This window comes from Oncorhynchus masou, chromosome 28, assembly GCF_036934945.1.
Source record: "Oncorhynchus masou masou isolate Uvic2021 chromosome 28, UVic_Omas_1.1, whole genome shotgun sequence".
Classification (NCBI taxonomy): Eukaryota; Metazoa; Chordata; class Actinopteri; order Salmoniformes; family Salmonidae; genus Oncorhynchus; species Oncorhynchus masou.
Genome location: NC_088239.1, coordinates 27,590,192 through 27,731,677, shown reverse-complemented (window position 1 = coordinate 27,731,677; position 141,486 = coordinate 27,590,192). Strand labels below are relative to the sequence as shown.

The following is a 141,486-nucleotide window of genomic DNA, read 5'->3' as shown; positions in this document are numbered from 1 at the left end:
CAGGGGTTATTGTTGGTGGGGTGGAGAGGGGGTGGGTACCTTAAACACCAGGTGGGTGGTGGAGGCTGATACATCTCGTGCCCAGGCAACGTGATGGGGGGGGGATTGGGGGCGGGGGGGTGACAGAGGAACGCAAGGAGGGCTGGTTTGTAACAACCGCTGAGTTGGATCACACTGACCCAAATTAGAGGAAGTCTACAACTCCTGACCCTGGCCCGCCTCAACTTGTGCAGGGAGGGTGGGGATAAGTTCTGACTCAACATGGGGTGTGGGGGTGGTGGGTGGGGCTTGTTCGGGTGACTGACAGAGTGGAACCATGGGAAAGAACACATGGGAGGAGTCTAAATGCTGATGGTACACAGAGCTGACAACGTGATGTCTCAATGGACAGCAAATAAAGAAGACAATGGTGCAAGACATCAGCTAAACCCCTGTTCATTGTGGAAACGGGATATTTCTTTCATCATCGGCATATTATAAAAGGAGTAATAACAATATTAGGCATAAGATTCAATCATCACATTCCACACATAGAGCTAAAAGGCTTTCCTGATCCTAGTACAATAAAATTATAACCCTTGAAGTCACATACCCTCTTAGAAAAAAAGGGTTCCTAAAGGGTTCTTTGGCTGTCCCCATAAGAGAACCATTTTCAGTTCCAGGTATAAACTTTTTTGGTTCCTTTTGGGTTCTATGTAAAACCCTCTGTAGAAAGGGTTCTACATGGAACCCAAAATAGTTCTACCTGGAACCAAAAGGGATCTACTTGGAACCAAAAAGGGTTCTTCAAAGGGTTCTCCTATGGGGACAGCCGAAGAACCCTTTTAGGTTCGAGATAGCACCTTTTTTTCTAAGCGTGTAATCGTGCTCCATCTAAACATAAAAAACAAATTCCTTGTAATATGCGTCTTCACATTCTTCCTAAAATGGCTTCCTACCCTATTGTCTAGTACGACTGTGTCATGACACTCTTCCTCTCACTTACCAATAGCAGCCTTCACCTCAATAGCCTCAGACTCCTGAGAACACTCGCTGAGCCCAGCGGCGTTCAGTGCCTTCACTCTGAACACGTAGCTCTCTCCTGTCACCAGACCGTGACAGATAAACCTGTTTACAAGTACACAAAAACACTTTGAGAAAGGCATTTCACCCCATCAATCTCTAAGTCTTTGTGGGGAAAAAATGTTTGTCAACTTACTTGAGCTCACCATCATTTACATATAGTATTGAATAAGATTTATGGTCACCATTTGTATGTGTCTATATTTGTAAAAGGTTGATAGAGGGATTGTTGGAAGGACCGTTGTACCTGGTGCCTTTGACAGGCTTGTTGTTACATGGCTCAAACTTGTTGCTACCCACGATGCTGGCCTCGATGTAGTATCCCACCAGCTCCTTAGCGTCCCTGGAAGCCTCCCAAGACACAACCACGGACGTGTCTGTGTTCCTGGTGGGAACCACACGGCCTGGGGCAGATGGGATATCTGGGGACAACAATTCGACTAAGATCAAATGGGGGGGGGGGCTTGTAAGAACTCAAGCAGACTGATCCGGAGAGGAGTGCGTGTCTCTCAGAGTAAATACGTAAACACGTGCTACATCTATTTCCGTTGGTACACTGGGAACTGCCGTAGTCTGTGGTATGGCGTGTGACTTGTGAACCCCCTCACCCAGCTTGTCCCCGACAGTGGTGGCCTCGGTGGCTTCTGATGGCTCGCCAACGCCGGCGGAGTTGCAGCAGCGCACACGGAAGCTGTAGGCCTTTCCCTCCGCCAGATCAAACAGGGCGAAGCGAGGAGACTTCACTGGGATCTCTGTGTTCACCCTCTGCCAGCTGTCTGTGCCTGACACACACTAACACACAACCCCGAGAAGTTAGAGTACGCCTCGAACCCTCCAAACACAACAAAAAACCTCCAGGACTATAAAATACCAACGACAACAAAAAGTGTTAACTTATTGAATGATTTTGATATGGTGGTTGTTATGGATGCGAAGCAGTGATGAAATGTAGGTTATATTGATCAGAGGAGTCACGCTACAGATCAGGTGTGTGATGTTAATGAAGTATATACGGTATATCTCACCTTCTCCACATAGTACATGATGCCCTCGTGGCCTCTCTCCCCAGGGGGTTTCCAGCTCAGGACCACATAGTTCTTGGTGGCCTCGGTGACCTCCAGTTCTTTGGGTTTGCCGGGGACCACGCCCTCTGATAGGAAGTGACGTGAAAGAAAACGTGTCAAGGGGTTTGATCTCGTAGCTTGGTCCCAAGCCTTGTCATTATCAAGCCAAAACATGACCTTTCCGTTAGAAGATGGCAACAGACCAGCAGACTGGCCATCAAGCCAGACTAGAGCTTTCGTTATCCTTCCAGTCAAAGACCACAAGGTACTGTAAGCGGTATTCCCCTATCAGATCAGATCTATAGCTGCGTCGAAATATTGATCAACACTGATGAGTGCAGAAGCATTTCCTTCCTACCTGCGGGCTCCTCCTCAGTGACAATGATCTGGCCGGTCCAGGGTGCAGAGGTACCTGGGGGCCAGGGGAAAAGGAGCAGCTTTCAGATGCATAGTTCCAAGAAAACACATGCACGAAACTAAAAACCATCAGACATCGCAAAGGTACATACTCACAATATATTCATTCTGCAGTACCATAACACAATATGAGAGAACACAGACAGGGAGGGCCAGATGGCAGACAGGGGTTGCCCATCGTACCTCTCATTCGCGCGCGGTCGGCAGGATCCATGGCTGCCACCACCTCAGAGACACGGGATGGCCGGCTCATGCCAGACTTGTTGACGGCACGCACACGGAATGTGTAGGAGCGTCCCTCCACCAACCCGGTCACGGGGAAACGGGCAAACTTGATGGGCGTGTCGTTGCACTGGCTCCAGTGGGTGGTGCCAACCTCACACCTGAACACAGGGCACAAAGAGACAGCATACATGCCGTCAGCCATTCAATAACAATCTCGGTGAGGACTTAGTGGATAGACACAGAGTTAGGCCTATTGGATAGACACAGAGTTAGGCCTTGGATAGACACAGAGTTTGGATAGACACAGAGTTAGGCCTCTTGGATAGACACATAGACACAGAGTTAGGCCTATTGGATAGACACAGAGTTAGGCCTATTGGATAGACACAGAGTTAGGCCTATTGGATAGACACAGAGTTAGGCCTATTGGATAGACACAGAGTTAGGCCTATTGAGAGGCCTATTGGATAGACACAGAGTTAGGCCTATTGGATAGACACAGAGTTAGGCCTATTGGATAGACACAGAGTTAGGCCTCTTGGATAGACACAGAGTTAGGCCTCTTGGATAGACACAGAGTTAGGCCTATTGGATAGACACAGAGTTAGGCCTATTGGATAGACACAGAGTTAGGCCTATTGGATAGACACAGAGTTAGGCCTATTGGATAGACACAGAGTTAGGCCAGAGTTAGGCCTATTGGATAGACACAGAGTTAGGCCTATTGGATAGACACAGAGTTAGGCCTATTGATAGACACAGAGTTAGGCCTAAGCAGAGTTAGGCCTATTGGATAGACACAGAGTTAGGCCTATTGGATAGACACAGAGTTAGGCCTATTGGATAGACACAGAGTTAGGACTATTGGATAGACACAGAGTTAGGCCTATTGGTAAGACGCAGAGTTAGGCCTATTGGTAAGACGCAGAGTTAGGCCTATTGGTAAGACACAGAGTTAGGCCTATTGGTAAGACACAGAGTTAGGCCTATTGGTAAGACACAGAGTTAGGCCTATTGGTAAGACACAGAGTTAGGCCTATAGATAAGGTCGGGAGAAACTGGGCCCTTGTTATAGCCTATTACAAGATAATTTCACATGGTTATAGGTCAGGTCACATGACCTGGCCATCTACTTATACAATATGCAACTGGAGTTAATGGCAGTATGGGGGTACATAAGGGAGATTTGTTCCTGTGTTTGTCTAGCTGTGTCATGACAAGCCTAGGATTTACTACTGGCATGTAGTGATGAGGGATGGTACTGACCTGTCCACAAAGTAGCCCAGGATGGAGCTGCCACCGTCCACAGCCGGCTGCTTCCAGGTCACGATGACGTAATCCTTATTGGCGTCCTGACACTTCACATCCAGAGGGGCGCCAGGGGCTCCCTCCACCTCCGCATCGGCATCTGATACAGGCACACACATTGTCAGTTAAATGTGTAGTTCTCACTCACTCTCACTCTCACATATAGAATCCATAGTGGATCATAGGACCTCTATAGTATACGGTTAGAGTATTTTCATTGTGGCTTGTTGTTTTGAAATACAGTGCACGTACTGTACATTGCTGTACTCTCAGCGGAACTCTTTGGCTCCATGGCTTAGTGCCAGGAATGCTACTGGTCTTTAAGTTAAACACAACCCCGGAGCAGACTGGAGCAGATGGGACAGAAATAGCAGCAGCGTGCCCCTCAGTGAAAGGCGACTCTTAAAGAGACAGAACACACACTTCCCATAAAGTGAGAAACAGAATTAGCCACTTAGCGTTGGACTGACTTATTCAGTGTGAATGTGAGAGAGGCTGCTAAAACATTTTGTGCTGTATCTTATGTGGTCTGTGGGCTGTAAGTCTATGCATGTGTGTACGGTAGCTGTATAAATTGTAGGACTATATACTGCATGATATTATTTTACTGTGTGTGTGTGTAAGAGAGATATATATAGAGATGGCGAGATAGAGAGAGGAGAGAGGCAGAGAGAGTGGAGAGACAGAGAGGGGGAGAGAGAGGGGGGGAGAGAGAGAGAGAGAGAGTGGAGAGTGGAGAGAGAGAGAATGGAGAGAGAGAGAATAGAGAGGGAGACAGAGAGAGAAAGAGACAGATAGAGACAGAGTGGAGAGAGAGAGAGACAGACAGAGACAGAGACAAAGAGAGAGAGAGACAGAGAGAGAGAGATGAAGAGAGAGACAGAGAGAGAAAGCTCTTTGGGGCTTAGAAGGACACTCAGCAGGCTATTGTCACTCCTGGTAGAATATATATATATACAGTATCCAGCTCTGTTGACAGCCAAAGTCATTCCATATCTGAGCTCACTGAGAATAGCCTTGTCAGTCTCTCGACTGCTATGGGGTCTCTGTGTCCGCAAACAGACAGTGTACCTGGCCTCTCCTTTACAATGCGACCCTGACCTATGACAGAGAGAGCAAGGCCTATTTCCATCTTGTTCACACTCTGTACAGAGCACATGTCTCCTCTGTTAGCAAGAGAATGAGTAGCATGGAACAACAGAGAAGGTCAGTAACTTAGTGCTGGCGACCAACAGTAAAAGATGAGCAAGTTGGCTGTAACACTTGTCCCATGTTATACAAAACCAGGCCAGAGATCGTGACAGGAGTTGATCGTCTCTGTGGTCATAGTGGGCGATTTCCATTGCGTGTGTATTAGGATTAACTAGAGACCGCTACGGCTCAACTCAGATACACACACACAAACACGCGCACACACACACAAACACATGGGCCGTCCTTATTATCAGTTGTCAGCTGAGGTGTCTGTGTGATCTTGATCGACTGTTGACCACACGCCACACAGAACACTAGACAGGGCCATCGTGGAAACAGAAAGGCGGTAAACAAGAGGCCATTCTGTCCGAGCTCACACACACACACACACACACACACACACACACACACACACACACACACACACACACACACACACACACACACACACACACACACACACACACACACACACACACACACACACACACACACACACTGTCCGTGTGAATAATACAATCTGTAAACAAACCATGTAGTGGACTGAGGAGGAGGGATAATGTGACACAGACAACAATGTTGTTCAGCGCTGCTCACGGTAAGTTCCCCACCTCTGACAAAGACGTAAGCCGAGTAGGTCTCGTATTTAGACTTGGTGGTGATGCGCAGGGTGTAGAGACCCTCGTCCTCCTTGTTCAGGTGTGTCAGGGTCAGTGTGGCCTTGTCTCCACTCCAGTGCATGTGACACCACTTGGAGGGCTGCAGAAGAACATCTGATGGAGAGAGAGAGACACACAGAGTGAGAGAAAGAGAGAGATGAGGTTATAATGGATGGATAACCTAGTCAGATCTAAAGACAAACACAGAGTGTGTGGGGGGGGGGGGGGGGGGTAAGAAACATATTGACACATTCTAAGCTGGTCCTTGATGAGTGAATAACCAGGAAGCATATTTTACAGCAGGGCTCTTCATCCTTTTCTTGTCCAGGGACCCCCTTCCAGGCAAACTAATGACCCAAGGACCACCATCATATGTCAGCAAAACAAATGTTTTCAACTTTTGTCTTATCATCAGGTGAATGATAATTCAGTCTTGTGTCAGGTGAACTGTCGAGTCCTCAACTTTGGTCTAATCATTTTCCCATAATCTCCAAACTGTTCCCTTTCAATTGCTGCCGTGCTTACGCATATGCATTTCCTATTTCTTCTGTAAGAATCTTTTCAATTTAGCCCTGTCCATACAGCCCAATTCCCATAAGTGTAAAGGGTTAAAAGGTTAGTCGTGTTGGCAAAAATGAAAATCCAAGCCAAGACAGCTTACTAGCAACCAGCAGCACTTGCCGCACTGGTAGCCTATTCGTGAGTGCTTTTTCAAAGCCTATGTCTGATACTCAAGTGAGGGATTGGGTCTAATGAGTGTAATTATCTAAATATTAGAAGCGGAGAAATAAAGTTGACATCGTTAGAAAGAAGATCTACTCCACTTTTCTAATGTAGGTATGTCATTCAAAAAAACAAAACAAAAAAACATTATTTTTTATATACAGTATATATATATTTTTATAAATTTTTTTTGAGGACTCCCTGCAGTACCTTTGTGGACCCCTAGCGGGGCTGTGAACCTCCGGTTGAATACCCGTTTTACAGGGTTGAATTGGTCCTACACCTACACAACTTTCCGGGGTACAGACTAATTGTAATATGTTAAACACATGACATATGTACAGTATACCTTAATCACAGCTGACATACACATAATCACAAGTAGCTCTCGGTCTCATGTGTTCTGCCTATCAGCGAGTCTTAGACATGGAGACGGACATACAGTATCAGTGGCCTAATGTATCACACAGATGACAACTGGGTAGGTCTCAGCCAAGGAACCTCCAGGAGTGTCTCTCTCCATAGCCCAGGGGTAGTATGTATCAAGCATATCAGAATAGGTGTGCTGATCTAGGATCAGATCTTGCCTGTCCATGTAACCTTATTCAAACACTGGCAAGAGTTTCCAGAGCTCTGGGGCTTCACCTACCATCTCTGTACCACTGAACTTCAGGCTGGTAGCGTGCCAGGTTGGGGGAGATGATGACTGTGGCGCCCAGGCTCATGGTCTCGCCCTCCCGTCCGAACGACACGCCAAACCCGTCCACGATGTGGGTATCAAAGGTGATGCCATACTCAGAGATCAGGCCATCTGACAGGAAGGAGCACCAAAGAACATGGGGTCAGAGTTCAGGTTGCCGTTGTGTTCCCATCATGCAACACTGTGTGGTGTGACACACCTCAAATTCTGACACCTGCGTGCATTATTATTCAAATCCAAGGGATGGGCGAACAAAGGGTAATTAGCTGTTTGTCGAAATGCTAACTTTTTAGCATCTGTGTCCAAAAGCATTTTTCACAATACATTTTTGACATTTTGGGATGATTGATGATCGTTGATGTAACTTAACATTATCTGGTAGCGTTACATTTGATCCATTCCCTCCCAAGAGAAAGTGACATGAAAAACAACCCCATACAGACATAGGTAAAACCATGACAGGGACAGACAAGGATGTGAACAGGAACACCTTGATGAACCCAAAAGACAACCCCAAAAACACCATTAACATCACTAAGTACAGTGTTCCAACACCAAATACTCGCCGCAGTGCGTACACACCGCACTGGGGAAACTAAGGTTGCACATCATGCCCGTAGACAGTGACGCACATTTGACATATGAAAACCCTAGATGAAGTTCAAGACTTCAATCCCAACATATGTCCAATCTTAGCATCTAATTCGATTGTAATATTCATTGAAAAGGGATTATGAACATGACTATTCAACGACAATTGAGTTTAGATAAAACTAGAACTTTTCAGGCCTCGTCGCAGTGTAGGGGAAGGGGACAACCGAAATGTGTCTTCCACATTTCACCCAACCCCTCTGAATTAGTATGTAGCAAATCAGATGCTCTTCAGATTACAGTAATCTATATTCTCAAAGGATGTAAACTATAGTGTTTGTTTCTCTATATTGCTTCATATATTCTCTATGTCACCCTCGAGTTTACAGTATTCAACTTCCAAGGCTCTATACCATACAATTTCAAAAACCTCATACTTGCCAAAACGTTCAAGTATTCTGTTGTTTCGATTTTCAAAAAAGGGGCACGTTTGTCACGCTGAACCATCTGTGGATCTCTCCCAGGCAATTCAACGATTATTACTAAGGTATGATCGCAGGCTCTTTCCAAACAGATGCACAAATAGTGATCATGCATACACATTGAGTGACACAGTGAATACTCTAAGTAGGCCAAAGACGCCATCAAACCAGAGCAGGATTCAGTTTTTATAAAGACCCTGTTACCTTTATTGTCTGTTGACCTTGCTGTGCCCAGTGTCAAGGGAACAAAAGAGCTGTTAGCACCCATAGCTTCCCCGGGTCCTCCCACCACCTCCCTCCAACCCTCTCCTCAAAACTAACCACAGTGTTCCAGCTTAGCATACTGCAAATCATTTATGTTAATACGGTTTAGTATATATTAGTATATCTTTTTTTTTTCATGTTAATACTATACATGTAATATATATGAGTATTGAGTAAGTGACTATATACAGTATGAGTACATATGATATTATATTCCTCTGACTTACGTCTGGGCATGGGGAGAGCCTCCTCTACCTCTCCTTTGAATCCTAGAGTAGAATGAACAAATGGGTGCTTGTTATTAACATGTTATTACTGTATTGTGGTTGACAGAAAAATGGGACAAAGAATTGACTTTCTCTCTTTTAAACTTACAATACACCTTGCGAGAGCAGCAATTAGAAGGACAGTGATTGTCAAAATGGAGTAATCATGGGTGGTTATTGTCTACTCTATTTCATTGCAGAGGCACAATATGACCCATTATCTAACAGAGGCAATAACATACTGTGACATATTGAAACGTACTCTTAACAACGATGGAGGCAAAGGAGGAGAGCTCTCCCTTGCTGTTCATGGCAGAAACACGATACTGTGCAGTATCATCGAAATCACATCTGAAACACACACACACACACAGAGAGAGAGAGAGAGACAGACAGAGACAGACAGAGACAGAGAGAGACAGACACAGAGACAGACAGAGACAGAGAGACAGACACCGAGAGAGAGAGAGAGAGAGAGAGAGAGAGACACAGAGAGGGAGAGAGAGAGAGGTGAATCGATGTCCCAGATACACATGTTCCTGTCTCCTAATGGTTCACGTGTACGTTAACACCCTCTCTCCACCCCCCTCCCCGCTCGGACATGGAAATCAACACACAGCTATGTGAGCTGGGACTGTAAAATGCTCCAGAACTCCAGGCCGGAAATAGTCTGGGAATAAATAGACACTGTGATGATGCCATCATGTGTCAGCTGCTAGATGCGTCTGTATGAATGTTATGTGTGCTTAGATTCTATCACGGAAATATACTTTCCAACTTTCTACAGAGAGGAAGCAACAAGCTACATGTGTGGTTGAGTTTGGACGACTGTGAGAAAACAAAATAATATCTCTCACCATCTGACACAGCTCAGGAGACACTTAAGTGTTAAGTCCTTTGTGAAGTGGCCTAAAATAAGCCACAACAGAGGCCCTCTATCTCCAAATAATTCCTCTGGTGGGGGAAAAGGGCTATCTTTAGGCGTCCTCTTTGTTATCGAGAGGCAAGCTGCAAAATGTCTCGGATCATGTATAGCCTCCACCAACAGCCTTCTGGTGTCTGTCTATAGCTCACAGAGCTCGTCAGGGCACTGGCCGATAGACAGGCAGGCAGGCTAGTGGACAGGCAGACAGAGAGACGGACAGAGCGAGAGTCAGAGAGGGGTCTCGATTTCACACATTTCTCAAAAAGACTTCTAAGAACCACAATCCACTGTCCCTCGAGTTCCCAATGTGAGCCCGTCCAAACATTCCCATGGTTGTCAGTGTGCCCACACACTCTGGCCCACCACAACGTTTTTCTGACCTTTCCTGAGAGTGGCGATTGTATTACACCATGAAGGGGTGTTAAAGGGACGTGGTGGTGACATCACACTGACATTTTACCACAGCCAGAGATGACTGTGGCTTGTTTGAAAGTATCTGTTAATACACAGCAATGAGCCTCACAGAGAAGACATGGGCATGCATGTGTCAAGCGACTCAGAGTAGGAGTTCTGATCTAGGATCAGGTGCCCGCATGTCCATGTAATCTTATTTGTTTAGATCTAAAACGCTAAACTGATCCTAAATCAGCACTCCTACTCTGAGATGAGTGGTACATAGTGGAAGATCCTGTGGCTTTGGGGTAGTGCCTACCTGTTGATCTCCAATGAATGCACGTTGTAGCTGCTCTCTAGCTTATACTTGCCTGGGTGGGCCATTGGATCGATTGTCACATTGTTTTTGTACCTTGTTGTGGAAAGAGGAGAGAAGAGAAGGCAAGGGAAGCATAGAGGGGGATGAAAAACAGGACAATGGAGTGTTAAAGTACAACTCTGAATCAGCATAGAGACGCCAGCTAAATAGACACCAGAGAACTATTTATAGTGTGTTTTATAGTTTTTAAGTGCGATGACATGAGGATAGGATTGAGAGGGCCGTAATTGCTAATGCTCTATCCATAAGGGATTGATTTGGTGTTTATTGTGTTAGTGATCACTTGGTCATGTTAAGGTGTATCCAGGGAGGTGTGTGCGTGTGCATGTATGTGCATGTGTGTGTGAGTGCAGTACTCACCAGACAACCCGTGGGTCTGGCCACCCAGAGACAGTACAGTGCAGCCTGACACACTGCTTCTCCCACACCGTGTGGGAGCGAGGCTTAATCACAAACTCTGGGGCGTGCATCAGGCTATCCTTGTTCATACGCTTGTGGTGCTCCTCGTTCTCATAGATCTGGGGATCAATGTGTTCATTAAGCCTTCATAGAGCCTTCGCAAGGCTCAACACATTCTCAGGCATAACTGGCACAGCACATTATCATAGCACATTCTCATGGTGCAACAGTAAAACACTATACCTCCAGAACCCTTGCAGAAAACCCTTTCCCATCAATTCATGATGCATCCTTGAAACAAACACAAGGCATTTTACAAGGCATTTGCGAGGTAATGAGTCAGAGCTGAATCCTAACTTGATATCTGTGTAAGTAACAAAGGTAAAAATACAAAAAAGTTACATGGGCTGATATCAAGTTATGGATTCGGGCATCTGACCTCTTTACATATGCAGACTCCATGCACTTCTCTGGTCACAGCGAAGTCCGAATGAGTCATTGATTTATGATCTCGGAATAACTATGGGTATGAAAACCTACTTGTGGATCCAATAACCCTTAACACATCATCCGACAACACTCGATGAACACTACCCCTCTGTGTCTTAAGAAACCAGAGCTCCTAAGGAATGTCTCACCCAGTGACATGGCGTGTTGGCAGAGGGGTGATAGTCTAAATATAGTGTGTGCCCCCCACTCAATGGTTACTGTAGCTCTTATGATCCTCCTGAGTGATTGGGGCAGGATATTCCTTGACATAAACACTTGAGTGAGGGACACAAATAAGCTTCCAAGGGGAGTGGAAGCAGAGAAGAATGAATCAATGGACTGAAACATTGCTCTTGTGGCAATAGTTTTCCTGTGATACTTTTGCTAATGGATTTCTTAAGGTGTTCCCTCTGTGATGTCACAAACGTGAATGTTCTTCTCTATGATGTCACAAAGGTAAATAAATACTCTTCTCTATGACGCCACTGAGGGAAACAATGTCACTCTGTGATCTAACAAAGAGAAAGAATTGTCCAGTCAGAAGTCAACAAACTAACTATAATGCATTACGATATCACGAAAGAGAGTATTTTCCAGTATTACCCAATGTGATGTCACAATGGAATCCCATCCTTTAAGACGTCACAAAGACTAAATATTCCCCATTCTGCTGCCAGGAGGGAGAGTATTATCCAGTATTCCTCAATGTGATGTGACAAAGGAACACACTCTCCTATATGATCCTATCAGGATCCTGAACTAACCCTCTTGCTCAGGGAGATGCGCTCGGCTGATTCGCGCATGGACACCTTCCTAGACGTCTGCTCCGTCCGCTCCATCTCCAACCCACTGGTGAACAGATTCCTCCGGGCCATGTATCCAGCACTCTCCTTCACCCGGGCCTCCTCAGTATCCGAAAACCCACTGGCATATTCCTGACTAGGGTGGGGGAGCAAAGCCAGGGAGGGGAGTGGGCAGTGGGGTTATTTTCATGGTCATTGGTCAGAACCACTCGCTGTAAAAAAAAAAAAAATCACTAAGGTTCAAAGGTCGATGGCTCGTTTACCTGCCCCTGAAGATGGGCACTACATAGCCGATAATCTGGTTCTCTTTATCCATAGCCAGGTAGGTGGGCTTGGCTCTCTTGGGCATTGGGCTCAGTCTGCTCTCCTCCAGGCCAGAGTATGAGGAACTAAGTCTAAGACACAGGATAGTGTCAGTACAGCAGTGTAATAACATCCAACTAAGGTGAATGGAATCTGGAGGGGTGGATGAGGAGGAGAAATTAAGTTACGGGGGAAAAATTAATCATCAACATGGAGGGTGGCTTAGGTGGGTTTAGCAGCATTTTTGGGGGGGGTAACGATCTCAAACTGTGCAACAAAAATAAATAAAACCTGAGCACAGCAGTTAAGTTCAAAATGAATTATCAACCAGGAGGGTGACTTAGGCACATTTATCTGCATTTCTATTCAATCTCTCAAACTGTGCAAAGAGGAAAGAAAAAACCCCTGTACACAGCAGTGCATCGTCTACCAACAAACCTGGTGTAGCTACAAGGGATAGGCGTCGTTCGTTCATGCAGCGCAACGACATGTCTGCAATGACAAAATCAAAAGATAGAATTAAGACACGGTCGGCCGTCTGTCGTCAGCAGTGTGCGGTGTTTGACACTTGTTTTACTATCTCAAACTCTTTCCACACACACACACACACACACATATAAATTGGACCAACGAGATGGAATGAAATGAAACGTGGTGGTCAAAGGAGAGGAGGTGAAAGGGGGGAGACACGCAGGCGACCTCATCCCACTTGAAAAAGGAATAGAAAGGAGAGATCCGCAGCTGAAAAACCCACCAACCTGAAACTCTACGAACCGAACACTCAGCACGACAATTATTTGGGTTGCACCAAATTGATTCTCGCAATATCAACAGGTTGTGCACAGTACTGCGCATTATTGGCCAAACAAATCGCCAGGCAATAAGAAACAGAGCCCCACACATCACGTATGTGTCTGCAATGGGCATACAACCAACACGTGGCTCATATCACACGTGATAATCCCGTACAACAAACGCAGGCCAGATCCTTGAGAATGGAGGGTGGGATCAGGATTGGAGTCATTCTCCAGGAGGATGCTGGCAGTCGATCTCCAACAAAAGCAGAGACGGAACACATAAGAACATGTTTTATACAGAAAATACCACCAGAGCTCAGGAAGCCCGTCTCATAAACCATGACGATTTTCACATTGTGTCTCTGTACTCCCCAGAGGTCCCTCACAGCATAATGTGTAGTATGGGCTGTTCACAGGGGAGTAATATAGATTCTAGACCCTCTCCCTGGGAATAGCTCTGGGAACAGGGTGACAGCTTCTGGGGCCCTTGTGGGGTTTGGGGGGGGGGGGGGGGGCAGTGTCAAAGTGCTGATAAGGAGAGGGTGGGAGGACCACAGGAGCATAAAGGGTGAACGGGAGGAACCTACCAACCCCACACAGTGCCTGGATGAGTCTCTGTCAGTGTAAACAGAGAGAAGGTGCGACAGAACACTGACGCCTATGAAACAGAAAAGCAAACCCATCAGGATCACTGTTTCCCCGCCCCAACCCCCAAGGACCCCTGAGAATGCCACTTGGCATTGTAGGATCAGGGTTGGGAACACACTCATCTAGATGGATTACGATAAGGCGCGCTCTTATTCCAGAATGTGAATGCAGGAAAGGCAATCCGCATTCAATTAGTATTCCTAGCGGAACAATTGGTATGTCAGCACAATGCCATAAACCTCTCCAGTTCATAACTGCTTGTATGTCACCATCGTCAGTATGTCACTATCATCATCAGACTATAATAAACACAGGGAAAGCTGGGTAAATTCCTGAAAGCATGTGGTTCTATCATGAAGGCCCAAATGAGGGACCATTAGCTACACAGACACCCTTTGACCTCCCATGCACACTGTCAAGGCCAGTGTATTGTATGTACACTACAGAGAGGCCTGGTGCTCCTAAGAGAAAGACCCCCCCCCCAACATTTCAACACGCCGTCATCCAATAAAATAAAGAATTCAAACAGCAATTAATGTCCCAGGGGCGGCAGGTAGCCTGGCAAGTAGGAACGTTGGGCAAGTAACCGAAAGGTTGCTGGATCGAATCCCCGAGCTGACAAGGTAAAAATCTGTCATTCTGCACCTTAACTCAGAGGCAACTTTAAACCATGTCTCCAGAGCACAAAGAAGCAGAAGGCTCTAGGAGAAGTATGCTTAAAAGCCATATGCTTTATGGACTCACTCAAAGTCTTTGCTTAGTGTGAGATGAAGTCCCCCAACAGAATACTGTACTGGCTGAACAAAATAAAACCACTTAATAGGGAAACACGACTTTCAGAAAGGAAACAAATGAAACTGGGGTTTAGACAACTAGAAGAGATAATTACCACAGCTCACATTCCCTGGGACATGGTATGCACGGGCCAGGATGCTATTTCAGTCTATAAGCCACATACCATACCATTGAATTATATAACACAACAAAGCTTGCTTCTACCCAACCTTCAGCAAACATTTTATGACGACCGAGTCAATGTGAATCTGAGTTTGTCCTATTTCTGGTCAACTGAACTATAGTGGGAAAGGTTAGTCTCAAAAGAAAAAGTGCATTTGTTCAGAAGCAGTCGGGGCAGCGTGCAGCAAACACCGCTATGAAAGCTGGGATGCACAGTATCCATGCTTAGGGCTCCTTGGAATTTCATGCAGGATTCACAGACATATTCTATCATTTTAGAATGTTTTTAGAGGAAATAGATACGGTTGTAGAATGTTACTGGGAGTGGTAGAAAACCTTAACACGGCAGGTGTAGAAGCAGGAAGTGGAGGAGAAGAAAAGAAAATTGGTTGAAGCCGAGAAAGGATGGTTACTAAGCGGGGATCACCAAGATAGGTGGTATGATATGGGGGGGGGGACAGTTAAGAGGACAGCAGAGGTATTCTGACACCAGTATGGATGGGATGGATATGGACCAGAGCTACTGTCATACTGGGTGTCTTCCTCCTTCTTACCCACTGCTGGTACTGAGCGCGGCACTGGCACTGGCTCTGCTGCTGCTGCGACGGGCGGCATAGCTGCTGCTGCTTGACTGGTACTGGCTAACAGCCGATTCCAACCCCTTGCTGCGGTAACCACGGTCATAGTGGCAGTGATGTTTCTGGTAGAAAGGTGTGGATCCCGACATCCTGTCGGCTTAGCTAGTGTTCGAGAATGGTTTTGTTCAATACAGTTAGCATTGCTCCAAAATGTAGCCTGTTTTTGTAAGCTATTACTTGTTTAATGTTTGGGTTTCATTTACAATTTGTCCTGATAATAAATAGTTGTTATTGTTTTACTTTATATAATCACAGAGGAAAGGTTATGACCTTCATTGTCTCTATTGGATTAGAGGGGATTTTTATAACATTTTTGGGTGTCATATTTATGTCCAAAGCACTGTGCACATAACTCAATCTACTATCAACCTTTTCTGATAGTTTAAATAGCCAAATAGAATTGGATAGATGTAGAATTCAAATCTTTAAGGATTTTTCTAAAGGATCTAGGCCTATACTTACTGCATTTAAATAAAATGATTTTCAGATTTTTTTAAATAATTAAGGACTGTAGCCTGTTCTAAAAGCAACAGGTGCATTTGTTTAATCCAATAGGGCACAATTTTAGAGTGAGGAGAGCTTGTGAATCTGAAATTCCAAATATCAGTGTGTGCACGGAGGCTGACATAGCACAGGATCACAAGGCAAAACAAATCACACCATCGACATGCACACGAAACCTACAATAATATTCAACAACGAATTGTCAATATATATAAAACTCATATTCTGGTGATGGAGCAGTAATTTATTTTGCCATCACTTACCTAGGCCAAAAAAGCTACCAACTGCTGCTGCTAGCAAAGGAAAAAGTGATCCAACTCCAGGTGTAAGCCAACAACGCTTGATATCCAGGCAACTCCGCAGGTAGGTGCGGTAGCAGAGGACAGGGCAGCCGTCTACTCAACAAAAATAATGTTGGCGCTGGGCGGAATGGCCAAGCCACAGACGCGTCCTTTTATGGTGAGCAGGCCTGATAAATATAGACGGGAGCAGAACGGAGGGAAGCTATCTGAACTCTCAGAAGACAGCAGCACACCCAACCTAGTTCAGTTAAATGTGAATATGTTGGTCATTGCCGAGTACAGCTTATTTGCAACGTCCAAAATGACTCTACCTGTTGGCCTATATTGAAGGCTATGCTAGGCCTACTGTACAAAACATCTGCAGCCTGTCATCACTCAGTGTTGCTGTAGTTTTGACACTCTCTCAGTGTTGCTGTATTTTTGACACCATTTAAAGAGTATGGTCATTACTCATCGTCAGTGTCCCGTTAACTGATTACTTTATAAATATGGTATTTAAACATTGGTATTTCCTTATACGGTATACCTTACATTTATTAATGACTATCAAGGTTATTGTCAATATATCATATTCACATATGGAAAGGTCACTGTAGTGCCTGACATGAACATGACATTTTGGTTGGACCTTGTGTACCAATGAAGTGATATTCCCCTTCATTTTAATCTTATTTTGCCAGGAAGGCCTATATACCACTCTGATCGGTCTTACTGGGCTGACCTCATGATCCCGAAACCTGGACTTCATCTTCAAGAGGAATAAAAGGTGTAATTTCCGTCTCATATTGTGCCTGTGCCAATATTCCTACACTTGACGAACGGTTGTCTTGGCTCCTCACCAGAAGAGCTTCACTGTGTCTGTGACTAACTATAGCTCTGCTATTTTTGCCTGCGTCACACAACAAATGCCGGTTAGCATTGTGTGTGTTTGTGATGGCGCGGTGTCTGTGTGTGTGTGTGTCTGAGAGAGAGATAGATAGAAATAGAGAGAGAGAGAGAGAGAGAGAGATAGAGAGAGAGATAAAGAGAGAGAGAGAGAGAGAGAGAGAGAGCTCATACCCATCATTTTATTATATTTCCTTGTCATTGGAGTCTGGATGGAACTCCACTCCTTGCAGGCAATAGCCTTTTGACCCTGCATGTGAAATTGACAAACGTGACGTTCCCTGTGTAGTGAGTGAATACTGAAGCGATGAAGAATCTAAGACGAGGCCTACACATGCATGGCACTGCAAGACAATAGTCTGTGGTTCACTCTTTACTTGTTACAACTTTTCAAGACAGGTGATCCAAGTTTAAGCCTTATTCCTAGCATCACTAGACAAACATCTTCATCGCACTATTTCCAGGAAACAGATCCTGAAGGCATTTTTGAGATCTTTAGGAGTTCCTACAGATACGGCCAATCAGAAACCTATGAAACCAGAAACCAGCCATGCAGGTCCTATAATTCAGGATTATTGGATCTCTTTGGGATCAGCTCTGTGCGTGATTGAACATCAAAGGGGATTGCGCTCTTATTCAATGGGGTTTAACCTAAAAGGTCCAGAGATGTACTGTAATCTAAGGCTAAGCCTCCTTTCCCCTAACAGTGTATCAATCATAATTCACATTAAGGATGTATTTCTTGAAAAAGTCTCCACAGTTCTGTTGAAAGTTCAGGTGCCCTCCCAGCCAGGAATGTGATAACATGGTGGGCTAATGACTTCATCACACCCTGCAGTAAATCAGAAGGATGGTCCAATGCCACTAGTGTGTCCATATCCCAATTGGCACTCTATTCCCTATAGCGCACAATGTACAATGTGCATTTCGGAAAGTATTCAGTTTTTCACATTTTGTAACATTACGGCCTTATTCTAAAACTCATTAAATAATTTTCCCCCTCATCAATCTACACACAATACCCCATAATGAGAAAGTAAAAACAGGTTTTTAGAATTGTTTGCTAATGTATTAAAAATAAAAAACTGAAATAAGAATTCAGACCCTTTACTCAGTACTTTGTTGAAGCACCTTTGGCAGCGATTACAGCCTCGAACACCTATGTGTGAATGCTATTCATTGACTACAGCTCAGAGTTCAACACAATAGTGCCCTTCACTAGGCTAAGGACCCTGGGACTAAACACCTCCCTCTGCAACTGGATTCTGGACTTCCTGACGGACCGCCCCCAGGTGGTAAGTGTAGGTAACAACACATCCGCCACGCTGATCCTCAACATGGGGTGCATGCTCAGTCCCCTCTTGTACTCCCTGTTCACTCATGACTGTATGGCCAGGCACGACTCCAACACCATCATCAAGTTTGCCGATGACACAACAGTGGTAGGCCTGATCACCAACAATGATGAAACAGCCTATAGGGAGGCGGTGAGACCTGGCCGTGTGGTGCCAGGACAACAACCTCTCCTTCAACGTGATCAAGACAAATAGATGATTGTGGACTACAGGAAAAGGAGGACCGAGCACGCGCCCATTCTCATCAACGAGGCTGCAGTGGAGCAGGTTGAGAACTTCAAGTTCCTTGGTGTCCACATCACAAACAAACGATCATGGTCCAAAAACACTAAGACAGCTGTGAAGAGGGCACAACAAACCTCTTCTCCCTCAGGAGACTGAAAACATTTGGCATAGGTCCTCAGATCCTCAAAAGGTTCTACAGCTGCACCACCGAGAGCATCCTGACTGGTTGCATCACTGCCTGGTATGGAAACTGCTTGGCCTCCGACCACAAGGCACTACAGAGGGTAGTGCGTACGGCCCAATATATCACTGGGGCTAAGCTTCCCGCCTTCCAGGACATTGAAACCAGGCAATGTCAGAGGAAGGCCCTAAAAATTGTCAAAGACTCCAGCCACCCTAGTCATAGACTGTTCTCTCTGCTACCGCACGGCAAGTTGTACCGAAGCGCCAAGTCAAGGTCCAAGAGGTTTCTCAACAGCTTCTACCCCCAAGCCATAATACTCCTGAACAGCTAATCAAAGGGCTACCTGGATCCCTCTTTTACGCTGCTGCTACTCTCTGTTAATTATCTATGCATGGTCACTTTAACTCTACCTACATGTACGTATTACCTCAATTACCTCGACTAACAGGTGCCCCCGCACATTGACTCTGTACTGGTACCCCCTGTATATAGCCTCGCTATTGATATTGTTATTTTACTGCTGCTGTTTAATTTTTTGTTACTTTTATTTTTTTTTACTTATCTATTTTTTACTTAACATGTTTTTCTTAACTTGTTAAAGCACTGTTGGTTCATTAAGGGTTTGTAAGTAAGCATTTCACTGTAAGGTCTACACATGCGCATGTGACAAATACAATTTGATTTGATTTGAGTCTTCATGAGTATGACGCTACAAGCTTGGCATACCTGTATTTGGTAAGTTCCTCCCATGCCAATCCTCTCAAGCTCTGTCAGGTTAGACGGGGAGCGTTGCTGCACAGCTATTTTCAGGCCTCTCCAGAGATGTTCCATCGGGTTCAAGTCCGGGCTCTGGCTGGGCCATTCAAGGACATTTGGAGACTTGTCCTGAAGCCACTCCTGTGATGTCTTAGCTGTGTGCATAGGGTCGTTGTCCTGTTGGAAGGTGAACATTCACCCCAGTCGGAAGTCCTGAGCGCTCTGGAGCAGGTTTTCATCAAGGATATCTCTGTACTTTGCTCCATTCATCTTTGCTTCGATCCCGACTAGTCTCCCAGTCCCTGCCACTGAAAAACATCCCCACAACATGATGCTGCCAGCACCATGCTTCACCGTAGGGATGGTGCCAGGTTTACTCGAGACGTGACGCTTGGAATTCAGGCCAAAGAGTTCAATCTTGGTTTCATCAGACCAGAGAATCTTGTTTCTCATGGTCTGAGAGTCTTCAGGTGCCTTTTGGCAAACTCCAAGTGGCCTGTCGTATGCCTTTTACTTAGGAGTGGCTTCCATCTGGCCACTCTGCCATAATAGCCTGATTGGTGGAGTGCTGCAGAGATGGTTGTCCTTCTGGAAGCTTCTCCCATTGCCACAGAGGAACTATGGAGCTCTGTTAGAGTGACCATCGTGTTCCTCTTCACCTCCCTGACCAAAGCCCTTCTTCCCCGATTGCTCAGTTTGGCTGGGCGGCCAGCTCTAGGAAGTGTCTTGGTGGTTCCAAACTTCTTCCATTTAAGAATGATGGAGGCCGCTATGTTCTTGGAAATTGGCCACCTTCATAGCTGCAGACATGTTTTGGTACCCTTCCCCATATCTGTGCCTCGACACAATCCTGTCTCAGAGATTTACGGACAATTCCTTTGACCTCATGGCTTGATTTTTGCTCTGACATGCACTGTCAACTGTGGGACCTAATATAGACAGGTGTGTTCCTTTCCAAATCATGTCCAATTAGTTGAATTTACCACAGGTGGACTCCAATCAAGTTGTAGAAACATCTCAATAATGATCCATGGAAACAGGATGCACCTCATAGTAAAGGGTCGGAATACTTATGTAAAAAAGGTATTTCAGTTTTTTATTTGTAATACATTTGCAAACATTTCTAAAAACCTGTTTTTGCTTTGTCATTATGGGGTATTGTGTGTATATTGCTGAGGAAATGTTTGTATTTAATACATTTTAGAATAAGGCTGTAATAGAATAAGGCTGAAAAACTCAAGGGGTCTGAATACTTTCCGAAGGCACTGTATAAAGCAGTCCACTATATAGGGATTAGGGTGACTTTTGAGACGGAACCATTCTACTTTAACCACGTGCCTCCGATTGTTTCTGGTGTGTTGGCAGGCTTGTCAGTAAGTTATCTTGCCAACGAGCATCACACCAGTTTGCCCTGGTTATGCCAACAATCAACAATCAACAACCCCACAACGTACAACTAGATAGGAGTGGGTGTTGTGGATCGTGGCGAGACAGAATCATTTCAAGCTAGTCTTCTGTGAAACTCCCACTGGAAGTTGGTCGATTGTGATTATGAATGCAAACTTTGTTTTAGTTTCCACCCCTATGAGACTATTACCACCTAGTGGTCAATATGGGCAGTGCAATATGAGGTCATGTTTAGAGACAGTATTATTTGATTCTGGTCAGACAGGCACAGGGCAGGCTTTTGTTCTAGTCCAGCAGAAAAACACTAAATTCACTAATCAATGCCTACTGGGGAAAACTGGTTGAATAAACATTGTTTCCACGTCATTTCAACTGGAAAAAAACAACGTAATGACGTTGGATTTGCAAAAAATCCTCCAAGCAAGGGAATTCCGTAATTTCTTTCACCCTTTCTTTTCCTAAATACACAACGACATAGTGACATTTGTTGATTTCACGTTGAATTCACCATAGTTGACAACTCAACCACATGTAAATCAAAACTAGACGTTTAACTAGTTTTATTAGATTGTTTATTATTAGAATATTTAATAGTTTTGAGATTTAAGCTCTCCTCGCCATCCCAGTTTCAAGTAGCAGACCCTTTGTATCCTCTAAACATGAACACATTAGGGTCTCAATATATTGTTCTCCATTGCTCATTCCTGTCGTTGTAGTGCAGCACCTGTTCTCATAATTATTTTTTATCAAATAAAATTTTATTGGTCGCATACACATATTTAGCAGATGTTATTGCGAGTGTAGCGAAATGGTTGTGTTCCTAGCTCCAACAGTGCAGTACCCAACAATACACACAAATCTAAGAAGTAAAATAATGGACTTAAGAAATATAGAAATATTAGAATGAGCAATGTCGGAGACCGGAGTATATATACTTTTGATTTTGTAAATAGGGATGTTTTAGCCTATAAAGACAGGGGTTTCAGGTGTCCACAAGTTTGCACCTATACTTGCAATAACTGCAGACATGGGCTGGGAACCCTGTGAGGTGAGAAGGAAGGTGTGTATGGTGAGACTTTGGAATACAGTGTTGGATATGACAACTGCCCGAATTGCAAGTCAAGTTTTTCAATGGAATCTACCCATAGGGGGAGCCTGGGCAACTGGAATGTCTGACCTTTTTCTGACTGTTAACATCTGTACGAAAACCAAATGAAGGGAGACAGATATTATTAAAAAACAATTGTTGATACAATATGAGGGGGTGGAGGGGGTGGAGAAGATTAATCATAAACCCAAATTGAGAACCTTTTGTTTGACGAAGTGTGAATTCATGTGTGAGAGAAATATTATGTATAACCTACCCAAAAGGACTCCAGAGTTGCGCGGCGGTCTAAGGCAATGCATGTCGGTGTAAGAGGCATCACTACAGTCCCTGGTTCGTATCCAGGTTGTATCACATCCGGATGTGATTGGGAGTACCATAGGGTGGTGCACAATTGGTCCAGTGTAGTCCGGATTTGGCCGGGGTAGGCCATCATTGTAAACAATCATTTGTTCTTAACTGACTTGCCTAGATAAATAAAGGTTAAATAAATAAAAAACTGCAATTAAAATAAAAGCAAGATTTTTGTCCATTGTATATTTACGTTTGCAGAATATTTAGATAAAGCCTGGAATAAAAGAAAAAGGGCTACCTATAATTAAGTGATAACAAATATTTAACTTCTATGTGGTAAATGGTATGTGTGTACTGTATATAGATTGTGTACAGGCTTGTCTCCCACATTCATCTTCTTTTTGTGTCAGACTGGGTTCAAATGCCTTCTGTTTAATTTTTCTGTACTTATTCATCTTTATATGTATGTAAGTATGTAAGTATGTATGTAAGTATGTATGTATGTATGTATGTATGTATGTATGTATGTATGTATGTATGTATGTATGTATGTATGTATGTATGTATGTATGTATGTATGTATGTATGTATGTATGTATGTATGTATGTATGTATGTGTATATAGTGTATGGAAGACACATTTCAGTTGAATGCATTCAGTTGTACAATTGACTAGGTATCCCATTCCCTTTACATATATGTACAGTTGAAATCGGAAGTTTACATACACTTAGGTTGGAGTCATTAAAACTTGTTTTTCAACCACTCCACAAATGTTGTGTTAACAAACTATAGTTTTGGCAAGTCGGTTAGGACATCTACTTTGTGCATGACACAAGTCATTTTTCCAACAATTGTTTACAGACAGATTTCACTTACAATTCACTGTATTACATTTCCAGTGGGTCAGAAGTTTACATACACTAAGTTGACTGTGCCTTTAAACAGCTTGGAAAATTCCAGAAAATTATGTCATGGCTTTAGAAGCTTCTGATAGGCTAACTGACATCATTTGAGTCCATTGGAGGTGTACCTGTGGATGTATTTCAAGGCCTACCTTCAAACTCAGTGCCTCTTTGCTTGACATCATGGGAAAATCCAAAGAAATCAGCCAAGACCTCAGAAAATAAATCGTAGACCTCCACAAGTCTGGTTCATCCTTGGCAGCAATTTCCAAACACCTGAAGGTACCATGTTCATCTGTACAAACAATAGTATGCAAGTATAAACACCATGGGACCACGCAGCCGTAATACCACTCAGGAAGGAGACACGTTCTGTCTCCTAGAGATGAACGTACTTTGGAGTGAAAATTGCAAATCAATCCAAGAACAACAGCAAAGTACCTTGTGAAGATGCTGGAGGAAACGGGTACAAAAGTATCTATATCCACAGTAAAATTACTCCTATATCGACATAACCTGAAAGGCCAGTCAGCAAGGAAGAAGCCACTGCTCCAAAACCTCAATAAAAAAAACAGACTACGGTTTCCAACTGCACATGGGGACAAAGATTGTACTTTTTGGAGAAATGTCCTCTGGTCTGATGAAACAAAAATAGAACTGTTTGGCCATAATGACCATCATTATGTTTGGAGGAAAAAGGTGAAGGCTTGCAAGCCTAAGAACACCATCCTAACCGTGACGCACGGGGGTGACAGCATCATGTTGTGGGGGTGCTTTGCTGCAGGAGGGATTGGTGCACTTCTCAAAATACATTTCGTCATGAGGCAGGAAAATTATGTGGATATATTGAAGCAACATCTCAAGACATCAGTCAGGAAGTTAAAGCTTGGTCGCAAATGGGTATTCCAAATGGACAATGACCCCAAGCATACTTCTAAAGTTGTGGAAAATGGCTTAAGGACAACAAATTCAAGGTATTGGAGTGGCCATCACAAAGCCCTTACCTCTATCCCATAGAAAATATGTGGGCAGAACTGAAAAGCGTGTGTGAGCAAGGAGGCCTACAAACCTGACTCAGTTACACCAGCTCTGTCAGGAATGGGCCAAACTTATTGTGGGAAGCTTGTGGAAGGCAACTGGGAATGTTTGACCCAAGTTAAACCATTTTTAAGGCAATGCTACCAAATACTAATTGAGTGTATGTAAACTTCTGACCCACTGGGTATGTGATGAAAGAAATAAAAGCTGTAATAAATCATTCTCTCTACTATTATTCTGACATTTCACATTCTTAAAATGAAGTGGTGATCCTAACTGACCCAAGACAGGGAATTTTTACTCAGATTAAATGTCAGGAGTTGTGAAAAACTGAGTTTAAATGTATTTTGGCTAAGGTGTGTGTAAACTTCCGACTTCAACTGTATGTATGTACAGTTGAAGTCAGAAGTTTACATACACCTTAGCAAAATTTAAAAACTCTTGAATGAGTAGGTGTTCTAAAACTATTGAGTGTGTGTATCTATAAACTAGTCGTAGCTCACCCTATATAACTACTTCTGTACATATACTACTCGACCTTATGCATTAGTTGTAAACTATACTAATAGCTCATATCTTGAACAACCAAACTAATCATTTGTAAAATAGCACCAATAGGGATAGTTATTTATGTTTACTCTTCCTTTGGCCTATGACAAGGTGGTGGGGCTCAACTAAAATGTTATTCAATGTTGTATAAACAAGTGTTGAAAATGCCAGGGTCTCACAGCTGCGTTGCAAGGCTGCCATCATAAGCCTTTTTCTTCCATGTTGAATGTGCCTGTGGCTTGTCTACATTGCTAAACCCCTTCTCTTGTTCCCTTTGAGTGTGTGTTCACTGAGAACTCACATTAGGTTACTGCTGTGGCCCATTTTAATCAGTGAGTCATCGTGGGTTCCATAGGGCTTTCTTGCTTTGGAACTCCAGCATTAACCTTCTCCAAGTGGCAACGGGGAACCAACTGTTCACTCTGACCCAAATGGGGATGTCATGAAAATTCTCCCCAAAGCATCTATAATTATCCATCCAGTCCTTATTTTTCATATCTGGAGCCTATGTGAAAATGTCAATTTACCGATATTCCAAAACATTTAGGGTACTATCAAAATATTGATGTGTTATGCTACTGAGCTATAACGTGACAAAATCTGTCAATGTGCCCTTGAGCAAGGCACTTAACACTAATTTGCTCCAGTGCTGCCATACTACTATGGCTGACCTTGTGAAACAACACATTTCATGGCCTCTATCTGGTGTATGTGACAATAAAACATATGTTTGTTATATAATCATTGTATTTGGTAGGCTATATGTTTTGTATATTGAGGAAATCAGAGTTATAGTCTAATAAAAATGGTGTCACCAAAGCATTGTTATCTTACTCATGATAAGGCACAGTAAGATGCATTTATTTTCTCCGTATTTGGGCATATATCAAGAATGTTTACGTAGCAAAGGAGTGTTTTGAGGAAACCCCATTAACTTCAATGGAGGGTATACCCAAGTAAAACTGAACTGATTTACAAGCATGACATCAAGTTATGTATAGTCAAAGCAAAGTACATTAACTAAATATCTAAAAAATATAATTGTTTTTTATACTGTTAAAAAGTATAATTGAAATCAAATAAAAATGATTTAGAAATTCTAAATTCCTCCCCATTTTCTGAAGTTAGTTTGGTCTGTAGTTCCTGTGCGGAAACATTTAAGGAAGTTAGGGCGGTGGTTGTGAGAGGGCAGCACGGGCTAACTGACTATCCAGCTTTTCGGGAATCAGGTAGCTAGGTCTAATATTTGCTTATTTTAACGTTAAGCGTTATTTCACTTGCTAATCCCATGCTGCTAATATTGAAGTGTCGGCAGTACAGCTTGAAATGTATACGCTACAATGGTTTTCATATGGAAGTATTTGTTTGCTGGATGATTTAGCTTTAGCTAGCGGAGTCAGCAGGTTAGCTAAATAAGCTAACAGTCGGTTTGTTAACTGCCAAGATCACAGTATTTCCTGAAGGGGAAAAAGAAAATGCGGATTTAACTAACAAGTTGAAATTGTTATAATTTGCATCGAGATCGCACGCTAGATACCTGTGTATTATGACGAGATGTGCCAAAACGAAATACACTATCTACCTAGCGAGCTTTCTGGCATTCGTAATGTTTTTATCGTCTCAATGTCGCTAACGTCATCTTTCTCGTAACTTTATCATAGCCATTCCACATTTTGGGCAATTTAAATTTTGTGCTGTATGTTCATTTCTACGATACTGCTTGCGTTGATAGTAGCAACAGCTGGCAGCAAGATTAATCTATTTTTATAGGCCCCATTGTTCATTCATGACGTAGTATGGCTAACTAAAAGTTGCCTTTTCACTCAATTCTTTCTCAAAGTATGGAATTTCAATTGGTGTTTGTAGATTATCGTACCGCTACGGGTATATAGTTAATGTTAGCTAACATGTATCAGATTGAATTTAAGTCTGAATTCAGTCACCTAGTATTGCGCAACCTCAAATTAGATCACTAAACCGGTCTTATCCTGTGCTGTTGCTATAATAGTTAGTCAATGGTGTGGACCACTGGCTCCATCTATTACTAGGTAGGAGGCATATTATTGAAGCAGTGGCCCTCTCTCAGAATGAGGTTGTTGAACTTGCCAGAATTTCTCTCACGTCACTAGTTTTTCCTATCCTGTGTTAAGAGAACTAGAACAGCCTTCAACAGCAGTATAACATTTCCATTTATAGTGTAGTGAGGACACCTCTCCAGGGATTATTTTCCAGTCTGAATTAGATTAACCCATAGCCAAGGGAAGCTGGGCGTAACTGGTCAAATCTTATTTTGGGTAATTGCATGAGCCAGTAACTGCTGTTCTCAATGTTTTTCATAACTTAAGTATCATAAGATGTTGTCCAAGGAACTGAGCTTCATTGACATCCAAACACTATTTCTAAGTCTGCTTTGAAATGGTAAATGTAAAGTGATTTTGGGATATTACAGATCTGTGTCTGCTGACTTCAGGAATATGCTCTTTTGACCCTTACAGGTAAACACACAGCAGCCAAAATGTCGAGCAAAAGGGCAAAGGGAAAGACCACCAAGAAGCGCCCCCAGCGTGCTACTAGCAATGTGTTCGCTATGTTTGACCAGTCTCAGATCCAGGAGTTCAAGGAGGCCTTCAACATGATTGACCAGAACCGTGATGGGTTTGTCGACAAGGAGGATCTGCATGACATGCTAGCCTCACTGGGTGGGTATCTTAGCTTGTCCCTGAAACCCCCTTCTGCTGATCTGAATTCAGCCTGTTTTCTCTTGGACTTGGTTTAATTCACTCAATTTGAAACAGAGGCACTGAATGATTTCCAGAGTGGTATACTATGACGCAAGCTAGATCTATTCAGGCTTTTATAAAGCTAGGCTGCTTCACATTCCAGGTCGGGCTTCATCCGTACTACGACTGGATATTGCTCGTCCGCCTGTCGTTAACTCTAGCATGCTAGTTGAACGCCAAACTGTTGCTCTAAATTTAAAAAAGTTCTCAAATTCAGCAGGCTATGGTATGAAATGGGGTTTTAAAAGTGCAGTCTTGTTGCGTTGTGGCCATAAACATATGATCCAGAGACGTGTTTTGAAACCTCTAACCCTGGCAATTTTACTGTCAAACTCGTGAGTACACTGGCTGCCAGTCTTGACTTGACTGGGAACTGCAGTCTGGTTGCTTTCGGCTGTCAGTTTCCCTTTCGCAAAATGCTGTCGTGTGACATAGCCATCATAGAGTATTTGCTTTCCAAACTGTCTTATGACATTTGATAAAATATTCAATCGTTAGTCTTCCTTAAATGAAGGATGATGCGTCTTAATGAGCGGGAGGGTATCTGTCATTGGTCCTCCAACTTGTGACTCAGACACTTGATTCAGGAGAAATGGAGTTAGCTGTGAGTTAGCCTGCTTCGGAGCAGGTTAGTTGTGAAGGTTTCATTGCCATAGAAATATACCTGGCTGAAAGGTGAGCCACATTCGTGGTACCGGTTATCCAGAGCTGACCGAAATTACCTCGCTAACTCCAACACCGATTTGAAGTATGGTGCTCGGGTATCTCTTGAGTGTTTATTAGGCTGTTAAGCTCCCCCTTCAATGGTTATCTTGATCAAGTGTTTGACGGCTTGAGGCAGAGCACCGAGTTGCCTCTTTTTATTGGGGTTGGGTGTGTTTTCCAACTAGTGTTTCAATAGAATACCAGTCATGCATTAGTAAAGAGCAGGCCGTTTCCCATCAACATTCCCTACACCCTGTTCCCATTGTTTTACACGCTTGAAACCATTTATGCCAATGTTGTAAAACGAGGTTACTGTTAACAGGGAGTTGCAGTCTGTTCTAATGTGGCACTTTGATTCTTTCTCAGGAAAGAACCCGTCTGATGAGTACCTGGAGGCTATGATGACTGAAGCTCCTGGGCCCATCAACTTCACCATGTTCCTCACCATGTTTGGTGAGAAGCTCAACGGCACGGACCCTGAGGACGTAATCAGAAATGCTTTTGCCTGCTTCGACGAAGAGGGTACAGGTAAGGTCTTTGGGGAAAAGTTTAGGGAATAAGCCTAATGGGAATGATGTCATGTTGGTCTCTGTGGCCGTATAGATAATGCTAGATGCTGATAATGGATGCCAGTGTTGTGTAGAGAACAAAGTTCCTGAGGAGTTTGCTTTTCAAGATCTCCCTAATCTCTGACTCAGCTGGATAGACTGGACTAGCTTTTGAGATAGTAACATGGGCTGTCCCAATAACAGCTGGACCTGTGGGTTAAACCATAGCTCCTAGGGGTTTGGGCTGAAATAAATATGAATTGGGTCCATATGGGAAATTCATGCTAACAAAAATACACAGTACACTTTATTTCCTTGACAGGATCGTTACCCCAACTTCCTTTCAAAATACCACCCTTGAGTGGGCTACATATTCCTTAAATGGATTGTAAATACAAAGATGCTTTCTGAACTTTGCTCAAATGTTTTCAGGTTGCTTTGTTTGCGCAGATCATTTCAGAAACAGCTGACGGGTTGGGTGTGACTCAACAAATACTTAACTCGTGCATACCCGCCTGGGGAAAGTACCATGGGCATTTTCGCATACCTGTCTGTCACCCTCTGTCCTCAGGTGTCATCCAGGAGGAATACCTCAGAGAGCTGCTGACCACCATGGGCGACCGCTTCACAGACGAGGAAGTGGACGAGCTCTTCAGGGAGGCACCCATTGACAAAAAGAGCAACTTCAACTATGTGGAGTTCACGCGCATCCTAAAACACGGAGCCAAGGATAAGGACGATTAAGACCACAACCATGACAGTCATATTATGGTTTCTCTCTGGGCCCCTCTTCTCCTTTACACCCAGCTAGACCATCTTGCTGCATGTCTCTGCTCTATAAAACCCATGTTAAGCAAGGCAAAACCACTGCTATCAACCATACCTGGGTCATTCCACCAATTAAATGCCTTTTGAAAAGTCTAACTTGGTAAGGGGAAAAAAATTCTGTCAAGGCCCCTTGTTCATCTTCATAAGTTTTCAATATGATAAATAAGCATTACTATAGTAACAGGGCTGATTTATTTCCTCTTAAATCACATTTTCATTGGGAATGGTAGCTTGTGTGCAACAGGGAGTGGCAATTGTTTAAATCTGTTTCATAGGGTTGATGTGTTATGCCCCACCTGTTCTGTTTCTTTAGAAAATAATATTTAAAGAGTAATGGTTCAAATGAGCGTTCAGTTCACATCACAGGGTTTACCTTAAATGAGGGACAAGTGTAAATTATTTACTAATCACATGAAATTAAAGATCTTCAAATGACTGTCAAAGCAACAAAATAAATGGTGCTTTACAATGATGGTGTTAAGTGGGTTTTTAAGAGTCTGTGTGCATGGCGGGACATGTCAAAATACTGACTCTTGGCACTTTAGCTAGTCTTCATATTAAAAACTATGATTTATTCCCCATGTGGTCTATATTAAAGGGCACTTTTAAAAAGCAATATTGGTTCACAAATCGACTCAAATTATCAAAGGGACGTGAAAGGCACTTTTTTTGTGGAAGGACCCAGCTGTGAGCTCCCATTTCAGCATTGCCAGATTTTAAATCTGTATTAGAAATGTGGCTAGCTGGTGATTGACTATCCAAACATGGTACCAGTCTGTGACATCAATGATGGCAACTGCAACTCGACGCAAGTGCCTCAAATGGCCTGGTCTAGCTGAATTTTTACATTTTATAATAAATATAAGCTTTATAAATAAAGTACTGAACTTGTATTCTCCATTCTTGACCTTGTTTAAATGATTTGACTGAAATAAACATTACGTTGTCTGAATGTGGATTTGTCTAGTAAGCTGATGGTTCCCTTGTTCTGCTGTCTTCCTGTGCAACACAGGCTTATGTCATGTCCCCACATTACTCATTCCACGTAGTTTGTGTGGCCGTGCATGTCAGACTGAGCACCAGCTACTTTGAAAGGATTTGTTTTGAATGCCTACATACTGTTCAAATCAATGGGGGGAAATATACAGTATCAATGCAAAAACTGCAATAAACCACGTTAATTCAGAGGAATCCGAGTAGTGTGACCTCAACCTGATTTTTGCCTCTGAAGATAATGTAGGTCAAATCATCATGGGGGGTCCACCTTGAATGCGCAGTTAAACATTTTCAGTGTACTTATCCCCATCGATATTTTTAGTCAATCAAGGATATGCAGGATTTGCTGAATAATTTGAAATATCACCAACACACTCGGTACAGTATTAGTTTGGTAACATTTAACAAATGGTTTACAGCGCGTTCTAGTAGCGTTGTAAAACAGATTTACCCACCCTATTAGTCTACAACGGGGCCAATCACGAATGAGCACTTCGTTACCGAACCACGCTTTACCGGTGGGTGGATTTTACTTTTTGTTTTGTCAGTGCGTCCTGTTCCACGAAAGGTAATCTGTACCTAGTACTCTTCTTGCGAACTGTTTAGTTTAAAGTAAGGAAATGTATCATTTCAATGCCTCCGTTGTAGGACATTGTCACGTTTAATAGTTATCTATTGTATTGTCCATAATATAACATGAACTTCCGCTTTGCAGCTAGCTAGCTAAACTGTTCACTAGAACGGATACAGACTTCGTCAGATTTGACTTTTCGTAGCAGGTTAGGATAATTAAGTTAGCAGGTTATAATTAACGTATTTAGGTTAGGATAATTGTTAAGGTTATGAAAATGTTTGGGGTTATAGGGTGCTACAATGCAATACAGTATACACTTTTGACGTTAATTTGACAACCTGTATCCCTTCTAGCCATGACTGCTAGCTAACACAAGGGCAAAATGACATTTTGTGCTCTCCGGTAGGTTACACTGCATTAGTTCGCAAAATGTTGACATTTGAATGGATGTTCTTAATGTATGGCTAGGTCGTGGTATGCGTAGTTAGCATATGCTGCGTGCAGTCGCTGGTTTGATAACCACCAGCAAGCCAAGGTTACTTAATATATATATATTTTTTTATACCTTTTTATTTAAGTCAGTTTAGAACAAATTCTTATTTTCAATGACGACCTGGGTTAACTGCCTTGTTCAGGGGCAGAACGACAGATGTTTAGCTTGTCAGCTCTGGGATTGTCAACTTTGGGATTGTCAGCTCTGGGATTCGATCTGGCAACCTTTAGGTTACTTGTCCAACGCTCTAACCACTACATCTAACCACTAACCACTACCTGCCTCCCCACAATTAGCAAGCTAACATAAAAATGAATGGGACATTCCATGGAAACCATCTTGCTATCCATCTTACTGCGGTGATTATTGTCAACTGAAACCGCCCATTAGGTCAACTTAGTTACCAGAACTTTGTAGGCTTAGCTAACCATCTGCTCCTATGCTCATACAGGTTTGAATTGCCTGGAACAGAGCCATGGCTTTAAAGGTGATCAAGAGGCTTCAACTTCTCATGCAGACAGGGCCACACCTCTGTCCTCCAGGGCTGAGTCGCACCAGACTCCTGAGTGTTCCGATAGGGGAGCCCATGTGTGTGGCGTGTCTATGGACCTCAGCGGACCGCTGTATCCAGAGGCAGGGCTGTCGGAAACTCAGTCAGCCAGACTGTGGGAGGATGAGTTTGTCCACCATTACCAAGGACCCTTTCTACACCACTGGGTCAGTCAGCCTCCACAAAGACTCAGTCCCCAGGTTCCGTCTGAGTCAGCTGCACCGGCCCACTGATGCAGAGGAGAAGGCCTTCCATGACCGCCTGGTTAGCTGCTCTTCCTCCAGACAGGTGCTGAGACTCCTCCGCACGGTGGAGATGATGTCTGACACCATGGCAGCTGCAGCCCTGCACCGCGTGGCTGACATAGAGCAGGATGGCATCTCCCTGAAGGACCCCAAAGTGCTGGAAGAGGACACTCTCAGGGCCCTGTGCTGCCAGCTGGAGCGGGACTCTGGGCGTCTGACGGAGGCCGGGTTGGTTTCTGCCCTGCTGGCCTGCACACGCCTCTATGTGGACCCCTGGAGCACGCTGGTGGTTCGGCTGGTGTCAGAGAGCCAGGAGCGGCTGGACAGGGGCCAGATGAGCGTGGGCCAGCTGTGCACCCTGGGCCAGGCCCTGCTGGCCCTGGAGGGCCCTGGCTGTGGGATGCTGGAGCAGCTGATGGTGCAGTTACAGAGGCAGGGGCCTGGTCAGTGGAGCCTGGTAGAACTCACTGCAGTATACAGACTGCTGCAGGCTGGAGTAGGGGAGGAGGGTCGCTACCAGGACCTCCTAAACGCTATGCACACCTACACTGTGTCAGTCACCTCACGTATGGACCCCCCTGCTATCAGCAGTTTGCTTAGTGCTTTGGTGGTCCTGAACCAGACCCAGGCCATGCCCCTGGTTATTAGCCTCTGTAAGCAGGCGGTCAGGCACATACCCAACTTCAGAGACGAGGAGCTGGGTCTAGTGCTCGGGGCGCTCATGCACTTCGGCCACAGCGACCACTTCTTGGTGGAGGCCATGGAGAGGCATGTGCCCAAGATGACGTTCACGTCCCACCCAGAGACCGTGACCAAGGTGATGCAGTATTTTGGGCGTCGGAACATCCTGTCGCTGCCAGTGTTTGACGCGGTAGCAGAGAGCTTTGTGTACCGGGCAGATGAATACAGCACCAGCCAAGTGGCCAGGCAGATCATGCCGTTCGGGAAGCTGGGCTACCTGCCGCCCAACGCCGGGGAGGTGTTCCGGAAGGTGGAGGCCATCCTGCACGCACGCTTCTCTCACTTCCAGCCCCGGACACTCCTCAACCTGCTGCACTCCTGCATCCTGGTAGAGCGGTTCCCTGTCAACTTTGTGTCCAAGGTCTTCAACCGCTACTTCCTCCAGCAACTACAAGGTAATGCAGCCTTAGTAAATTAGCCCACGCTTAGTTTACTACTCTCCATACTTATATCGGCACAGTTTATTTGGTTAATCAATTACACGGCCTTTGATTAATACTTTTAAAATTAATTTGTGTTCCAGAGCAAGGCTCAGGGGTTGACCGGATTGTTCTGGCACAACTGACCCAACTCTACATGACTGTGAAGCTTGAATGCCCTTTCTATGAGGTAGGCTAACGAGTTAGTACAAATCAATGTTCATTCTAAGGATCGCATTGCAACTTCAACTGCAGTGTTGACATCCTAGCACACTATCCTCCGATTCACCCTTAACACCCTGTTTTAAACCCAGGGTCCAAGGCTCCTTCCTAAGTACCGTGTCAAGTCTTTCCTAACTCCTGGTCGGTCTCTGGAGACGCCGGTTGACGGACACCTCTACAACTATGTGAAAACTGGCCTGGTGGATCTACTAGGGGCCCGCACCTACTTCGCTTCCAGAGTCCTCACTCCATACTGCTACACGCTAGGTAACGTACAGACACAACACCGCTAACCTTTAATTCAAAGCTTCAGACATCCATATACTGAAAATGAAAGGTGCAAAGACAAATCCGGCCTCTGTCATTTCAGATGTGGAAATAAAGCTTGACGAGGAAGGATATGTATTGCCTGCCAGTCAAATCGATGATATCTACAAGAGGTATAAAACAATACATTTAATCCATGAAATTCATAAACATAGGTGATAAAATTGTTGTACTATAGCGATTTTATTCACTCTTGTGTACTTGCAGGATAGCAGTGTGCATCGACGGCCACAAGAGGTTCACTGTGAACGCAAGACAGCTGCTAGGGAAAGAGGCCATCAAGCAGCGGCACCTGAGGCTTCTGGGATACGAAGTTGTTCAGGTCAGAAATTCACTCTGCAACCTTTGTTCTGTTTTCCATCTGATTTCAGCCCCTCTGCTAATGTTCTGTCGAGCATATCTGTATTCACTCGGATCTTCTGATTTCGCTCTGTGCTCCATTTGTTACTAAATAGTCTTTTTGTTTTTTCAGATTCCTTACTATGAATTTGAAAATCTTTGGAACAAGACTGAGGTTGTTGAATACCTTCACAAGAAGATCTTCCCCCTCAGCTATAGGCTCAGTTGGTGATGACCGTCTCAAACAAGGGCTTTGTTGCTGTGGTTCTCATAAAACTATACAGTTTGGGCACTGTGTTTTTTGTAAGGGTCTGTATCAGGGCTCTCCAAACCTGATCCTGGAGAGCTACCTTCCTGTTTTCACTTCAACCCCAGTTGTAACTTACCTGATTCAGCTTATTAACAAGCTAATTACTAGAGTCAGTGAAAACCTAGAGGACAGTAGTTCTCCAGGAACAGGTTTGAAGAGCCCTCGTCTAAATGCTCCATTGTCCAACATTTGTACACAGAGAAAGCATATCATTCAACTACATGAATACTTTCAGAAATGTATTTATTGCTTTTGAGCGATTGTAATTCTACACGCTACTAGTGTTCTATTGTATAATTAAATGACTTATTTAGTCCTGTCTTCTTCCTTTGTTTAAAAACAAAAACAAAACATGCCTGATTTATAACTAATCCACCATTAACATCTTTTGAAATATATTATATTTATTGGTAGTTGGCAACACAGTGCTGCAGGAGAAGTTAGAACCAAATACCAAGAAACACCTTGGAGAAAAAACAAACATTTGTTCATACGGTCAAGAATTAATAGCATAGCTGATGCATCACCATGGATTCTCTTCAAAAGCTAAGGCTGGTTGAGTCTTGTTTACCGCCACGTAATAATGCATCAGTCGGATATACATTGTAAAAAGGCTTTGATACATTAAAAAGTACAGTTGGGAGAATTGCCATTGGTTCCTGCCTGCTGTCTATCCATTATGTGGCAGGGATCTGTGGTAGTCCAAATTCATCCACCAGAACTCCATCCTGAAAAACATATGCACAATAAATTACATTTTATTAGGAAACATCTCAATGAGATCATAAATGCGTCTCCAATGCAATTTCATAAAAAACAGAAAACCCAATGAACAAGGCAGCTGTACTGGTAACAGTTATGTTTGTCAGAGAGAGATGTGTACCCGGTTTGTTGCCCTGTCACTGGGTATTCCTTCTGGGATGGAGGGGGCAGTGCTGGCCTCATCCAGGTAGGAGCTGTCATCATCTAGCAGCAGCTCATCTCCCAGGGCATCCAGCTCTGGGAACACACACATCCATTGATGCACAGTTATTACATGCATCCTATTGATGTAAGGACTTTGACTGCTGTTGTATCACTGGGCTGAAGTGAACAAAACTTCTCTGTAGTGTGGTGGAAAATTATCCCATCTATTAATATATAGCAGTGTTTTAATATAGATCTAGTCTGTACTGGAGCAAAACCAACTGTTGTAACATAATAGTGTCAGTGTATTGTCTTCCTTGTGGCCGTGTCATACTCTCACAGTACTGACCTGCTTCCAGGTCATCGTCATCGATCTCTGGCGTCCCGTAGCTTCTGCTCATCGCCTCCTGCACCTCGTTGGCGTCCTCCATCATGTCCTCCAGCTGGTCCTGGAGATCCTGCATCAGGAACACACAAAGCTCTTAACCCAAATGTCTGTCATTCTCATTACCCAATGGGCCATCCTCACTGAAACCCCACATTCACTTAACCTGGGTGAACACAAACCAGATAACTTGAATATAATGAGTAGCCAAATAGAAGACAACCGGCTTACCTCAATCTGATCGATCTTCACATTCTTGTATGCCGCCTTCATCTCTTTGGCTCCAATTTTCATAGCATCCACCTATAATGCAATGTCAGACATGTTTACCCAGAGAACTATGACAACTACAGTAAATTGTAAGTGCTACAGTCATTACTGATCCATCTTACTGTTGTTTTTGTGTCTTTGAGAGTTTGTATTGTGTAGTTGGCCTGTTCCATGTTGAAGGACTGCTGTGTGAGGTTATCTCTCTGGCCCTCATACCTGAAAAACATCACAATTCAAATGATAACCTCTATTATTTAAGACGTTATGATGTGCTCATGTGACTATGGTTTACAGCTCATTATGTGGTTCATCATTGTGCTACTGTGACATTGGTCCTGACTGATTGGAGGCGTTTCAGGCATTGGCAGACTGCTTTCAAAAATGACTCACATTCTCTTCTGCTTCAGCACTCTCATTGCCTTCTGCTTGACCATGTTCTGATGAAAACATAATTTACACAACATCAAGCATAAATACTGGTATACTGTACATTTATAATGTTCCAAACAAGTGGAACTGTAGAGGGAGGGTGCAGGATCCCCCCCCCACACACAGTCACACACAGTCACAAACTGTTGTGTTTTATTCAAGGGTCGGATTCAGACTTAGGAAACGCATACATTTCCTACGCAAGTGAGAAAAATGTAAAATAGGCACCAGTAGTCCCCTAATAACGCAACTGTGATGACAACTGTCCAGTCGTGGTAAACCGTGTGCCAGGCTCCATGTTTAACCTGCTACATACGGACTGCGTTCCATTTTGATTAAAATAGGCTATATGTCCCAAATTATTGCACAACTTATAGCTGAATATGATCCACTAGTGCTAGCGATCCTCAGGAACAACCACACAAACGTGACAGAGGAAAGAAAGGGCAACTAACGATGTAATGGAATGATTCAAAATGTAAGGAAACTGACACTACAGTTATAAATGTATGTGGGTATAACTGACGGTGGCTAATACAAATTGTAAACACTCAAATTAGTATGATATGTTACGTTTGGTATGGTTACATCATACATTTTGCAAATTCCTAAAATATTGTACTTTTTTCAAATTCGTAACATATAATATGAATTGTAATTAGTAACATCTCGTACAAAACGGGTGATGAAAATCCACAAACTAATACATACCATACTAAATGTAACATATCATACTAAATGGCATTTATCGGATTTACCTACATAATAATACGAAATGCTCTGAGATCAGGTTGGTATAATAAACGACAGACTGGTAAACATATCTACTATCCCAGTCTGCTTCGCTCAGTGCAGGCCTTCACGCTTACCTTTGAAGGACCGTCTCTCATCTTCTTCATCTGATCCTTGTACTTGACCAGTTCAACATCTAGTCTGGCAATCTTCTTGTCAACAGACTCCGCTCGTGAGTCAACCTTAAGAAGAGAGAAAGAGTAACGAGTTAGCCAGGTAGACTCTTTTCATAACACATAGGAGCTTTTAGCAACGCGGGTGTATTTGCATACAAAAGCGTTGCTTTCAATTGTATTGGGTTGCACAAAAAAAACTGTGCGAAGCCAGAAGTTAAATACAATAACATTTCCAGTTACTGTGCCGGTGGGCAGGACGGTTGGTCATTACGACGGAGGGAATTTGAGTCAAAATATCTAAAGGATCTTATTATTAAACAGACTTTCCGAACGTGGGTCTGTGTAGGAAAAAGTTTAGAAAGGATCTTTGGGATGTCCCAACTCTGACGTCACCCCATTGAAGTGGAAATTTTAAAATGGGTTTTGTTGGGTTAGATAAGGATTAAGGGGTTAGGGTAGGGACGTCCCAAGGAACCCAGATAACAATAACCCAGGGTTTCCCAAACTCTGTCCTCGGGACCCCAAGGGGTGCACGTTTTGTTTTTTTGCCTTAGCACTACACAGCTGATTCAAATAATCAAACTAATCATCAAGCGTTTATAATTTGAATCAGCTGTTTAGAGTTAGTGCAAAGACCAAAACGTGCACCCCTTGTGGTCCCGAGAAACAGAGTTTGGGAAATGCTGCACTAACCTGTTGTAGACCCACTTCCTCTCTGCTTACCTCATGTCAAAATAAGAAAAGTCCCCCAAAAGTGATTTATTTTTTGTCCACATATGGCTTGTGCAGGACTTTTATTTTGACATGAAGTAAGCAGAGACCCACGTTTATAAAGTCTGTTTAATAATAATATCCCTTAGATATTTTGTAACCCCCCCCCCCCCCCCCAACATAATGAACGCACAGTAAGTTGAAATGGAATTGTAAAGCAACGTTATTGTAAGTTAATATACCCCCGTTGCCAAAAGCACTTACAGTGCATTCGGAAACTACTCAGACCCCTTGACTTTTTCCACATTTTGTTACATTATAGCCTTATACTAAAATGGATTAAATGAAGAAAAAAATCCTCAGCAATCTACACACACAATATCCTATAATGACGAAGTAAAAACATTTTTTTTTTTAAACTTTTGCAAATGAATTAAAAATAAAAACAGAAATATCTTATTTACATAGATATTCAGACCCTTTGCTACGAGACTCAAAATTGCGCTCAGGTACATCCTGTTTCCATTGATCATCCTTGAGATGTTTCTACAACTTGATTTGAGTCCATCTGTGGTAAATTCAATTCATTGGACATGATTTGGAATGGCACACAACTGTCTATACAAAGGTCCCACTGTTGACAGGTCAGAGCAAAAACCAAGCTATGAGGTCGAAGGAATTGTCTGTTGAGACAGCATTGTGTCGAAGCACAGATTGTGTCGAGGTACAGATCTGGAGAAGGGTACCAAAACCTTTCTGCAGCGTTGAAGGTTCAAGAACACAGTGGTCGAAGTTTGGAACCACCAAGACTCTTCCTAGAGCTGGCCGCCCGGCCAAACTGAGCAATCGGGAGAGAAGGGCCGTGGTCAGGGAGGGGACCAAGAACCTGATGGTCATTGACAGAGCTCTAGAGTTCCCCGATGGAGATGGGAGAAACTTCCAGAAGTACAACCATCTCTGCAGCACTCCACCAACCCGGCCTTTATGAAAGATTGGCCAGACTGAAGCCACTCCTCAGTAAAAGGCATATGATGGCCTGCTTGGAGTTTGCCAAAAGGCAACTAAAGAGAAACAAGATTCTCTGGTCTGATGAAACTAAGATTGAACTCTTTGGCCTGAATGCATCACGTCTGGAGGAAACCTGGCACCATCCTTACGGTGCAGCATGGTGGTGGCGGTATTATGCTGTGGGGATGTTATTCAGAGGCAGAGGGGACGATTTAATTCATTTTAGAATAAGGCTGTAACATAACAACATGTTAAAAGTCAAGGGGTCTGAATGCATTCCGAATGCGCTGTTCCTCAACTATTTTGTTTGAGTCTGAAGTCATTGTAATAACATTTTGTGGTATCAGAAAGTTATTAAAATACATGTATGAGTTATTATAATAATCATACCTTCTATTTTTACCTTCAATGGCACTAGCTAAATAGCCTTGTTCAAACCTGTAAAACTGGTTGGTTGGAAAAACAACACCTTTTAGCCAGTGGTTCCCAACCTTGTTACGGTGACTCTACCACTAAATGAATTTGGCACTGCCCCGAGTACCCCCTCATGTGCATTTGACCAAAAAGGCTTTGGTCTCATGAGTCTTCAGTACCCCTGGTTGGGAATCATTGTTTTAGCCTACAGTGGAAAACCAACATCACCTTACTGTACTTTTGTCAACTGGCCATCTAGATAATTAGGAAAGTTAGCGTAGTAACTACGACAATATTACAATGCTAATCAAACTAACTTACAACACCGCGCTGAAAAGTACGTAGCTAAACAGTATTCTATAAGCTATAGGTATCAAATGGGCTGTCATGCAGGACAACTCTCCCATTATTTCTAGAACAATCAGATGTCAGCTAGCTAGCTAGCCAGCAAGCAAAGTTATTTTGTTTGTTTGTCAAAGACACTGCTCTGATTAAGTTATTTCCATATACTTACATTTCCTATACAGTCCGTTAGATTTGGTGGAGGTCCCTTCGGTTTTCCTCGACCAAAAATACGGTTCATTCTGAAATAAATAACCAATAACTCAAAACAACAAAGAATCTATCTGCCCGTCAAACAAATAAGGCAAACCCGGAAGCAACATTGAGCTGACGTCACATGATTTACTTCTACAAAAATCTTCCACCGCCCTAAAGCAGGAATGTGGTGTTAAATATTATTTTATTTAGTTACATTCTCAAGTCATGTCGTTTATAACAAACACTTAAAGACGAACATATAGAAATCTAGATTTTTTTTGGTGGTTTACTGAGAGGCAAGATGTCAATCAAGAAATGTGCAATCTTTGTATTTATTTTTGCCATATCACCATCTGCTGGATGGTTGATTGAGTAGTACATGTGCATCATAAAATAGACTAGGCCTGCTAAATATATATGTTAGGAAATTTAACAGATTAAAATGTAAAGATAAAGAGACAAATAACAATAAAACATGTTGAAATTAACAAACAAAAAGTTGTTTTTAATTGAGAAAAGATAGCAATACAGTAGTTGTTATTCAGTATAGGCTACATCATGTTACCTGATGAAATTGCTGTACAATAGGATCTTGTTGCCATCTAATGCACATTCAAATGTCATAATCAACACTGCAGAGCTCTCCCTGTCCTCTGCCGTGCCCTGATTGTAATTACTGCTGAAGATATCTGGTTATGTGCATGTACACCCTGGCCCATCTACTGTTGCTAGCCCCAACTCTTGAATTTTGCTCTGATATCTGCTCCACTGATTTCTGCTCTCGTAAAAGCCTGGGTTTTCTGCACCTTAACACAAGAAGCTTATTACCTAAAATGGATAAATTGAACGTGTGGGTTCACAGCTCGAATCCAGACGTGTTGGTCATTACTGAGACGTGGTTAAGAAAGAGTGTTTTGAACACTGATGTTAACCTTTCTGGTTAGAACCTTTTTTGGAAAGACAGATCTTCCAAAGCTGGTGGAGTTGCAATCTTTACCAAGGAACACCGTCAGTGCTCACTTGTCTCCACCAAGTCTGTTCCCAAACAATTTAATTATGCTGGTTTTAAGCATTGCACTTTCAAATAGCTCTTTGTTGACTGTTGCTACGTGTTATCATCAACCATCAGCACCGACCTGTACCCTAAATGCCCTAAGCTCTCTCCTGGCCCCTTGCACTAAGTCTGAATTTGTCCTGTTAGGTGACATAAACTGGGACATGCTTATATTACCTGACCAAGTCCGAAAGCAATGGAACTCCCTAAATTTTTCTCAGATTATTACCAATCCCACAAGGTTTGATTCCAAACACCCAGAAAAGGCTACTCTCCTTGATGTTATCCTCACAAATAATCCTAATAGGTATCAGTCTGGTGTTTTCTGTAATGACCATAGTGATCACCTTTTTACAGCCTGTGTTCAAAATGGCTGCTCTGCGAAACGACCTGTCCTGATTTGTCATTGGCGCTTGCTAAAAAACTTTAGTGAGAAAGCCTTCCTTCATGACCTGGCCTCTGTAAATTGGTATAGAATGACCTTGATCACCTCTGTCGAATACTCTCGGACCTTCTTTTTTTATATTTTCAGTGGTATTGTTAACAAACATTGCCGCATAAATAACATTTGAATTAAAAACAGGTTCTGCCCCTGGTTCGACCGTGATCTGGCAAAGTTACTCCACCTCAAGAATTCCATTTGGCGAAAGGCTGACTGGCTCTCGTTCAGGTAAATGAGAAATAAGTGCACTCAGGCTATCTGGAAGGCCAAAGTGAGTTACTTTAAGGAACAGTTCTTTCTCTGTGGGTCTAACCCCAAGAAGTTTTGGAAAATGGTTAAATACCTGAAGAATAAACCCTTCTCCTCACAGCTGCCCATGTCCCTTAATGTTGATTATGTGGTTGTTAATGACAAGGGGCACATGGCTGAGCTCTTAAATCACCACTTCAGGATTCCTATTTGACTCAGCCATGCCTCCTTGCTTGTCCAACATTTCCTAATCTCCCTATTTTCCCCCTGCCCTGCTACAAAGTTTCTCCCTGTAGGCGGTCACTGAGTCTGAGGTGCTAAAGGACCGCCTTAAACTTGACCCCCAAAAACATCTGGGTCAGATGGTTTAGACCCTTTCTTCTTTAAGGTTGCTGCCCTATCATCAGCAAGCATATCTCTGACCTTTTTAATCTGTATCTTCTCTCTTGGGAGGTTCCCATTGCTTGAACGGCAGCCACGATGTATCCTTTATTTGACGGGGGAGATCAAGCTCATCCTAATTTCTGGTGTATAGACCAATTTTTATTTTGCCCTGTTTGGAAAAAACTGTGAAAAAAATCAACTGACTGGCTTTCTTGAGGTCTACAGTATTCTCTCTGGTATGCAATCTGGTTTCCGCTCAGGTTATGGATGTTTGACTGTAACTTTAAAGGTCCTAAATGATGTCACCATTGCCCTTGATTCTAAGCAATGTTGTGCAGCTAGTTTTATTGACTTGGCCGAAGCTTTTGATACAGTAGACCCTTCCATTCTTGTGGGCCGGCTAAGGAGTATTGATGCCTCTGTCTCTGGATGTCTTTAGCCTGGTTTGCCAGCTACCTCTCTCGAAGAGTGCAGTGTATAAAGTCAGAATATCTGCTGTCTCAGCCACTGCCTGTCACCAAGGGAGTACATCAAGTCTCAATCGTAGGCCCTGCCAGTCACAGTTCTGCCAGTTACATTCTGTTAAAGGTCCCCAAAGCACACATATCCCTGGGTCGCTCCTCTTGTCAGTTCGCTGCAGCTAGCGACTGGAACGAGCTGCAACAAACACTCAAACTGGACAGTTTTATCTCCATCTCTTCATTCAAAGACTCAATCATGGACACTCTTACTAACAATTGTGGCTGCTTCACGTGATATATTGTTTTCTCTATCTTTTTGCCCTTTGTGCTGTTGTCTGTGCCCAATAATCTTTGTACCATGATTTGAGCTGCTACCATGTTGTGCTGCTGCCAAGTTATGTTGCTGCCATGCTGTGCTGTCATGTGTTGCTGCCATTCTATGTTGTCACCTTAGGTCTCTCTTTATGTAGTGGTGTGGTGTCTCTCTTGTCAGGATGTGTGTTTTGTCTGATATTTTTATTTAATTTTACAGTTTTTGACCCCAAAACACACACAACATTACACATCTCTTGCAAAACCAAACACTTAATTCAAAACTATTTGAACTCTTCTCAAAATTGTGTTTTTACATCAAAACTCTACACACAAACCATCAAATGATTAGCTCTTATACACACCAACTACACACGGATGTGACAAATGTAAAACACTACTATATTGTGTCTTTTGCATGTTCAGTGTGCAGTGGAGTCCACGGCAGTTTGTCATAGCACTCATGTACATGTATGTGCACAAATATATACAGTATGTATGCATATTCAGTATATATTGACACTATAAACAGAAATGCAAGCGGGGGAAAAATGCGATGTATATCTTTCTCAAAACATTGTATTTTCATCCGGATTTCGGGATGAACAGTAACAGACAAAATAAATACAGTAGAAGATAAACAAATAGGCTTGTCCTACCTCTTGTCCTTGTCCTCTTCCTCCTCCTTGTCCTCGTCCCCCTCATACTCTCACTCCTCTTCCTCTAACTCTCTCTCCAAAATTGGCCTCCATTGTTGTCCAAACCAAGAAAGCCAACCTGAAGCCTATTTATAGTGCTCAAGTTCTGATTTCTAAGTGAAGAAAATAGTTATAAGTGTTTTCACACGTGAGCACTGGGTGTAGGCAATCGGTAAATGAGTGTGGCATTTGGAATAGCAGTTTCCCAAACGAAACACAAGACCTGTTAGTTTTGAATGATGTGTCTAATGTAGAGAACTGTGTATAGTGTTTTTCAAAAATAGCAGAGATCAATAAGAGCAGTATCTACTATTAATATATCACAAGGTTCATGAGAAGTGTCAGAAAAAAAGAGACTGTTAGTTACTTGATGAAGAATCTTTTAAGAACGTTTTCTAGTTTCTCTCTGACATCAGAAACAGCATTATTCACACCTCCAAAGTACCAAAGAGGGCAGATAACGATGCTGGGTAAGTCTGAAGAGACACTGGGACTGGAGAGGGACTGTTAACTCTTGAGAGAGAGTGTGAGAGAGTGAGATAATAAGAGAGAGAGAGCAGATAATTTACACAATGTTTTTGTGATCATTTTTTTAAATTAATGTCAGAAAACATGAATACTGATATGGAGAATAAAGTATAATTGACTAAATGCATACAGTTGAAGTCGGGAGTTTACATACACCTTAACCAAATACATTTAACTTCTTGCGTCGAGCAATCCCGGATCCGGGATCCTATTTATAGCCTCAAGCTCATTAGCATAACGCAACGTTAACTATTCATGAAAATCGCAAATGAAATGAAATAAATACATTTGCTCTCAAGCTTAGACTTTTGTTAACAACACTGTCATCTCAGATTTTCAAAATATGCTTTTCAACCATAGCTAAACAAGCATTTGTGTAAGAGTATTGATAGCTAGCATAGCTATAAGCCTAGAATTCAGCCAGTAACATTTTCACAAAAACAAGAAAAGCATTCAAATAAAATCATTTACCTTTGAAGAACTTCAGATGTTTTCAATGAGGAGACTCTCAGTTAGATAGCAAATGTTCAGTTTTTCAAAAAGTATTATTTGTGTAGGACAAATCGCTCCGTTTTGTTCACGTTTGGCTATGAAAAAAACCTGTATCCAGTTATAGCCTCAAGCTCATTAGCATAACGTAACGTTAACTATTTATGAAAATCGCAAATGAAATGAAATAAATATGCTATCTCTCAAGCTTAGCCTTTTCTTAACAACACTGTCATCTCAGATTTTCAAAATATGCTTTTCAACCATATCAAAATTGTTTTAACCATGTTATGAGGCTATACAGTGTTTGTTTACATTTACAATGTTTAGCTTATATTTTGGGGTCTCGTGGAGTGTGACAGTTGAACTAAGCATATGCAATGCTGTCAAGGCAAAGGGTGGCAACTTTGATGAACCTCAAATATAAAATACATTTTGATTTGTTTAACACTTTTTTGGTAACTACATGATTCCATATGTGTTATTTCATAGTTTTGATGTCTTCACTATTATTCTACAATGTGGAAAATAGTAAAAAATAAAGAAATTAGGTGTCCAAACGTTTGACTGGTACTGTATCCTCCCTCTAGGTGGACCCAACATCCTAACAGACAATACATCTCTGTTGCTTGTCAGGAACTTAATTGGATCCTCTCACTAGTGCAGTCATGGCCCTGCCTGATGCTAGAACCTTTGTGGGCTTGGAAGTGTGTGTGTAATAGGACTGTTCTTTCTCACTTCATCAGGCTGAATTCCTCACTCCTCCCTAATCCATGGCTGTCCTACCTTACCAGTGACTGAAACCAGACTGTTGCCCTTTGCCTCCCTCCTTAGGAGCCATACATTTAACAAAACCATATTTTTTACAGAGTGTAAACTTTGTGCACTTCCCCTTCCTCACTCAGTAACTTTCCATACACCTAGTTTTTATCCACCCTCCATTGACCCCAACCAATACATTCCTTATACATGTACAGTAATTGATATGTTCTAGTATGGTAACATGAATAGGTATATTTCAAGCTGGAAGCCAACATAGGCCGACATAGATTTCAGAAAATGAAACATTCCATTTCAAGGATAAATAATAATACAACTTATTGAAATGAACAAACAATCTTTTTATTATTGTGAGCGAACCAGGTCCTTTGAGGTTGCTCTAAAGCGGAAAGGTGGAATAAACGAATCAGGTTTCCTTAAAATTGAACAAATTTCTCTACGGAGATCATTTTTTCCTCTTAAAACAAAATCTTAAAATCTTAAAATCTGTGATTGCCGGTCCCAATAGGTAGTTTGTCCCCTTCTTCTCCCTTCCAAAAAGTACATCATCTCCTCTCTGCTGGCTCCCACCTCACCTCACCTCACCTCTCCTCTCCTCTCCTCTCCTCTCCTCTCCTCTCCTCTCTGCTGGTTCCCTCTTCTCTGCTGGTTCCCTCTTCTCTCTTCTCTGCTGGTTCCCTCTTCTCTCTTCTCTGCTGGTTCCCTCTTCTCTCTTCTCTGCTGGTTCCCTCTTCTCTCCTCTCTGCTGGTTCCCTCTTCTCTCCTCTCTGCTGGTTCCCTCTTCTCTCTTGTAGGGGAAATAGAATAGCTCATTAATACCGTCAGCTGCGCTTAATTGCCTTTGATCACCCTGACTCACATGTCGGGCTGGGCAACTGTCAGTGGGAGCAGCCTGCCCTCTGGTGGTCCTTCCACATTATTGAGAAAAGATATTAACAGCAGTAGTTTAGTTTAGACTTCATCAAATAGAGAATAGATCAATATGAATGTGATTAAAACCTCACTAAAATAAAGATTCAATCACTTCAAAAATAATTGTACATACCAGACTAAAAGAGAATTTACCATCATTCTAATATGGGGAACTCTGTAGTTTAATCTAGAGGCGAAATAAATCTTGTGGTTTACACAGACAGAGAGAGCCTGATTTCTGTGCTGTGTTTGGGTCCAGTGTGAGCTGACAAGAATCTGGGAGAAGAACAGAGACCAATGAGAGGAGTTAGAACAGTAAGTTAAGGCACATACTATACTCTATCTACCCTGTCTTTGATTACAGCAGAGCAGACATCAATGAGAGCAGTATCTACTATTGAAATATCACAAGGTTTGTGAGCAGTGTCAGAAAAAGGAGGCTGCTAGTTACTTGAGGAAGAAACTCCCATTGTGGGAAGTGTTCTCTGTCTTGGGCTCTGGAGACAGTAAAACATTCACTGAATTCACTACAAACACACAGACATTCACAAAATATTATCAACATATGCAGATGTATTGTGACATGGACCTCTGATTGGGATGTTCTTACACTATGTATTGTGTTAGTATTATTTAAACTCACCTGTGGTGGAGATCTTGATCCATTCTCCTTTAAGGAAGTCTTCTAGTTTCTCTCTGACATCAGAAACAGCCTTAATCACATCTCCAAAGAACTGAAGAGGATGTTTAACAATGCTGGCTAAGTCTGAAGAGACACTGGGACTGGAGAAAGACAGATAACTCTAGAGAGAAGAAAGAGTGTGTGAGAGAGAGAGAATAATAAAAAATACAAAAATTTTCTCTAATATTTTTATTGATAACATATGTCAGAATCATGAATACAAATATACAGAATTAAATATAATAGACCAAATGTATAGTTTCACAACAAGTTTATTTCTGTATCACCTGTATCAATGAAGTTTAGTTACCTGGAGGAAATGGATGTGATCCTCTGTGTGTGAGAGCTGCTCCAGCTCAGCGTTTCTCCTCCTCAGCTCAGCTATCTCCTGCTCCAGCTGCTCCAGGAGTCCATCAGCTTGACTCACTTGAGCCTTCTCCTGGTCTCTGATCAGCTCCTTCACTCAGAGCACCTTCTCTCAATGGAGTGGATCAGCTCAGTAAAGATCCTATCACTGTCCTCCACTGCTGCCTGTGCAGAGTGCTGTTCAGGCACAAAGAGAGAAGAGAAGGCTCCATGTTAAGTCGAATACTTTATCCCCAGGCCATTTTATTACAGAGGAATAAGGTTCTACCTAGAAGCCTTTTCATCTGAATAAGCTTTCTCACTGATGGTATCAGTCTAGCCACCCCAACGAAACCCAGAAACAATACAAGTAGAATAAACAACAATCAAAATCATAGGTACAACCGACTGTAAGTGAACTAATGCAAAGAACAGAGATTCCCAATTACCCACAACCCAACCCTCCAGCAAAATGTACAACCTAAAAGTTAAAGGGTTCTAGGTAGAAACCTTCATAGAGGCCCACATAAATACTATTCACTGATTGTACAAAACATTAAGAACACCTTAATATTGTGTTGCACTTGACCACCCTGCCCCTTGCCCTCTGAACAGCCTTGAAACATGGACACTACAAGCTGTCGAAAGACTTCCACAGGAATGTGAACCATGTTGTCTCCAATGCTTCCCACAGTTGGCTGCATATCCTTTGGGTGGTAGACCATTCTTGATACACACAGGAAACTGTTGAGCATGAAACACCCAGCAGCGTTGCAGTTCGTGACAAAAAACAGTGCACCTACAACCATACCCCATTCAAAGGCACTTCAATCTTTTGTCTTTCCCATTCACCTTCTGAATGAAACACACACACTCACACGCACACGCACACACACACACACACACACACACACACACACACACACACACACACACACACACACACACACACACACACACACACACACACACACACACACACACACACACACACACACACACACACACACACACACACACACACACACACACACACACACACACACACACACACACAATCCATGTCTCAATTGTCTCAAGGTTTAAAAATCCTTCTTTAACCTGTCTCCTCCCCTTCATCTACACTGACTGAAGTGGATTTCACAAGTGACATCAATGAGGGATCATAGCTTTCACCTGGATTCACCTGGTCAGTCTATATCATGGAAAGAGCAGGCGTCCTTAATGTTTTGTACACTCAGTGTATATTACCTCAGTTACCTCAAGTACCTCGTACCCCTGTACATTGACTGGGTACCGGTATTCCTTGTCATAGCCTCATTATTGTTATTGAATTGTGTTACTATATAGTTTTTTTTTAATAGTACAGTTTTCTTACTTTTTAACTCTGCATTGTTGGGAAAGTGTTCGTAGGTAAGAATTTCACTATGAAGTCTGCACCTGTTGTATTTGGCGAATGTGACAAATACAATTTTATTATTACTTACTACAGTGTTTTTTGGGGTAGATAATACTGAAGTATTCACAATAGTATTTCAGTATATTACAACATTTTATAGTAAGTACTACACATGATCAACAGATACTTGTGTTTAGTATAGTATTCTACAGTATACTACAGTTTCTATATAATGAAATGGTAAGTACTGTAATATTCTATCGTAAACTGTAGTATTTTTCATTCGGTGGTACTGGGTAGATCCCTTTCCAGAGGTTTCTACCTAGAATCATAAAGGGCCTAGAATCAGAAACGGTCCTACTTAAACAGGTTGAATAACCCTTAATGGTTCCTTTTTATAAGAGTGTATTTCATCTCTGACTGGGAGCCCAGAGAGCCTGTTCCCCACAGTGAGTCTCCGTAGGATTGGAGAGTGTCCTCTCTCTCTGACTGGCTGACTGGAGGAGGCAAGTGAAATGGTGCATCTCCAGTCCTCTGGGCCAAGTTTTTCAAAAGTTATCTGATCGGATTTCGGAAATCGGATAGGATTAAATGTTAGAATTGGGTTTTTCAACATTTACAATTTATATTCTGATCTTCTGGATAGGAATTCTAATTCGGTAATCTAATCTGACCTTTCATCAGGATTAAAAGTAGTTTTAGCATTTTTCTAATCTCAAAAATAGTGATGAGGATGGTTTTAATGCTGATAATCAGGATGATCTTAATCCCACTGGAAACAGTGGATTCAGGGTGGATTTAGAAAGGTAAAAGTCACAACAACGAATACATGTCAATGTAACTAAGGGGAGGAGTTTTCAAAAAAATGGAAAACGAAGGTTCATTATGTTAAATTGACCGCAGTATAGTTTCTTTGTCAATTGTTATATGTCTCTCTTTAATCTAGGTACCTTTATGCATTTAGTTTACTCATCTCTGTGTCCCTATGACAGCGTAGAAGTAGTACCATAACCAGTCCAGGAAACTGGCCCAAGAAACAGGTAGAGAGATCTGATCGGAAATTGCAAAAAAAAGAATAATTATCCAGATTGAATTTTTTGAAAAACTGGTCCCTGGTCAATTATACTTACCTTGAGAGACTCCACAGCCTGTTGGAGCTCCTTCAGCTCCTTCTCTCTCTCCTGGATTCTCTGCTGGAGCTTCTGCTGACTCATCCCCAGCTGACTCTATGGAGAAACACTGTTCATTGAGCTATCAAGGTTTATTTGTCCAGTAGTGCAATAGTATAGTATTATGATATAGGGCCATAGAGAGTAGAATTTAAAATTGTAATAAAGTCCCACTGCAAAATTATTTATCTATGTTGTTAAGTTGAATTATTATGTTTCTTTACAGTACTCATATCATATAGTTTAAACAGAACTTTGGACTCTTAAGAAAATGATGGTGTGTGACAACAGCTAATGGTGATACATTTAGACAATGTTTTACATGTAACTAATTATATGTCTTTATCTCATATTCAAACAGCTCTCCTGCTGTATATTTAATCATTTCTTTATCAGAGTCACCAACAAGTTATTCTGGTCTAACCTGTTTCTCGGTCCTCTCCGCTGCAGCTGACACTGTATCATGGCCTTTATGATCATCCACCATACACAGATAACAGATACAATTCTGATCGGTACGACAGTAAATCTTCAGCAGTTCGTCATGACGGGAGCAGATGTTCTCCTGTAGCTGTGTGGAAGCTTTGACCAGCTTGTGATTCTTTAGTCCAGGGACACTATAGTGAGGCTGGAGGTGAGTCTTGCAGGAAGACACCAGACACACCAGACAGGACATGAGGGCTTTCTGCTTCCTGGTCCCAGTGCAGAAATCACATGCCACATCTCCAGGTCCAGCATAGCACAGATCAGGGGGATCAGCCTGAATTGCTGTCTTCTTCAGTTTCTCCACCACTTCAGCCAACATGTTATTTTTTCTCAGAGCAGGCCTTGGAGTGAAGGTCTGTCTGCACTGAGGACAGCTGTAGATCCCCGTCAGATCATCCTGATCCCAGCAGCCCTCAATACAGCTCCAACAGTAACTGTGTCCACAGGGAATAGTGACTGGCTCCTTCAGTAGATCCAGACAGACAGAACAACAGAACTGGTCCTGGTCCAGCAGAATTCCCTGTTGAGCCATTTGGACGGTTGTTGTTCACTTTCACACGGACAAACGGCACCGAGATTCAGATAAGTTTTGTTTCCCCAGAAGAAAGTTCGTGGGAGGTGGGGTGGGGTTAGTTAGCGGGAGGGAGATAGAGGAATGTCGTCCGATGCAATAACGAATATCCTGTTGCCTCGGCTGGTTTACAGGTCTACGCTGCTTTGTGACATATACTTCTGCAGCCTGGGTTGGAATCCAGACCACTGCTACTTCAACACACTTTCCTCCAGAGCCATATATTTAGAGAGGTAACAATTATTCTCAGGGGTTGCTCCAGGTAACATGCATTGTGATCCTGGACTAAACATGAGTGCTTTCTGGTCGAAGCCTGAAGTCCTGTTTACTACATATTATCCAGATATAAATGTATACTGGATATTGAAACATAATGTAAAGGGAATGATTGATATACCTCTGTGTCCAGAATTCATTGTATACTATTGTGGGTATGAATATTATGGGTAGCCAATGTACAATGAACCATTAAAAGGTACATTGTGTTCCTAGTCCAAAGTGTTATTTTTCTGATGTCTACATTAGAGTTCACTAGATAAACTAAAGTGTACTAATGCAGGATGAGAAATAATGAAAACCATCACTATTTCAATGTCCGTTTTCTGGAGTCGTCATTCAAAATGAGAGGCAAATAGAGCTGTCTATGAATGTAGCATGTTTCTATACCTTTTCAAAAATACTGTGACTGTAAGAAGGGACAGATTATATTATATTTTGAGCTATTTAACATTTTAATTCAATGTCCACGTGCAAATATTCTTTGATATGATGAATCGTTGTGCATTGGCCATAGCCTGACAAATCACATTCTCTCTTAAAAATGGTACAGCTATGGAAACAGAACAGGACAAATGCCAAGTCTTATAAAAGACTCGGACCATGTTGTTTGGTTGTTTGTATAAAGAGCAGTAGACTTTCATCCTCGGTTAACTTTAAAATAAAGGATTTCAAAGAATGAATCCAAAGTGAAGTTTTCGAGCTAAACTTATATTTTACTTAATGATCATGAATGAAATAAAATGGAGTAAACATTCACCTAGTGTCAGGGTAGACACGGCCCCCTGACACACACACACACACACACACACACACACACACACACACACACACACACACACACACACACACACACACACACACACACACACACACACACACACACACACACACACACACACACACACACACACACACACACACTGCTGCTAAATATAAGGTTCTTTAATTGCATTGTCACTCAAGTAGTTTAGAACATAAAACGTAAGGACAAAAATACAGAAATCTAGTTTATTCTGGTGGTTTACTGAGAGGCAGAGGTACTGTCAATCAAAAAAACGTGGAATCATTTGATTTGATTTGATTTTGCCATATCACCATCTGCTGGGTAATTGATTGAGTAGATATTGTTTAGCACCAGATTGATATACAGTAGATAGGCCTTAGATATATTTGAGGACATTCAACAGATTCAAATTCAAGGATCAATAGGTAAATAATAACACAACTCATTGAACAAGATACAATACAGCGGTTGTTATTCAGAAGGTACATCAAAGTGATAATACATCAATGTGAATGTATAAGATTGAAACGTGCACTACAATTAAGATGATATCACTCAGAACAATTATTGTACATACCAGACTAAAAGAGCATTAACCATCACTCTAATATGGGGAACTCTACAGTTTACACAGCTCAGCAGAATTGTTTACGTACCAAACACATAACCCAGGATAGAGGGGTTTAGTGAATGTGGTTTGGACTCTGTGGAGGAGGGTCATTGTGTCAGAGATGCTGTAGAAGGACATAGTATCTGCCTTGTGATCCAGGTACACTCCTACTCTGGAGGACTGAGGGCCTGATACTTTAGTCTCAACATTATTGTGTCTGAAACGATAACCATCACTAGAGCACTCTAAACCCCAAGACTTGTCATTGTATCCAAATCTAGAATCATTGCCCGTTCCTATTCTACTCATGTCTTTAAATGAGACTGCTATAAAAACAGTCCCATGATGAAACTCCACCTCCCAGTAACAGCGCCCAGACAGACCTTCTCTACAAAGGACCTGCCACCAACCAGTGAATCTGTCTGGATGGTCAGGATTCGGATCGTTAACAGCCGTTAACTGTCACCTTTCTGTTTCCCTCAGACAGAGAGAGCCGGATTTCTGTGCTGTGTTTGGGTCCAGTGTGAGCTGACAAGAATCTGGGAGAAGAACAGAGCAGAGACCAATGAAGGGAGTTAGAACAGTAAGTTAAGGCACACACGGTACTGTATCTACCCTGTCTTTGATTACAGCAGAGCAGAGATCAATGAGAGCAGTATCTACTATTGAAATATCACAAGGTTTGTGAGCAGTGTCAGAAAAAAGAGACCGCTAGTTACTTGGTGAAGAAACTCCCACTGTGTGGGAAGTGTTCTCTAGTCTTGGGCTCTGGAGGCAGTAAAACATCCACTGAATTCACTACAAACACACAGACATTCACAGAGAGAGAGAGAATATTATCAGCATACCATATTGCAGATGTATAAAGTGATGACTATAGGACCTCTGATTGGTCTAAACAAGATGTTCTTACACTATGTATTGTGTTAGTATTATTTTCAACTCACCTGTGGTGGAGATCTTGGTCCATTCTCCTTTAAGGAAGTCTTCTAGTTTCTCTCTGACATCAGAAACAGCCTTAATCACATCTCCAAAGTACTGAAGAGGATGAATAACGATGCTGGGTAAGTCTGAAGAAACACTGGGACTGGAGAGAGACTGATAACTCTGTAGAGAGACAGAAAGAGTGTGAGAGAGAGAGAGCAGATGACTGCCACAATGTATTTTGTGATCATATGTTATTTTATTGATGTCAGAAAACATGAATACTGATATAACGAATAGAGTATAACTGAGAAAATGTACAGTTTCACAAGAAGTTAATTTCTGTATCACCTGTATCAAGGCAGTTTAGTTACCTGGAGGAAATGGATGTGATCCTCTGTGTGTGAGAGCTGCTCCAGCTCAGCGTTTCTCCTCCTCAGCTCAGCTATCTCCTGCTCCAGTTGCTCCAGGAGTCCATCAGCTTGACTCACTTGAGCCTTCTCCTGGTCTCTGATCAACTCCTTCAACTCAGAGTGCCTTCTCTCAATGGAGTGGATCAGCTCAGTAAAGATCCTATCACTGTCCTCCACTGCTGCCTGTGCAGAGTGCTGTTCAGACACAAAGAGAGAAGAGAAGGTAAAAGTGGGTAATCCCTGTTCTTTGCATGCAATGCAAATAGTCTGGGTAGGCATTTGAATAGCTTTTCAGGAGTCTTATAGCTTGGGGATAGAAGCTGTTAAGAAGCCTTTTGGACTTAGACTTGGTGCTCCGGTACAACTTGCCGTGTAGTAGCAGAGAGACCAGTCTATGACGGGTGGCTTCAGACTTTGACAATTTCTTATGCCTTCCTCGGACACCGCCTGTTATAGAGGTCCTGGATGGCAGGAAGCTTGGCCCCAGTGATGTGCTGGGCCGTACGCACTACCCTCTGTAGTGCCTTGCGGTCAGAGGCCGAGCAGTTGCCATACCAGGCGGTGACGCAACCAGTCAGGATGCTCTCGATGGTGCAGCTGTAGAACTTTTTGAAGATCTGAGGACCCATGCCAAATGTTATCAGTCTCCTGAGTTGGAATAGGCGTTGTTGTGCCTTCTTCACAACTTTTTTGGCGTGTTTGGACCATGATAGCTTTCTGGTGATGTGGTCACGAAAGATCTTGAAGCTCTCAACCTGCTCTACTACAGCCCTGTTGATGAGAATGGGGGCATGCTCAGTACTCCTTTTTCTGTAGGCCACAATCATCTCCTTTGTCTTGATCATGTTGAGGGAGAGGTTGTTATCTTGGCACCGCATTACCTCCTGATAGGCTGTCTCATCATCGTCGGTGATCAGGCCTACCACTGTTGTGTCGTCGGCAAACTTAATGATGGTGTTGGAGTCGTGCTTGACCATGCAGTCATGGGTAAACTGTGAGTACTGGAGGGGACTGAGCATACACCCCTGAGGGTCCCCTGTGTTGAGGATCAGCGTGCATATGTGTTGTTACCTACCCTTACCACCAGGGGGCGATATGTCAGGAAGTCCGGGATCCAGTTGCAGAAGGAGGTGTTTTGTCCCGGGTCCTTAGTTTAGTAATGAGATTTGAGGGTACTGTGGTGTTGAACACTAAGCTGTAGTCAATGAATAGCATTCTCACGGAGGTGTTCCTTTTGTCCAGGTGGGAAAGGGCAGTGTGGAGTGCAATAGAGATTCCATCATCTGTGGATCTGTTGGGGCGATATGCAAATTGGAGTGGGTCTAGGGTTTCTGGGATAATGGTGTTGATGTGAGCCATGACCAGCCTTTCAAAGAACTTCACGGCTACAGACGTGAGGATTGTAGGTCAGTATTCATTTAGGCAGGTTACCTTAGTATTCTTGGGCACAGGCACTATGGTGGTCTGCTTAAAACATGTTGGTATTACAGACTCGGACAGGGAGAGGTTGAAAATGTCAGTGAAGACACTTGCCAGTTGGTTAGCGCATGCTCGCAGTACACGTCCTCGTAATCCATCTGGCCCTGCGGCCTTGTGAATGTTGACCTGTTTAAAGGTCTTACTCACATAGGCTGCAGAGAGCGTGATCACACAGTCTTCCAGAACAGCTGGTGCTCTCATGCATGTTTCAGTGTTATTTGCCTCAAAGCGAGCATAGAAGTAGTTTAGCTCATCTGGTTGGCTCATGTCACTGGGCAGCTCTCGGCAGTGCTTCCCTTTGTAGTCTGTAATGGTTTGCAAGACCTGCCACATCTGGTGAGCGTTAGATCCGATGTAGTACGATTCGATCTTAGTCCTGTATTAATTAACGCTTTGCCTGTTTGATGGTTTGTCGGAGGGCATAGCGGGATATCTTATAAGCTTGCGGGTTAGAGTCTCGCTGCTTGAAAGCGGCAGCTCTATCCTTTAGCTCAGTGCCGATGTTGCCTGTAATCCATAGCTTCTGGCTGGGGTATGCACGTACGGTCACTGTGGGACAACGTCATCGATTCACTTATTGATGAAGTCAATGACTGATGTCGTGTACTCCTCAATACCATCAGAGCAATCCTGGAAAATATTCCAGTCTTTGTTAGCAAAACAGACCTGTAGCTTAGCTACTTTTATTGATCTTGTCGCTGGTGCTTCCTGCTTTAATTTTTGCCTGTAGGCAGGAATCAGAAGGATAGAATTATGGTCAGATGGAGGGCGAGCTTTGTATTCGTCTTTGTGTCTGGAGTACAGGTGGTCGCGTTTTTTTCACCCTCTGGTTGTACTTTTAACATGCTGAAAGAAATTTGGTCAAACGGATTTAAGTTTCCCTGCTTTAAAATCCCCGGCTGCTAGGGCACCACCTCTGGGTGAGCATCTTCTACAGCTCATTCAATGCAGTCTAAGTGCCAGCCTCTGACTGTGGTGGTATGTAAACAGCTATGAAAAATTCAGATGAAAATTCTCTAGGTAGGTAGTGTGGTCTACAGTTTATCATGAGATAATCTACCTCAGGTGAGCAACAGCTCAAGACTTCCTTACATATCAAGCACCAGGTGTTATTTACAAAAATACATTTGTCTTACCAGATGCCGCTGTTCTATACTGCCGATGCAGCGTATAACCAGCCAGATGTATGTTGATAATGTCGTCGTTCAGCCACGTCTCCGTGAAGCATAAGATATTACACTTTTGAATGTCCCGTTGGTAGTTTAATCTTCTGCATAGGTCATCTATTTTATTGTCCAAAGATTGCAGGCTTGCTAGCAGAATGGAAGGAAGTGAGGGTTTATTCGATCGCCTACGAATTCTCAGAATGCAGTCCGTTCTCCGGCCCTTTTTTCTCCACCTCCTCTTCATGCAAATCCTGGGAGATCAAGGCATGTTCCCAAGAAAGCAATATATCGAAAGCAGTATATCGTTCGCGTCGGCCTCGTCAGACTCGTTGAAGGAAACAAAGTCGCAATAATCGCAGTAATCGCAGTCCTGATGTCCAGAAGTTCTTTCAGGTCATAAGAGACGGTAGCGTCAACATTATGTACAAAATAAGTACAAAAATAGGTTACAAACAACGCAAAAAAACAACAACAAAAAACATAATCGGTTAGGGGCACGTAAAACATCTGCCTTCTCCTCCGGCGCCCTCTTATATATCTGAATGTGGTAATCCAATCTGACCTTTACCAGAATTAAAAGCAGTTTTTGCATTTTTCTAATCTCAAAATTAGTGATTATGATAGTTTTGATCCCGAAAATGTTGATTATCTTAATCCCACAGGAAACGATGGATTCAGGATGGATTTTAAAAAGGTGAAAGGCACTACAACGAATACATTTCAACGTAACTAACTAAAAACTAAATTGACCGCATAATAGGTATGTGGTCAGTTGGTAAATGTCTCTCTTTAATCTAGGTACTTTTATTCATGTAGTTAACTCATCTCTGTTTCCCTATGACAGTGGAGAAGTAGTAACATAACCAGTCCAGGAAACTGGCCCAAAAAACAGGTAGAGATCTGATCGTGGAATCAAAAAATAAATAATAGCAATACAGAATCCAGATTATAATCCAGATTTTTTTTTAACTGGTGCCTGGTCAATAATACTTACCTTGAGAGACTCCACAGCCTGTTGGAGCTCCTTCAGCTCCTTCTCTCTCTCCTGGATTCTCTGCTGGAGCTTCTGCTGACTCATCCCCAGCTGACTCTATGGAGAAACACTGTTCATTGAGCTATCAAGGTTTATTTGTCCAGTAGTGCAATAATATAGCATTATGATTTAGTAGGAATTATATTGTAATAGAAGTCCCTTTGCAAAATGATATATCTATGATTTTAGTTGAATTATTATGTTTGTTTGCAGTACTCATATCATATAGCTTAATCTGAACTTTGGACTCTTAAGAAAATAATGGTGTAAGACTACAGACATTATGATACATTTAGAGATTATTTTTCATGAAACTTATTATATATGTTTATATATATATATATATATATATATATATATATATATATATATATATATATATGTTTATATTCAAACAGCTTTCCTACTGTATATTAAATTATTTTTTTTAACAGAGTTACCAACAAGTTATTCTGGTCCAACCTGTTTCTCGGTCCTCTCCGCTGCAGCTGACACTGTATCATGGCCTTTATGATCATCCACCATACACAGATAACAGATACAATTCTGATCGGTACGACAGTAAATCTTCAGCAGTTCGTCATGACGGGAGCAGATGTTCTCCTGTAGCTGTGTGGAAGCTTTGACCAGCTTATGCTTCTTTAGTCCAGGGACACTATAGTGAGGCTGGAGGTGATTCTTGCAGGAAGACACCAGACACACCAGACAGAACATGAGGGCTTTCTGCTTTCTGGTCCCAGTGCAGAAATCACATGCCACATCTCCAGGTCCAGCATAGCACAGATCAGGGGGAGCAGCCTGAAGTCCTGTCTTCTTCAGTTTCTCCACCACTTCAGCCAACATGTTGTTTTTTCTCAGAGCAGGCCTTGGAGTGAAGGTCTGTCTGCACTGAGGACAGCTGTAGATCCCCTTCAGATCATCCTGATCCCAGCAGCCCTCAATACAGCTCCTACAGTAACTGTGTCCACAGGGAACAGCTACAGGCTCCTTCAGTAGATCCAGACAGACAGAACAACAGAACTGGTCCTGGTCAAGCAGAACTGCCTGCTGAGCCATTTGGACTGTTGTTCACTTTCACACAGCCAAAACACAGCGACGAAGTTTTGTTTTCTCAGAATAGAGTTTGTGGGAAGGGGAGGGACTTCCTGATTCTGCCAATGCAACAATGAATATCCTGTGTCCTAGGGTTGTTTAGGGGTCTAAGCTGCTTTGTGACATATACTTCTGCAGCCTGGGTTGGAATCCAGCGCACTACTATTTCAGCACTTTCCTCCAGAGCCATATATTTAGAGGTAACAATTCCTTTCCAACAGGGGAAGATCCAGTAACATGCATTGTGATCCAGGACTAAACCCCTACAGCAACCTATTCACATACTTTAACAAGCTTACTACATATTAGCCAGACATAAATGTATACTGAATATTGATACGTAATGTAAAGTGAATAATTCATTGTATACTATTGTGGGTATGAATATTATGGGTAGCCAATGTACAATGAACCATTAAAAGGTACATTGTGTTCCTAGTCCAAATGTGTTATTTTTCTGATGTCTACATTAGAGTTCACGAGATAAACTAAAGGGTACTAATGCAGGATGAGAAACAATGAAAACCATCACTATTTCAATGTCCGTTTTCTGGAGTCGTTATTCAAAATGAGAGGCAAATAGAGCTGTCTATGAATGTAACATGTTCCCATACCTTCAAAAAGATACCACAGAATGTAAAAAGTGCAAGAGCGTTTTAAAAGGCTAATTCTACGTCCACATGCAAATAGCCCTTGATCTGATGAATGTCGTAGTAACAGGGAGAAGCTAATTGAGAGAGGACTTTGTTCAGTGGCCACAGCCTGACCAATCACATTCTGTTTCAAATAGTACATCGAAGGAACCAGAACAGGACAAATGTAAAGTATTGCTAAGTTTATGTTGTTTGTATAAATTGCAGTAGTTTGTCCTCCTCCTCAGTTAAACACTCCACACACACACCAAAAACCCTAAACCCTGACCCTAATTGTAACCCTAACCCTAAACCTAAGCCCTAAGCCTAAAAAAGCCTTTATCCTTTTGGGGACCGGACTTCTGGTCCCCACAAGGATAGTAAAACCCAAACACACACACTCTCTGCTGCTAAAAATAATTTTCTTTAGTTAGTCATGTCGTTTATAGCATAAACACTCAAAAATGAAAATATAGAAATATTGGTTATTGTTGGTGGTTTTCTGAGTGGCAAGAGGTAGTAAATCAAGACGTTTAATATTGTTTGTTTGTTACAGTATATCTCCATCTGCTGGACGGTTGATTGAGTAGTAAATCTGCACATCAGAGTATATACAGTACATAGGCCTGGATAGATTTGCGAAAACTAAACAGATTCACATTCAAGGATCAATAGGTAAATAATAATACAATTGATTGAAATTAACAAAAATCTTTCTTTAAAAAAGACAATACAGCAGTCGTTTTTTAGTTTAGACTTCATCAAAGTGAGAATACATCAATATGGATGTGATTTAAACCTAGACTAAATTAAAGATTCAATCAATCAAAATAAATTGTACATACCAAACTATAAGAGCATTAACCATCATTCTAATATGGGGAACTCTACAGTTTACACAGCACAGCAGAATCATTTTTGTACCCAACCCATATCCCAGGATAGAGGGGTTTAGTGAACGTGCTTTCGACTGTGTGGAGGAGGGTCATTGTGTCAGAGATGCTGTAGAAGGACAGAGTACCTGCCTTGTGATCCAGGTACACTCCTACTCTGGAGGACTGAGGGCCTGATACTTTAGTCTCAACATTATTGTGTCTGAAACGATAACCATTACCAGAGAACTCTAAACCCCAAGACTTGTCATTGTATCCGAATCTGGACTCATTAACCATCCGTATTCTACTTATGTCTTTATATGAGACTGCTGTAACAGTCCCATGATGACCCTCCACCTCCCAGTAACAGCGTCCAGACAGACCCTCTCTACAAAGGACCTGCCACCAATCAGTGAATCTGTCTGGATGGTCAGGATTTGGATCGTTAACAGCATTAACAACTGTCACCTTTCTGTTTCCCTCAGACAGAGAGAGGGATTTCTGTGCTGTGTTTGGGTCCAGTGTGAGCTGACAGGAATCTGGGAGAAGAACAGAGACCAATGAGAGGAGTTAGAACAGTAAGTTAAGGCACATACTATACTCTATCTACCCTGTCTTTGATTACAGCAGAGCAGACATCATCGAGAGCATTATCTACTATTGAAATATCACAAGGTTTGTGAGGAGTGTCAGAAAAAGGAGGCTGTTCGTTACTTGAGGAAGAAACTCACATTGTAAGAAGTGTTCTCTGTTGGGCTCTGGAGACAGTACATCATTCACTGAATTCACTACAAAGATACAAAATATTATCAACATATCGTGTTGTACATGGTGTGAAGTGGGTGTTCTTATGTATTGTGTTAGTATTCATTTAAACCCACCTATGGTGGAGATCTTGATCCATTCTCCTGTAAGGAAGTCTTCTAGTTTCTCTCTGACATCAGAAACAGCCTTAATCACATCTCCAAGGAACTGAGGACGTTTATCAATGCTGGCTGAGTCTGAAGAGACACTGGGACTGGAGAAAGACAGATAACTCTAGAGAGAAAGAGAGAGCGAGAGAGAGAGAATAATAAAAAATACAAAAATTGTTCTCTAATATTTTTATTGATAACATATGTCAGCAATCATGACTACAAATATACAGAATTAAATATAATAGACCAAATGTATAGTTTCACAACAAGTTTATTTCTGTATCACCTGTATCAATGAAGTTTAGGTACCTGGAGGAAATGGATGTGATCCTCTGTGTGTGAGAGCTGCTCCAGCTCAGCGTTTCTCCTCCTCAGCTCAGCTATCTCCTGCTCCAGCTGCTCCAGGAGTCCATCAGCTTGACTCACTTGAGCCTTCTCCTGGTCTCTGATCAGCTCCTTCACCTCAGAGCACCTTCTCTCAATGGAGTGGATCAGCTCAGTAAAGATCCTATCACTGTCCTCCACTGCTGCCTGTGCAGAGTGCTGTTCAGGCACAAAGAGAGAAGAGAAGGCTCCATGTTAAGTCGAATACTTTATCCCCAGGCCATTTTATTACAGAGGAATAAGGTTCTACCTAGAAGCCTTTTCATCTGAATAAGCTTTCTCACTGATGGTATCAGTCTAGCCACCCCAACGAAACCCAGAAACAATACAAGTAGAATAAACAACAATCAAAATCATAGGTACAACCGACTGTAAGTGAACTAATGCAAAGAACAGAGATTCCCAATTACCCACAACCCAACCCTCCAGCAAAATGTACAACCTAAAAGTTAAAGGGTTCTAGGTAGAAACCTTCATAGAGGCCCACATAAATACTATTCACTGATTGTACAAAACATTAAGAACACCTTAATATTGTGTTGCACTTGACCACCCTGCCCCTTGCCCTCTGAACAGCCTTGAAACATGGACACTACAAGCTGTCGAAAGACTTCCACAGGAATGTGAACCATGTTGTCTCCAATCCCACAGTTGGCTGCATATCCTTTGGGTGGTAGACCATTCTTGATACCACAGGAAACTGTTGAGCATCCAGCAGTTTGTGACAAAAAACAGTGCACCTACAACCATACCCCATTCAAAGGCACTTCAATCTTTTGTCTTTCCCATTCACCTTCTGAATGAAACACACGCACACACACACACTCACACTCACGCGCACGCTTCTGAACACACACACACACACACACACACACACACACACACACACACACACACACACACACACACACACACACACACACACACACACACACACACACACACACACACACACACACACACACACACACACACACACACACACACACACACACACACACACACACACACACACACAATCCATGTCTCAATTGTCTCAAGGTTTAAAAATCCTTCTTTAACCTGTCTCCTCCCCTTCATCTACACTGACTGAAGTGGATTTCACAAGTGACATCAATGAGGGATCATAGCTTTCACCTGGATTCACCTGGTCAGTCTATATCATGGAAAGAGCAGGCGTCCTTAATGTTTTGTACACTCAGTGTATATTACCTCAGTTACCTCAAGTACCTCGTACCCCTGTACATTGACTGGGTACCGGTATTCCTTGTCATAGCCTCATTATTGTTATTGAATTGTGTTACTATATAGTTTTTTTTTAATAGTACAGTTTTCTTACTTTTTAACTCTGCATTGTTGGGAAAGTGTTCGTAGGTAAGAATTTCACTATGAAGTCTGCACCTGTTGTATTTGGCGAATGTGACAAATACAATTTTATTATTACTTACTACAGTGTTTTTGGGGTAGATAATACTGAAGTATTCACAATAGTATTTCAGTATATTACAACATTTTATAGTAAGTACTACACATGATCAACAGATACTTGTGTTTAGTATAGTATTCTACAGTATACTACAGTTTCTATATAATGAAATGGTAAGTACTGTAATATTCTATCGTAAACTGTAGTATTTTTCATTCGGTGGTACTGGGTAGATCCCTTTCCAGAGGTTTCTACCTAGAATCATAAAGGGCCTAGAATCAGAAACGGTCCTACTTAAACAGGTTGAATAACCCTTAATGGTTCCTTTTTATAAGAGTGTATTTCATCTCTGACTGGGAGCCCAGAGAGCCTGTTCCCCACAGTGAGTCTCCGTAGGATTGGAGAGTGTCCTCTCTCTGACTGGCTGACTGGAGGAGGCAAGTGAAATGGTGCATCTCCAGTCCTCTGGGCCAAGTTTTTCAAAAGTTATCTGATCGGATTTCGGAAATCGGATAGGATTAAATGTTAGAATTGGGTTTTTCAACATTTACAATTTATATTCTGATCTTCTGGATAGGAATTCTAATTCGGTAATCTAATCTGACCTTTCATCAGGATTAAAAGTAGTTTTAGCATTTTTCTAATCTCAAAAATAGTGATGAGGATGGTTTTAATGCTGATAATCAGGATGATCTTAATCCCACTGGAAACAGTGGATTCAGGGTGGATTTAGAAAGGTAAAAGTCACAACAACGAATACATGTCAATGTAACTAAGGGGAGGAGGTTTAAAAAAAATGGAAAACGAAGGTTCATTATGTTAAATTGACCGCAGTATAGTTTCTTTGTCAATTGTTATATGTCTCTCTTTAATCTAGGTACCTTTATGCATTTAGTTTACTCATCTCTGTGTCCCTATGACAGCGTAGAAGTAGTACCATAACTAGTCCAGGAAACTGGCCCAAGAAACAGGTAGAGAGATCTGATCGGAAATTGCAAAAAAAAGAATAATTATCCAGATTGAATTTTTTGAAAAACTGGTCCCTGGTCAATTATACTTACCTTGAGAGACTCCACAGCCTGTTGGAGCTCCTTCAGCTCCTTCTCTCTCTCCTGGATTCTCTGCTGGAGCTTCTGCTGACTCATCCCCAGCTGACTCTATGGAGAAACACTGTTCATTGAGCTATCAAGGTTTATTTGTCCAGTAGTGCAATAGTATAGTATTATGATATAGGGCCATAGAGAGTAGAATTTAAATTGTAATAAAGTCCCACTGCAAAATTATTTATCTATGTTGTTAAGTTGAATTATTATGTTTCTTTACAGTACTCATATCATATAGTTTAAACAGAACTTTGGACTCTTAAGAAAATGATGGTGTGTGACAACAGCTAATGGTGATACATTTAGACAATGTTTTACATGTAACTAATTATATGTCTTTATCTCATATTCAAACAGCTCTCCTGCTGTATATTTAATCATTTCTTTATCAGAGTCACCAACAAGTTATTCTGGTCTAACCTGTTTCTCGGTCCTCTCCGCTGCAGCTGACACTGTATCATGGCCTTTATGATCATCCACCATACACAGATAACAGATACAATTCTGATCGGTACGACAGTAAATCTTCAGCAGTTCGTCATGACGGGAGCAGATGTTCTCCTGTAGCTGTGTGGAAGCTTTGACCAGCTTGTGATTCTTTAGTCCAGGGACACTATAGTGAGGCTGGAGGTGAGTCTTGCAGGAAGACACCAGACACACCAGACAGGACATGAGGGCTTTCTGCTTCCTGGTCCCAGTGCAGAAATCACATGCCACATCTCCAGGTCCAGCATAGCACAGATCAGGGGGATCAGCCTGAATTGCTGTCTTCTTCAGTTTCTCCACCACTTCAGCCAACATGTTATTTTTTCTCAGAGCAGGCCTTGGAGTGAAGGTCTGTCTGCACTGAGGACAGCTGTAGATCCCCGTCAGATCATCCTGATCCCAGCAGCCCTCAATACAGCTCCAACAGTAACTGTGTCCACAGGGAATAGTGACTGGCTCCTTCAGTAGATCCAGACAGACAGAACAACAGAACTGGTCCTGGTCCAGCAGAATTCCCTGTTGAGCCATTTGGACGGTTGTTGTTCACTTTCACACGGACAAACGGCACCGAGATTCAGATAAGTTTTGTTTCCCCAGAAGAAAGTTCGTGGGAGGGGGAGGGACTTCCTGGTTCTGCCAGAAGGTGGGGTTAGTTAGCGGGAGGGAGATAGAGGAATGTCGTCCGATGCAATAACGAATATCCTGTTGCCTCGGCTGGTTTACAGGTCTACGCTGCTTTGTGACATATACTTCTGCAGCCTGGGTTGGAATCCAGACCACTGCTACTTCAACACACTTTCCTCCAGAGCCATATATTTAGAGAGGTAACAATTATTCTCAGGGGTTGCTCCAGGTAACATGCATTGTGATCCTGGACTAAACATGAGTGCTTTCTGGTCGAAGCCTGAAGTCCTGTTTACTACATATTATCCAGATATAAATGTATACTGGATATTGAAACATAATGTAAAGGGAATGATTGATATACCTCTGTGTCCAGAATTCATTGTATACTATTGTGGGTATGAATATTATGGGTAGCCAATGTACAATGAACCATTAAAAGGTACATTGTGTTCCTAGTCCAAAGTGTTATTTTTCTGATGTCTACATTAGAGTTCACTAGATAAACTAAAGTGTACTAATGCAGGATGAGAAATAATGAAAACCATCACTATTTCAATGTCCGTTTTCTGGAGTCGTCATTCAAAATGAGAGGCAAATAGAGCTGTCTATGAATGTAGCATGTTTCTATACCTTTTCAAAAATACTGTGACTGTAAGAAGGGACAGATTATATTATATTTTGAGCTATTTAACATTTTAATTCAATGTCCACGTGCAAATATTCTTTGATATGATGAATCGTTGTGCATTGGCCATAGCCTGACAAATCACATTCTCTCTTAAAAATGGTACAGCTATGGAAACAGAACAGGACAAATGCCAAGTCTTATAAAAGACTCGGACCATGTTGTTTGGTTGTTTGTATAAAGAGCAGTAGACTTTCATCCTCGGTTAACTTTAAAATAAAGGATTTCAAAGAATGAATCCAAAGTGAAGTTTTCGAGCTCGCTTATATTTTACTTAATGATCATGAATGAAATAAAATGGAGTAAACATTCACCTAGTGTCAGGGTAGACACGGCCCCCCTGACACACACACACACACACACACACACACACACACACACACACACACACACACACACACACACACACACACACACACACACACACACACACACACACACACACACACACACACACACACACACACACACACACTGCTGCTAAATATAAGGTTCTTTAATTGCATTGTCACTCAAGTAGTTTAGAACATAAAACGTAAGGACAAAAATACAGAAATCTAGTTTATTCTGGTGGTTTACTGAGAGGCAGAGGTACTGTCAATCAAAAAAACGTGGAATCATTTGATTTGATTTGATTTTGCCATATCACCATCTGCTGGGTAATTGATTGAGTAGATATTGTTTAGCACCAGATTGATATACAGTAGATAGGCCTTAGATATATTTGAGGACATTCAACAGATTCAAATTCAAGGATCAATAGGTAAATAATAACACAACTCATTGAACAAGATACAATACAGCGGTTGTTATTCAGAAGGTACATCAAAGTGATAATACATCAATGTGAATGTATAAGATTGAAACGTGCACTACAATTAAGATGATATCACTCAGAACAATTATTGTACATACCAGACTAAAAGAGCATTAACCATCACTCTAATATGGGGAACTCTACAGTTTACACAGCTCAGCAGAATTGTTTACGTACCAAACACATAACCCAGGATAGAGGGGTTTAGTGAATGTGGTTTGGACTCTGTGGAGGAGGGTCATTGTGTCAGAGATGCTGTAGAAGGACATAGTATCTGCCTTGTGATCCAGGTACACTCCTACTCTGGAGGACTGAGGGCCTGATACTTTAGTCTCAACATTATTGTGTCTGAAACGATAACCATCACTAGAGCACTCTAAACCCCAAGACTTGTCATTGTATCCAAATCTAGAATCATTGCCCGTTCCTATTCTACTCATGTCTTTAAATGAGACTGCTATAAAAACAGTCCCATGATGAAACTCCACCTCCCAGTAACAGCGCCCAGACAGACCCTCTCTACAAAGGACCTGCCACCAACCAGTGAATCTGTCTGGATGGTCAGGATTCGGATCTTTAACAGCCTTAACAGCTGTCACCTTTCTGTTTCCCTCAGACAGAGAGGGATTTCTGTGCTGTGTTTGGGTCCAGTGTGAGCTGACAGGAATCTGGGAGAAGAACAGAGCAGAGACCAATGAGGGGAGTTAGAACAGTAAGTTAAGGCACATACAGTACTGTATCTACCCTGTCTTTGATTACAGCAGAGCAGAGATCAATGAGAGCAGTATCTACTATTGAAATATCACAAGGTTTGTGAGTAGTGTCAGAAAAAAGAGACCGCTAGTTACTTGGTGAAGAAACTCCCACTGTAAGAAGTGTTCTCTAGTCTTGGGCTCTGGAGGCAGTAAAACATCCACTGAATTCACTACAAACACACAGACATTCACAGAGAGAGAGAGAATATTATCAGCATACCATACCATACCAGATGTATAAAGTGATGACTATAGGACCTCTGATTGGTCTAAACAAGATGTTCTTACACTATGTATTGTGTTAGTATTATTTTCAACTCACCTGTGGTGGAGATCTTGGTCCATTCTCCTTTAAGGAAGTCTTCTAGTTTCTCTCTGACATCAGAAACAGCCTTAATCACATCTCCAAAGTACTGAAGAGGATGAATAACGATGCTGGGTAAGTCTGAAGAAACACTGGGACTGGAGAGAGACTGATAACTCTGTAGAGAGACAGAAAGAGTGTGAGAGAGAGAGAGCAGATGACTGCCACAATGTATTTTGTGATCATATGTTATTTTATTGATGTCAGAAAACATGAATACTGATATAACGAATAGAGTATAACTGAGAAAATGTACAGTTTCACAAGAAGTTAATTTCTGTATCACCTGTATCAAGGCAGTTTAGTTACCTGGAGGAAATGGATGTGATCCTCTGTGTGTGAGAGCTGCTCCAGCTCAGCGTTTCTCCTCCTCAGCTCAGCTATCTCCTGCTCCAGTTGCTCCAGGAGTCCATCAGCTTGACTCACTTGAGCCTTCTCCTGGTCTCTGATCAACTCCTTCAACTCAGAGTGCCTTCTCTCAATGGAGTGGATCAGCTCAGTAAAGATCCTATCACTGTCCTCCACTGCTGCCTGTGCAGAGTGCTGTTCAGACACAAAGAGAGAAGAGAAGGTAAAAGTGGGTAATCCCTGTTCTTTGCATGCAATGCAAATAGTCTGGGTAGGCATTTGAATAGCTTTTCAGGAGTCTTATAGCTTGGGGATAGAAGCTGTTAAGAAGCCTTTTGGACTTAGACTTGGTGCTCCGGTACAACTTGCCGTGTAGTAGCAGAGAGACCAGTCTATGACGGGTGGCTTCAGACTTTGACAATTTCTTATGCCTTCCTCGGACACCGCCTGTTATAGAGGTCCTGGATGGCAGGAAGCTTGGCCCCAGTGATGTGCTGGGCCGTACGCACTACCCTCTGTAGTGCCTTGCGGTCAGAGGCCGAGCAGTTGCCATACCAGGCGGTGACGCAACCAGTCAGGATGCTCTCGATGGTGCAGCTGTAGAACTTTTGAAGATCTGAGGACCCATGCCAAATGTTATCAGTCTCCTGAGTTGGAATAGGCGTTGTTGTGCCTTCTTCACAACTTTTTTGGCGTGTTTGGACCATGATAGCTTTCTGGTGATGTGGTCACGAAAGATCTTGAAGCTCTCAACCTGCTCTACTACAGCCCTGTTGATGAGAATGGGGGCATGCTCAGTACTCCTTTTTCTGTAGGCCACAATCATCTCCTTTGTCTTGATCATGTTGAGGGAGAGGTTGTTATCTTGGCACCGCATTACCTCCTGATAGGCTGTCTCATCATCGTCGGTGATCAGGCCTACCACTGTTGTGTCGTCGGCAAACTTAATGATGGTGTTGGAGTCGTGCTTGACCATGCAGTCATGGGTAAACTGTGAGTACTGGAGGGGACTGAGCATACACCCCTGAGGGTCCCCTGTGTTGAGGATCAGCGTGCATATGTGTTGTTACCTACCCTTACCACCAGGGGGCGATATGTCAGGAAGTCCGGGATCCAGTTGCAGAAGGAGGTGTTTTGTCCCGGGTCCTTAGTTTAGTAATGAGATTTGAGGGTACTGTGGTGTTGAACACTAAGCTGTAGTCAATGAATAGCATTCTCACGGAGGTGTTCCTTTTGTCCAGGTGGGAAAGGGCAGTGTGGAGTGCAATAGAGATTCCATCATCTGTGGATCTGTTGGGGCGATATGCAAATTGGAGTGGGTCTAGGGTTTCTGGGATAATGGTGTTGATGTGAGCCATGACCAGCCTTTCAAAGAACTTCACGGCTACAGACGTGAGGATTGTAGGTCAGTATTCATTTAGGCAGGTTACCTTAGTATTCTTGGGCACAGGCACTATGGTGGTCTGCTTAAAACATGTTGGTATTACAGACTCGGACAGGGAGAGGTTGAAAATGTCAGTGAAGACACTTGCCAGTTGGTTAGCGCATGCTCGCAGTACACGTCCTCGTAATCCATCTGGCCCTGCGGCCTTGTGAATGTTGACCTGTTTAAAGGTCTTACTCACATAGGCTGCAGAGAGCGTGATCACACAGTCTTCCAGAACAGCTGGTGCTCTCATGCATGTTTCAGTGTTATTTGCCTCAAAGCGAGCATAGAAGTAGTTTAGCTCATCTGGTTGGCTCATGTCACTGGGCAGCTCTCGGCAGTGCTTCCCTTTGTAGTCTGTAATGGTTTGCAAGACCTGCCACATCTGGTGAGCGTTAGATCCGATGTAGTACGATTCGATCTTAGTCCTGTATTAATTAACGCTTTGCCTGTTTGATGGTTTGTCGGAGGGCATAGCGGGATATCTTATAAGCTTGCGGGTTAGAGTCTCGCTGCTTGAAAGCGGCAGCTCTATCCTTTAGCTCAGTGCCGATGTTGCCTGTAATCCATAGCTTCTGGCTGGGGTATGCACGTACGGTCACTGTGGGACAACGTCATCGATTCACTTATTGATGAAGTCAATGACTGATGTCGTGTACTCCTCAATACCATCAGAGCAATCCTGGAAAATATTCCAGTCTTTGTTAGCAAAACAGACCTGTAGCTTAGCTACTTTTATTGATCTTGTCGCTGGTGCTTCCTGCTTTAATTTTTGCCTGTAGGCAGGAATCAGAAGGATAGAATTATGGTCAGATGGAGGGCGAGCTTTGTATTCGTCTTTGTGTCTGGAGTACAGGTGGTCGCGTTTTTTTCACCCTCTGGTTGTACTTTTAACATGCTGAAAGAAATTTGGTCAAACGGATTTAAGTTTCCCTGCTTTAAAATCCCCGGCTGCTAGGGCACCACCTCTGGGTGAGCATCTTCTACAGCTCATTCAATGCAGTCTAAGTGCCAGCCTCTGACTGTGGTGGTATGTAAACAGCTATGAAAAATTCAGATGAAAATTCTCTAGGTAGGTAGTGTGGTCTACAGTTTATCATGAGATAATCTACCTCAGGTGAGCAACAGCTCAAGACTTCCTTACATATCAAGCACCAGGTGTTATTTACAAAAATACATTTGTCTTACCAGATGCCGCTGTTCTATACTGCCGATGCAGCGTATAACCAGCCAGATGTATGTTGATAATGTCGTCGTTCAGCCACGTCTCCGTGAAGCATAAGATATTACACTTTTGAATGTCCCGTTGGTAGTTTAATCTTCTGCATAGGTCATCTATTTTATTGTCCAAAGATTGCAGGCTTGCTAGCAGAATGGAAGGAAGTGAGGGTTTATTCGATCGCCTACGAATTCTCAGAATGCAGTCCGTTCTCCGGCCCTTTTTTCTCCACCTCCTCTTCATGCAAATCCTGGGAGATCAAGGCATGTTCCCAAGAAAGCAATATATCGAAAGCAGTATATCGTTCGCGTCGGCCTCGTCAGACTCGTTGAAGGAAACAAAGTCGCAATAATCGCAGTAATCGCAGTCCTGATGTCCAGAAGTTCTTTCAGGTCATAAGAGACGGTAGCGTCAACATTATGTACAAAATAAGTACAAAAATAGGTTACAAACAACGCAAAAAAACAACAACAAAAAACATAATCGGTTAGGGGCACGTAAAACATCTGCCTTCTCCTCCGGCGCCCTCTTATATATCTGAATGTGGTAATCCAATCTGACCTTTACCAGAATTAAAAGCAGTTTTTGCATTTTTCTAATCTCAAAATTAGTGATTATGATAGTTTTGATCCCGAAAATGTTGATTATCTTAATCCCACAGGAAACGATGGATTCAGGATGGATTTTAAAAAGGTGAAAGGCACTACAACGAATACATTTCAACGTAACTAACTAAAAACTAAATTGACCGCATAATAGGTATGTGGTCAGTTGGTAAATGTCTCTCTTTAATCTAGGTACTTTTATTCATGTAGTTAACTCATCTCTGTTTCCCTATGACAGTGGAGAAGTAGTAACATAACCAGTCCAGGAAACTGGCCCAAAAAACAGGTAGAGATCTGATCGTGGAATCAAAAAATAAATAATAGCAATACAGAATCCAGATTATAATCCAGATTTTTTTTTTAACTGGTGCCTGGTCAATAATACTTACCTTGAGAGACTCCACAGCCTGTTGGAGCTCCTTCAGCTCCTTCTCTCTCTCCTGGATTCTCTGCTGGAGCTTCTGCTGACTCATCCCCAGCTGACTCTATGGAGAAACACTGTTCATTGAGCTATCAAGGTTTATTTGTCCAGTAGTGCAATAATATAGCATTATGATTTAGTAGGAATTATATTGTAATAGAAGTCCCTTTGCAAAATGATATATCTATGATTTTAGTTGAATTATTATGTTTGTTTGCAGTACTCATATCATATAGCTTAATCTGAACTTTGGACTCTTAAGAAAATAATGGTGTAAGACTACAGACATTATGATACATTTAGAGATTATTTTTCATGAAACTATATATATATATATATATATATATATATATATATATATATATATATATATTATATTCAAACAGCTTTCCTACTGTATATTAAATTATTTTTTTTTTAACAGAGTTACCAACAAGTTATTCTGGTCCAACCTGTTTCTCGGTCCTCTCCGCTGCAGCTGACACTGTATCATGGCCTTTATGATCATCCACCATACACAGATAACAGATACAATTCTGATCGGTACGACAGTAAATCTTCAGCAGTTCGTCATGACGGGAGCAGATGTTCTCCTGTAGCTGTGTGGAAGCTTTGACCAGCTTATGCTTCTTTAGTCCAGGGACACTATAGTGAGGCTGGAGGTGATTCTTGCAGGAAGACACCAGACACACCAGACAGAACATGAGGGCTTTCTGCTTTCTGGTCCCAGTGCAGAAATCACATGCCACATCTCCAGGTCCAGCATAGCACAGATCAGGGGGAGCAGCCTGAAGTCCTGTCTTCTTCAGTTTCTCCACCACTTCAGCCAACATGTTGTTTTTTCTCAGAGCAGGCCTTGGAGTGAAGGTCTGTCTGCACTGAGGACAGCTGTAGATCCCCTTCAGATCATCCTGATCCCAGCAGCCCTCAATACAGCTCCTACAGTAACTGTGTCCACAGGGAACAGCTACAGGCTCCTTCAGTAGATCCAGACAGACAGAACAACAGAACTGGTCCTGGTCAAGCAGAACTGCCTGCTGAGCCATTTGGACTGTTGTTCACTTTCACACAGCCAAAACACAGCGACGAAGTTTTGTTTTCTCAGAATAGAGTTTGTGGGAAGGGGAGGGACTTCCTGATTCTGCCAATGCAACAATGAATATCCTGTGTCCTAGGGTTGTTTAGGGGTCTAAGCTGCTTTGTGACATATACTTCTGCAGCCTGGGTTGGAATCCAGCGCACTACTATTTCAGCACTTTCCTCCAGAGCCATATATTTAGAGGTAACAATTCCTTTCCAACAGGGGAAGATCCAGTAACATGCATTGTGATCCAGGACTAAACCCCTACAGCAACCTATTCACATACTTTAACAAGCTTACTACATATTAGCCAGACATAAATGTATACTGAATATTGATACGTAATGTAAAGTGAATAATTCATTGTATACTATTGTGGGTATGAATATTATGGGTAGCCAATGTACAATGAACCATTAAAAGGTACATTGTGTTCCTAGTCCAAATGTGTTATTTTTCTGATGTCTACATTAGAGTTCACGAGATAAACTAAAGGGTACTAATGCAGGATGAGAAACAATGAAAACCATCACTATTTCAATGTCCGTTTTCTGGAGTCGTTATTCAAAATGAGAGGCAAATAGAGCTGTCTATGAATGTAACATGTTCCCATACCTTCAAAAAGATACCACAGAATGTAAAAAGTGCAAGAGCGTTTTAAAAGGCTAATTCTACGTCCACATGCAAATAGCCCTTGATCTGATGAATGTCGTAGTAACAGGGAGAAGCTAATTGAGAGAGGACTTTGTTCAGTGGCCACAGCCTGACCAATCACATTCTGTTTCAAATAGTACATCGAAGGAACCAGAACAGGACAAATGTAAAGTATTGCTAAGTTTATGTTGTTTGTATAAATTGCAGTAGTTTGTCCTCCTCCTCAGTTAAACACTCCACACACACACCAAAAACCCTAAACCCTGACCCTAATTGTAACCCTAACCCTAAACCTAAGCCCTAAGCCTAAAAAAGCCTTTATCCTTTTGGGGACCGGACTTCTGGTCCCCACAAGGATAGTAAAACCCAAACACACACACTCTCTGCTGCTAAAAATAATTTTCTTTAGTTAGTCATGTCGTTTATAGCATAAACACTCAAAAATGAAAATATAGAAATATTGGTTATTGTTGGTGGTTTTCTGAGTGGCAAGAGGTAGTAAATCAAGACGTTTAATATTGTTTGTTTGTTACAGTATATCTCCATCTGCTGGACGGTTGATTGAGTAGTAAATCTGCACATCAGAGTATATACAGTACATAGGCCTGGATAGATTTGCGAAAACTAAACAGATTCACATTCAAGGATCAATAGGTAAATAATAATACAATTGATTGAAATTAACAAAAATCTTTCTTTAAAAAAGACAATACAGCAGTCGTTTTTAGTTTAGACTTCATCAAAGTGAGAATACATCAATATGGATGTGATTTAAACCTAGACTAAATTAAAGATTCAATCAATCAAAATAAATTGTACATACCAAACTATAAGAGCATTAACCATCATTCTAATATGGGGAACTCTACAGTTTACACAGCACAGCAGAATCATTTTTGTACCCAACCCATATCCCAGGATAGAGGGGTTTAGTGAACGTGCTTTCGACTGTGTGGAGGAGGGTCATTGTGTCAGAGATGCTGTAGAAGGACAGAGTACCTGCCTTGTGATCCAGGTACACTCCTACTCTGGAGGACTGAGGGCCTGATACTTTAGTCTCAACATTATTGTGTCTGAAACGATAACCATTACCAGAGAACTCTAAACCCCAAGACTTGTCATTGTATCCGAATCTGGACTCATTAACCATCCGTATTCTACTTATGTCTTTATATGAGACTGCTGTAACAGTCCCATGATGACCCTCCACCTCCCAGTAACAGCGTCCAGACAGACCCTCTCTACAAAGGACCTGCCACCAATCAGTGAATCTGTCTGGATGGTCAGGATTCGGATCGTTAACAGCATTAACAACTGTCACCTTTCTGTTTCCCTCAGACAGAGAGAGGGATTTCTGTGCTGTGTTTGGGTCCAGTGTGAGCTGACAGGAATCTGGGAGAAGAACAGAGACCAATGAGAGGAGTTAGAACAGTAAGTTAAGGCACATACTATACTCTATCTACCCTGTCTTTGATTACAGCAGAGCAGACATCATCGAGAGCAGTATCTACTATTGAAATATCACAAGGTTTGTGAGGAGTGTCAGAAAAGGAGGCTGTTCGTTACTTGAGGAAGAAACTCACATTGTAAGAAGTGTTCTCTGTTGGGCTCTGGAGACAGTACATCATTCACTGAATTCACTACAAAGATACAAAATATTATCAACATATCGTGTTGTACATGGTGTGAAGTGGGTGTTCTTATGTATTGTGTTAGTATTCATTTAAACCCACCTATGGTGGAGATCTTGATCCATTCTCCTGTAAGGAAGTCTTCTAGTTTCTCTCTGACATCAGAAACAGCCTTAATCACATCTCCAAGGAACTGAGGACGTTTATCAATGCTGGCTGAGTCTGAAGAGACACTGGGACTGGAGAAAGACAGATAACTCTAGAGAGAAAGAGAGAGCGAGAGAGAGAGAATAATAAAAAATACAAAAATTGTTCTCTAATATTTTTATTGATAACATATGTCAGCAATCATGACTACAAATATACAGAATTAAATATAATAGACCAAATGTATAGTTTCACAACAAGTTTATTTCTGTATCACCTGTATCAATGAAGTTTAGGTACCTGGAGGAAATGGATGTGATCCTCTGTGTGTGAGAGCTGCTCCAGCTCAGCGTTTCTCCTCCTCAGCTCAGCTATCTCCTGCTCCAGCTGCTCCAGGAGTCCATCAGCTTGACTCACTTGAGCCTTCTCCTGGTCTCTGATCAGCTCCTTCACCTCAGAGCACCTTCTCTCAATGGAGTGGATCAGCTCAGTAAAGATCCTATCACTGTCCTCCACTGCTGCCTGTGCAGAGTGCTGTTCAGGCACAAAGAGAGAAGAGAAGGCTCCATGTTAAGTCGAATACTTTATCCCCAGGCCATTTTATTACAGAGGAATAAGGTTCTACCTAGAAGCCTTTTCATCTGAATAAGCTTTCTCACTGATGGTATCAGTCTAGCCACCCCAACGAAACCCAGAAACAATACAAGTAGAATAAACAACAATCAAAATCATAGGTACAACCGACTGTAAGTGAACTAATGCAAAGAACAGAGATTCCCAATTACCCACAACCCAACCCTCCAGCAAAATGTACAACCTAAAAGTTAAAGGGTTCTAGGTAGAAACCTTCATAGAGGCCCACATAAATACTATTCACTGATTGTACAAAACATTAAGAACACCTTAATATTGTGTTGCACTTGACCACCCTGCCCCTTGCCCTCTGAACAGCCTTGAAACATGGACACTACAAGCTGTCGAAAGACTTCCACAGGAATGTGAACCATGTTGTCTCCAATGCTTCCCACAGTTGGCTGCATATCCTTTGGGTGGTAGACCATTCTTGATACACACAGGAAACTGTTGAGCATGAAACACCCAGCAGCGTTGCAGTTTGTGACAAAAACCAGTGCACCTACAACCATACCCTATTCAAAGGCACTTCAATCTTTTGTCTTTCCCATTCACCTTCTGAATGAAACACACACGCACGCACGCACGCACGCACGCACGCACACACACACACACACACACACACACACACACACACACACACACACACACACACACACACACACACACACACACACACACACACACACACACACACACACACACACACACACACACACACACACACACACACACACACACACACAATCCATGTCTCAATTGTCTCAAGGTTTAAAAATCCTTTTTTAACCTGTATCCACCCCTTCATCTACACTGACTGAAGTGGATTTAACAAGTGACATCAATGAGGGATCATAGCTTTCACCTGGATTCACCTGGTCAGTCTATATCATGGAAAGAGCAGGCGTCCTTAATGTTTTGTACACTCAGTGTATATTACCTCAGTTACCTCAAGTACCTCGTACCCCTGTACATTGACTGGGTACCGGTATTCCTTGTCATAGCCTCATTATTGTTATTGAATTGTGTTACTATATAGTTTTTTTTTTTAATAGTACAGTTTTCTTACTTTTTAACTCTGCATTGTTGGGAAAGTGTTCGTAGGTAAGAATTTCACTATGAAGTCTGCACCTGTTGTATTTGGCGAATGTGACAAATACAATTTTATTATTACTTACTACAGTGTTTTTTGGGGTAGATAATACTGAAGTATTCACAATAGTATTTCAGTATATTACAACATTTTATAGTAAGTACTACACATGATCAACAGATACTTGTGTTTAGTATAGTATTCTACAGTATACTACAGTTTCTATATAATGAAATGGTAAGTACTGTAATATTCTATCGTAAACTGTAGTATTTTTCATTCGGTGGTACTGGGTAGATCCCTTTCCAGAGGTTTCTACCTAGAATCATAAAGGGCCTAGAATCAGAAACGGTCCTACTTAAACAGGTTGAATAACCCTTAATGGTTCCTTTTTATAAGAGTGTATTTCATCTCTGACAGCCCAGAGAGCCTGTTCCCCACAGTGAGTCTCCGTAGGATTGGAGAGTGTCCTCTCTCTCTGACTGGCTGACTGGAGGAGGCAAGTGAAATGGTGCATCTCCAGTCCTCTGGGCCAAGTTTTTCAAAAGTTATCTGATCGGATTTCGGAAATCGGATAGGATTAAATGTTAGAATTGGGTTTTTCAACATTTACAATTTATATTCTGATCTTCTGGATAGGAATTCTAATTCGGTAATCTAATCTGACCTTTCATCAGGATTAAAAGTAGTTTTAGCATTTTTCTAATCTCAAAAATAGTGATGAGGATGGTTTTAATGCTGATAATCAGGATGATCTTAATCCCACTGGAAACAGTGGATTCAGGGTGGATTTAGAAAGGTAAAAGTCACAACAACGAATACATGTCAATGTAACTAAGGGGAGGAGTTTTCAAAAAAATGGAAAACGAAGGTTCATTATGTTAAATTGACCGCAGTATAGTTTCTTTGTCAATTGTTATATGTCTCTCTTTAATCTAGGTACCTTTATGCATTTAGTTTACTCATCTCTGTGTCCCTATGACAGCGTAGAAGTAGTACCATAACTAGTCCAGGAAACTGGCCCAAGAAACAGGTAGAGAGATCTGATCGGAAATTGCAAAAAAAAGAATAATTATCCAGATTGAATTTTTGAAAAACTGGTCCCTGGTCAATTATACTTACCTTGAGAGACTCCACAGCCTGTTGGAGCTCCTTCAGCTCCTTCTCTCTCTCCTGGATTCTCTGCTGGAGCTTCTGCTGACTCATCCCCAGCTGACTCTATGGAGAAACACTGTTCATTGAGCTATCAAGGTTTATTTGTCCAGTAGTGCAATAGTATAGTATTATGATATAGGGCCATAGAGAGTAGAATTTAAATTGTAATAAAGTCCCACTGCAAAATTATTTATCTATGTTGTTAAGTTGAATTATTATGTTTCTTTACAGTACTCATATCATATAGTTTAAACAGAACTTTGGACTCTTAAGAAAATGATGGTGTGTGACAACAGCTAATGGTGATACATTTAGACAATGTTTTACATGTAACTAATTATATGTCTTTATCTCATATTCAAACAGCTCTCCTGCTGTATATTTAATCATTTCTTTATCAGAGTCACCAACAAGTTATTCTGGTCTAACCTGTTTCTCGGTCCTCTCCGCTGCAGCTGACACTGTATCATGGCCTTTATGATCATCCACCATACACAGATAACAGATACAATTCTGATCGGTACGACAGTAAATCTTCAGCAGTTCGTCATGACGGGAGCAGATGTTCTCCTGTAGCTGTGTGGAAGCTTTGACCAGCTTGTGATTCTTTAGTCCAGGGACACTATAGTGAGGCTGGAGGTGAGTCTTGCAGGAAGACACCAGACACACCAGACAGGACATGAGGGCTTTCTGCTTCCTGGTCCCAGTGCAGAAATCACATGCCACATCTCCAGGTCCAGCATAGCACAGATCAGGGGGATCAGCCTGAATTGCTGTCTTCTTCAGTTTCTCCACCACTTCAGCCAACATGTTATTTTTTCTCAGAGCAGGCCTTGGAGTGAAGGTCTGTCTGCACTGAGGACAGCTGTAGATCCCCGTCAGATCATCCTGATCCCAGCAGCCCTCAATACAGCTCCAACAGTAACTGTGTCCACAGGGAATAGTGACTGGCTCCTTCAGTAGATCCAGACAGACAGAACAACAGAACTGGTCCTGGTCCAGCAGAATTCCCTGTTGAGCCATTTGGACGGTTGTTGTTCACTTTCACACGGACAAACGGCACCGAGATTCAGATAAGTTTTGTTTCCCCAGAAGAAAGTTCGTGGGAGGGGAGGGACTTCCTGGTTCTGCCAGAAGGTGGGGTTAGTTAGCGGGAGGGAGATAGAGGAATGTCGTCCGATGCAATAACGAATATCCTGTTGCCTCGGCTGGTTTACAGGTCTACGCTGCTTTGTGACATATACTTCTGCAGCCTGGGTTGGAATCCAGCCCACTGCTACTTCAACACACTTTCCTCCAGAGCCATATATTTAGAGAGGTAACAATTATTCTCAGGGGTTGCTCCAGGTAACATGCATTGTGATCCTGGACTAAACATGAGTGCTTTCTGGTCGAAGCCTGAAGTCCTGTTTACTACATATTATCCAGATATAAATGTATACTGGATATTGAAACATAATGTAAAGGGAATGATTGATATACCTCTGTGTCCAGAATTCATTGTATACTATTGTGGGTATGAATATTATGGGTAGCCAATGTACAATGAACCATTAAAAGGTACATTGTGTTCCTAGTCCAAATGTGTTATTTTTCTGATGTCTACATTAGAGTTCACGAGATAAACTAAAGTGTACTAATGCAGGATGAGAAATAATGAAAACCATCACTATTTCAATGTCCGTTTTCTGGAGTCGTCATTCAAAATGAGAGGCAAATAGAGCTGTCTATGAATGTAGCATGTTCCCATACCTTCAAAAAGATACCACAGAATGTAAAAAGTGCAAGAGCGTTTTAAAAGGCTAATTCTACGTCCACATGCAAATAGCCCTTGATCTGATGAATGTCGTAGTAACAGGGAGAAGCTAATTGAGAGAGGACTTTGTTCAGTGGCCACAGCCTGACCAATCACATTCTGTTTCAAATAGTACATCGAAGGAACCAGAACAGGACAAATGTAAAGTATTGCTAAGTTTATGTTGTTTGTATAAATTGCAGTAGTTTGTCCTCCTCCTCAGTTAAACACTCCACACACACACCAAAAACCCTAAACCCTGACCCTAATTGTAACCCTAACCCTAAACCTAAGCCCTAAGCCTAAAAAAGCCTTTATCCTTTTGGGGACCGGACTTCTGGTCCCCACAAGGATAGTAAAACCCAAACACACACACGCTCACACACACACTCTCTGCTGCTAAAAATAATTTTCTTTAGTTAGTCATGTCGTTTATAGCATAAACACTCAAAAATGAAAATATAGAAATATTGGTTATTGTTGGTGGTTTTCTGAGTGGCAAGAGGTAGTAAATCAAGACGTTTAATATTGTTTGTTTGTTACAGTATATCTCCATCTGCTGGACGGTTGATTGAGTAGTAAATCTGCACATCAGAGTATATACAGTACATAGGCCTGGATAGATTTGCGAAAACTAAACAGATTCACATTCAAGGATCAATAGGTAAATAATAATACAAGTGATTGAAATTAACAAAAATCTTTCTTTAAAAAAGACAATACAGCAGTCGTTTTTTAGTTTAGACTTCATCAAAGTGAGAATACATCAATATGGATGTGATTTAAACCTAGACTAAATTAAAGATTCAATCAATCAAAATAAATTGTACATACCAAACTATAAGAGCATTAACCATCATTCTAATATGGGGAACTCTACAGTTTACACAGCACAGCAGAATTATTTTGGTTCTCAACCCATATCCCATGATAGAGGGGTTTAGTGAACGTGGTTTGGACTCTGTGGAGGAGGGTCATTGTGTCAGAGATGCTCAAGAAGGTCAGAATACCTGCCTTGTGATCCAGGTTAACTCCTACACTGGAGGACTAAGGGCCTGATACTTTAGTGTCAACATTATTGTGTCTGAAACTATTACCATTACTAGAGAACTCTAAACCCCAAGACTTGTCATTGTATCCGAATCTGGAATCATTAACCATCCGTATTCTACTTATGTCGTTATATGAGACTGCTGTAACAGTCCCATGATGACCCTCCACCTCCCAGTAACAGCGTCCAGACAGACCTTCTCTACAAAGGACCTGCCACCAACCAGTGAATCTGTCTGGATGGTCAGGATTCGGATCGTTAACAGCCGTTAACTGTCACCTTTCTGTTTCCCTCAGACAGAGAGAGGGATTTCTGTGCTGTGTTTGGGTCCAGTGTGAGCTGACAGGAATCTGGGAGAAGAACAGAGACCAATGAGAGGAGTTAGAACAGTAAGTTAAGGCACATACTATACTCTATCTACCCTGTCTTTGATTACAGCAGAGCAGACATCATCGAGAGCAGTATCTACTATTGAAATATCACAAGGTTTGTGAGGAGTGTCAGAAAAAGGAGGCTGTTCGTTACTTGAGGAAGAAACTCACATTGTAAGAAGTGTTCTCTGTTGGGCTCTGGAGACAGTACATCATTCACTGAATTCACTACAAAGATACAAAATATTATCAACATATCGTGTTGTACATGGTGTGAAGTGGGTGTTCTTATGTATTGTGTTAGTATTCATTTAAACCCACCTATGGTGGAGATCTTGATCCATTCTCCTGTAAGGAAGTCTTCTAGTTTCTCTCTGACATCAGAAACAGCCTTAATCACATCTCCAAGGAACTGAGGACGTTTATCAATGCTGGCTGAGTCTGAAGAGACACTGGGACTGGAGAAAGACAGATAACTCTAGAGAGAAAGAGAGAACGAGAGAGAGAGAATAATAAAAAATACAAAAATTGTTCTCTAATATTTTTATTGATAACATATGTCAGCAATCATGACTACAAATATACAGAATTAAATATAATAGACCAAATGTATAGTTTCACAACAAGTTTATTTCTGTATCACCTGTATCAATGAAGTTTAGGTACCTGGAGGAAATGGATGTGATCCTCTGTGTGTGAGAGCTGCTCCAGCTCAGCGTTTCTCCTCCTCAGCTCAGCTATCTCCTGCTCCAGCTGCTCCAGGAGTCCATCAGCTTGACTCACTTGAGCCTTCTCCTGGTCTCTGATCAGCTCCTTCACCTCAGAGCACCTTCTCTCAATGGAGTGGATCAGCTCAGTAAAGATCCTATCACTGTCCTCCACTGCTGCCTGTGCAGAGTGCTGTTCAGGCACAAAGAGAGAAGAGAAGGCTCCATGTTAAGTCGAATACTTTATCCCCAGGCCATTTTATTACAGAGGAATAAGGTTCTACCTAGAAGCCTTTTCATCTGAATAAGCTTTCTCACTGATGGTATCAGTCTAGCCACCCCAACGAAACCCAGAAACAATACAAGTAGAATAAACAACAATCAAAATCATAGGTACAACCGACTGTAAGTGAACTAATGCAAAGAACAGAGATTCCCAATTACCCACAACCCAACCCTCCAGCAAAATGTACAACCTAAAAGTTAAAGGGTTCTAGGTAGAAACCTTCATAGAGGCCCACATAAATACTATTCACTGATTGTACAAAACATTAAGAACACCTTAATATTGTGTTGCACTTGACCACCCTGCCCCTTGCCCTCTGAACAGCCTTGAAACATGGACACTACAAGCTGTCGAAAGACTTCCACAGGAATGTGAACCATGTTGTCTCCAATGCTTCCCACAGTTGGCTGCATATCCTTTGGGTGGTAGACCATTCTTGATACACACAGGAAACTGTTGAGCATGAAACACCCAGCAGCGTTGCAGTTCGTGACAAAAACCAGTGCACCTACAACCATACCCCATTCAAAGGCACTTCAATCTTTTGTCTTTCCCATTCACCTTCTGAATGAAACACACACACACACACACACTCACACGCACACACACACACACACACACACACACACACACACACACACACACACACACACACACACACACACACACACACACACACACACACACACACACACACACACACACACACACACACACACACACACACACACACACACACACACACACACACACACACACACAATCCATGTCTCAATTGTCTCAAGGTTTAAAAATCCTTTTTTAACCTGTCTCCTCCCCTTCATCTACACTGACTGAAGTGGATTTCACAAGTGACATCAATGAGGGATCATAGCTTTCACCTGGATTCACCTGGTCAGTCTATATCATGGAAAGAGCAGGCGTCCTTAATGTTTTGTACACTCAGTGTATATTACCTCAGTTACCTCAAGTACCTCGTACCCCTGTACATTGACTGGGTACCGGTATTCCTTGTCATAGCCTCATTATTGTTATTGAATTGTGTTACTATATAGTTTTTTTTTAATAGTACAGTTTTCTTACTTTTTAACTCTGCATTGTTGGGAAAGTGTTCGTAGGTAAGAATTTCACTATGAAGTCTGCACCTGTTGTATTTGGCGAATGTGACAAATACAATTTTATTATTACTTACTACAGTGTTTTTGGGGTAGATAATACTGAAGTATTCACAATAGTATTTCAGTATATTACAACATTTTATAGTAAGTACTACACATGATCAACAGATACTTGTGTTTAGTATAGTATTCTACAGTATACTACAGTTTCTATATAATGAAATGGTAAGTACTGTAATATTCTATCGTAAACTGTAGTATTTTTCATTCGGTGGTACTGGGTAGATCCCTTTCCAGAGGTTTCTACCTAGAATCATAAAGGGCCTAGAATCAGAAACGGTCCTACTTAAACAGGTTGAATAACCCTTAATGGTTCCTTTTTATAAGAGTGTATTTCATCTCTGACAGCCCAGAGAGCCTGTTCCCCACAGTGAGTCTCCGTAGGATTGGAGAGTGTCCTCTCTCTCTGACTGGCTGACTGGAGGAGGCAAGTGAAATGGTGCATCTCCAGTCCTCTGGGCCAAGTTTTTCAAAAGTTATCTGATCGGATTTCGGAAATCGGATAGGATTAAATGTTAGAATTGGGTTTTTCAACATTTACAATTTATATTCTGATCTTCTGGATAGGAATTCTAATTCGGTAATCTAATCTGACCTTTCATCAGGATTAAAAGTAGTTTTAGCATTTTTCTAATCTCAAAAATAGTGATGAGGATGGTTTTAATGCTGATAATCAGGATGATCTTAATCCCACTGGAAACAGTGGATTCAGGGTGGATTTAGAAAGGTAAAAGTCACAACAACGAATACATGTCAATGTAACTAAGGGGAGGAGTTTTAAAAAAATGGAAAACGAAGGTTCATTATGTTAAATTGACCGCAGTATAGTTTCTTTGTCAATTGTTATATGTCTCTCTTTAATCTAGGTACCTTTATGCATTTAGTTTACTCATCTCTGTGTCCCTATGACAGCGTAGAAGTAGTACCATAACTAGTCCAGGAAACTGGCCCAAGAAACAGGTAGAGATCTGATCGGAAATTGCAAAAAAAAAAAAGAATAATTATCCAGATTGAATTTTTTGAAAAACTGGTCCCTGGTCAATTATACTTACCTTGAGAGACTCCACAGCCTGTTGGAGCTCCTTCAGCTCCTTCTCTCTCTCCTGGATTCTCTGCTGGAGCTTCTGCTGACTCATCCCCAGCTGACTCTATGGAGAAACACTGTTCATTGAGCTATCAAGGTTTATTTGTCCAGTAGTGCAATAGTATAGTATTATGATATAGGGCCATAGAGAGTAGAATTTAAATTGTAATAAAGTCCCACTGCAAAATTATTTATCTATGTTGTTAAGTTGAATTATTATGTTTCTTTACAGTATCTGAATTTTATCATATAGTTTAAAACAGAACTTTGGACTCTTAAGAAAATGATGGTGTGTGACAACAGCTAATGGTGATACATTTAGACAATGTTTTACATGTAATAATTATATGTCTTTATCTCATATTCAAACAGCTCTCCTGCTGTATATTTAATCATTTCTTTATCAGAGTCACCAACAAGTTATTCTGGTCTAACCTGTTTCTCGGTCCTCTCCGCTGCAGCTGACACTGTATCATGGCCTTTATGATCATCCACCATACACAGATAACAGATACAATTCTGATCGGTACGACAGTAAATCTTCAGCAGTTCGTCATGACGGGAGCAGATGTTCTCCTGTAGCTGTGTGGAAGCTTTGACCAGCTTGTGATTCTTTAGTCCAGGGACACTATAGTGAGGCTGGAGGTGAGTCTTGCAGGAAGACACCAGACACACCAGACAGGACATGAGGGCTTTCTGCTTCCTGGTCCCAGTGCAGAAATCACATGCCACATCTCCAGGTCCAGCATAGCACAGATCAGGGGGATCAGCCTGAATTGCTGTCTTCTTCAGTTTCTCCACCACTTCAGCCAACATGTTATTTTTTCTCAGAGCAGGCCTTGGAGTGAAGGTCTGTCTGCACTGAGGACAGCTGTAGATCCCCTTCAGATCATCCTGATCCCAGCAGCCCTCAATACAGCTCCAACAGTAACTGTGTCCACAGGGAATAGTGACTGGCTCCTTCAGTAGATCCAGACAGACAGAACAACAGAACTGGTCCTGGTCCAGCAGAATTCCCTGTTGAGCCATTTGGACGGTTGTTGTTCACTTTCACACGGACAAACGGCACCGAGATTCAGATAAGTTTTGTTTCCCCAGAAGAAAGTTTGTGGGAGGGGAGGGACTTCCTGGTTCTGCCAGAAGGTGGGGTTAGTTAGCGGGAGGGAGATAGAGGAATATCCTGCAATAACGAATATCCTGTTGCCTCGGCTGGTTTACAGGTCTACGCTGCTTTGTGACATATACTTCTGCAGCCTGGGTTGGAATCCAGACCACTGCTACTTCAACACACTTTCCTCCAGAGCCATATATTTAGAGGTAACAATTATTCTCAGGGGTTGCTCCAGGTAACATGCATTGTGATCCTGGACTAAACATGAGTGCTTTCTATTCAAGCTTTGAAGTCCTGTTTACTACATATTATCCAGATATAAATGTATACTGGATATATTGAAACATAATGTAAAGGGAATGATTGATATACCTCTGTGTCCAGAATTCATTGTATACTATTGTGGGTATGAATATTATGGGTAGCCAATGTACAATGAACCATTAAAAGGTACATTGTGTTCCTAGTCCAAATGTGTTATTTTTCTGATGTCTACATTAGAGTTCACGAGATAAACTAAAGTGTACTAATGCAGGATGAGAAATAATGAAAACCATCACTATTTCAATGTCCGTTTTCTGGAGTCGTTATTCAAAATGAGAGGCAAATAGAGCTGTCTATGAATGTAGCATGTTCCCATACCTTCAAAAAGATACCACAGAATGTAAAAAGTGCAAGAGCGTTTTAAAAGGCTAATTCTACGTCCACATGCAAATAGCCCTTGATCTGATGAATGTCGTAGTAACAGGGAGAAGCTAATTGAGAGAGGACTTTGTTCAGTGGCCACAGCCTGACCAATCACATTCTGTTTCAAATAGTACATCGAAGGAACCAGAACAGGACAAATGTAAAGTATTGCTAAGTTTATGTTGTTTGTATAAATTGCAGTAGTTTGTCCTCCTCCTCAGTTAAACACTCCACACACACACCAAAAACCCTAAACCCTGACCCTAATTGTAACCCTAACCCTAAACCTAAGCCCTAAGCCTAAAAAAGCCTTTATCCTTTTGGGGACCGGACTTCTGGTCCCCACAAGGATAGTAAAACCCAAAAACACACACACTCTCTGCTGCTAAAAATAATTTTCTTTAGTTAGTCATGTCGTTTATAGCATAAACACTCAAAAATGAAAATATAGAAATATTGGTTATTGTTGGTGGTTTTCTGAGTGGCAAGAGGTAGTAAATCAAGACGTTTAATATTGTTTGTTTGTTACAGTATATCTCCATCTGCTGGACGGTTGATTGAGTAGTAAATCTGCACATCAGAGTATATACAGTACATAGGCCTGGATAGATTTGCGAAAACTAAACAGATTCACATTCAAGGATCAATAGGTAAATAATAATACAATTGATTGAAATTAACAAAAATCTTTCTTTAAAAAAGACAATACAGCAGTCGTTTTTTAGTTTAGACTTCATCAAAGTGAGAATACATCAATATGGATGTGATTTAAACCTAGACTAAATTAAAGATTCAATCAATCAAAATAAATTGTACATACCAAACTATAAGAGCATTAACCATCATTCTAATATGGGGAACTCTACAGTTTACACAGCACAGCAGAATCATTTTTGTACCCAACCCATATCCCAGGATAGAGGGGTTTAGTGAACGTGCTTTCGACTGTGTGGAGGAGGGTCATTGTGTCAGAGATGCTGTAGAAGGACAGAGTACCTGCCTTGTGATCCAGGTACACTCCTACTCTGGAGGACTGAGGGCCTGATACTTTAGTCTCAACATTATTGTGTCTGAAACGATAACCATTACCAGAGAACTCTAAACCCCAAGACTTGTCATTGTATCCGAATCTGGACTCATTAACCATCCGTATTCTACTTATGTCTTTATATGAGACTGCTGTAACAGTCCCATGATGACCCTCCACCTCCCAGTAACAGCGTCCAGACAGACCCTCTCTACAAAGGACCTGCCACCAATCAGTGAATCTGTCTGGATGGTCAGGATTCGGATCGTTAACAGCATTAACAACTGTCACCTTTCTGTTTCCCTCAGACAGAGAGAGGGATTTCTGTGCTGTGTTTGGGTCCAGTGTGAGCTGACAGGAATCTGGGAGAAGAACAGAGACCAATGAGAGGAGTTAGAACAGTAAGTTAAGGCACATACTATACTCTATCTACCCTGTCTTTGATTACAGCAGAGCAGACATCATCGAGAGCATTATCTACTATTGAAATATCACAAGGTTTGTGAGGAGTGTCAGAAAAAGGAGGCTGTTCGTTACTTGAGGAAGAAACTCACATTGTAAGAAGTGTTCTCTGTTGGGCTCTGGAGACAGTACATCATTCACTGAATTCACTACAAAGATACAAAATATTATCAACATATCGTGTTGTACATGGTGTGAAGTGGGTGTTCTTATGTATTGTGTTAGTATTCATTTAAACCCACCTATGGTGGAGATCTTGATCCATTCTCCTGTAAGGAAGTCTTCTAGTTTCTCTCTGACATCAGAAACAGCCTTAATCACATCTCCAAGGAACTGAGGACGTTTATCAATGCTGGCTGAGTCTGAAGAGACACTGGGACTGGAGAAAGACAGATAACTCTAGAGAGAAAGAGAGAGCGAGAGAGAGAGAATAATAAAAAATACAAAAATTGTTCTCTAATATTTTTATTGATAACATATGTCAGCAATCATGACTACAAATATACAGAATTAAATATAATAGACCAAATGTATAGTTTCACAACAAGTTTATTTCTGTATCACCTGTATCAATGAAGTTTAGGTACCTGGAGGAAATGGATGTGATCCTCTGTGTGTGAGAGCTGCTCCAGCTCAGCGTTTCTCCTCCTCAGCTCAGCTATCTCCTGCTCCAGCTGCTCCAGGAGTCCATCAGCTTGACTCACTTGAGCCTTCTCCTGGTCTCTGATCAGCTCCTTCACCTCAGAGCACCTTCTCTCAATGGAGTGGATCAGCTCAGTAAAGATCCTATCACTGTCCTCCACTGCTGCCTGTGCAGAGTGCTGTTCAGGCACAAAGAGAGAAGAGAAGGCTCCATGTTAAGTCGAATACTTTATCCCCAGGCCATTTTATTACAGAGGAATAAGGTTCTACCTAGAAGCCTTTTCATCTGAATAAGCTTTCTCACTGATGGTATCAGTCTAGCCACCCCAACGAAACCCAGAAACAATACAAGTAGAATAAACAACAATCAAAATCATAGGTACAACCGACTGTAAGTGAACTAATGCAAAGAACAGAGATTCCCAATTACCCACAACCCAACCCTCCAGCAAAATGTACAACCTAAAAGTTAAAGGGTTCTAGGTAGAAACCTTCATAGAGGCCCACATAAATACTATTCACTGATTGTACAAAACATTAAGAACACCTTAATATTGTGTTGCACTTGACCACCCTGCCCCTTGCCCTCTGAACAGCCTTGAAACATGGACACTACAAGCTGTCGAAAGACTTCCACAGGAATGTGAACCATGTTGTCTCCAATGCTTCCACAGTTGGCTGCATATCCTTTGGGTGGTAGACCATTCTTGATACACACAGGAAACTGTTGAGCATGAAACACCCAGCAGCGTTGCAGTTTGTGACAAAAACCAGTGCACCTACAACCATACCCTATTCAAAGGCACTTCAATCTTTTGTCTTTCCCATTCACCTTCTGAATGAAACACACACGCACGCACGCACGCACACGCACGCACGCACGCACGCACGCACACACACACACACACACACACACACACACACACACACACACACACACACACACACACACACACACACACACACACACACACACACACACACACACACACAATCCATGTCTCAATTGTCTCAAGGTTTAAAAATCCTTTTTTAACCTGTATCCTCCCCTTCATCTACACTGACTGAAGTGGATTTAACAAGTGACATCAATGAGGGATCATAGCTTTCACCTGGATTCACCTGGTCAGTCTATATCATGGAAAGAGCAGGCGTCCTTAATGTTTTGTACACTCAGTGTATATTACCTCAGTTACCTCAAGTACCTCGTACCCCTGTACATTGACTGGGTACCGGTATTCCTTGTCATAGCCTCATTATTGTTATTGAATTGTGTTACTATATAGTTTTTTTTTTAATAGTACAGTTTTCTTACTTTTTAACTCTGCATTGTTGGGAAAGTGTTCGTAGGTAAGAATTTCACTATGAAGTCTGCACCTGTTGTATTTGGCGAATGTGACAAATACAATTTTATTATTACTTACTACAGTGTTTTTTGGGGTAGATAATACTGAAGTATTCACAATAGTATTTCAGTATATTACAACATTTTATAGTAAGTACTACACATGATCAACAGATACTTGTGTTTAGTATAGTATTCTACAGTATACTACAGTTTCTATATAATGAAATGGTAAGTACTGTAATATTCTATCGTAAACTGTAGTATTTTTCATTCGGTGGTACTGGGTAGATCCCTTTCCAGAGGTTTCTACCTAGAATCATAAAGGGCCTAGAATCAGAAACGGTCCTACTTAAACAGGTTGAATAACCCTTAATGGTTCCTTTTTATAAGAGTGTATTTCATCTCTGACTGGGAGCCCAGAGAGCCTGTTCCCCACAGTGAGTCTCCGTAGGATTGGAGAGTGTCCTCTCTCTCTGACTGGCTGACTGGAGGAGGCAAGTGAAATGGTGCATCTCCAGTCCTCTGGGCCAAGTTTTTCAAAAGTTATCTGATCGGATTTCGGAAATCGGATAGGATTAAATGTTAGAATTGGGGTTTTCAACATTTACAATTTACATTCTGATCTTCTGGATAGGAATTCTAATTCGGTAATCTAATCTGACCTTTCATCAGGATTAAAAGTAGTTTTAGCATTTTTCTAATCTCAAAAATAGTGATGAGGATGGTTTTAATGCTGATAATCAGGATGATCTTAATCCCACTGGAAACAGTGGATTCAGGGTGGATTTAGAAAGGTAAAAGGCACAACAACGAATACATGTCAATGTAACTAAGGGGAGGAGGTTTAAAAAAAAATGGAAAACGAAGGTTCATTATGTTAAATTGACCGCAGTATAGTTTCTTTGTCAATTGTTATATGTCTCTCTTTAATCTAGGTACCTTTATGCATTTAGTTTACTCATCTCTGTGTCCCTATGACAGCGTAGAAGTAGTACCATAACTAGTCCAGGAAACTGGCCCAAGAAACAGGTAGAGAGATCTGATCGGAAATTGCAAAAAAAAGAATAATTATCCAGATTGAATTTTTGAAAAACTGGTCCCTGGTCAATTATACTTACCTTGAGAGACTCCACAGCCTGTTGGAGCTCCTTCAGCTCCTTCTCTCTCTCCTGGATTCTCTGCTGGAGCTTCTGCTGACTCATCCCCAGCTGACTCTATGGAGAAACACTGTTCATTGAGCTATCAAGGTTTATTTGTCCAGTAGTGCAATAGTATAGTATTATGATATAGGGCCATAGAGAGTAGAATTTAAATTGTAATAAAGTCCCACTGCAAAATTATTTATCTATGTTGTTAAGTTGAATTATTATGTTTCTTTACAGTACTCATATCATATAGTTTAAACAGAACTTTGGACTCTTAAGAAAATGATGGTGTGTGACAACAGCTAATGGTGATACATTTAGACAATGTTTTACATGTAACTAATTATATGTCTTTATCTCATATTCAAACAGCTCTCCTGCTGTATATTTAATCATTTCTTTATCAGAGTCACCAACAAGTTATTCTGGTCTAACCTGTTTCTCGGTCCTCTCCGCTGCAGCTGACACTGTATCATGGCCTTTATGATCATCCACCATACACAGATAACAGATACAATTCTGATCGGTACGACAGTAAATCTTCAGCAGTTCGTCATGACGGGAGCAGATGTTCTCCTGTAGCTGTGTGGAAGCTTTGACCAGCTTGTGATTCTTTAGTCCAGGGACACTATAGTGAGGCTGGAGGTGAGTCTTGCAGGAAGACACCAGACACACCAGACAGGACATGAGGGCTTTCTGCTTCCTGGTCCCAGTGCAGAAATCACATGCCACATCTCCAGGTCCAGCATAGCACAGATCAGGGGGATCAGCCTGAATTGCTGTCTTCTTCAGTTTCTCCACCACTTCAGCCAACATGTTATTTTTTCTCAGAGCAGGCCTTGGAGTGAAGGTCTGTCTGCACTGAGGACAGCTGTAGATCCCCGTCAGATCATCCTGATCCCAGCAGCCCTCAATACAGCTCCAACAGTAACTGTGTCCACAGGGAATAGTGACTGGCTCCTTCAGTAGATCCAGACAGACAGAACAACAGAACTGGTCCTGGTCCAGCAGAATTCCCTGTTGAGCCATTTGGACGGTTGTTGTTCACTTTCACACGGACAAACGGCACCGAGATTCAGATAAGTTTTGTTTCCCCAGAAGAAAGTTCGTGGGAGGGGAGGGACTTCCTGGTTCTGCCAGAAGGTGGGGTTAGTTAGCGGGAGGGAGATAGAGGAATGTCGTCCGATGCAATAACGAATATCCTGTTGCCTCGGCTGGTTTACAGGTCTACGCTGCTTTGTGACATATACTTCTGCAGCCTGGGTTGGAATCCAGCCCACTGCTACTTCAACACACTTTCCTCCAGAGCCATATATTTAGAGAGGTAACAATTATTCTCAGGGGTTGCTCCAGGTAACATGCATTGTGATCCTGGACTAAACATGAGTGCTTTCTGGTCGAAGCCTGAAGTCCTGTTTACTACATATTATCCAGATATAAATGTATACTGGATATTGAAACATAATGTAAAGGGAATGATTGATATACCTCTGTGTCCAGAATTCATTGTATACTATTGTGGGTATGAATATTATGGGTAGCCAATGTACAATGAACCATTAAAAGGTACATTGTGTTCCTAGTCCAAATGTGTTATTTTTCTGATGTCTACATTAGAGTTCACGAGATAAACTAAAGTGTACTAATGCAGGATGAGAAATAATGAAAACCATCACTATTTCAATGTCCGTTTTCTGGAGTCGTCATTCAAAATGAGAGGCAAATAGAGCTGTCTATGAATGTAGCATGTTCCCATACCTTCAAAAAGATACCACAGAATGTAAAAAGTGCAAGAGCGTTTTAAAAGGCTAATTCTACGTCCACATGCAAATAGCCCTTGATCTGATGAATGTCGTAGTAACAGGGAGAAGCTAATTGAGAGAGGACTTTGTTCAGTGGCCACAGCCTGACCAATCACATTCTGTTTCAAATAGTACATCGAAGGAACCAGAACAGGACAAATGTAAAGTATTGCTAAGTTTATGTTGTTTGTATAAATTGCAGTAGTTTGTCCTCCTCCTCAGTTAAACACTCCACACACACACCAAAAACCCTAAACCCTGACCCTAATTGTAACCCTAACCCTAAACCTAAGCCCTAAGCCTAAAAAAGCCTTTATCCTTTTGGGGACCGGACTTCTGGTCCCCACAAGGATAGTAAAACCCAAACACACACACGCTCACACACACACTCTCTGCTGCTAAAAATAATTTTCTTTAGTTAGTCATGTCGTTTATAGCATAAACACTCAAAAATGAAAATATAGAAATATTGGTTATTGTTGGTGGTTTTCTGAGTGGCAAGAGGTAGTAAATCAAGACGTTTAATATTGTTTGTTTGTTACAGTATATCTCCATCTGCTGGACGGTTGATTGAGTAGTAAATCTGCACATCAGAGTATATACAGTACATAGGCCTGGATAGATTTGCGAAAACTAAACAGATTCACATTCAAGGATCAATAGGTAAATAATAATACAATTGATTGAAATTAACAAAAATCTTTCTTTAAAAAAGACAATACAGCAGTCGTTTTTAGTTTAGACTTCATCAAAGTGAGAATACATCAATATGGATGTGATTTAAACCTAGACTAAATTAAAGATTCAATCAATCAAAATAAATTGTACATACCAAACTATAAGAGCATTAACCATCATTCTAATATGGGGAACTCTACAGTTTACACAGCACAGCAGAATCATTTTTGTACCCAACCCATATCCCAGGATAGAGGGGTTTAGTGAACGTGCTTTCGACTGTGTGGAGGAGGGTCATTGTGTCAGAGATGCTGTAGAAGGACAGAGTACCTGCCTTGTGATCCAGGTACACTCCTACTCTGGAGGACTGAGGGCCTGATACTTTAGTCTCAACATTATTGTGTCTGAAACGATAACCATTACCAGAGAACTCTAAACCCCAAGACTTGTCATTGTATCCGAATCTGGACTCATTAACCATCCGTATTCTACTTATGTCTTTATATGAGACTGCTGTAACAGTCCCATGATGACCCTCCACCTCCCAGTAACAGCGTCCAGACAGACCCTCTCTACAAAGGACCTGCCACCAATCAGTGAATCTGTCTGGATGGTCAGGATTTGGATCGTTAACAGCATTAACAACTGTCACCTTTCTGTTTCCCTCAGACAGAGAGAGGGATTTCTGTGCTGTGTTTGGGTCCAGTGTGAGCTGACAGGAATCTGGGAGAAGAACAGAGACCAATGAGAGGAGTTAGAACAGTAAGTTAAGGCACATACTATACTCTATCTACCCTGTCTTTGATTACAGCAGAGCAGACATCATCGAGAGCAGTATCTACTATTGAAATATCACAAGGTTTGTGAGGAGTGTCAGAAAAAGGAGGCTGTTCGTTACTTGAGGAAGAAACTCACATTGTAAGAAGTGTTCTCTGTTGGGCTCTGGAGACAGTACATCATTCACTGAATTCACTACAAAGATACAAAATATTATCAACATATCGTGTTGTACATGGTGTGAAGTGGGTGTTCTTATGTATTGTGTTAGTATTCATTTAAACCCACCTATGGTGGAGATCTTGATCCATTCTCCTGTAAGGAAGTCTTCTAGTTTCTCTCTGACATCAGAAACAGCCTTAATCACATCTCCAAGGAACTGAGGACGTTTATCAATGCTGGCTGAGTCTGAAGAGACACTGGGACTGGAGAAAGACAGATAACTCTAGAGAGAAAGAGAGAGCGAGAGAGAGAGAATAATAAAAAATACAAAAATTGTTCTCTAATATTTTTATTGATAACATATGTCAGCAATCATGACTACAAATATACAGAATTAAATATAATAGACCAAATGTATAGTTTCACAACAAGTTTATTTCTGTATCACCTGTATCAATGAAGTTTAGGTACCTGGAGGAAATGGATGTGATCCTCTGTGTGTGAGAGCTGCTCCAGCTCAGCGTTTCTCCTCCTCAGCTCAGCTATCTCCTGCTCCAGCTGCTCCAGGAGTCCATCAGCTTGACTCACTTGAGCCTTCTCCTGGTCTCTGATCAGCTCCTTCACCTCAGAGCACCTTCTCTCAATGGAGTGGATCAGCTCAGTAAAGATCCTATCACTGTCCTCCACTGCTGCCTGTGCAGAGTGCTGTTCAGGCACAAAGAGAGAAGAGAAGGCTCCATGTTAAGTCGAATACTTTATCCCCAGGCCATTTTATTACAGAGGAATAAGGTTCTACCTAGAAGCCTTTTCATCTGAATAAGCTTTCTCACTGATGGTATCAGTCTAGCCACCCCAACGAAACCCAGAAACAATACAAGTAGAATAAACAACAATCAAAATCATAGGTACAACCGACTGTAAGTGAACTAATGCAAAGAACAGAGATTCCCAATTACCCACAACCCAACCCTCCAGCAAAATGTACAACCTAAAAGTTAAAGGGTTCTAGGTAGAAACCTTCATAGAGGCCCACATAAATACTATTCACTGATTGTACAAAACATTAAGAACACCTTAATATTGTGTTGCACTTGACCACCCTGCCCCTTGCCCTCTGAACAGCCTTGAAACATGGACACTACAAGCTGTCGAAAGACTTCCACAGGAATGTGAACCATGTTGTCTCCAATGCTTCTCACAGTTGGCTGCATATCCTTTGGGTGGTAGACCATTCTTGATACACACAGGAAACTGTTGAGCATGAAACACCCAGCAGCGTTGCAGTTTGTGACAAAAACCAGTGCACCTACAACCATACCCTATTCAAAGGCACTTCAATCTTTTGTCTTTCCCATTCACCTTCTGAATGAAACACACACACACGCACGCACGCACGCACGCACACACACACGCACACACACACACACACACACACACACACACACACACACACACACACACACACACACACACACACACACACACACACACACACACACACACACACACACACACACACACACACACACACACACACACACACACACACACAATCCATGTCTCAATTGTCTCAAGGTTTAAAAATCCTTTTTTAACCTGTATCCTCCCCTTCATCTACACTGACTGAAGTGGATTTCACAAGTGACATCAATGAGGGATCATAGCTTTCACCTGGATTCACCTGGTCAGTCTATATCATGGAAAGAGCAGGCGTCCTTAATGTTTTGTACACTCAGTGTATATTACCTCAGTTACCTCAAGTACCTCGTACCCCTGTACATTGACTGGGTACCGGTATTCCTTGTCATAGCCTCATTATTGTTATTGAATTGTGTTACTATATAGTTTTTTTTTTTAATAGTACAGTTTTCTTACTTTTTAACTCTGCATTGTTGGGAAAGTGTTCGTAGGTAAGAATTTCACTATGAAGTCTGCACCTGTTGTATTTGGCGAATGTGACAAATACAATTTTATTATTACTTACTACAGTGTTTTTTGGGGTAGATAATACTGAAGTATTCACAATAGTATTTCAGTATATTACAACATTTTATAGTAAGTACTACACATGATCAACAGATACTTGTGTTTAGTATAGTATTCTACAGTATACTACAGTTTCTATATAATGAAATGGTAAGTACTGTAATATTCTATCGTAAACTGTAGTATTTTTCATTCGGTGGTACTGGGTAGATCCCTTTCCAGAGGTTTCTACCTAGAATCATAAAGGGCCTAGAATCAGAAACGGTCCTACTTAAACAGGTTGAATAACCCTTAATGGTTCCTTTTTATAAGAGTGTATTTCATCTCTGACTGGGAGCCCAGAGAGCCTGTTCCCCACAGTGAGTCTCCGTAGGATTGGAGAGTGTCCTCTCTCTCTGACTGGCTGACTGGAGGAGGCAAGTGAAATGGTGCATCTCCAGTCCTCTGGGCCAAGTTTTTCAAAAGTTATCTGATCGGATTTCGGAAATCGGATAGGATTAAATGTTAGAATTGGGTTTTTCAACATTTACAATTTATATTCTGATCTTCTGGATAGGAATTCTAATTCGGTAATCTAATCTGACCTTTCATCAGGATTAAAAGTAGTTTTAGCATTTTTCTAATCTCAAAAATAGTGATGAGGATGGTTTTAATGCTGATAATCAGGATGATCTTAATCCCACTGGAAACAGTGGATTCAGGGTGGATTTAGAAAGGTAAAAGTCACAACAACGAATACATGTCAATGTAACTAAGGGGAGGAGGTTTAAAAAAAATGGAAAACGAAGGTTCATTATGTTAAATTGACCGCAGTATAGTTTCTTTGTCAATTGTTATATGTCTCTCTTTAATCTAGGTACCTTTATGCATTTAGTTTACTCATCTCTGTGTCCCTATGACAGCGTAGAAGTAGTACCATAACTAGTCCAGGAAACTGGCCCAAGAAACAGGTAGAGAGATCTGATCGGAAATTGCAAAAAAAAGAATAATTATCCAGATTGAATTTTTTGAAAAACTGGTCCCTGGTCAATTATACTTACCTTGAGAGACTCCACAGCCTGTTGGAGCTCCTTCAGCTCCTTCTCTCTCTCCTGGATTCTCTGCTGGAGCTTCTGCTGACTCATCCCCAGCTGACTCTATGGAGAAACACTGTTCATTGAGCTATCAAGGTTTATTTGTCCAGTAGTGCAATAGTATAGTATTATGATATAGGGCCATAGAGAGTAGAATTTAAATTGTAATAAAGTCCCACTGCAAAATTATTTATCTATGTTGTTAAGTTGAATTATTATGTTTCTTTACAGTACTCATATCATATAGTTTAAACAGAACTTTGGACTCTTAAGAAAATGATGGTGTGTGACAACAGCTAATGGTGATACATTTAGACAATGTTTTACATGTAACTAATTATATGTCTTTATCTCATATTCAAACAGCTCTCCTGCTGTATATTTAATCATTTCTTTATCAGAGTCACCAACAAGTTATTCTGGTCTAACCTGTTTCTCGGTCCTCTCCGCTGCAGCTGACACTGTATCATGGCCTTTATGATCATCCACCATACACAGATAACAGATACAATTCTGATCGGTACGACAGTAAATCTTCAGCAGTTCGTCATGACGGGAGCAGATGTTCTCCTGTAGCTGTGTGGAAGCTTTGACCAGCTTGTGATTCTTTAGTCCAGGGACACTATAGTGAGGCTGGAGGTGAGTCTTGCAGGAAGACACCAGACACACCAGACAGGACATGAGGGCTTTCTGCTTCCTGGTCCCAGTGCAGAAATCACATGCCACATCTCCAGGTCCAGCATAGCACAGATCAGGGGGATCAGCCTGAATTGCTGTCTTCTTCAGTTTCTCCACCACTTCAGCCAACATGTTATTTTTTCTCAGAGCAGGCCTTGGAGTGAAGGTCTGTCTGCACTGAGGACAGCTGTAGATCCCCGTCAGATCATCCTGATCCCAGCAGCCCTCAATACAGCTCCAACAGTAACTGTGTCCACAGGGAATAGTGACTGGCTCCTTCAGTAGATCCAGACAGACAGAACAACAGAACTGGTCCTGGTCCAGCAGAATTCCCTGTTGAGCCATTTGGACGGTTGTTGTTCACTTTCACACGGACAAACGGCACCGAGATTCAGATAAGTTTTGTTTCCCCAGAAGAAAGTTCGTGGGAGGGGAGGGACTTCCTGGTTCTGCCAGAAGGTGGGGTTAGTTAGCGGGAGGGAGATAGAGGAATGTCGTCCGATGCAATAACGAATATCCTGTTGCCTCGGCTGGTTTACAGGTCTACGCTGCTTTGTGACATATACTTCTGCAGCCTGGGTTGGAATCCAGACCACTGCTACTTCAACACACTTTCCTCCAGAGCCATATATTTAGAGAGGTAACAATTATTCTCAGGGGTTGCTCCAGGTAACATGCATTGTGATCCTGGACTAAACATGAGTGCTTTCTGGTCGAAGCCTGAAGTCCTGTTTACTACATATTATCCAGATATAAATGTATACTGGATATTGAAACATAATGTAAAGGGAATGATTGATATACCTCTGTGTCCAGAATTCATTGTATACTATTGTGGGTATGAATATTATGGGTAGCCAATGTACAATGAACCATTAAAAGGTACATTGTGTTCCTAGTCCAAAGTGTTATTTTTCTGATGTCTACATTAGAGTTCACTAGATAAACTAAAGTGTACTAATGCAGGATGAGAAATAATGAAAACCATCACTATTTCAATGTCCGTTTTCTGGAGTCGTCATTCAAAATGAGAGGCAAATAGAGCTGTCTATGAATGTAGCATGTTTCTATACCTTTTCAAAAATACTGTGACTGTAAGAAGGGACAGATTATATTATATTTTGAGCTATTTAACATTTTAATTCAATGTCCACGTGCAAATATTCTTTGATATGATGAATCGTTGTGCATTGGCCATAGCCTGACAAATCACATTCTCTCTTAAAAATGGTACAGCTATGGAAACAGAACAGGACAAATGCCAAGTCTTATAAAAGACTCGGACCATGTTGTTTGGTTGTTTGTATAAAGAGCAGTAGACTTTCATCCTCGGTTAACTTTAAAATAAAGGATTTCAAAGAATGAATCCAAAGTGAAGTTTTCGAGCTCGCTTATATTTTACTTAATGATCATGAATGAAATAAAATGGAGTAAACATTCACCTAGTGTCAGGGTAGACACGGCCCCCTGACACACACACACACACACACACACACACACACACACACACACACACACACACACACACACACACACACACACACACACACACACACACACACACACACACACACACACACACACACACACACACACTGCTGCTAAATATAAGGTTCTTTAATTGCATTGTCACTCAAGTAGTTTAGAACATAAAACGTAAGGACAAAAATACAGAAATCTAGTTTATTCTGGTGGTTTACTGAGAGGCAGAGGTACTGTCAATCAAAAAAACGTGGAATCATTTGATTTGATTTGATTTTGCCATATCACCATCTGCTGGGTAATTGATTGAGTAGATATTGTTTAGCACCAGATTGATATACAGTAGATAGGCCTTAGATATATTTGAGGACATTCAACAGATTCAAATTCAAGGATCAATAGGTAAATAATAACACAACTCATTGAACAAGATACAATACAGCGGTTGTTATTCAGAAGGTACATCAAAGTGATAATACATCAATGTGAATGTATAAGATTGAAACGTGCACTACAATTAAGATGATATCACTCAGAACAATTATTGTACATACCAGACTAAAAGAGCATTAACCATCACTCTAATATGGGGAACTCTACAGTTTACACAGCTCAGCAGAATTGTTTACGTACCAAACACATAACCCAGGATAGAGGGGTTTAGTGAATGTGGTTTGGACTCTGTGGAGGAGGGTCATTGTGTCAGAGATGCTGTAGAAGGACATAGTATCTGCCTTGTGATCCAGGTACACTCCTACTCTGGAGGACTGAGGGCCTGATACTTTAGTCTCAACATTATTGTGTCTGAAACGATAACCATCACTAGAGCACTCTAAACCCCAAGACTTGTCATTGTATCCAAATCTAGAATCATTGCCCGTTCCTATTCTACTCATGTCTTTAAATGAGACTGCTATAAAAACAGTCCCATGATGAAACTCCACCTCCCAGTAACAGCGCCCAGACAGACCCTCTCTACAAAGGACCTGCCACCAACCAGTGAATCTGTCTGGATGGTCAGGATTCGGATCTTTAACAGCCTTAACAGCTGTCACCTTTCTGTTTCCCTCAGACAGAGAGAGGGATTTCTGTGCTGTGTTTGGGTCCAGTGTGAGCTGACAGGAATCTGGGAGAAGAACAGAGCAGAGACCAATGAGGGGAGTTAGAACAGTAAGTTAAGGCACATACAGTACTGTATCTACCCTGTCTTTGATTACAGCAGAGCAGAGATCAATGAGAGCAGTATCTACTATTGAAATATCACAAGGTTTGTGAGTAGTGTCAGAAAAAAGAGACCGCTAGTTACTTGGTGAAGAAACTCCCACTGTAAGAAGTGTTCTCTAGTCTTGGGCTCTGGAGGCAGTAAAACATCCACTGAATTCACTACAAACACACAGACATTCACAGAGAGAGAGAGAATATTATCAGCAGCATACCATACCATACCAGATGTATAAAGTGATGACTATAGGACCTCTGATTGGTCTAAACAAGATGTTCTTACACTATGTATTGTGTTAGTATTATTTTCAACTCACCTGTGGTGGAGATCTTGGTCCATTCTCCTTTAAGGAAGTCTTCTAGTTTCTCTCTGACATCAGAAACAGCCTTAATCACATCTCCAAAGTACTGAAGAGGATGAATAACGATGCTGGGTAAGTCTGAAGAAACACTGGGACTGGAGAGAGACTGATAACTCTGTAGAGAGACAGAAAGAGTGTGAGAGAGAGAGAGCAGATGACTGCCACAATGTATTTTGTGATCATATGTTATTTTATTGATGTCAGAAAACATGAATACTGATATAACGAATAGAGTATAACTGAGAAAATGTACAGTTTCACAAGAAGTTAATTTCTGTATCACCTGTATCAAGGCAGTTTAGTTACCTGGAGGAAATGGATGTGATCCTCTGTGTGTGAGAGCTGCTCCAGCTCAGCGTTTCTCCTCCTCAGCTCAGCTATCTCCTGCTCCAGTTGCTCCAGGAGTCCATCAGCTTGACTCACTTGAGCCTTCTCCTGGTCTCTGATCAACTCCTTCAACTCAGAGTGCCTTCTCTCAATGGAGTGGATCAGCTCAGTAAAGATCCTATCACTGTCCTCCACTGCTGCCTGTGCAGAGTGCTGTTCAGACACAAAGAGAGAAGAGAAGGTAAAAGTGGGTAATCCCTGTTCTTTGCATGCAATGCAAATAGTCTGGGTAGGCATTTGAATAGCTTTTCAGGAGTCTTATAGCTTGGGGATAGAAGCTGTTAAGAAGCCTTTTGGACTTAGACTTGGTGCTCCGGTACAACTTGCCGTGTAGTAGCAGAGAGACCAGTCTATGACGGGTGGCTTCAGACTTTGACAATTTCTTATGCCTTCCTCGGACACCGCCTGTTATAGAGGTCCTGGATGGCAGGAAGCTTGGCCCCAGTGATGTGCTGGGCCGTACGCACTACCCTCTGTAGTGCCTTGCGGTCAGAGGCCGAGCAGTTGCCATACCAGGCGGTGACGCAACCAGTCAGGATGCTCTCGATGGTGCAGCTGTAGAACTTTTGAAGATCTGAGGACCCATGCCAAATGTTATCAGTCTCCTGAGTTGGAATAGGCGTTGTTGTGCCTTCTTCACAACTTTTTTGGCGTGTTTGGACCATGATAGCTTTCTGGTGATGTGGTCACGAAAGATCTTGAAGCTCTCAACCTGCTCTACTACAGCCCTGTTGATGAGAATGGGGGCATGCTCAGTACTCCTTTTTCTGTAGGCCACAATCATCTCCTTTGTCTTGATCATGTTGAGGGAGAGGTTGTTATCTTGGCACCGCATTACCTCCTGATAGGCTGTCTCATCATCGTCGGTGATCAGGCCTACCACTGTTGTGTCGTCGGCAAACTTAATGATGGTGTTGGAGTCGTGCTTGACCATGCAGTCATGGGTAAACTGTGAGTACTGGAGGGGACTGAGCATACACCCCTGAGGGTCCCCTGTGTTGAGGATCAGCGTGCATATGTGTTGTTACCTACCCTTACCACCAGGGGGCGATATGTCAGGAAGTCCGGGATCCAGTTGCAGAAGGAGGTGTTTTGTCCCGGGTCCTTAGTTTAGTAATGAGATTTGAGGGTACTGTGGTGTTGAACACTAAGCTGTAGTCAATGAATAGCATTCTCACGGAGGTGTTCCTTTTGTCCAGGTGGGAAAGGGCAGTGTGGAGTGCAATAGAGATTCCATCATCTGTGGATCTGTTGGGGCGATATGCAAATTGGAGTGGGTCTAGGGTTTCTGGGATAATGGTGTTGATGTGAGCCATGACCAGCCTTTCAAAGAACTTCACGGCTACAGACGTGAGGATTGTAGGTCAGTATTCATTTAGGCAGGTTACCTTAGTATTCTTGGGCACAGGCACTATGGTGGTCTGCTTAAAACATGTTGGTATTACAGACTCGGACAGGGAGAGGTTGAAAATGTCAGTGAAGACACTTGCCAGTTGGTTAGCGCATGCTCGCAGTACACGTCCTCGTAATCCATCTGGCCCTGCGGCCTTGTGAATGTTGACCTGTTTAAAGGTCTTACTCACATAGGCTGCAGAGAGCGTGATCACACAGTCTTCCAGAACAGCTGGTGCTCTCATGCATGTTTCAGTGTTATTTGCCTCAAAGCGAGCATAGAAGTAGTTTAGCTCATCTGGTTGGCTCATGTCACTGGGCAGCTCTCGGCAGTGCTTCCCTTTGTAGTCTGTAATGGTTTGCAAGACCTGCCACATCTGGTGAGCGTTAGATCCGATGTAGTACGATTCGATCTTAGTCCTGTATTAATTAACGCTTTGCCTGTTTGATGGTTTGTCGGAGGGCATAGCGGGATATCTTATAAGCTTGCGGGTTAGAGTCTCGCTGCTTGAAAGCGGCAGCTCTATCCTTTAGCTCAGTGCCGATGTTGCCTGTAATCCATAGCTTCTGGCTGGGGTATGCACGTACGGTCACTGTGGGACAACGTCATCGATTCACTTATTGATGAAGTCAATGACTGATGTCGTGTACTCCTCAATACCATCAGAGCAATCCTGGAAAATATTCCAGTCTTTGTTAGCAAAACAGACCTGTAGCTTAGCTACTTTTATTGATCTTGTCGCTGGTGCTTCCTGCTTTAATTTTTGCCTGTAGGCAGGAATCAGAAGGATAGAATTATGGTCAGATGGAGGGCGAGCTTTGTATTCGTCTTTGTGTCTGGAGTACAGGTGGTCGCGTTTTTTTCACCCTCTGGTTGTACTTTTAACATGCTGAAAGAAATTTGGTCAAACGGATTTAAGTTTCCCTGCTTTAAAATCCCCGGCTGCTAGGGCACCACCTCTGGGTGAGCATCTTCTACAGCTCATTCAATGCAGTCTAAGTGCCAGCCTCTGACTGTGGTGGTATGTAAACAGCTATGAAAAATTCAGATGAAAATTCTCTAGGTAGGTAGTGTGGTCTACAGTTTATCATGAGATAATCTACCTCAGGTGAGCAACAGCTCAAGACTTCCTTACATATCAAGCACCAGGTGTTATTTACAAAAATACATTTGTCTTACCAGATGCCGCTGTTCTATACTGCCGATGCAGCGTATAACCAGCCAGATGTATGTTGATAATGTCGTCGTTCAGCCACGTCTCCGTGAAGCATAAGATATTACACTTTTGAATGTCCCGTTGGTAGTTTAATCTTCTGCATAGGTCATCTATTTTATTGTCCAAAGATTGCAGGCTTGCTAGCAGAATGGAAGGAAGTGAGGGTTTATTCGATCGCCTACGAATTCTCAGAATGCAGTCCGTTCTCCGGCCCTTTTTTCTCCACCTCCTCTTCATGCAAATCCTGGGAGATCAAGGCATGTTCCCAAGAAAGCAATATATCGAAAGCAGTATATCGTTCGCGTCGGCCTCGTCAGACTCGTTGAAGGAAACAAAGTCGCAATAATCGCAGTAATCGCAGTCCTGATGTCCAGAAGTTCTTTCAGGTCATAAGAGACGGTAGCGTCAACATTATGTACAAAATAAGTACAAAAATAGGTTACAAACAACGCAAAAAAACAACAACAAAAAACATAATCGGTTAGGGGCACGTAAAACATCTGCCTTCTCCTCCGGCGCCCTCTTATATATCTGAATGTGGTAATCCAATCTGACCTTTACCAGAATTAAAAGCAGTTTTTGCATTTTTCTAATCTCAAAATTAGTGATTATGATAGTTTTGATCCCGAAAATGTTGATTATCTTAATCCCACAGGAAACGATGGATTCAGGATGGATTTTAAAAAGGTGAAAGGCACTACAACGAATACATTTCAACGTAACTAACTAAAAACTAAATTGACCGCATAATAGGTATGTGGTCAGTTGGTAAATGTCTCTCTTTAATCTAGGTACTTTTATTCATGTAGTTAACTCATCTCTGTTTCCCTATGACAGTGGAGAAGTAGTAACATAACCAGTCCAGGAAACTGGCCCAAAAACAGGTAGAGATCTGATCGTGGAATCAAAAAATAAATAATAGCAATACAGAATCCAGATTATAATCCAGATTTTTTTTTTTAACTGGTGCCTGGTCAATAATACTTACCTTGAGAGACTCCACAGCCTGTTGGAGCTCCTTCAGCTCCTTCTCTCTCTCCTGGATTCTCTGCTGGAGCTTCTGCTGACTCATCCCCAGCTGACTCTATGGAGAAACACTGTTCATTGAGCTATCAAGGTTTATTTGTCCAGTAGTGCAATAATATAGCATTATGATTTAGTAGGAATTATATTGTAATAGAAGTCCCTTTGCAAAATGATATATCTATGATTTTAGTTGAATTATTATGTTTGTTTGCAGTACTCATATCATATAGCTTAATCTGAACTTTGGACTCTTAAGAAAATAATGGTGTAAGACTACAGACATTATGATACATTTAGAGATTATTTTTCATGAAACTTATTATATATGTTTATATATATATATATATGTTTATATTCAAACAGCTTTCCTACTGTATATTAAATTATTTTTTTTAACAGAGTTACCAACAAGTTATTCTGGTCCAACCTGTTTCTCGGTCCTCTCCGCTGCAGCTGACACTGTATCATGGCCTTTATGATCATCCACCATACACAGATAACAGATACAATTCTGATCGGTACGACAGTAAATCTTCAGCAGTTCGTCATGACGGGAGCAGATGTTCTCCTGTAGCTGTGTGGAAGCTTTGACCAGCTTATGCTTCTTTAGTCCAGGGACACTATAGTGAGGCTGGAGGTGATTCTTGCAGGAAGACACCAGACACACCAGACAGAACATGAGGGCTTTCTGCTTTCTGGTCCCAGTGCAGAAATCACATGCCACATCTCCAGGTCCAGCATAGCACAGATCAGGGGGAGCAGCCTGAAGTCCTGTCTTCTTCAGTTTCTCCACCACTTCAGCCAACATGTTGTTTTTTCTCAGAGCAGGCCTTGGAGTGAAGGTCTGTCTGCACTGAGGACAGCTGTAGATCCCCTTCAGATCATCCTGATCCCAGCAGCCCTCAATACAGCTCCTACAGTAACTGTGTCCACAGGGAACAGCTACAGGCTCCTTCAGTAGATCCAGACAGACAGAACAACAGAACTGGTCCTGGTCAAGCAGAACTGCCTGCTGAGCCATTTGGACTGTTGTTCACTTTCACACAGCCAAAACACAGCGACGAAGTTTTGTTTTCTCAGAATAGAGTTTGTGGGAAGGGGAGGGACTTCCTGATTCTGCCAATGCAACAATGAATATCCTGTGTCCTAGGGTTGTTTAGGGGTCTAAGCTGCTTTGTGACATATACTTCTGCAGCCTGGGTTGGAATCCAGCGCACTACTATTTCAGCACTTTCCTCCAGAGCCATATATTTAGAGGTAACAATTCCTTTCCAACAGGGGAAGATCCAGTAACATGCATTGTGATCCAGGACTAAACCCCTACAGCAACCTATTCACATACTTTAACAAGCTTACTACATATTAGCCAGACATAAATGTATACTGAATATTGATACGTAATGTAAAGTGAATAATTCATTGTATACTATTGTGGGTATGAATATTATGGGTAGCCAATGTACAATGAACCATTAAAAGGTACATTGTGTTCCTAGTCCAAATGTGTTATTTTTCTGATGTCTACATTAGAGTTCACGAGATAAACTAAAGGGTACTAATGCAGGATGAGAAACAATGAAAACCATCACTATTTCAATGTCCGTTTTCTGGAGTCGTTATTCAAAATGAGAGGCAAATAGAGCTGTCTATGAATGTAACATGTTCCCATACCTTCAAAAAGATACCACAGAATGTAAAAAGTGCAAGAGCGTTTTAAAAGGCTAATTCTACGTCCACATGCAAATAGCCCTTGATCTGATGAATGTCGTAGTAACAGGGAGAAGCTAATTGAGAGAGGACTTTGTTCAGTGGCCACAGCCTGACCAATCACATTCTGTTTCAAATAGTACATCGAAGGAACCAGAACAGGACAAATGTAAAGTATTGCTAAGTTTATGTTGTTTGTATAAATTGCAGTAGTTTGTCCTCCTCCTCAGTTAAACACTCCACACACACACCAAAAACCCTAAACCCTGACCCTAATTGTAACCCTAACCCTAAACCTAAGCCCTAAGCCTAAAAAAGCCTTTATCCTTTTGGGGACCGGACTTCTGGTCCCCACAAGGATAGTAAAACCCAAACACACACACTCTCTGCTGCTAAAAATAATTTTCTTTAGTTAGTCATGTCGTTTATAGCATAAACACTCAAAAATGAAAATATAGAAATATTGGTTATTGTTGGTGGTTTTCTGAGTGGCAAGAGGTAGTAAATCAAGACGTTTAATATTGTTTGTTTGTTACAGTATATCTCCATCTGCTGGACGGTTGATTGAGTAGTAAATCTGCACATCAGAGTATATACAGTACATAGGCCTGGATAGATTTGCGAAAACTAAACAGATTCACATTCAAGGATCAATAGGTAAATAATAATACAATTGATTGAAATTAACAAAAATCTTTCTTTAAAAAAGACAATACAGCAGTCGTTTTTTAGTTTAGACTTCATCAAAGTGAGAATACATCAATATGGATGTGATTTAAACCTAGACTAAATTAAAGATTCAATCAATCAAAATAAATTGTACATACCAAACTATAAGAGCATTAACCATCATTCTAATATGGGGAACTCTACAGTTTACACAGCACAGCAGAATCATTTTTGTACCCAACCCATATCCCAGGATAGAGGGGTTTAGTGAACGTGCTTTCGACTGTGTGGAGGAGGGTCATTGTGTCAGAGATGCTGTAGAAGGACAGAGTACCTGCCTTGTGATCCAGGTACACTCCTACTCTGGAGGACTGAGGGCCTGATACTTTAGTCTCAACATTATTGTGTCTGAAACGATAACCATTACCAGAGAACTCTAAACCCCAAGACTTGTCATTGTATCCGAATCTGGACTCATTAACCATCCGTATTCTACTTATGTCTTTATATGAGACTGCTGTAACAGTCCCATGATGACCCTCCACCTCCCAGTAACAGCGTCCAGACAGACCCTCTCTACAAAGGACCTGCCACCAATCAGTGAATCTGTCTGGATGGTCAGGATTCGGATCGTTAACAGCATTAACAACTGTCACCTTTCTGTTTCCCTCAGACAGAGAGAGGGATTTCTGTGCTGTGTTTGGGTCCAGTGTGAGCTGACAGGAATCTGGGAGAAGAACAGAGACCAATGAGAGGAGTTAGAACAGTAAGTTAAGGCACATACTATACTCTATCTACCCTGTCTTTGATTACAGCAGAGCAGACATCATCGAGAGCATTATCTACTATTGAAATATCACAAGGTTTGTGAGGAGTGTCAGAAAAAGGAGGCTGTTCGTTACTTGAGGAAGAAACTCACATTGTAAGAAGTGTTCTCTGTTGGGCTCTGGAGACAGTACATCATTCACTGAATTCACTACAAAGATACAAAATATTATCAACATATCGTGTTGTACATGGTGTGAAGTGGGTGTTCTTATGTATTGTGTTAGTATTCATTTAAACCCACCTATGGTGGAGATCTTGATCCATTCTCCTGTAAGGAAGTCTTCTAGTTTCTCTCTGACATCAGAAACAGCCTTAATCACATCTCCAAGGAACTGAGGACGTTTATCAATGCTGGCTGAGTCTGAAGAGACACTGGGACTGGAGAAAGACAGATAACTCTAGAGAGAAAGAGAGAGCGAGAGAGAGAGAATAATAAAAAATACAAAAATTGTTCTCTAATATTTTTATTGATAACATATGTCAGCAATCATGACTACAAATATACAGAATTAAATATAATAGACCAAATGTATAGTTTCACAACAAGTTTATTTCTGTATCACCTGTATCAATGAAGTTTAGGTACCTGGAGGAAATGGATGTGATCCTCTGTGTGTGAGAGCTGCTCCAGCTCAGCGTTTCTCCTCCTCAGCTCAGCTATCTCCTGCTCCAGCTGCTCCAGGAGTCCATCAGCTTGACTCACTTGAGCCTTCTCCTGGTCTCTGATCAGCTCCTTCACCTCAGAGCACCTTCTCTCAATGGAGTGGATCAGCTCAGTAAAGATCCTATCACTGTCCTCCACTGCTGCCTGTGCAGAGTGCTGTTCAGGCACAAAGAGAGAAGAGAAGGCTCCATGTTAAGTCGAATACTTTATCCCCAGGCCATTTTATTACAGAGGAATAAGGTTCTACCTAGAAGCCTTTTCATCTGAATAAGCTTTCTCACTGATGGTATCAGTCTAGCCACCCCAACGAAACCCAGAAACAATACAAGTAGAATAAACAACAATCAAAATCATAGGTACAACCGACTGTAAGTGAACTAATGCAAAGAACAGAGATTCCCAATTACCCACAACCCAACCCTCCAGCAAAATGTACAACCTAAAAGTTAAAGGGTTCTAGGTAGAAACCTTCATAGAGGCCCACATAAATACTATTCACTGATTGTACAAAACATTAAGAACACCTTAATATTGTGTTGCACTTGACCACCCTGCCCCTTGCCCTCTGAACAGCCTTGAAACATGGACACTACAAGCTGTCGAAAGACTTCCACAGGAATGTGAACCATGTTGTCTCCAATGCTTCCCACAGTTGGCTGCATATCCTTTGGGTGGTAGACCATTCTTGATACACACAGGAAACTGTTGAGCATGAAACACCCAGCAGCGTTGCAGTTCGTGACAAAAAACAGTGCACCTACAACCATACCCCATTCAAAGGCACTTCAATCTTTTGTCTTTCCCATTCACCTTCTGAATGAAACACACGCACACACACACACTCACACTCACGCGCACGCACACACACACACACACACACACACACACACACACACACACACACACACACACACACACACACACACACACACACACACACACACACACACACACACACACACACACACACACACACACACACACACACACACACACACAATCCATGTCTCAATTGTCTCAAGGTTTAAAAATCCTTCTTTAACCTGTCTCCTCCCCTTCATCTACACTGACTGAAGTGGATTTCACAAGTGACATCAATGAGGGATCATAGCTTTCACCTGGATTCACCTGGTCAGTCTATATCATGGAAAGAGCAGGCGTCCTTAATGTTTTGTACACTCAGTGTATATTACCTCAGTTACCTCAAGTACCTCGTACCCCTGTACATTGACTGGGTACCGGTATTCCTTGTCATAGCCTCATTATTGTTATTGAATTGTGTTACTATATAGTTTTTTTTTTAATAGTACAGTTTTCTTACTTTTTAACTCTGCATTGTTGGGAAAGTGTTCGTAGGTAAGAATTTCACTATGAAGTCTGCACCTGTTGTATTTGGCGAATGTGACAAATACAATTTTATTATTACTTACTACAGTGTTTTTGGGGTAGATAATACTGAAGTATTCACAATAGTATTTCAGTATATTACAACATTTTATAGTAAGTACTACACATGATCAACAGATACTTGTGTTTAGTATAGTATTCTACAGTATACTACAGTTTCTATATAATGAAATGGTAAGTACTGTAATATTCTATCGTAAACTGTAGTATTTTTCATTCGGTGGTACTGGGTAGATCCCTTTCCAGAGGTTTCTACCTAGAATCATAAAGGGCCTAGAATCAGAAACGGTCCTACTTAAACAGGTTGAATAACCCTTAATGGTTCCTTTTTATAAGAGTGTATTTCATCTCTGACAGCCCAGAGAGCCTGTTCCCCACAGTGAGTCTCCGTAGGATTGGAGAGTGTCCTCTCTCTCTGACTGGCTGACTGGAGGAGGCAAGTGAAATGGTGCATCTCCAGTCCTCTGGGCCAAGTTTTTCAAAAGTTATCTGATCGGATTTCGGAAATCGGATAGGATTAAATGTTAGAATTGGGTTTTTCAACATTTACAATTTATATTCTGATCTTCTGGATAGGAATTCTAATTCGGTAATCTAATCTGACCTTTCATCAGGATTAAAAGTAGTTTTAGCATTTTTCTAATCTCAAAAATAGTGATGAGGATGGTTTTAATGCTGATAATCAGGATGATCTTAATCCCACTGGAAACAGTGGATTCAGGGTGGATTTAGAAAGGTAAAAGTCACAACAACGAATACATGTCAATGTAACTAAGGGGAGGAGGTTTAAAAAAAAAAGGAAAACGAAGGTTCATTATGTTAAATTGACCGCAGTATAGTTTCTTTGTCAATTGTTATATGTCTCTCTTTAATCTAGGTACCTTTATGCATTTAGTTTACTCATCTCTGTGTCCCTATGACAGCGTAGAAGTAGTACCATAACTAGTCCAGGAAACTGGCCCAAGAAACAGGTAGAGAGATCTGATCGGAAATTGCAAAAAAAAGAATAATTATCCAGATTGAATTTTTTGAAAAACTGGTCCCTGGTCAATTATACTTACCTTGAGAGACTCCACAGCCTGTTGGAGCTCCTTCAGCTCCTTCTCTCTCTCCTGGATTCTCTGCTGGAGCTTCTGCTGACTCATCCCCAGCTGACTCTATGGAGAAACACTGTTCATTGAGCTATCAAGGTTTATTTGTCCAGTAGTGCAATAGTATAGTATTATGATATAGGGCCATAGAGAGTAGAATTTAAATTGTAATAAAGTCCCACTGCAAAATTATTTATCTATGTTGTTAAGTTGAATTATTATGTTTCTTTACAGTACTCATATCATATAGTTTAAACAGAACTTTGGACTCTTAAGAAAATGATGGTGTGTGACAACAGCTAATGGTGATACATTTAGACAATGTTTTACATGTAACTAATTATATGTCTTTATCTCATATTCAAACAGCTCTCCTGCTGTATATTTAATCATTTCTTTATCAGAGTCACCAACAAGTTATTCTGGTCTAACCTGTTTCTCGGTCCTCTCCGCTGCAGCTGACACTGTATCATGGCCTTTATGATCATCCACCATACACAGATAACAGATACAATTCTGATCGGTACGACAGTAAATCTTCAGCAGTTCGTCATGACGGGAGCAGATGTTCTCCTGTAGCTGTGTGGAAGCTTTGACCAGCTTGTGATTCTTTAGTCCAGGGACACTATAGTGAGGCTGGAGGTGAGTCTTGCAGGAAGACACCAGACACACCAGACAGGACATGAGGGCTTTCTGCTTCCTGGTCCCAGTGCAGAAATCACATGCCACATCTCCAGGTCCAGCATAGCACAGATCAGGGGGATCAGCCTGAATTGCTGTCTTCTTCAGTTTCTCCACCACTTCAGCCAACATGTTATTTTTCTCAGAGCAGGCCTTGGAGTGAAGGTCTGTCTGCACTGAGGACAGCTGTAGATCCCCGTCAGATCATCCTGATCCCAGCAGCCCTCAATACAGCTCCAACAGTAACTGTGTCCACAGGGAATAGTGACTGGCTCCTTCAGTAGATCCAGACAGACAGAACAACAGAACTGGTCCTGGTCCAGCAGAATTCCCTGTTGAGCCATTTGGACGGTTGTTGTTCACTTTCACACGGACAAACGGCACCGAGATTCAGATAAGTTTTGTTTCCCCAGAAGAAAGTTCGTGGGAGGGGAGGGACTTCCTGGTTCTGCCAGAAGGTGGGGTTAGTTAGCGGGAGGGAGATAGAGGAATGTCGTCCGATGCAATAACGAATATCCTGTTGCCTCGGCTGGTTTACAGGTCTACGCTGCTTTGTGACATATACTTCTGCAGCCTGGGTTGGAATCCAGACCACTGCTACTTCAACACACTTTCCTCCAGAGCCATATATTTAGAGAGGTAACAATTATTCTCAGGGGTTGCTCCAGGTAACATGCATTGTGATCCTGGACTAAACATGAGTGCTTTCTGGTCGAAGCCTGAAGTCCTGTTTACTACATATTATCCAGATATAAATGTATACTGGATATTGAAACATAATGTAAAGGGAATGATTGATATACCTCTGTGTCCAGAATTCATTGTATACTATTGTGGGTATGAATATTATGGGTAGCCAATGTACAATGAACCATTAAAAGGTACATTGTGTTCCTAGTCCAAAGTGTTATTTTTCTGATGTCTACATTAGAGTTCACTAGATAAACTAAAGTGTACTAATGCAGGATGAGAAATAATGAAAACCATCACTATTTCAATGTCCGTTTTCTGGAGTCGTCATTCAAAATGAGAGGCAAATAGAGCTGTCTATGAATGTAGCATGTTTCTATACCTTTTCAAAAATACTGTGACTGTAAGAAGGGACAGATTATATTATATTTTGAGCTATTTAACATTTTAATTCAATGTCCACGTGCAAATATTCTTTGATATGATGAATCGTTGTGCATTGGCCATAGCCTGACAAATCACATTCTCTCTTAAAAATGGTACAGCTATGGAAACAGAACAGGACAAATGCCAAGTCTTATAAAAGACTCGGACCATGTTGTTTGGTTGTTTGTATAAAGAGCAGTAGACTTTCATCCTCGGTTAACTTTAAAATAAAGGATTTCAAAGAATGAATCCAAAGTGAAGTTTTCGAGCTCGCTTATATTTTACTTAATGATCATGAATGAAATAAAATGGAGTAAACATTCACCTAGTGTCAGGGTAGACACGGCCCCCTGACACACACACACACACACACACACACACACACACACACACACACACACACACACACACACACACACACACACACACACACACACACACACACACACACACACACACACACACACACACACACTGCTGCTAAATATAAGGTTCTTTAATTGCATTGTCACTCAAGTAGTTTAGAACATAAAACGTAAGGACAAAAATACAGAAATCTAGTTTATTCTGGTGGTTTACTGAGAGGCAGAGGTACTGTCAATCAAAAAAACGTGGAATCATTTGATTTGATTTGATTTTGCCATATCACCATCTGCTGGGTAATTGATTGAGTAGATATTGTTTAGCACCAGATTGATATACAGTAGATAGGCCTTAGATATATTTGAGGACATTCAACAGATTCAAATTCAAGGATCAATAGGTAAATAATAACACAACTCATTGAACAAGATACAATACAGCGGTTGTTATTCAGAAGGTACATCAAAGTGATAATACATCAATGTGAATGTATAAGATTGAAACGTGCACTACAATTAAGATGATATCACTCAGAACAATTATTGTACATACCAGACTAAAAGAGCATTAACCATCACTCTAATATGGGGAACTCTACAGTTTACACAGCTCAGCAGAATTGTTTACGTACCAAACACATAACCCAGGATAGAGGGGTTTAGTGAATGTGGTTTGGACTCTGTGGAGGAGGGTCATTGTGTCAGAGATGCTGTAGAAGGACATAGTATCTGCCTTGTGATCCAGGTACACTCCTACTCTGGAGGACTGAGGGCCTGATACTTTAGTCTCAACATTATTGTGTCTGAAACGATAACCATCACTAGAGCACTCTAAACCCCAAGACTTGTCATTGTATCCAAATCTAGAATCATTGCCCGTTCCTATTCTACTCATGTCTTTAAATGAGACTGCTATAAAAACAGTCCCATGATGAAACTCCACCTCCCAGTAACAGCGCCCAGACAGACCCTCTCTACAAAGGACCTGCCACCAACCAGTGAATCTGTCTGGATGGTCAGGATTCGGATCTTTAACAGCCTTAACAGCTGTCACCTTTCTGTTTCCCTCAGACAGAGAGAGGGATTTCTGTGCTGTGTTTGGGTCCAGTGTGAGCTGACAGGAATCTGGGAGAAGAACAGAGCAGAGACCAATGAGGGGAGTTAGAACAGTAAGTTAAGGCACATACAGTACTGTATCTACCCTGTCTTTGATTACAGCAGAGCAGAGATCAATGAGAGCAGTATCTACTATTGAAATATCACAAGGTTTGTGAGTAGTGTCAGAAAAAAGAGACCGCTAGTTACTTGGTGAAGAAACTCCCACTGTAAGAAGTGTTCTCTAGTCTTGGGCTCTGGAGGCAGTAAAACATCCACTGAATTCACTACAAACACACAGACATTCACAGAGAGAGAGAGAATATTATCAGCAGCATACCATACCATACCAGATGTATAAAGTGATGACTATAGGACCTCTGATTGGTCTAAACAAGATGTTCTTACACTATGTATTGTGTTAGTATTATTTTCAACTCACCTGTGGTGGAGATCTTGGTCCATTCTCCTTTAAGGAAGTCTTCTAGTTTCTCTCTGACATCAGAAACAGCCTTAATCACATCTCCAAAGTACTGAAGAGGATGAATAACGATGCTGGGTAAGTCTGAAGAGACACTGGGACTGGAGAGAGACTGATAACTCTGTAGAGAGACAGAAAGAGTGTGAGAGAGAGAGAGCAGATGACTGCCACAATGTATTTTGTGATCATATGTTATTTTATTGATGTCAGAAAACATGAATACTGATATAACGAATAGAGTATAACTGAGAAAATGTACAGTTTCACAAGAAGTTAATTTCTGTATCACCTGTATCAAGGCAGTTTAGTTACCTGGAGGAAATGGATGTGATCCTCTGTGTCCTCAGTTTCTTTCACACAGCCAAAACACAGCTCCAGTTTTGTTTTCTCAGAATAGAGTTTGTGGGAAGGGGAGGGACTTCCTGATTCTGCCAATGCAACAATGAATATCCTGTGTCCTAGGGTTGTTTAGGGGTCTAAGCTGCTTTATGACATATCCTTCTGCAGCCTGGGTTGGAATCCAGCGCACTACTATTTCAGCACTTTCCTCCAGAGCCATATATTTAGAGGTAACAATTCCTTTCCAACAGGGGAAGATCCAGTAACATGCATTGTGATCCAGGACTAAACCCCTACAGCAACCTATTCACATACTTTAACAAGCTTACTACATATTAGCTAGACATAAATGTATACTGAATATTGATACGTAATGTAAAGTGAATAATTCATTGTATACTATTGTGGGTATGAATATTATGGGTAGCCAATGTACAATGAACCATTAAAAGGTACATTGTGTTCCTAGTCCAAATGTGTTATTTTTCTGATGTCTACATTAGAGTTCACGAGATAAACCAAAGGGTACTAGTTGCAGGATGAGAGGCAAATAGAGCTGTCTATGAATGTAACATGTTCCCATACCTTCAAAAAGATACCACAGAATGTAAAAAGTGCAAGAGCGTTTTAAAAGGCTAATTTCGTCCACATGCAAATAGCCCTTGATCTGATGAATGTCGTAGTAACAGGGAGAAGCTAATTGAGAGAGGACTTTGTTCAGTGGCCACAGCCTGACCAATCACATTCTGTTTCAAATAGTACATCGAAGGAACCAGAACAGGACAAATGTAAAGTATTGCTAAGTTTATGTTGTTTGTATAAATTGCAGTAGTTTGTCCTCCTCAGTTAAACACTCCACACACACACCAAAAACCCTAAACCCTGACCCTAATTGTAACCCTAACCCTAAACCTAAGCCCTAAGCCAAAAAGTCCTTTATCCTTTTGGGGACCGGACTTCTGGTCCCCACAAGGATAGTAAAATTTGAAACACACACACTCTCTGCTGCTAAAAATAATTTTCTTTAGTTAGTCATTCGTTTATAGCATAAACACTCAAAAATGAAAATATAGAAATATTGGTTATTGTTGGTGGTTTTCTGAGTGGCTAGGGTTAAATCAAGACGTTTAATATTGTTTGTTTGTTACAGTATATCTCCATCTGCTGGACGGTTGATTGAGTAGTAAATCTGCACATCAGAGTATATACAGTACATAGGCCTGGATAGATTTGCTTAAAACTAAACAGATTCACATTCAAGGATCAATAGGTAAATAATAATACAATTGATTGAAATTAACAAAAATCTTTCTTTAAAAAAGACAATACAGCAGTCGTTTTTTAGTTTAGACTTCATCAAAGTGAGAATACATCAATATGGATGTGATTTAAACCTAGACTAAATTAAAGATTCAATCAATCAAAATAAATTGTACATACCAAACTATAAGAGCATTAACCATCATTCTAATATGGGGAACTCTACAGTTTACACAGCACAGCAGAATCATTTTTGTACCCAACCCATATCCCAGGATAGATTCGGGGTTTAGTGAACGCTTTGCTGTTTGACTGTGTGGAGGAGGGTCATTGTGTCAGAGATGCTGTAGAAGGACAGAGTACCTGCCTTGTGATCCAGGTACACTCCTACTCTGGAGGACTGAGGGCCTGATACTTTAGTCTCAACATTATTGTGTCTGAAACGATAACCATTACCAGAGAACTCTAAACCCCAAGACTTGTCATTGTATCCGAATCTGGACTCATTAACCATCCGTATTCTACTTATGTCTTTATATGAGACTGCTGTAACAGTCCCATGATGACCCTCCACCTCCCAGTAACAGCGTCCAGACAGACCCTCTCTACAAAGGACCTGCCACCAATCAGTGAATCTGTCTGGATGGTCAGGATTTGGATCGTTAACAGCATTAACAACTGTCACCTTTCTGTTTCCCTCAGACAGAGAGAGGGATTTCTGTGCTGTGTTTGGGTCCAGTGTGAGCTGACAGGAATCTGGGAGAAGAACAGAGACCAATGAGAGGAGTTGAACAGTAAGTTAAGGCACATACTATACTCTATCTACCCTGTCTTTGATTACAGCAGAGCAGACATCATCGAGAGCAGTATCTACTATTGAAATATCACAAGGTTTGTGAGGAGTGTCAGAAAAAGGAGGCTGTTCGTTACTTGAGGAAGAAACTCACATTGTAAGAAGTGTTCTCTGTTGGGCTCTGGAGACAGTACATCATTCACTGAATTCACTACAAAGATACAAAATATTATCAACATATCGTGTTGTACATGGTGTGAAGTGGGTGTTCTTATGTATTGTGTTAGTATTCATTTAAACCCACCTATGGTGGAGATCTTGATCCATTCTCCTGTAAGGAAGTCTTCTAGTTTCTCTCTGACATCAGAAACAGCCTTAATCACATCTCCAAGGAACTGAGGACGTTTATCAATGCTGGCTGAGTCTGAAGAGACACTGGGACTGGAGAAAGACAGATAACTCTAGAGAGAAAGAGAGAGCGAGAGAGAGAGAATAATAAAAAATACAAAAATTGTTCTCTAATATTTTTATTGATAACATATGTCAGCAATCATGACTACAAATATACAGAATTAAATATAATAGACCAAATGTATAGTTTCACAACAAGTTTATTTCTGTATCACCTGTATCAATGAAGTTTAGGTACCTGGAGGAAATGGATGTGATCCTCTGTGTGTGAGAGCTGCTCCAGCTCAGCGTTTCTCCTCCTCAGCTCAGCTATCTCCTGCTCCAGCTGCTCCAGGAGTCCATCAGCTTGACTCACTTGAGCCTTCTCCTGGTCTCTGATCAGCTCCTTCACCTCAGAGCACCTTCTCTCAATGGAGTGGATCAGCTCAGTAAAGATCCTATCACTGTCCTCCACTGCTGCCTGTGCAGAGTGCTGTTCAGGCACAAAGAGAGAAGAGAAGGCTCCATGTTAAGTCGAATACTTTATCCCCAGGCCATTTTATTACAGAGGAATAAGGTTCTACCTAGAAGCCTTTTCATCTGAATAAGCTTTCTCACTGATGGTATCAGTCTAGCCACCCCAACGAAACCCAGAAACAATACAAGTAGAATAAACAACAATCAAAATCATAGGTACAACCGACTGTAAGTGAACTAATGCAAAGAACAGAGATTCCCAATTACCCACAACCCAACCCTCCAGCAAAATGTACAACCTAAAAGTTAAAGGGTTCTAGGTAGAAACCTTCATAGAGGCCCACATAAATACTATTCACTGATTGTACAAAACATTAAGAACACCTTAATATTGTGTTGCACTTGACCACCCTCCCAGTTTGTGACAAAAACCAGTGCACCTACAACCATACCCTATTCAAAGGCACTTCAATCTTTTGTCTTTCCCATTCACCTTCTGAATGAAACACACACACACACACACTCACAAACACGCACGCACACACACACACACACACACACACACGCACGCACACACACACACACACACACACACACACACACACACACACACACACACACACACACACACACACACACACACACACACACACACACACACACACACACACAATCCATGTCTCAATTGTCTCAAGGTTTAAAAATCCTTTTTTAACCTGTATCCTCCCCTTCATCTACACTGACTGAAGTGGATTTCACAAGTGACATCAATGAGGGATCATAGCTTTCACCTGGATTCACCTGGTCAGTCTATATCATGGAAAGAGCAGGCGTCCTTAATGTTTTGTACACTCAGTGTATATTACCTCAGTTACCTCAAGTACCTCGTACCCCTGCACATTGACTGGGTACCGGTATTCCTTGTCATAGCCTCATTATTGTTATTGAATTGTGTTACTATATAGTTTTTTTTTAATAGTACAGTTTTCTTACTTTTTAACTCTGCATTGTTGGGAAAGTGTTCGTAGGTAAGAATTTCACTATGAAGTCTGCACCTGTTGTATTTGGCGAATGTGACAAATACAATTTTATTATTACTTACTACAGTGTTTTTTGGGGTAGATAATACTGAAGTATTCACAATAGTATTTCAGTATATTACAACATTTTATAGTAAGTACTACACATGATCAACAGATACTTGTGTTTAGTATAGTATTCTACAGTATACTACAGTTTCTATATAATGAAATGGTAAGTACTGTAATATTCTATCGTAAACTGTAGTATTTTTCATTCGGTGGTACTGGGTAGATCCCTTTCCAGAGGTTTCTACCTAGAATCATAAAGGGCCTAGAATCAGAAACGGTCCTACTTAAACAGGTTGAATAACCCTTAATGGTTCCTTTTTATAAGAGTGTATTTCATCTCTGACTGGGAGCCCAGAGAGCCTGTTCCCCACAGTGAGTCTCCGTAGGATTGGAGAGTGTCCTCTCTCTGACTGGCTGACTGGAGGAGGCAAGTGAAATGGTGCATCTCCAGTCCTCTGGGCCAAGTTTTTCAAAAGTTATCTGATCGGATTTCGGAAATCGGATAGGATTAAATGTTAGAATTGGGTTTTTCAACATTTACAATTTATATTCTGATCTTCTGGATAGGAATTCTAATTCGGTAATCTAATCTGACCTTTCATCAGGATTAAAAGTAGTTTTAGCATTTTTCTAATCTCAAAAATAGTGATGAGGATGGTTTTAATGCTGATAATCAGGATGATCTTAATCCCACTGGAAACAGTGGATTCAGGGTGGATTTAGAAAGGTACAAGTCACAACAATGAATACATGTCAATGTAACTAAGGGGAGGAGGTTTAAAAAAAAATGGAAAACGAAGGTTCATTATGTTAAATTGACCGCAGTATAGTTTCTTTGTCAATTGTTATATGTCTCTCTTTAATCTAGGTACCTTTATGCATTTAGTTTACTCATCTCTGTGTCCCTATGACAGCGTAGAAGTAGTACCATAACCAGTCCAGGAAACTGGCCCAAGAAACAGGTAGAGAGATCTGATCGGAAATTGCAAAAAAAAGAATAATTATCCAGATTGAATTTTTTGAAAAACTGGTCCCTGGTCAATTATACTTACCTTGAGAGACTCCACAGCCTGTTGGAGCTCCTTCAGCTCCTTCTCTCTCTCCTGGATTCTCTGCTGGAGCTTCTGCTGACTCGTCCCCAGCTGACTCTATGGAGAAACACTGTTCATTGAGCTATCAAGGTTTATTTGTCCAGTAGTGCAATAGTATAGTATTATGATATAGGGCCATAGAGAGTAGAATTTAAATTGTAATAAAGTCCCACTCCAAAATTATTTATCTATGTTGTTAAGTTGAATTATTATGTTTCTTTACAGTACTCATATCATATAGTTTAAACAGAACTTTGGACTCTTAAGAAAATGATGGTGTGTGACAACAGCTAATGGTGATACATTTAGACAATGTTTTACATGTAACTAATTATATGTCTTTATCTCATATTCAAACAGCTCTCCTGCTGTATATTTAATAATTTCTTTATCAGAGTCAACACAAATGATTCTGGTCTAACCTGTTTCTCGGTCCTCTCCGCTGCAGCTGACACTGTATCATGGCCTTTATGATCATCCACCATACACAGATAACAGATACAATTCTGATCGGTACGACAGTAAATCTTCAGCAGTTCGTCATGACGGGAGCAGATGTTCTCCTGTAGCTGTGTGGAAGCTTTGACCAGCTTGTGATTCTTTAGTCCAGGGACACTATAGTGAGGCTGGAGGTGAGTCTTGCAGGAAGACACCAGACACACCAGACAGGACATGAGGGCTTTCTGCTTCCTGGTCCCAGTGCAGAAATCACATGCCACATCTCCAGGTCCAGCATAGCACAGATCAGGGGGATCAGCCTGAATTGCTGTCTTCTTCAGTTTCTCCACCACTTCAGCCAACATGTTATTTTTTCTCAGAGCAGGCCTTGGAGTGAAGGTCTGTCTGCACTGAGGACAGCTGTAGATCCCCGTCAGATCATCCTGATCCCAGCAGCCCTCAATACAGCTCCAACAGTAACTGTGTCCACAGGGAATAGTGACTGGCTCCTTCAGTAGATCCAGACAGACAGAACAACAGAACTGGTCCTGGTCCAGCAGAATTCCCTGTTGAGCCATTTGGACGGTTGTTGTTCACTTTCACACGGACAAACGGCACCGAGATTCAGATAAGTTTTGTTTCCCCAGAAGAAAGTTCGTGGGAGGGGAGGGACTTCCTGGTTCTGCCAGAAGGTGGGGTTAGTTAGCGGGAGGGAGATAGAAGAATGTCGTCCGATGCAATAACGAATATCCTGTTGCCTCGGCTGGTTTACAGGTCTACGCCGCTTTGTGACATATACTTCTGCAGCCTGGGTTGGAATCCAGCCCACTGCTACTTCAACACACTTTCCTCCAGAGCCATATATTTAGAGAGGTAACAATTATTCTCAGGGTTTGCTCCAGGTAACATGCATTGTGATCCTGGACTAAACATGAGTGCTTTCTGGTCGAAGCCTGAAGTCCTGTTTACTACATATTATCCAGATATAAATGTATACTGGATATTGAAACATAATGTAAAGGGAATGATTGATATACCTCTGTGTCCAGAATTCATTGTATACTATTATGGGTATGAATATTATGGGTAGCCAATGTACAATGAACCATTAAAAGGTACATTGTGTTCCTAGTCCAAATGTGTTATTTTTCTGATGTCTACATTAGAGTTCACGAGATAAACTAAAGTGTACTAATGCAGGATGAGAAATAATGAAAACCATCACTATTTCAATGTCCGTTTTCTGGAGTCGTCATTCAAAATGAGAGGCAAATAGAGCTGTCTATGAATGTAGCATGTTTCTATACCTTTTCAAAAATACCGCGACTGTAAGAAGGGACAGTTTAGATTATATTTTGAGCTATTTAACATTTTAATTCAATGTCCACGTGCAAATATCCTTTGATATGATGAATCGTTGTGCATTGGCCATAGCCTGACCAATCACATTCTCTCTTAAAAATGGTACAGCTATGGAAACAGAACAGGACAAATGCCAAGTCTTATAAAAGACTCGGACCATGTTGTTTGGTTGTTTGTATAAAGAGCAGTAGACTTTCATCCTCGGTTAACTTTAAAATAAAGGATTTCAAAGAATGAATCCAAAGTGAAGTTTTCGAGCTCGCTTATATTTTACTTAATGATCATGAATGAAATAAAATGGAGTAAACATTCACCTAGTGTCAGGGTAGACACAGCCCCCCACACACACACACACACACACACACACACACACACACTCACACACACACACACACACACACACACACTGCTGCTAAATATAAGGTTCTTTAATTGCATTGTCACTCAAGTAGTTTAGAACATAAAACGTAAGGACAAAAATACAGAAATCTAGTTTATTCTGGTGGTTTACTGAGAGGCAGAGGTACTGTCAATCAAAAAAACGTGGAATCATTTGATTTGATTTGATTTTGCCATATCACCATCTGCTGGGTAATTGATTGAGTAGATATTGTTTAGCACCAGATTGATATACAGTAGATAGGCCTTAGATATATTTGAGGACATTCAACAGATTCAAATTCAAGGATCAATAGGTAAATAATAACACAACTCATTGAAGATACAATACAGCGGTTGTTATTCAGAAGGTACATCAAAGTGATAATACATCAATGTGAATGTATAAGATTGAAACGTGCACTACAATTAAGATGATATCACTCAGAACAATTATTGTACATACCAGACTAAAAGAGCATTAACCATCACTCTAATATGGGGAACTCTACAGTTTACACAGCTCAGCAGAATTGTTTACGTACCAAACACATAACCCAGGATAGAGGGGTTTAGTGAACGTGGTTTGGACTCTGTGGAGGAGGGTCATTGTGTCAGAGATGCTGTAGAAGGACATAGTATCTGCCTTGTGATCCAGGTACACTCCTACTCTGGAGGACTGAGGGCCTGATACTTTAGTCTCAACATTATTGTGTCTGAAACGATAACCATCACTAGAGCACTCTAAACCCCAAGACTTGTCATTGTATCCAAATCTAGAATCATTGACCATTCCTATTCTACTCATGTCTTTAAATGAGACTGCTATAAAAACAGTCCCATGATGAAACTCCACCTCCCAGTAACAGCGCCCAGACAGACCTTCTCTACAAAGGACCTGCCACCAACCAGTGAATCTGTCTGGATGGTCAGGATTCGGATCGTTAACAGCATTAACAACTGTCACCTTTCTGTTTCCCTCAGACAGAGAGAGGGATTTCTGTGCTGTGTTTGGGTCCAGTGTGAGCTGACAGGAATCTGGGAGAAGAACAGAGCAGAGACCAATGGAGTTAGAACAGTAAGTTAAGGCACATACAGTACTGTATCTACCCTGTCTTTGATTACAGCAGAGCAGAGATCAATGAGATCAGTATCTACAATTAATATATCACAAGGTTTGTGAGGAGTATCAGATTTTTTTTTACTTTTAGTTACTTGATGAAGAAACTCACATTGTAAGAAGTGTTCTCTAGCCTTGGGCTCTGGAGACAGTAAAACATCCACTGAATTCACTACAAACACACAGACATTCACAGAGAGAGAATATTATCAGCATACCATATTGCAGATGTATAAAGTGATGACTATAGGACCTCTGATTGGTCTAAACAAGATGTTCTTACACTATGTATTGTGTTAGTATTATTTTCAACTCACCTGTGGTGGAGATCTTGGTCCATTCTCCTTTAAGGAAGTCTTCTAGTTTCTCTCTGACATCAGAAACAGCCTTAATCACATCTCCAAAGTACTGAAGAGGATGAATAACGATGCTGGGTAAGTCTGAAGAGACACTGGGACTGGAGAGAGACTGATAACTCTGGAGAGAGACAGAGATGAAGAGTGTGGGAGAGAGAGACAGAGCGAGAGTAGATAATTGACAATGTTTTTGTTGTCAAATATTTTATATTAATGTCAGGTAAGGTGAATACTGATGGAGAATAGAATATAATTGACTAAATGTACAGTTTCACACGTACATTTCTGTATCACCTGTAACCAGGCAGTTTAGTTACCTGGAGGAAATGGATGTGATCCTCTGTGTGTGAGAGCTGCTCCAGCTCAGCGTTTCTCCTCCTCAGCTCAGCTATCTCCTGCTCCAGTTGCTCCAGGAGTCCATCAGCTTGACTCAGTTGAGCCTTCTCCTGGTCTCTGATCAGCTCCTTCACCTCAGAGCGCCTTCTCTCAATGGAGCAGATCAGCTCAGTAAAGATTCGATCACTGTGCTCCACTGCTGCCTGTGCAGAGTGCTGTTCAGAAACAAAGAGAGAAGAGAAGGCTCCATATTAAGTAGAATTTATTTCTCCCTAAAACTTTTTTATTTTGGCTGAGGAACAAGGTTCTACCTTGAGGCCTTTTCATCTGAATAAGCTTTCTTACTGGTGGTATCAGTCTAGCCACCCCAACAAAACCCAGAAACATAAACCCAGAAACAATACAAGTAGAATAAAACAACAATCAAAGTCATAAGTACAACCAACCATAAGTGAACTAATGCAAAGTACAGGGATTCACAATTACCCACAACCCTCCAGAAAAATATAAAACGTAGAAGATAAGGGTTCTAGAATACACCCTTCATAGAGGCCCACATAAAAAAATACTATTCACTGACTGTACAAAACATTAAGAACAACTTCCTAATATTATGTTGCACTTGTAACCCCCTTTTGCCCTCAGAACAGCTTCAATTTGTCAGGGCATGTACACTACAAGGTGTTGAAAGCATTCCACAGGGATATAACCCATGTTGTCTCCTATGGTTCCCACAGTTGTGTCAATATGGCTGGATGTCCTTTGGGTGGTGGACAATTCTTGATACACACAGGAAACTGTTGAGCATGAAAAACCCAGCAAGGTTGCAGTTCGTGACACAAACCAGTGAGTCTGGCGCCTACTACCATACCCCGTTCAAAGGCACTTAAATCTTTTGTCTTACCCATTCACTCTGAATGGCACATATACACAATCCATGTCTCAATTGTCTCAAAGCTTAAAAATCCATATTTAACCTGTCCCCTTAATCTACACTGACTGAAGTGGATTTAGCCCAAAAATATATCCCGATCCAGATTAACATTTTGAAAAACTGGTCCCTGGTCAATTATACTTACCTTGAGAGACTCCACAGCCTGTTGGAGCTCCTTCAGCAACTTCTCTCTCTCCTGGATTCTCTGCTGGAGCTTCTGCTGACTCATCCCCAGCTGACTCTATGGAGAAACACTGTTCATTGAGCTATCAAGGTTTATTTGTCCAGTAGTGCAATAGTATAGTATTACGATACAGGGCCCATAGTGGGTAGTAATGACATTTTATTAGAAGACCCTTTGCAAAGTTATACATCTATGATAGTTTAATTATTATGCATTTGACAGTACTCATATCATAGTTTAAACTGAGTTTTGGACTCAAAAGAAAATGAGGATGTGTGACAACAGCAAAAATGGTGATACATTTAGAGAATCGTGTAACTAATTAGAAATGTTTCTCATATTCAAACAGCTTTCCTACTGTATATTTAATCATTTCTTTATCAGAGTCACCAACAAGTTATTCTGGTCTAACCTGTTTCTCGGTCCTCTCCGCTGCAGCTGACACTGTATCATGGCCTTTATGATCATCCACCATACACAGATAACAGATACAATTCTGATCGGTACGACAGTAAATCTTCAGCAGTTCGTCATGACGGGAGCAGATGTTCTCCTGTAGCTGTGTGGAAGCTTTGACCAGCTTGTGCTTCTTTAGTGCAGGGACACTATAGTGAGGCTGGAGGTGAGTCTTGCAGGAAGACACCAGACACACCAGACAGGACATGAGGGCTTTCTTCTTTCTGGTTCCAGTGCAGAAATCACATGCCACATCTCCAGGTCCAGCATAGCACAGATCAGGGGGAGCAGCCTGAAGTCCTGTCTTCTTCAGTTTCTCCACCACTTCAGCCAACATGTTGTTTTTTATCAGAGCAGGCCTTGGAGTGAAGGACTGTCTGCACTGAGGACAGCTGTAGATCCCTGTCAGATCATCCTGATCCCAGCAACCCTCAATACAGCTCCTACAGTAACTGTGTCCACAGGGAATAGTGACTGGCTCCTTCAGTAGATCCAGACAGACAGAACAACAGAACTGGTCCTGGTCCAGCAGAATTCCCTGTTGAGCCATTTGGACGGTTGTTGCTCACTTTCACACAGACAAACACCGCGACTAATAAGTTTTGTTTTCTCAGAAGAGAGTTTGTGGGAGGGGGAGGGACTTCCTGGTTCTGCCAGGAGGTGGGGTTAGGGACGGAGAGAGCAATGTTGTACAATGCAAAAAATGCTAGAGTAGTTTAGGTTAATTCTCTTTCCATAACATTGACTAACCAGGTGAATCCAAGCGAGAGCTATGATCCCTTATTCACTTGTTAAATCCACTTTAATAAGTGTAGATGAGGGGAGTAGACAGGTTAAAGAAGGATTTTAAAGCCTTGAGACAATTAAGGCTTGGATTGTGTATGTGTGCCATTCAAAGTGTGATTAGGCAAGACAAAAGTTTTAAGTGCCTTTGATCCGGGTATGGTAGTAGGTGCCAGGCGCACTGGTTTGAGTGTGTCAAGAACTGCAATGCTGCTGGGTTTTTCCACACTCATCAGTGTGTATCAAGAATGGTCCACCACCCAAAGGACATCCAGCCAACTTGACAACTGTGGGAAGCATTGTACTCAACATGGACCAGAATCTACAGTTGAAGTCGGAAGTTTACGTACACCTTAGCCAAGTACATTTAAACTCAGTTGTTTTCACAATTCCTGACATTTAATCCTAGTAAAAATTCCATGTCTTAGGTCAGTTAGGATCACCACTTTTAGAAAGAGGAGGATAGTACATTTTGGTAAATAGAAGGTGCTCTTTGGTAAAAGGGGTAAATTGGTCATCAAAATGAAAGGAGGACCAAGGCACTCTTCATATAATTAATTAAAATGCCTTTATTAGTATGGCATGTTAAATAGAAACAAAGTTTTTTTTTAAACCGACGCGTTTCGGCTGCATGGCCTTCATCAGGGAGTACAACAAAAAAAAGAAATACTATGTCCTCTTTTGAACAGCTTTTCCAACTAGCCCTAATTGGAAGAGGGAGTGGTTACAAAATTGATTGGACACACCTAGCTTACTAGGTCTGTCCAATCATTTTTGTAACCACTCCCTCTTCCATGCAGCCGAAACGCGTCGGTTTAAAAAAAACTTTGTTTCTATTGAACATGCCATACTAATAAAGGCATTTTAATTAATTTTATGAAGAGTGCCTTGGTCATCCTTTCTTTTTGAGGATCACCACTTGATTTTAAGAATGTGAAATAGCAGAATAATAGCAGAGAGAATGAATACTCAATTAGTATTTGGTAGCATTGCCTTTAAATAGTAACTTGGGTCAAACGAGTCAGGTAGCCTTCCACAAGCTTTCCACAATAAGTTGGGTGAATTTTGGCCCATTCCTCCTGACAGAGCTGGTGCAACTGAGTCAGGTTTCAAGGCCTCCTTGCTCACACACGCTTTTTCAGTTCTGCTCACAAATCTTCTATTGGATTGAGGTCAAGGCTTTGTGATGGCCACCCCAATACCTTGACTTTGTTGTCCTTAAGCCATTTTGCCACAACTTTGGAAGTATGCTTGGAGTCATTGTCCATTTGGAAGACCCATTTGCCACCAAGCTTTAACTTCCCGACTGATGTCTTGAGATGTTGCTTCAATATATCCACATCATTTTCCTATCTCATTATGCCATCCATTTTGTGAAGTGCACCAGTCCCTCCTGCAGCAAAGCACCCCCACAACATGATGCTGCCACCCCTGTGCTTCACGGTTGGGATGGTGTTCTTCGGCTTGCAAGCCTCCCCCTTTTTCCTCCAAACATAACGATGGTCATTATGGCCAAACAGTTATATTTTTGTTTCATCAGACCAGAGGACATTTCTCCAAAAAAGTACTATCTTTGTACCCATGTGCTGTTGCAAACCGTAATCTGGCTCTTTTTAATGGCGGTTTTGGAGCAGTGGCTTCTTCCTTGCTGACTGGCCTTTCAGGTTATGTCGATATAGCACTCGTTTTTACTGTGGATATATATACTTTTGTACCTGTTTCCTCCAGCATCTTCACAATGTCCTTTGCTGTTGTTCCGGGATTGATTTGCACTTTTTGCACCAAAGTACGTGAATCTCTAGGAGACAGAACACGTCTACTTCCTGAGCGGTATGATGACTGTGTGGTCCCATGGGTGTTTATACTTGCGTACTATTGTTTGTACAGATGAACGTGGTACCTTCAGGCATTTGGAAATTGCTCCCAAGGATGAACCAGACTTGTGGAGGTCAACAATTTATTTTCTGAAGTCTTGGCTGATTTCTTTTGATTCCCATGATGTCAAGCAAAGAGGCACTGAGTTTGAAGGTAGGCCTTGAAATATATCCACAGGTACACCTCCAATTGACTCAAATGATGTCAATTAGCCTATCGGAAGCTTCTAAAGCCATGACTTAATTTTCTGGAATTTTCCAAGCTGTTTAAAGGCACAGTCAACATAGTGTATGTAAACTTCTGTCCCACTGGAATTGTGATACAGTGAATTATAAGTGAAATAATCTGTCTGTAAACAATTGTTGGAAAAATGACTTGTGTCATGCACAAAGTAGATGTCTTAAACAACTTGCCAAAACTACAGTTTGTTAACAAGAAATTTGTGGAGTGGTTGAAAAACGAGTTAATGACTCCAACCTAAGTGTATGTAAACGTCCGACTTCAACTGTATGTGGTACGCTTTCGACACCTTGTAGAGTCCATGCACAGACGAATTGAAACTGTTCTGAAAGCAAAAGGGGGTGCAACTCAATATTAGGAAGGTGTTCCGAATGTTTTTCACACTCCATGTACTTCTGAAACATGGGTTCGAATCCTGCCCACTGCTATTTCAACACACTTTCCCACCGAAGCATATTTAGAGATGTAACATCTTTTCCAACAGGGGGCGCTCCGGTAATATACATTGTGATCCAGGACGAAACATTACAGCAGCCTATTTAGAGAGGTAACATCTTCTCCAACAGGGGGCGCTACGGTAATATACATTGTAATCCAGGACTAAACATTACAGGAGCCTATTTAGAGAGGTAACATCTTCTCCAACAGGGGGCGCTCCAGTAACATACATTGTGATCCAGGACTAAACATTACAGCAGCCTATTTAGAGAGGTAACATCTTCTCCAACAGGGGGCGCTCCAGTAACATACATTTTAATCCTGGACTAAACATTACAGGAGCCTATTTAGAGAGGTAACATCTTCTCCAACAGGGGGCGCTCCATAACATACATTGTGATCCAGGACTAAACATTGCAGCAGCCTTAGAGAGGTAACATCTTCTCCAACAGGGGGCGCTCCAGTAACATACATTTTAATCCAGGACTAAACATTACAGGAGCCTATTTAGAGAGGTAACATCTTCTCCAACAGGGGGCGCTCCAGTAACATACATTGTGATCCAGGACTAAACATTGCAGCAGCCTTAGAGAGGTAACATCTTCTCCAACAGGGGGCGCTCCAGTAACATACATTGTAATCCAGGACTAAACATTACAGGAGCCTATTCACATACGTTTTGGCTCAAAGCGCAATACTAGTAAATCACATTCATTATAAGTTCATGGTTCCTACCTTCACAATATATTAGTCAGACATAAATGTATACTGGATATTGAAAAAGACAGCAAAATTAATGACTGATTAGCCTCTGTGTGTATGTGTTGCATAATCTACCCGATTGTGATCAACCACTTGAACATTATGGGTAGCCAACATACCATGAAACATCAAAAAAGGTTACTTTTTATTCCTAGTCCAAATGTGTTATTTTTCTGATGTCTACATTAGAGTTCACTAGATAAACTAAAGGGTACTAATGCAGCTTGAGAAATAATAAAATACATTACTATTTCTTTGTCATTTCTCTGGGGTCTATGATAATCTATCCTTTTTTCAAAACGAGTGGCATATAGAAGCGTCTATGAATGTAGCATGTTCCCATACTTTTCAAAAATCCTGCAGATTGTAAAAAGTGCAAGATTAGCTGCTATATTGAGCTACAGTGCCTTGCGAAAGTATTCGGCCCCCTTGAACTTTGCGACCTTTTGCCACATTTCAGGCTTCAAACATAAAGATATAAAACTGTATTTTTTTGTGAAGAATCAACAACAAGTGGGACACAATCATGAAGTGGAACGACATTTATTGGATATTTCAAACTTTTTTTAAATATCAAAAACTGAAAAATTGGGCGTGCAAAATTATTCAGCCCCTTTACTTTCAGTGCAGCAAAGTCTCTCCAGAAGTTCAGTGAGGATCTCTGAATGATCCAATGTTGACCTAAATGACTAATGATGATAAATACAATCCACCTGTGTGTAATCAAGTCTCCGTATAAATGCACCTGCACTGTGATAGTCTCAGAGGTCCGTTAAAAGCGCAGAGAGCATCATGAAGAACAAGGAACACACCAGGCAGGTCCGAGATACTGTTGTGAAGAAGTTTAAAGCCGGATTTGGATACAAAAAGATTTCCCAAGCTTTAAACATCCCAAGGAGCACTGTGCAAGCGATAATATTGAAATGGAAGAAGTATCAGACCACTGCAAATCTACCAAGACCTGGCCGTCCCTCTAAACTTTCAGCTCATACAAGGAGAAGACTGATCAGAGATGCAGCCAAGAGGCCCATGATCACTCTGGATGAACTGCAGAGATCTACAGCTGAGGTGGGAGACTCTGTCCATAGGACAACAATCAGTCGTATATTGCACAAATCTGGCCTTCATGGAAGAGTGGCAAGAAGAAAGCCATTTCTTAAAGATATCCATAAAAAGTGTTGTTTAAAGTTTGCCACAAGCCACCTGGGAGACACACCAAACATGTGGAAGAAGGTGCTCTGGTCAGATGAAACCAAAATGGAACTTTTTGGCAACAATGCAAAACGTTATGTTTGGCGTTAAAGCAACACAGCTCACCACCCTGAACACACCATACCCACTGTCAAACATGGTGGTGGCAGCATCATGGTTTGGGCCTGCTTTTCTTCAGCAGGGACAGGGAAGATGGTTAAAATTGATGGGAAGATGGATGGAGCCAAATACAGGACCATTCTGGAAGAAAACCTGATGGAGTCTGCAAAAGACCTGAGACTGGGACGGAGATTTGTCTTCCAACAAGACAATGATCCAAAACATAAAGCAAAATCTACAATGGAATGGTTCAAAAATAAACATATCCAGGTGTTAGAATGGCCAAGTCAAAGTCCAGACGTGAATCCAATCGAGAATCTGTCGAAAGAACTGAAAACTGCTGTTCACAAATGCTCTCCATCCAACCTCACTGAGCTCGAGCTGTTTTGCAAGGAGGAATGGGAAAAAATTTCAGTCTCTCGATGTGCAAAACTGATAGAGACATACCCCAAGCGACTTACAGCTGTAATCGCAGCAAAAGGTGGCGCTACAAAGTATTAACTTAAGGGGGCTGAATAATTTTGCACGCCCAATTTTTCAGTTTTTGAAATTTAAAAAAAGTTTGAAATATCCAATAAATGTCGTTCCACTTCATGATTGTGTCCCACTTGTTGTTGATTCTTCACAAAAAAATACATTTTTATATCTTTATGTTTGAAGCCTGAAATGTGGCAAAAGGTCGCAAAGTTCAAGGGGGGCGAATACTTTCGCAAGGCACTGTATTTAAAAGGTTAATTCAATGTCCACATGCAAATGACCTTTGTTATGATACATCTGTAGTAGTAAAAGGGGAGAAGTTCATTGAGAGAGAAATATGATTAAAAGCGTGGCCCAGTCAATGAGATGTTGCAGTGAGATGATATTACCTTTTTCTTTCATTTACTTTTTTTTCAGTGGCCTGACCCATCACATTATTATCCAAATGGAACCTGAATTCAGAACAGGACAAATGACAAGTCTGGCCAAGTCTTATAAAATACTTCCTAAGTTAACTATTTTTTTCCACCAGCCTAATGTCCATTGCTTGTGTTTCTTGGCCCAAGCAAGTCTCTTCTTCTTATTGGTGTCCTTTAGTAGTGGTTTCTTTGCAGCAATTCGACCATGAAGGCCTGATTCACGCAGTCTGTTACTTGCACTCTGTGAAGCATTTATTTGGGCTGAAATCTGAGGGTGAGTTAACTAAGGAACTTATCCTCTGCAGCAGAGGTAACTCTGGGTCTTCCTTTCCTGTGGCGGTCCTCATGAGAGCCAGTTTCATCATATCGCTTTATGGTTTTTGCGACTGCACTTGAAGAAACTTTCAAAGTTCTTGAAATGTTCCACATTGACTGACCTTCATGTCTTAAAGTAATGATGGATTGTTATTTATCTTTGCTTATTTGAGCTGTTCTTGCCATAATGTGGACTTGGTCTTTACCAAATAGGGCTATCTTCTGTATACCACCCCTACCTTGTCACAACACAACTGATTGGCTCGAACGCATTAAGAAGGAAAGAAATACCACCAATTAACAAGGCACACCTGTTAATTTAAATGCATTCCAGGTGACAACCTCATGAAGCTGGTTGAGAGAATGCCAAGAGTGTACAAAGCTGTCAAGGCAAAATGTGGCTACTTTGAAGAATCTCAAATATAAAATATTTTTTTGGTTACTACATGATTCCATAGTTTTGATGTCTTCATTATTATTCTACAATGTAGAAAATAGACAAATTAAAAAAAGAACCCTGGAATAAGTAGGTGTCCAAACGTTTGACTGGTACTGTACATCTACATTGTATTGCCAAAAACCACTCAACCAGGTCAGACTCTGACCTGTCCAATGAGCCAAACTGATTAAAGAATCCCAGTGCACACACACAGACACACACAATTAGAATACACAGAGCAGCTCTTTGCTCACCCCTCCTCTGCCTCTCTCCATCGCTTTCTCTGTGTCGTTTTCACTGTCTGTATTTCACCTCTTGAATTGGAATCTATAGAGCAGCTTGAAGTGATGCAGTATACTGTGTGGTCAACCCACCTCTTTTCTCTCTCCATCTGTCCTCTTCTGTCACTTTTATCTCGTGCCGTCTGTCACGGTCTCAGGTTCTTGTTTGTTACTGTCTCATTTGTCGATCTTCTTCTGTTATGACTTGTTCTGTTCTTCTGGTGTCTCTCTCCACCATATCCTATTCTCCTGTTGCTGTTTCCGTGTCTCATCTGGTGTTTCTTTGGTTTGCAAAATGGCCAAGGGGATACAGGGGTAGTTTAACTTGTTTTGGGCCCGTGTCCGGGTCACCTAAACCATCCTCTTCCCTACCATTTGCCCCTGGCTGCTGCTGTTCTAAATGCTCCACTTGCCTGCTGTTCTCATCTGTCCACCTCCTTGGCTCATCTGAAAAGGTAGCAAGGCAGAAGTGCAACATGTAATTAGTTCGATTTAAAGGGCGACTGCACTTTCGCCAGTTAGCTTCAGCCGGCTGGTTTGGGAGCTGACTTTGGATATGATGGAGAGAGACACCAGAAGAACAGAACAGGCCTGTTGCCGGGGCTAGTTAGGGACCATCAATAAATTACACAATGTAAATGACAAATATGAAATACTTTCATGTTGCACACCTTTTAGTTCTCACCCTTTCCTGCAGTCAAATGACCAAATCACCCTCTGGTGGCCTCATGGGTGGAATATTATTTATATTTTTCATAATTTATAAACATAAAAAACAGCCAAAAATCCAGTGTTTCTATGTCAAACGGTTTTGTTGTATTTCAGTCTTCTGTGATGTATATAAGGTGTAGTATTGGGATGCAAACTCAAAATTGACTACATTTTAACACTATATCTGATATGGTACAGTGGGTGTGTACTTTTGTTTCAAAGTCGATTTGTTTAAAACTAACAAGAAACACTCGGTGGAACCCTAATTTTGCCCACTGCAGTAAAAGGTTAAATGCTTACAATATTTGTAAATTAATTTCTACAATTTATTGTTGGTTTGAGGTTTTTAAGTAATTGAAATTTGAAGCTTTTGGAATTAACATACTGTCCCTAATTAGCCCCATAGGGATAAACAAAGTCAATCCAAATTTATCACAATCATTACGATCGGGTCGGGTGCTGCTGCACCCCGAATTGATGATTACTTGTTTGCTGCCAGCTGTGGGCAGGATTGAAACAAACCCAACCTTCATTTACGTTGTGATGCAGTCTCATAAAACTCAGTTTTGGATGAAACTGACTTTATGACCAAAATTATCCTATTTACACTTTGTAGTCAATTTTGACAATATAAATGTTTCTGACTCGTATGAATGCCACACAGGCTGTTTTCTAAACGCTAAGTTGGTTTTTAGAGGCAGTTGCACTTTAAAGTTCATGTATACTGACAGAACCAGGGACATCTCAACTGTAAAGAAAAATTCAAATGTCCGCATAAAAGCGCAACACAACTCCAAACATGACAGATAAGAAGCTACATAGCCCGTTAGGCTATATGAATATAAAGATGCATGAGACCCCAACAAAATTTGACCTGTAGGAGTAGGATGGAATAAGTTATGACCTCTATGGCTGTGATAGTCGCCTATTGTTTTCTCCCGCTGGAGCGTCATCTGTTGTCAAAATGGATGCTCCACCTAGCATTTTTTTTTTTACATTTTAGCATTGTAATTTCAGAAAATGTCCATGATATAATGGCAGTAATAGTGGAATGATAGTGTTTGACAGTATTACATACCCACCCGTGTTGTGATTGGCTGTGATAGTCACCAATTGGTTTCTCACATGAATTGAGTTTATGAGAACAAGCACTGAATTGTGTAGAGAATCATTGTACCATCTAAATATCGCTGTGAACTATCCTTTAAATATCAACAAATTGTGGTTTTACAGCTGTTTGAAGCTGGTGGATCAAAGCCGAAAGTAAAAGGCTCAAGTGTGAGTTCACAAAAATTCCACAAAATCCTATATGTAGCACCTTTAAGGGCCTATGCATTTTCAATGTTTTGTTCATCTGGAATCTAACCTCAAAGCTGTCCATCTTTTCCCGTCTTTCTGGCAGCCCTTACCCTACCCGTCTAAGTTCACGTTTGTTTATTTGTCAAATACACATAACATACATGGAGTACACAGTGCAATGAAATTCTTACTTGCAGGTTAACATCTTGGCAATGCAACAACCCTAGAAAACGTAAGTAGCTTAGTGGATAAAAAGACTAATAAAAACAAAGTGGTCCACTGCGTTCTGAAACCACAGCAGGCACCGCGTCACTCCAGGGCTTCTTGCAGTGCCTGCTACTGTATAGCACAGTATATTGGATTGTTCTTTTTTTGTCATTAAAGTTGTCAGTAAAACAAATATTTAATTTTTATACTGCATGGTTTGGGGCTGCATCAAAAACATGGGGGGGCTGAAGACACGGAAACCCAGGCCTAACGACGCCACTGCTGAGCACCTCCTGTACATTTGAAAGAAAACTGAACGGGTGAATGAGATTTTGAAACAATGATATTGAACAACAGTTAATGACAAATTAGGACATGTTTTCTCAAACTACAGCAGAATTGGGTACAGCAGAAGACACATTTCTGTCTCGTATGAATTCATAAACTATTGGTATTATTTTGAATCATATCTCAATGTCTTGTTGCCCTCAACTCTAAACACATTTTTTTAAAGTGTTTCTGGGTTTTCACAGCAAGACAGCCACTTATATAACTGTGTGTCTGTGCCTTTGATATGACTAAACTGGAGTCTGTACTCCAACAAAGACACCGCAATTAGTCACAAAGAAAAGGACACAATGACACGGTAAAACAGGTCTAAAAATACACCAAGATTGTGTTTTATGCATCTTCCTTTTAAAATCATTCGAAAGGCTATTATCAACAGTGCTCTACCCGGGTCCTTATTCAGATACGATGGACTGAATTAGGTTGGTTATCAAACTCATAAATGGGCAATCTGGGATTTGAAGAACAACAAAGCAGTCACAACGCCACTTGATTTGGTAAAACAGCTGAGGGATGGGGCTGGAGAAATGTAATATAACCAGCTATTGTTTGTCATTTTGTTTTCATGACCATTCATGAAAACAAAATGACAAACAACTTTATAATTTGAGTCCTGGTATAATAGTTGAAATAAGCTCATGAAGCACTCATAAGTTATATTCTTTAAGAATCACCGGTTGTATTTCATTTAATAGTCCAAAAATTGATGAACCCATCCCAGATTGCCCCTTTAAACGGAAGAGGAATGTATTTATAATGTCCTACATGGCTCAGAGAATGAATCATAAGTTTGACGAATGCCATGGTTCTAAGAATGAAAGACATGTAAGTTACACAGTACATCGTAGTCATTGAATATACATTCCAAAGGATAAGCGGTGAGAATTAGAACATTTACAAACAGAGATGACTATCAAGCATTTGCTTCGCCAACGTTGCTTGACCAAACGTTTAAACACTTGAATGATTTAGTTTAAACACGTCCCATTGCAATGCTCCTTGACATGAATGAAATAATGGCACATTTCAAAATGCCTGTGCAATTATATTTTCTGACTACGCAATTTATGTATAAGATTCATATAGTATTTATTTATTTATATTTTAATCACACAGTAATCTGAATGTATTTATCTTCCTAGGTTGCATTGACATACTCATGTTTCTCTACGGTAAGAATGTACAAATATGAACACGTGTATCCAGGCGCAAGCCATATAAACAGCACGCGATTGATATCATAAAACGAACAACTTGACACAAAGGAGATAGCTCCAGACGTCAATGTTGATGTAAGCCCTCTGTCAAATTTGAAGAAAAAAAAAACATTCAAGTCCAGGATTTTCACATGAGCCTGTCTCAAGTCACCTACAGTAACTCTTCTTAACGAACATGTTTCCAGTGAGCATAAATAGGTTGAAAAGACATTTTTAACGTCGTTACAGCATCTTTTCAACGCCCTTTTAAACAAATATAGCTCACTGGGAAGTTTGTTGGCTTCTCAATGTCCCCCGAGCAATGTCCCCCGCGCAATGTCCCCGAGCATTTGACTAGGGTCAAACAGCACACTTATACATGCTTGACTTTGGGTTGGCAAGGCTGTATTTTGATAAATGTGAGCGCTGAATTGACCCCAGTGTCCACGTTGTAGTATCAAACCTTTACTTCTGGCTGGAGATGCTTTATCCTGGACGTAAAAGGCACATATATATATATATATATATGTGTGTTTTTGTTGTTGTATATCATATTTTTCATTTGTGTGACTGTTATTGTCTATCAGTGTTTCAGTGCTTTTGTTACTTGTCATGTTTTATGTTTTTGTGTGGAACCCAGGAAGAATTGCTGCTGCTTCGGCAAAACATACGGCCCGGAAACATACAGAATGACAAACTTGCATCACAAAAAAAGTGCCACCCTCTTCCCCATATAGTGCACTACTTTTGACCAGGGTCCATGGATTACATATGCAATATATAAGGAATAGGGTGCTATTTGGGATGCATATAAGATAAGATAAGATACAGTAAGATAAATAGATACATTAAAAACAAAAATGGACCAAAAATGGACCAAAAAAAAAAAAGTCAATAAGATATGTAAATAAGTAGACAACTACATTCATTTATAGAATATAGCAAATAAAACTCTAAGCATAACACATTTTTTGTAGTGAATTTTCATCAGCAGCTACACTCACCGGCCGTTTTATTAGGTAGACACATCTAGTACCCCCCTTTGCCAACAGAACAGCCTGAATTATTCGGGCCATGGATTCTACAAGGTGTTGGAAATGTTCCACAGGGTTGTTGGTCCATGCTGATGCAATGGCATCACGCAGTTGCTGCAGTTTGGATGGCGGTAAAATCATGCTTCGAACAGCCCATTCCATTTCATCCCAAAGATACTCTATTGGGTTTGGTCAGCAACAATGTTCAGATACGTTGTGGCGTTCAAGCATTTCTTAATTGGAATCAAGGAACATAACGTGTGCCAGGAAAACATTCCCCACACCATTACACCACCGTTACCAGCCTGTATCGTTGACATCAGGCAACATCAGGCTTACGCCAAATCCTGGCTGCCATCACTATGACGCAACAGGTACTGAGATTCATCGGACCAGGCAATGTTTTTCCACTCCTCAATTGTTCAGAGTTGGTGATCATGTTCCCACTGGAGACCCTTCTTCTTGTTTTTAGCTGATAGGAGTGAAACCCAGTGTGGCCGTCTACTGCAAACGTGATAGCAACAGCCCATCCCGTGACAAAGATCGACGCGTTCTGCACACCACTGTTGTACTGCACCGTTATTTGTCTGTTTATGGCTCCCGCCTGTCAGCTTAGACAATTCTTGCCATTTTCCTTCGACCTCTCTCATGAACGAGCTGTTATCAACCGCAGGACTGCCGCTGACTGGATGTTTTTTGTTTGTCGCACTATTCTCCAAGACACTGTCGTGCGTGAGGGCAGCCGTTTCTGAAATACTGGATCTGGAGCGCCTGGCACCGACGATCATACCACGCTCAAAGCTTAGGTCACTTGTTTTGCCCATTCTAACGTTCAATCAATTAGTAACTGAATGCCTCGATGCCCGTCTGCCTGCTTTATATAGCAAGCCATGGCCACGTGGCTCACTGTCTGTAGGAGCGATCCATTTCTATGAACGTGGTAATGTACCTAATAAACTGGCCAGGGAGTATATTACAAGGCAAAATGTCTAACACCTAGTACTTTCTATGTCCCTGAGGATTTCATCAACATGTATAAAGGATATTCTGACTGACTCCTTTCCAGCAGCTCTTTAGTAGCTCCCATCCTGCAGACCACCATGCCGAGGTCTGTGTTTCATCTCCATAGAATACAAGCTTTCCCTAGCCCCCAAAATATAAATAGATAGGACCTCTATACCAGGCGTTGTCAGGCCCTAAAAATTGTCAAAGACTCCAGCCACCCTAGTCATAGACCGTTCTCTCTGCTATTGCACGGCAAGTGGTACCGGAGCACCAAGTCTAGGTCCAAGAGGCTTCTAAACAGCTTCTACCCCCAAGCCATAAGACTCCTGACCAGCTACCCAGACTATTTGCATTGCCCCCCTCCCCCTCTACACTGCTGCTACTCTGTTATTATCTATGCATAGTTACCTTAATAACTCTACCTACATGTACATAGTACTTCGACACCGGTGCCCCCACACATTGACTCTGTACCGTTACCCCCTGTATATAGTCCCACTATTGTTATTTACTGCTGCTCTTTAAATATTTGTTTATCTCTTACTTTTTTTTAGGAATTTTCTTAAAACTGCACTGTTGATTAAGGGCTTGTACGTAAGCATTTCACTGTAAGGTCTACCTACACCTGTTGTATTTGGTGCATGTGACAAATCAAATTGGTTTTGACTTGAAAAATACTAAGGTTTTTGTGTTATCATGCCAATTTTTTTCTTATTTTCAATGACGGCCTAGGAATAGTGGGTTAACTGCCTTGTTCTACCTGCCACCCATAAGGGTGCCCCACTCCCAAAGGAGGTAATAGATCTCAGCACCACATACACATTGGTTGGTAGAGACATATATGGCAAAAATGGATGGATGTGCCAATCCCAGGTCGCCCCTTTAAAGCGCTTCCCCAATCATTATTGATGTTTTGTCAAGGATAACTATTTCATTGAATGGCAGAGGCTAGAAGGAGGATGTTGCATCTTGCAATCCAATTAGAACTGTGCAGATGCAGAGTCAGCATAACAAGTAGCTATGAAGGAACACAGT

The 141,486-nt window shown here is 41.6% G+C and overlaps 13 protein-coding genes and 3 pseudogenes across 19 annotated transcripts in view; 2 read left to right on the top strand and 14 right to left on the bottom strand.

The window, feature by feature from the left end:
• myom1b (myomesin 1b) overlaps positions 1–16,624 on the bottom strand; it is a 35,824-nt gene extending 19,200 nt beyond the window's left edge. For 3 of the 5 annotated variants that reach the window (XM_064941784.1, XM_064941785.1, XM_064941788.1), the window contains exons 1-18: positions 16,454–16,624; positions 15,603–15,788; positions 13,085–13,138; positions 12,607–12,738; positions 12,305–12,479; positions 11,013–11,170; positions 10,593–10,685; positions 9,218–9,306; positions 8,917–8,958; positions 7,302–7,463; positions 5,882–6,043; positions 4,035–4,176; positions 2,727–2,926; positions 2,485–2,538; positions 2,088–2,212; positions 1,671–1,854; positions 1,310–1,484; positions 986–1,107 (exon numbers count right to left, since the gene is read on the bottom strand). In XM_064941784.1, coding sequence (XP_064797856.1) covers positions 986–1,107; positions 1,310–1,484; positions 1,671–1,854; positions 2,088–2,212; positions 2,485–2,538; positions 2,727–2,926; positions 4,035–4,176; positions 5,882–6,043; positions 7,302–7,463; positions 8,917–8,958; positions 9,218–9,306; positions 10,593–10,685; positions 11,013–11,170; positions 12,305–12,479; positions 12,607–12,738; positions 13,085–13,138; positions 15,603–15,775 — 2,242 coding nt within the window. In that variant the 5' untranslated portion in view covers positions 15,776–15,788; positions 16,454–16,624. The remainder of the gene's footprint in view (positions 1–985; positions 1,108–1,309; positions 1,485–1,670; positions 1,855–2,087; positions 2,213–2,484; positions 2,539–2,726; positions 2,927–4,034; positions 4,177–5,881; positions 6,044–7,301; positions 7,464–8,916; positions 8,959–9,217; positions 9,307–10,592; positions 10,686–11,012; positions 11,171–12,304; positions 12,480–12,606; positions 12,739–13,084; positions 13,139–15,602; positions 15,789–16,453) is intronic. The other 2 variants (XM_064941787.1, XM_064941789.1) reach the window with 2 other exon arrangements.
• Positions 16,625–26,349: 9,725 nt separating this feature from the next.
• Positions 26,350–31,008, top strand: myl12.1 (myosin, light chain 12, genome duplicate 1). Its single transcript, XM_064941783.1, has 4 exons — positions 26,350–26,424; positions 27,691–27,894; positions 29,047–29,208; positions 29,800–31,008. The coding sequence occupies exons 2-4, from the start codon at positions 27,711–27,713 to the stop codon at positions 29,970–29,972; spliced, it is 519 nt and encodes a 172-aa protein (XP_064797855.1). The 5' UTR covers positions 26,350–26,424; positions 27,691–27,710; the 3' UTR covers positions 29,973–31,008.
• A 448-nt stretch (positions 31,009–31,456) lies between these two features.
• fastkd3 (FAST kinase domains 3) lies at positions 31,457–35,588 on the top strand. Of its 3 annotated transcripts, none has more exons than XM_064941781.1 (7): positions 31,457–31,570; positions 32,571–34,050; positions 34,179–34,264; positions 34,389–34,563; positions 34,667–34,736; positions 34,831–34,945; positions 35,096–35,588. In XM_064941781.1, exons 2-7 carry the CDS (start codon positions 32,595–32,597, stop codon positions 35,192–35,194), a joined length of 2,001 nt encoding a protein of 666 aa, XP_064797853.1. In that variant the 5' UTR covers positions 31,457–31,570; positions 32,571–32,594; the 3' UTR covers positions 35,195–35,588. The 3 variants fall into 3 exon arrangements, with proteins under 3 accessions (XP_064797853.1, XP_064797851.1, XP_064797852.1); XM_064941779.1 differs by having other exon boundaries at positions 31,457–31,620; XM_064941780.1 differs by lacking the exon at positions 31,457–31,570 and adding an exon at positions 31,629–32,028.
• On the bottom strand, positions 35,499–40,977 carry LOC135517468 (charged multivesicular body protein 5). The gene is made up of 8 exons (XM_064941782.1): positions 40,818–40,977; positions 38,132–38,236; positions 37,224–37,270; positions 36,956–37,049; positions 36,795–36,866; positions 36,528–36,636; positions 36,156–36,271; positions 35,499–36,000 (listed from the first exon to the last, which is right to left on the bottom strand). Exons 1-8 carry the CDS (start codon positions 40,884–40,886, stop codon positions 35,950–35,952), a joined length of 663 nt encoding a protein of 220 aa, XP_064797854.1. The 5' UTR covers positions 40,887–40,977; the 3' UTR covers positions 35,499–35,949.
• Positions 40,978–46,566: 5,589 nt separating this feature from the next.
• Positions 46,567–59,598, bottom strand: LOC135517466 (E3 ubiquitin/ISG15 ligase TRIM25-like). The gene is made up of 7 exons (XM_064941777.1): positions 58,955–59,598; positions 58,454–58,549; positions 54,776–55,009; positions 54,425–54,584; positions 54,197–54,275; positions 53,944–54,016; positions 46,567–47,027 (listed from the first exon to the last, which is right to left on the bottom strand). Exons 1-7 carry the CDS (start codon positions 59,546–59,548, stop codon positions 46,812–46,814), a joined length of 1,452 nt encoding a protein of 483 aa, XP_064797849.1. The 5' UTR covers positions 59,549–59,598; the 3' UTR covers positions 46,567–46,811.
• Positions 47,365–51,841, bottom strand: LOC135518463 (E3 ubiquitin/ISG15 ligase TRIM25-like; annotated as a pseudogene).
• Positions 59,599–60,523: 925 nt separating the features above from the next.
• Positions 60,524–66,023, bottom strand: LOC135517465 (tripartite motif-containing protein 16-like). The gene is made up of 6 exons (XM_064941776.1): positions 65,342–66,023; positions 64,880–64,975; positions 62,318–62,551; positions 61,973–62,129; positions 61,823–61,879; positions 60,524–61,630 (listed from the first exon to the last, which is right to left on the bottom strand). The coding sequence occupies exons 1-6, from the start codon at positions 65,933–65,935 to the stop codon at positions 61,104–61,106; spliced, it is 1,665 nt and encodes a 554-aa protein (XP_064797848.1). The 5' UTR covers positions 65,936–66,023; the 3' UTR covers positions 60,524–61,103.
• A 1,489-nt stretch (positions 66,024–67,512) lies between these two features.
• LOC135517464 (tripartite motif-containing protein 16-like) lies at positions 67,513–73,770 on the bottom strand. Its single transcript, XM_064941775.1, has 6 exons — positions 73,127–73,770; positions 72,643–72,738; positions 68,965–69,198; positions 68,614–68,773; positions 68,385–68,461; positions 67,513–68,204 (listed from the first exon to the last, which is right to left on the bottom strand). The coding sequence occupies exons 1-6, from the start codon at positions 73,718–73,720 to the stop codon at positions 67,677–67,679; spliced, it is 1,689 nt and encodes a 562-aa protein (XP_064797847.1). The 5' UTR covers positions 73,721–73,770; the 3' UTR covers positions 67,513–67,676.
• Positions 73,771–74,695: 925 nt separating this feature from the next.
• LOC135517463 (tripartite motif-containing protein 16-like) lies at positions 74,696–80,167 on the bottom strand. The gene is made up of 6 exons (XM_064941774.1): positions 79,498–80,167; positions 79,036–79,131; positions 76,488–76,721; positions 76,143–76,299; positions 75,993–76,049; positions 74,696–75,801 (listed from the first exon to the last, which is right to left on the bottom strand). Exons 1-6 carry the CDS (start codon positions 80,089–80,091, stop codon positions 75,275–75,277), a joined length of 1,665 nt encoding a protein of 554 aa, XP_064797846.1. The 5' UTR covers positions 80,092–80,167; the 3' UTR covers positions 74,696–75,274.
• A 1,097-nt stretch (positions 80,168–81,264) lies between these two features.
• On the bottom strand, positions 81,265–86,638 carry LOC135517462 (tripartite motif-containing protein 16-like; annotated as a pseudogene).
• Positions 86,639–87,725: 1,087 nt separating this feature from the next.
• LOC135517461 (tripartite motif-containing protein 16-like) lies at positions 87,726–93,067 on the bottom strand. The gene is made up of 6 exons (XM_064941773.1): positions 92,398–93,067; positions 91,936–92,031; positions 89,415–89,648; positions 89,070–89,226; positions 88,920–88,976; positions 87,726–88,727 (listed from the first exon to the last, which is right to left on the bottom strand). Exons 1-6 carry the CDS (start codon positions 92,989–92,991, stop codon positions 88,201–88,203), a joined length of 1,665 nt encoding a protein of 554 aa, XP_064797845.1. The 5' UTR covers positions 92,992–93,067; the 3' UTR covers positions 87,726–88,200.
• Positions 93,068–94,164: 1,097 nt separating this feature from the next.
• On the bottom strand, positions 94,165–99,539 carry LOC135517457 (tripartite motif-containing protein 16-like). The gene is made up of 6 exons (XM_064941769.1): positions 98,870–99,539; positions 98,408–98,503; positions 95,853–96,086; positions 95,508–95,664; positions 95,358–95,414; positions 94,165–95,165 (listed from the first exon to the last, which is right to left on the bottom strand). Exons 1-6 carry the CDS (start codon positions 99,461–99,463, stop codon positions 94,639–94,641), a joined length of 1,665 nt encoding a protein of 554 aa, XP_064797841.1. The 5' UTR covers positions 99,464–99,539; the 3' UTR covers positions 94,165–94,638.
• A 1,493-nt stretch (positions 99,540–101,032) lies between these two features.
• Positions 101,033–107,276, bottom strand: LOC135517459 (tripartite motif-containing protein 16-like protein). Its single transcript, XM_064941770.1, has 6 exons — positions 106,633–107,276; positions 106,168–106,263; positions 102,490–102,723; positions 102,139–102,298; positions 101,907–101,983; positions 101,033–101,715 (listed from the first exon to the last, which is right to left on the bottom strand). Exons 1-6 carry the CDS (start codon positions 107,224–107,226, stop codon positions 101,197–101,199), a joined length of 1,680 nt encoding a protein of 559 aa, XP_064797842.1. The 5' UTR covers positions 107,227–107,276; the 3' UTR covers positions 101,033–101,196.
• Positions 107,277–108,201: 925 nt separating this feature from the next.
• On the bottom strand, positions 108,202–113,672 carry LOC135517458 (tripartite motif-containing protein 16-like; annotated as a pseudogene).
• Positions 113,673–115,161: 1,489 nt separating this feature from the next.
• Positions 115,162–122,839, bottom strand: LOC135517460 (tripartite motif-containing protein 16-like). The gene is made up of 6 exons (XM_064941771.1): positions 122,170–122,839; positions 121,709–121,804; positions 119,348–119,581; positions 116,268–116,427; positions 116,036–116,112; positions 115,162–115,844 (listed from the first exon to the last, which is right to left on the bottom strand). The coding sequence occupies exons 1-6, from the start codon at positions 122,761–122,763 to the stop codon at positions 115,326–115,328; spliced, it is 1,680 nt and encodes a 559-aa protein (XP_064797843.1). The 5' UTR covers positions 122,764–122,839; the 3' UTR covers positions 115,162–115,325.
• A 1,443-nt stretch (positions 122,840–124,282) lies between these two features.
• LOC135517456 (tripartite motif-containing protein 16-like) lies at positions 124,283–127,911 on the bottom strand. The gene is made up of 6 exons (XM_064941768.1): positions 127,268–127,911; positions 126,817–126,912; positions 125,719–125,952; positions 125,363–125,522; positions 125,158–125,217; positions 124,283–124,963 (listed from the first exon to the last, which is right to left on the bottom strand). The coding sequence occupies exons 1-6, from the start codon at positions 127,859–127,861 to the stop codon at positions 124,434–124,436; spliced, it is 1,674 nt and encodes a 557-aa protein (XP_064797840.1). The 5' UTR covers positions 127,862–127,911; the 3' UTR covers positions 124,283–124,433.
• Positions 127,912–141,486: the final 13,575 nt, after the last annotated feature.

Coding starts and splice junctions, on each gene's coding strand:
- myl12.1 (XM_064941783.1), top strand. CDS start 27,711: ATGTCGAGCAAAAGGGCAAAGGGAAAGACCACCAAGAAGCGCCCCCAG. Junction 27,895..29,046: donor TGACATGCTAGCCTCACTGG/GTGGGTATCTTA, acceptor ATTCTTTCTCAG/GAAAGAACCCGTCTGATGAG. Junction 29,209..29,799: donor CTTCGACGAAGAGGGTACAG/GTAAGGTCTTTG, acceptor CTCTGTCCTCAG/GTGTCATCCAGGAGGAATAC.
- fastkd3 (XM_064941781.1), top strand. CDS start 32,595: ATGGCTTTAAAGGTGATCAAGAGGCTTCAACTTCTCATGCAGACAGGG. Junction 34,051..34,178: donor CTTCCTCCAGCAACTACAAG/GTAATGCAGCCT, acceptor TTTGTGTTCCAG/AGCAAGGCTCAGGGGTTGAC. Junction 34,265..34,388: donor TTGAATGCCCTTTCTATGAG/GTAGGCTAACGA, acceptor TTTTAAACCCAG/GGTCCAAGGCTCCTTCCTAA.
- LOC135517468 (XM_064941782.1), bottom strand. CDS start 40,886: ATGAACCGTATTTTTGGTCGAGGAAAACCGAAGGGACCTCCACCAAAT. Junction 36,867..36,955: donor TCAAAGACACAAAAACAACA/GTAAGATGGATC, acceptor ATTGCATTATAG/GTGGATGCTATGAAAATTGG. Junction 36,637..36,794: donor TGAAGATCGATCAGATTGAG/GTAAGCCGGTTG, acceptor TTCCTGATGCAG/GATCTCCAGGACCAGCTGGA.
- LOC135517466 (XM_064941777.1), bottom strand. CDS start 59,548: ATGGCTCAGCAGGCAGTTCTGCTTGACCAGGACCAGTTCTGTTGTTCT. Junction 58,550..58,954: donor CGGAGAGGACCGAGAAACAG/GTTGGACCAGAA, acceptor GTTTCTCCATAG/AGTCAGCTGGGGATGAGTCA. Junction 54,276..54,424: donor GACCAAGATCTCCACCACAG/GTGAGTTGAAAA, acceptor GTGTGTTTGTAG/TGAATTCAGTGGATGTTTTA.
- LOC135517465 (XM_064941776.1), bottom strand. CDS start 65,935: ATGGCTCAACAGGGAATTCTGCTGGACCAGGACCAGTTCTGTTGTTCT. Junction 61,880..61,972: donor GATCAAGATCTCCACCATAG/GTGGGTTTAAAT, acceptor GTATCTTTGTAG/TGAATTCAGTGAATGATGTA. Junction 61,631..61,822: donor CAGAGAACACTTCTTACAAT/GTGAGTTTCTTC, acceptor TTCTTCTCCCAG/ATTCCTGTCAGCTCACACTG.
- LOC135517464 (XM_064941775.1), bottom strand. CDS start 73,720: ATGGCTCAGCAGGCAGTTCTGCTTGACCAGGACCAGTTCTGTTGTTCT. Junction 72,739..73,126: donor CGGAGAGGACCGAGAAACAG/GTTGGACCAGAA, acceptor GTTTCTCCATAG/AGTCAGCTGGGGATGAGTCA. Junction 68,205..68,384: donor AGTGGGAGTTTCTTCACCAA/GTAACTAGCGGT, acceptor TTCTTCTCCCAG/ATTCCTGTCAGCTCACACTG.
- LOC135517463 (XM_064941774.1), bottom strand. CDS start 80,091: ATGGCTCAACAGGGAATTCTGCTGGACCAGGACCAGTTCTGTTGTTCT. Junction 79,132..79,497: donor CGGAGAGGACCGAGAAACAG/GTTAGACCAGAA, acceptor GTTTCTCCATAG/AGTCAGCTGGGGATGAGTCA. Junction 76,722..79,035: donor AGGCTGTGGAGTCTCTCAAG/GTAAGTATAATT, acceptor GTGCCTGAACAG/CACTCTGCACAGGCAGCAGT.
- LOC135517461 (XM_064941773.1), bottom strand. CDS start 92,991: ATGGCTCAACAGGGAATTCTGCTGGACCAGGACCAGTTCTGTTGTTCT. Junction 92,032..92,397: donor CGGAGAGGACCGAGAAACAG/GTTAGACCAGAA, acceptor GTTTCTCCATAG/AGTCAGCTGGGGATGAGTCA. Junction 88,977..89,069: donor GATCAAGATCTCCACCATAG/GTGGGTTTAAAT, acceptor GTATCTTTGTAG/TGAATTCAGTGAATGATGTA.
- LOC135517457 (XM_064941769.1), bottom strand. CDS start 99,463: ATGGCTCAACAGGGAATTCTGCTGGACCAGGACCAGTTCTGTTGTTCT. Junction 98,504..98,869: donor CGGAGAGGACCGAGAAACAG/GTTAGACCAGAA, acceptor GTTTCTCCATAG/AGTCAGCTGGGGATGAGTCA. Junction 95,166..95,357: donor CAGAGAACACTTCTTACAAT/GTGAGTTTCTTC, acceptor TTCTTCTCCCAG/ATTCCTGTCAGCTCACACTG.
- LOC135517459 (XM_064941770.1), bottom strand. CDS start 107,226: ATGGCTCAGCAGGCAGTTCTGCTTGACCAGGACCAGTTCTGTTGTTCT. Junction 102,724..106,167: donor AGGCTGTGGAGTCTCTCAAG/GTAAGTATTATT, acceptor GTGTCTGAACAG/CACTCTGCACAGGCAGCAGT. Junction 101,984..102,138: donor GACCAAGATCTCCACCACAG/GTGAGTTGAAAA, acceptor GTGTGTTTGTAG/TGAATTCAGTGGATGTTTTA.
- LOC135517460 (XM_064941771.1), bottom strand. CDS start 122,763: ATGGCTCAACAGGGAATTCTGCTGGACCAGGACCAGTTCTGTTGTTCT. Junction 121,805..122,169: donor CGGAGAGGACCGAGAAACAG/GTTAGACCAGAA, acceptor GTTTCTCCATAG/AGTCAGCTGGGGACGAGTCA. Junction 119,582..121,708: donor AGGCTGTGGAGTCTCTCAAG/GTAAGTATAATT, acceptor GTGCCTGAACAG/CACTCTGCACAGGCAGCAGT.
- LOC135517456 (XM_064941768.1), bottom strand. CDS start 127,861: ATGGCTCAACAGGGAATTCTGCTGGACCAGGACCAGTTCTGTTGTTCT. Junction 125,953..126,816: donor AGGCTGTGGAGTCTCTCAAG/GTAAGTATAATT, acceptor GTTTCTGAACAG/CACTCTGCACAGGCAGCAGT. Junction 125,523..125,718: donor ATCACATCCATTTCCTCCAG/GTAACTAAACTG, acceptor GTCTCTCTCCAG/AGTTATCAGTCTCTCTCCAG.